We start from the raw sequence: 121,896 nt of genomic DNA on the forward strand, positions 1-121,896 counted from the left end.
AAAATTACATTTATCACTAAGAAAATGAAAACACAACTGAATCAATTCAAATCTCCTATTTGGACAATTTCCTTTCACTTCAAAGGGAGCAGAAAATGAGGTTTAAACATCATCTTATCTATAGATTAATAGGTGAGCCTACCTTGTTCTGACACAATCCATTTTCATCCAGCATGGCTGAAAACTCCACTGATGCCATGGGGACTCTCAGGAATAGGCAGAGCAGCTCCACTGGAACAAGGTACTCCTCAGCAGACAGCTCCAAGGAGCTGCTTTCCATACAGCTCAGTTATTGTCACCAGTGATCACGATATTGTTCTGGGAAAAAAAGACAATTTTGAAGCCAATGCCAGCCTGAGCTGAGACAACACATGGCTGAGATCGCCTCTGGTAATGTCTGCACTTGTTTCTTTTGACATGAAGGTGAGGGAAGCAAGAGAAAGGGGTCACCAGGAGTCCTCTCCAGCTCTCAGCTAACCAAGAGAAAAGAATGGCACCTCCAAGCAGGCGAGTCCTTGGCCATGATTTCCCTTTCTCTACAGGCTTGAACAAGAGCAGCAGGGTGACAAAACCACATCTGGGTAAGCTTTCCTAGAAGAAACTGTAGGGAGAAATTTCTCTGGCAGTCACTGCTGGTTTGGGGGAGTTGGGGGAATGCCCCTAACCTTGTGTTAAACATCTTTTAGCACAGTCACATACAGAGCTGATTGACCAAAGCTGCCCAACAGAAGATTGTGAAGCCTCTTCACTTACTCCTACCAGTAATGAGCATAACTCCATGGAGAGCACCTGGCCTGCAGTTACAGAACAACTCCTTTCCCCGAGGACCCCACCAAGGGTGATCACAGCAGCTCCTGTCAGATCCTGATGGATAACTGAGGGGAGAAACCACAGACAAACCAGCCCCCAGGGCCACCCTTGGGGAGGTTAAAATGCTGCACCCATATTTACAGGTTTTCTATTTGTTTCAAATTGTCTTTCACACATAAAGGAGACACACTCCTCCTGACACAAATGTTTAAACTGGGGAAAACCACCAAAAATGAATGGTCTGCTCCTTTAGCAGTGATATTTCCTTATTCCACAAAGCATGGATTACCCTTTTCCAATGATCAAATTTAAGTGGACCCATTTATAACAAGGAAATTAGCCTCTCTAACCCTTTACCACTTCACGATTGAACCCACTTAAAGACAGCACTTGATTAAAAACCACTTATCCATCATCTTTACTTTTAATGACTTTCAATCTTTGAGAGAATAAAGAATAACATGCTGGGCTCAGTGATCCCACACGGGATATCCATTCCCTCAGCTCTGGGCTCCTTTTGCAGCCAGAGCTTTCTTGGAGGAGACACAGAGGGAAGAAGTGTAGAGGAAGCCTTTCACACCCATTTGGAAATCAGCAGAAATTTTAACAGCTGGTTCCAGGGAATGCAACCAGTGTTGACATAAACTCAGATATTAACCTGCCATTTCAGGGGAGCTCATTCTTCTCCAGTTTGCTGTACCAGAAACATCTGCAGGTAGCTTTTCAGAATTATAACTTGCATAAAGTTTTCTAAAAAAGCATCACTATTAAGATGCAGAATGAGGCTCTGCACGCACAAACATTTGTGGTACTTGCCATGTTGCCCCTTGATGTGCTGAGCTCAGCCTGGGGTCACCTAAGCCCCTGTTTAGCTCTAGAAAATTGAACCTCAGGGAGCTGTGCTGGTGACCTAAAGAGAAACTAAATCTGCTTTTATGGTATTACACAACATTGTGTCCACGGATGGAGAGCACTGGGAAAATGCACTTTACCTTTGCTAACTCCTTTTAAAGAATTTATTGGGGTGACTCTGTACTGGAAGACTTTACACCAGATGAGCTGCTAACCTTGCCTGGCTCACTGTCAGCTGTCCTCCCACAGCAGGCATAAAACTAATCTGAAAACATAAAGCTGCATAAACTTTGCATCATTCATCCAGGCTAATTTGACAGAAGTGTGATTGCACTGCGTCTTGATTCAGATCACATTTATCTCACCAGGTGATAACCTGTATCATGAACAGCCCCTCATTAATGATCAGAACACCTGTGAAAATGCACCTTTGTCATGCCCCAGCACTGCATCACATCCCTTCTCTTGAAATTCTAAGAAATTTCTTGGAGTCTAATCAAATATTATGAAAAAAAAAAAAAAAAAGGCAAATTAAATTTATAGAATGGAAAGTGCCTGGTTTTGTGCCATCGAAGGCATCAACTGATCTAAAAGGGAATTTCCCGTTCATTTCCAATAATCAATCAGCTTTCAGAGGGCAGTGCTGGTGGTCCTCAGTGCAGTCACCACAATGATGTGAATTCTCCAAGGAAAGCTTTTTACCCAACACTTGGCTTTTCCCTCTGTTGCTCTTCCAGCCTTTCTTCACTTTCCCCTCTTTTCCTCTGTCTGTTACATTTATACCTCTAAACAAGCCTTCCCTTCTCCCATTTGCATGCAGAAGAGTGTCTCCAGACTGGTTTGTACCAGTAGGTTTTCCCTCGAAATTTAACTATTTGAATTTAGGAGGCTTAGCAGCACCTGTTTAGATAGGTACCAGCAAATGATTCAGGTGATTGCAAATGCTCATTTCTCTGAAATAAAACACATCTCACTGTGTGACTGGAAGGTCTGGATTCAAAAGTTTTATTCCACCCAGTTCTCTTCCCTGACTTTAACTTCTCACTTTGTCCCTGCAAGTGCTCGACACACTCAGGTGGCTGCTTGTCAGATCTGTAAATGGGAAGTTTTGTTATATTTTTGTGAGTCAGAAGGAAAAAAAAAAAACAAAACAAAAGGCCATGGCATCTTCAAGGTTTTCATCAGAAAAGCAGAAATGATAATCCAGAAAGACAATTCATACAGATAAATAGGTTGGAAACACTGTTTTCCAGAGGTGAGTCCAGTACCAACACCATGGTTTTCCATGCTGATATAAGAGAACAGAAAGAGAAAGACAACATGAAAAGAACATGACTGACCATTTCCAAGTCCAGGTGTACACCTAAAGATAGTATAGAGGAAATGAATAAATAACCAAGCTTTTAATAAGTGCATCAGTGCACATATTGACTTGGCAGTGTCTAATGCAAAGAGGAGTCATTTTGAGACAGGCTGGTTTCTGCTGCAGAGCCAAAAGATCCAGTAACACATTGAAATTAAAATCTGCTACCCCCAGCAAGCCCAAAGCCAGACTAACTGCCTGGAAGATTGGAGCAAGAAGAGGGTGGGGGAAAGAGATGAATTTAAAAAAAAATGTAAATAGTGATATATCACATTGAAGAGAGACAGAAGAGAAACTGGAGGAGTTTCTTCAAAGGACACAGATCCCCTTTCTCTTCCAGCTCATGATATTATACACAGATAACCTGAATAGCCCTCAGAGCAGGAAAAGCATGTTTCTGACAGAGACAACACATGTCTCCTGTGTTCTCAGCCACACACAACACACCTGCTCCAGGTATCCTCATGTGTGTGAGCACACAGGCAATGAAATATTTTCTTGCTGTGCAGGTAGCAAAAATGTACATGGCAGGAAAAGCCTGGATCCACTGAGATCAGAAAGAAAGCATATATTGTCTCAGATAGCTTGGGGTGACTTGATCCTCCAAGAGTTGCATTGCAGCAGGACAAATCCTCACTATCTCTGCACAGCCCATCTGCACATAACCCTGAGCTGAGAGGTGAATAGCACAAGAGAGGCTGGATAAAACACCATGCAGGAGGTCTCTGCTAAACAAGTGTTACCTATGAAAACACACATATGCAAAAAAACCCAAAAACTGCATTATCTGCTAGCAATGGTAATCCAACGTGCCAGTAGGTCTAAGAGTCAGTATATAGAGCCCACTGGTAAATATTACTGAAAATTACACCAGTCAAGTTACACAACTTTTCAACAACTCAGCATGCAAGGCATGTTTATCTTGCACAAAGCATTTTCCCAGCTGTACAGAAGAACATCCCTGCTACAGAGATGTTGCTGTTGGTATTCAGCACGGGCTGTTGACACCAGGAAAGCAATCCTGCAGTGATGGGTATGTCTCCTAATACAAAGCCATGTAGCTATTCAGCTCCTGGAATTCAGTTTTATGTGATTCAATCAGCTCTAACAAGAAGAAATAGTAACACATTAAGCGAAGTCCTGAGAACACAACAAATCAAAATGCTGTTTCACTGCAGCCTTCATCAGCCCAGCTGTGGCACATTTCTTACTGGATCTGTTTTTCTGCCCCAGCACAGAGAAATTATTGCTGAATGCTAGGGATAAACCATAGTTCTAATTCCACAGCATCTAATATAACAAGACGTTTCACATTTCTATTGAGCTCTCCAATCCAGAACTTTGAACATGTTTTAATGGCAGTTAACTTGTCTTCACAGCACCCTAATACAGCAAGCCAAGAGTGTCTAAGAGCTAAACCAAACTCTCCAAGGATCATTTTTAGTCTCAGTTGCTCCATCAGTGCATTAAAATCATTTGAGCTGCATTAAAATCATTGAGTGGCTGACCTGTCCATCAGAAGTGGACACTGGAGTGCTGAAGGAAAACCACACATCTTAGTATTTCTGCCTGCTTTACACTATTGAAACAAAAGAAGCTCTTTTTCTGTAAGAGCTGTTGCATGCTTCATTAAAAATCCTACTTAAGCTGTGGTGCTAAGCTGGTCAGATTCAGCTCTCATTTACAGCAGCATCAGGATAAGGATAGCTCTTATCATTCTCATGAATTTACTCTGCTTTCAGAGGTTCTCCCTCCAAGGAATCTGACCAAACTGGTCTAATTTTCTCTCAAATACACTGACTCCAGATATTTGCAATTACAGCAATGTCACCTCTGTTAACTGTGATTTACACTTGCCTAACACAATCAAAATTAGAAGCAGCGCACTCATAAGGAGAGAAGAGAGATTTAACACTAAAATACAAGGGGTCAACTCTTCTCTTGCAAATGATGGGTCCCACAAATCTCCATTTATTGGTGAAAACATAATCAGCATGCATTTGCTGGTGTTAACTAGAAGATTCACCGTTTTTTCTGATTTGTCATTATTTTACTGCCACTACATCAATTACTATCTTAGGCTCAGATGTCAAGTCTTTCTGAGCCTGCTGCCTAGTTTCCTGCAAGGGATAATGAATTTTTATTTATTGCTTATGAAATTTCAGCAACTACACTGCCATTTCAATCTCCAATGGAACTACCTTCCAAAACCAACACAGGGCTCTCATGATTACTGAAAATTTGATGCTTACAGAAAAATAGAGCAGAATTTATACAGTTACAGAATTATACAGAAAACAATAAACTGATAATAGCTACATATTCCTGCACAGCAATAGAGCAATCATCTCTCAGATATTTCCCTCCATTTCTGGAGTGCTTGAGATTCTGAACCATACGAAATCATCCAGTTCTCCAGAGGAGAGGTGATAGAGAGGCAGAGGAGGGTATCTTCTATGGAAGAGGGTAACTTACCTTGGGGTAAATTCCATAGTTGCAGGAATCCCAGAATGTTTAGGGAAAGAGCTGCTCATAACCAGCAAGACACAGGTTCCCTGCAAACCCACTGGGGCATGAACCACCCCTCTGGTGAGAGCAGAGAGAAGGTGCTGGGGGATTGATTTGACTTTAACACATATCCCAGGAAATCAACATGTAAAACTGCAAGTTTAACAAAGCTTTTTCTCATGTGAACAGCAGTTAGCTGTTTTTCAGTCCCCCTAACTTAAAGGCGACTCACAGATGCTGTTGATTTAACAGGGACTAAATGAGTGTAGCTCCCTCGGTCTGATGGGATAGTGGTGCCATTTACTGTAATTAGCAGCTGCCTTGTGGAGGAACTGATAACAGCCAGGCAGAATAAAACACCAGCAGCTGAGAACTGGCCTTGGCAATTTGGGCTGCAACTGGAACCTCTTACTTCTGGGAGGAAAAGAGAACAATGAGCGTTTTGGTGGTGTCACGTTTTTTTCCTCTCGACACAGAAAAGTCATACCAAGCATCTTAAAACCAAGTTTTACCAGCTTAATCTTTAATGTATGCTAGTGTTAACTGATTCTTTAAAAGAAAGAAAACTTTCTAAAAGGCAATAATGCATGAAGAGAGATGCGTGCAAAGAAGGATGATCTTATACTAAATACTAAAAATAAATGTAGCTTTAAAAGATCCTTTAAAAACAGCTGTTGACGTTAGAGATTCAATTAAAATGTAATTAGTTATACATTCTCCTTTGAAATGAACAAGCATATTATAGCCTTCATCTACAATGAATTGCATTTTACGTTCATACCTTGCTTTTGCCTATAAAAAGGCAGGTTTTTACAGGAAGCATAAAGATAGGGTAGTTCTACCGAAATTTTTTACAGTCAAAGAAAACATAAAGTGATTTTTTTTTTTAACCTCTGGGTACAAAGCCACCTTCATTGTGCTTGCAGTGTTCGTAGGATACTTCACAAGTGTTCTTAAATGTGCAAAATAGAAGAAAAGATAGAGATAAATGGATGAGGGATGGTGCTTGCCATAAATTAGGATTCTGAATTAGGTCACTAAAGACTGAATCAATCTGGCTCCTTAACTGTCATTTACCTGAAAGGGAAATGCACCATAAACTGCCCACCCTGCACAGATTTGTACAGGCAACAAGCAACCAACAGCTTTCCCTGGGGCTAAATGCTTTATGGAAGCGCCATTGACCTGGTTTTCTATGGAAACTACACGGATGTTTTCAATTCCAGTGTGGAGCTGCAGCCTCGGTCATAGCCATCAAACTCCACATTAGACATTCATGCAGCATTAGGCGTCCCCTAGCTGCCAAGGGCCACACAATGAGACATTGTCTGACCCAAAAGTCATGTAATTAGGCTGATGGGAACAACACCAGTGATGGTGCATTGAGCATATCCTAATTTTGGATAGGCCATTCTTTGGCTGCCTGACTACCAGTTAGCTGGGGAAGAAGTGAAGCCTGCTATTATCAGCAGACAACTTTGCTGCTAAGCCAGAGCAATGATGAAAGGGCTGTTTGGCTTGAAAATCACCATTGGGGAGAGGAAGGGCAGCCACAGAGCTGAGATGCTCTCAGAAACAAACAGGAGACCCCACTTTTAAGTACCACTCGTTTTTGCAGAGTGGATGACCCTGCCTTCTGGAAGGCATCTCCCCAGCTAGAGTTCCAGCGTGTGGCTGCACCACTCAGTGATGGCCCAGCACTCATTATAACATCTAATTCCAAAGGTTTCAGAGGCAGCAGCCGGCAGGATGAGCACAGAGCTTGAGGCAGAGGGGAGAAGTGTGAAATTCCTCTCATTAGCAGCACTGCACATTTGTGCACAGACTCTCTCCTTAAAAGTCTGACCTCCTGCATGGCCAAGGAAGAGCCTTCCAAGAACCATGTGACTCCAAAGATTGAGGACATTTTCTGCCAGAGTGGGGTTGTAATTTAAATTACTCATAGAAAATTACATTTTTGTGGCCTGAAAACATCTTCAACTGTGTCAAACAAGAAGGAGTTTCATAATTGCACGTGATAGACTCTTTTTTTCAAAGAAGTGACATAAGTAGAAAGAAATACAAGTGTTTGTGAAACTTTAAACCTCCCTGTCTGCACTTGTGTAACAGTTACAAACAACTCAAAAAAAAAAAATCTTGTGACTTCTATTTCCAACAAAAAGTCTATCAAGACATTTAGGAATGTGACTAGTCCCTGGAAATTGATACAGGCAGCAACTTCATTCACCCCCTTTGTCAACTATGTTCTCAAAACTAGGACAGTTTAGGTACATGTTTCATACTACTTAGGGCAAAGCTCAGACTAATTCAACTGTTTCCAGCTTTTCTTATTATTTTTCCATTTTTAAACATGTGCAAGACCTGCACAGTTGTAGGCATATCTTTATGGAAACAGAAGACCAGCCAAGAGGAGTAAGAGTGGACCTTGTTATCCACATAAATTACAAATAATTTCACAACATCTATTCCCTTCAAACCCCGGCGTAGGACATCACTCCTCCCTTCACCTGCAGGAGCATCCAGCCCGGGCTGGGATTCTGGATCCTTTGTAACACTAACATTTCATGCCCATTTAAAGGACAGTGTGTGTAAAGTGTTACTAATGTTACAACAGAGGAGGCAAGAAAAATCGCAGGCTGAAGTTGCTTTTCTGTATCCACAGTAAAGCCTGCCAGGATGATACATGTATCACTGGGACCAGGTTCTTCTTCTAAGTCAAGCCCATCTCACCTCTCGGTGCCATGGGGGGATGAGAGATTCTTGCGCTCGCCAAAAAAGATGGTTCAAGTAAGATGTAAAACCAGAAATCTGGAGGAAAATACACCACCCACGGATTGCAAATATAATCCAGTGTTTGTTTGCTCTAGACCAACGTGATTCCACATGCTGGATATTGTGAACTGATTAATTAGGAAGCATCAGTAATGGTACTTTGTACTTACATCAGGACTTCCACCTCAGGATACTTCAATAATGTCAATTCATTAATCTTCACAATACTGCCTGTAATTAGGTGTCATTAGTTCATTCACAGATGGAAATCCTGAAGCATGGAAAAGGTGAAATTAATTAGCTGAGATGATACAATGAGTCAGTTAACAGAACTAAAGATCCTGAAAAACACTCCTTTTTTCTAACTCTTAGAGGGAGGTGATTTACTTGCCCTTTGCAGTTAAATCATGGAAATAATTTCCAAATGTGTAACAGAAACTTTTGTGACTCTTACAAAACCACTGTTTACAGGTCATGCTCCCATTGAAATGTTCTTCTTATTAAAATGGCTCTACTGTTTAGTACATCCATCAAAATATAAAGAACATCAAAATTAAATAAAACTGCCACTAGATCTATAATGAACTGGAGCACTGCTACTGTTGTCTCAGGTCTAAATTAAAGCTCTTTTGTAGAGGGTAAAAGTGAAAAAAACATAGACAGAGGACAAAATAAGAGATGACAGACTGTTCACCCATTCATGGCCATCACATTTACAAGGCAATTGCTATTCATACTAATACAAAGTGGGCCACACAATTCTACCAGGTATGAAAGGCAGAAGAGCCCTTGTACATAAGAGGAAAAAGCACTTCACTGTATTTTATCTCCACCACGAGTGGAAAACCAGTAATGAGGAACACCAAAAATCTCTTTCTGTTCTCCATTAACTAGCAAACATTTTTCTCCATAGAAAACTAACAAAGCACTTCTCTTCGTGCAATCTTATCAAAGGTTATAACTTTCTCAAGACAGCTAATCAATCACATTTGTCATGGCAGAGGCATAAGATGCACTTAATATGGAAGTATTTAACTGTTTCTTAAACAATAATCATCTTAGCACTGGGGAGCTGTAAGTTGTTACAAAAGACAGGGAAAAAAAATCCCTAAAAAAAGAGCCAACAGACCCACATTAGGGAGAGATAATACCTGTGTGCCCTGGGTAAGTGTATATGTGCTAACAAACCTTACTTACCACTTTACTTTATGAGGAGAGCTAAATCCTACTATTTCCTGGAGCCCTAAACTCAGAACAATGCAACCCAGGGCAGATACTTGTGGTTTCTGTAGCCCCACCTGATAATCCTTAAGGCCACAAATTCAACTTCCCATGATAGATGCTGTTTCCCAAGACTGCACGAATCCTAAAAGAAGAGGGGTCTGTGGTGCTCCCAGTACTGTACATGTGTGCATGGATATAGCTGGGGCACAGTCAGAGCTGCACGTGCTCCATCTGCACAGGTTTATTAAAGAATTATTAAAGAATAATCCATACACCAAGTGCCTGGATAGTTTTGATACAGCTTCACCACAGCAGAAGCACATCATGATAGAACCTATTTCACAGAGACTGAATAAGCTTCTTGCTTTTTAATCAAAGTTAAAACTTGGATGAGATATAATTATTTTATATATCTAACTGTGAAAGCTTCATTAAAAACCTTAATATTAAGTAATAAAACTGCAATAAAAGTTTTTTCCATAATTACAGCAAGTTTCTGCTAACACTAATGCACTAAAAAGGGAAAGGCTTTCTAATTTGTGATTTCTCTGGATGATTCTATGCAGACAGTTATGTACACAAGTACATATTGGATGTATGATCACATTTATATATAACTCTCTGTATTTCTTGAGTATGAAGCAAGAGAACACAGAAGTTAGGAGTGTCTTCCCCCATCACTCACCCTTGGACAGAGGCATATTCACCTGCAAACCCAGGCCCTTCAGCACTTGCCAGGTAGACTGTCATAAACAGGTAAACCAGAAATGCAAATGATTATACCGACTGAAGCCTCCCTTGCCTACCTTAGATTTAAAACAGTCTTTCTTCTCTAATTAAATCATCTCTACTCAAGAGACAACTCGAGTTACAGGAAACACAAATAAGCAGAGGCAGGGTGAATAATTCCTTTCTGCTATTTCTAGATCAATTAAAGGCAATACTCACCAGTGTGCTCTTCCAGCAGCAGAATCCACATTCACTTCAGTGACAGCAAAGCATCATTTCAACTTCCAAAATGGCAAGACAAGGAGAATGGACAAAAAAAAAATGGGTGAGCAGGTCAGCAGAGAGGAGGGAGGAATATCAAACAAAAAGCATTTTAATTTAAATACCTTACTGTGTTAAATTCTTATTACTAAATTTAAAGTTTGCTTTTAACTCTCATTTCAATGGATTCACAGGAAAAAAAAAAATCTAAAGTGTAAATTTAGATTTAATTGATCATTATAATTTATTTTATTAAAATAATATAGCGGAAAGACCTTTCTTCCAGTAAAGGGTTCTGGCTTTGATGTCTGATTGTTATGCAAATTCTGTGAAGTACAAGATACGGACAGAGGAATAATTAAGCTTAGGACTTCGTATATAAGAATTCTTACATATGTAAATGTACCCTGGTTTGAGATAATGATGTGTACATGCACTGGGAACCATACAAATGTGTTGGGAAACCAGGAAACTCCCCCAGATGTGCAGGTCCCCAGCAGTGCCTCCAAGCAGGGGCTGGGCCAGCAGGGCCAAGCTGCTGGCACATGCCAGGGGCACCCACACCCCCAGCAGCCCCAGAGCAGGAGGAGCTCTGAGCTGGACACCCCCAGGAATAGTTCCCAGCACCGACACACAAACACTGGACAAACAAAGTGAGCTTTGTTCTGGAAGATAAACATTGACCATATACATCTATATATTTCAAAGCACTCAATTAGAAACTGAACTTTGCCCCTTTCTCAGGCTTTGAAATATTCCGGCCCCGAACACAGGCCTTTATTCTCCTTTGGCGTGGGCATCCCTCTTCCTCTCCTGCTCCTGCACACCATATGGCTCCCGACCCTGGGACAAATTTTGCACTGATTTATGGCCTCTGCAGCCTGAGGGACTGACCTACAGCATAAATCCGGGGGGCAGAGCACACGGGCAGTCTGCATGTTCCTCCTCACACTGTCTGTGCTCCCGTGAACTCGTCTCTGCCGGCCGAGGATGGGGATTTACACCCCACACTGGGAGCAGATCTGGGCTCAGGGCATGTCAGGGCAACCCAGCAAGCAATGAGAGACAGCATGATGGACACCACATGTGCCAGTACACCCTGAAACTCCCTCCAACAGAGAGAGGGGCGTGCACCAGCCCTGCCAGCAGCAGAGGCTCTAGGCAGTGGATGGGCCTTGGGTGGGTGAATACTGCTGAGCCCCTGCCTCTGCCAGCACCACGGGGCATCAGGTTTGGAAGGCTGGGCAAAAGGCATTCATTGGGTGGCAAAGCAAGAGTAATCCAGACTGGTCCCTCTGCAGGCAAAATAATTCCCAAAGAGGAGGGAACACAATTAGTTTTTAAGGTACTACAGCCCATCTTTCCCTCTTTAAGATAACGTGCACATGAAGCATGTAAAGGGGCTGAAGCAGCATGCAGAAACTGAAAATGCAGCCAGAGCCATGGACCAAGAGGGGATTGCCTTTGTTTCTGCCACAGTCTGGTAAAGAAACAGCAAGTCCTGCAAGACGACCATGGACAATGAGGCCAGTTGGATTTACTGACAGGCTTGGCAGCCCAGGCCAGGGCATTCCCCAAGCTGCTGGCCAGGGGCTGCTCTCCAGAGGCTGCTCACAGCCATCAATAACACCACCGCCAACACCGGGGACACACGCAGGGCTGTACATCATGGGAAGGAAAAGGAGGAGAGTTTAGTTTTCAGTTTTTGTTCATCTTATTTACCTTTCGGTTTCACTAAGCTTGAAAATCAAGCAAAGTGATCAAATTCACTTTTTTATTTATAGCCATTTTCACAACTTTCCCCTGAAAACCGCCCAGGATGTTTACACAGACATGAGAAATTGATTGACGCATCTCAAGAGCAATTCCTAAACACCCATCATCAAGAAAATATACACATGGACTTAAACTTCCTGATGTCTCTAAAGTAACTGATTTTTTTGCCAAGGGTTTTTTCAGTGTCTGTACCACTTATGCATTTAAATACATCTTCTCTGCCACTCTCTCGATTCTTTTCCACAGCATTGGGGTGGGGGGACTTTTCCCCCCATCCAAACCTTCAAGATTCCTGAGATAGAAGCAACACCCAGTGAGGGATTCTAACTCTATAAATCAGATGATACCACAACCACAGTTCAATGAAAGGAGCAAAAATCAAATCAAATCAAACAAAGAGATCCCATCATTCCCTGCCGCATCCTCCCTCCTCCCCCTTCCCACCCAACCAGCAGCTCTGGAGTCCATAAAGGAGATCGGAGCAGAGCAGCTCTGCCCATACACTGCTAAGCACAAAGTAAAGCACATGAAATATGCCACGCACTCTGCGTTCCCTTTGTTGTTTTCACTCACCCACTGAAAAGGGCAATGGCAAGCTCAAAGAGAAACGTTTAGTGATGTGCAGCACCTTCTGCAATCTGCTCTGACACGCGTCAGCCAACAGCCACTTCATTCCCATGGACCACACCGAGCAGCACAGGTCCTGGGGGCTGGTCCGGCGTGTCCGTGGGCTGCCCTGGCCCCAACGCCACTGCGAGCACCAGCAAAGCCAAACCAACCTCACAGGGCGATAAATCCTTTATTCAAATAAGCTTGTCGACACCAATCAGCCCAGCCACAACTGGCAAATACCAAGAAGCGCTGTCAAGGGCTCAGGGAGGCTACTGCAGCCCTCGTTGTGCTCCAGAAACAGCGAGTTTGGGATGTGGTCCTGAGGTCCCTGGGCATGGCAGAGGCAGGAGCCTCCATCAGCTCACTGCACCAAAGGAGCCTCCCCTGCTCTCTCCTTCAGCTCCTTTTCAGGTTCCTACTTCCCATGTTCTGTCTGCCAAAAGTAACAATTCACACAAACCCAAGCACTTCTCATGACTAAAAATTACGAAAAAGATAGTATTTTTTGCTGTGGCAAACCCAGCAATATAACACATACTAAAACAAAACAAAAAAACCCACAAGTATTTTTTTCTTTAAAAACCTGTTATAAAGTATGATAGCTGGCAGGATTATTCTGGAAGCGTGCATGAGTTCCAGCAACATTAGCATGACACAATTTAAACTCCAACATGTTTCACTGATACAAGCAGGAAACAAAAATTCCAGAAAAAGATCCCCACACAGGAAATTAAATCACCACACACAGTATCATTTTTTTTCTGTAATATTTTATTTTATTTATATAGAAATACTTAAAAAAACATGAAGTAGCACCATTACTTAAGTTTTACTTTTATTATGTAGAACTTTAAATGTCAGAAAAATAAAACTCTTGATACAATTTCAAATCTTGTCTCAGCAAATATAATATTAGTATTTGACCATGAGGTTAAAGGCCCTTTATCATAAAATAAAATATACTTTGTTTTTAAACTTTGCTCAGTAAAGTACATTTAAGCTCAAGTAACGTCACCTACATATACATAAACAAGTGGTAAACAAATGTATTAAAATAGAAATACTAAAACTATAGTGGTGCAACAGAATTTTTGTAATTTCCACTGAATTCTATTTATACAAATGTTAGAAAGCTTCAACAGTTCCTTTTGACATATGTTTATACATTTCCATTTTTGTAATAATATAGAATAAAATATGCTTTATATCACTGAATAGAAAATATGCTGGGTGAAGCAGATTTAAAAGATTTTTTTCTGAACCTATAAAATCTCCATCCCAACAGAATACTGTTCAAAGCATTACACATTTTATGGTTTGTAATTCTGTTCACAATTGTGTGATATTAAAATAATACAGTGTTCTTTGCCATAAGGCCATACTAAAATAAAAAAGATTTAACCCAGCTACAAAAAGTTCACTGAACTTAAATTAAAATACTTGTAAACATCTTTGCAATATGAAATATAATTTTTCAAGTCAAAAAAGAATAAAATACTTCAATCTGTATTAATGCAATTTATCTTTAAAACCTTTAAACGTTTTTAATATATATAAGAGATATGTTACAGTTTTGTTGGTTTTTTTTTCTTTTTTTTTTCTTTTTTAAAGTCTGATAAAGCTGCAGTATCATGGTTTTTCACAGGAACTTCTTGCCCTTTCAAGAACATTCAGAAAAGTATCCACCCATAGATTTAATTATTTTGTAATAAGCATCCTAGAACTACCAGCACGTTTTACTAACAGTCCACACACCATTGTCATCATCATAAGCATCTTCTACTTTCAATTTTTTTTTCTATTTTTTTTTTCTGTTCAGTTTGTTTGTTTATAAAAAAGGGGAGTTTCGGAAGCTTCGTATTAAAGTACAGTGTAAAAACTAGCCTAGCACTAGAATGGAGTCGCCCGTTATTATTTATAGCATGCACCCGCTGTCACACCACCACCCCCCAGCCCTCACCCCTCGGCGGGCGGCGGCCCCGGCCCCGCCGGCCCCCCCCGTTCGTGCCCGGCCCGGCCCGGGCTGCCCCCGGCCCGCGGCGCTCAGGAGAAGATGCGGATGGCCTGGGTGACGGCGCTGTGGCACACGGGGCACTGCGGCTCCGTCTTCTCGCAGATGCGGTTGGCGCACTCCATGCAGAAGAGGTTGTGGCCGCAGGGCACCAGAGCCGCGATCACCTCGCTCTCGAAGCACACCGAGCAGTCGCGGCTGCCCTTCCGCCGCACGCCAGAGGAGGAGCAGGAGGAGCTGGACGAGGAGCTGGAGGAGGAGGAGGAGGAGGCGGAGGAGTCGGAGGGCAGCCCGGGCAGGTGGGCGCCCAGCCCGTTGGCGTACAGCGGGTAGGAGGCGGCCAGCAGCCGCCCGCCGGGGTCGCTGCGCACCCGCCGCGCCAGCGGGTGCTCGGTGCCGGCCGCGCTGCCGTGCAGGGGCGGGGAGAGCCGCGCCGGGGGCGGGGCGGCGCCGCGCCGGGGGCCGCTCACCAGCAGCGCCAGGTTGGCATTGGCGGGCGCGGCGCCCGGGAAGGCGGCGGCGGCGGCGGGCGAGGGCGCGGGCGAGGGCGGCGCGGCGGGGCCGCGCTCGAACTGCGGCCAGAGGAGGGCGGCCCCGGGCGGCGGGGCGGGCGCCAGGTCGAAGCCGGGCGGCGAGTCGAAGGGCAGCTCGGAGCAGCAGTCCGGGGAGGAGAGGACGTCGCCGCCGCCCCCGCCGTACACGTAGCCGTTGGCGCTGTTGTTGTTGTTGTTGCCGTTGTGCGAGAAGCTCAGCGCCGGGCTCGGGGGGCTGTAGTCGGCCAGGCGGGCGCTGCCGCCCCCCCCGGTGCCGCCCCCGAAGTAGGAGTCGGTGGAGGCGCTGCCCAGCGAGCTGGAGCTGTCGTTGCGGTAGTTGCAGAAGGGCTTGCGGCCCGGGGTGGGTGTGATGCTGGGCGGCGTGGGCTTGCTCCAGAGGCTGCCCGTGCCGTTCAGCTCGAAGCCCACGTCCGTGCCGTTGGCGTGGAAGTCGTTCTCGTCCGTCAGCTCGATGATGCCGCCGGTGCGCATGGCGATGTGCGCCTCGATCTCCTCCCGGGCCCTGTCCACGTTCTCTGGCATGCCCGTCACCTCAAAGACCGGCTCCTTGTCCCGGCTCGGGGTCACGATGTACGTGTGCGTCTGTTGCTGGATGCGCTTGATGGTGGCCCCCTTAGGCCCCACGACCAAGCCCACCACGCGATAAGGCACCCGCACCTGGATGGTGGTTTGGCCGGGCAGGTTCGGGGGGCCGGGAACGGTGCCGTTCAGGGCTGTGTTCTTGTTCCGCGAAGCTCGGATCATGGAGAAGTGCTCGGCCGCAGAGATGATCTCCCTGCGGGCCATGGCCACATCTTCCTTTCTGCCCGTCACAACAAAGAGCGGCTCCTCCCCGCGAACCGGGGTCTTGATGTAGGTGTTGGTCTTTGCCCGCAGAGCTTTGATTTTACAACCTGGGAACGAGATGCGGGAGATGGAGGGCGAAGGGGAGGGGGAGGAAGGGGAGGTGGTGGGGGAGAACCGGTTACAACCCATTGTTTGGGTGCAGCTAGGGAGGGGAAAAGAAAAAAAACACCCACCCGAAACACTTTGCCCCCAACCCCAGGTGATCGCTGGCATCTCGTCCCGGAGCCTCGGTCACGGTGTAAAGTAATGTCAGCCCACAGCCCTGGCACACGCCCAAAGGCATCGCAAGTGGCCACCGACACATCTGCCATGCAAACTGCCCCAAAACTACCCAACGTGCAGTTCACAGGGTCGGCAACACAGGGGAAAAAATAAAATAAAAAAGGGAGCGACAAAAAAAAAAAAAAAAAAAAAAAAAAAAAAAAAAAAAGCGTGCAGGAAAACTGGAAAACTGCACCGCCAGAAAAAAAAATAAAATAAAATGCAAGCAGCCCTCACAAATCTACACACCCGCCGCCAGTCCACATTCCTGCTCAACACTCTCCTTTTGCAAAAATAAATCAGTTCTTAAGGTGAGGAGCAGAGGCTGTACCGAACGAGCCATATTCCCCACTGCGGATGCTATATTCCAACCCCATTGTTCCACTTCTCCACTCCATTTCTCTTCCTTAAAAATAATCCACGATTTCTAACTTTGGGGTGGTGGTGGGGCGGGGGGGGGGGAAGCACCGAGGCTCCCATTTTCCTCCCGTTTCCTCTTGCAAATCTTAACTTTTGCAGCCGGAGGAAAGGGTAGATATTTATTATTTTCGTGATTTATTTTTTCCCCCCCCCAACCCGGCAGCTGAAAGTGCATCTCGAAACTGATGCATAACACTCCTCGGAAACATCACGTCTGCTGCTGCACTTTCTTTGTCTGGGGGAAGCCGGCACTGGCCACCACGGCACGGCTGCAGCGTTCCTGGGAATGGCCAGTGTCGCATCTGAGCCGCCCGCCCGGCAGCGCCGAGGGGAGACCCGCGCCCCCACAGCCCCTCGCATGCAGGCACCCACCTTGTCTCCCCACTATCTCAGCGACATGTTCCGAGCTGGGCACCGGGACGCATTCAGTCATGTTCACGCTCTTTTTCCGAGGCTCGTTGTCGTAAATGGAGCCCGTCTCGTCGTTGTCCAGCCCCAGCAGGGAGAGCTGATCCAGGGCGATCTGAAGGGCTCTTTGGTCATCCAGGGTCTCTCCCCCGCCACCACCACCACCACCGCCGCCGCCGCCGCTCCCGTTCCTCTCCATGTCTGCAAAAAGCGAGCTGGGCATAGTCCCTGTGTGTGGTGCACCCTCCGCCTGCGCTCGGCTCAGTAGTAAGAGATCAGACACAAAGGAGAACCCAAGGCAGATGGCCAGCAGGAGAGAAGGGAAGGGAGGGTGGGCGACTGCTGGAGACCGGGGAATTGTTTCCTTTTGCTTGTATATTTTGTATCTTTTTTGCTTTTTTTTATCCTCCTCTCAGTGCAATCCGGTTTATAAGATGTTCTCAGGACCCCCCCCACGACTCCCCCCCCCCGAGGTTTTTTTCGGTTGGCTTTTTTTTTTTTTTCCTTTTTTTTTTTTTTGTCGGCTGGGGGTGGGGTGGGGGGGGTGGGAAGAGGATAAGCGAGAGGAGCTCCGATGGCTTCCCCCCCTCGAGTTCCTCGCCGGCCACAATGCCAAGCGGCGGCAGCGTTTCTTTAAGGAGCCCCTCCCAGGCTCCACTCCACTCACTCAGCGTTTTTTTTTTCCTCCTCTCCCCTCCTCTGTCTGAGGCTCTGCTGCAGCCAGACGGCTCTGGAGAGGCGGGCGGGCGCGGGGCGGGGAGCGGGGGCCGCGCCGGGCGCCGCAGCGTAAGCGCCGCTCGCTGTCACCGCGCGCCGCCGCCGCGCGCCGCGATTGGCCGGGGCGGCGCGGAGGGGCCGGCGCTGCCCCCCCGGCCCGGCCCGGCCCCGCTCTTTGTTGTCGGCTGCCGAACAATGCCGGGCCCCGGCCCCGCCGGCCGCCGCTCCCCTCCCCGCCCCGCGCCCCCCGAGCGCCCGCCGCCAGCCCCACCTGAGCGCCGGCGGAGGGGGCCGCGCTTGGGGTGCGTTTTTGCGGCGGGGGGTGGAGGGGGGGTTGGCGTGGGGTTGCGTGTGGGGGGGCGCCCTTCGCGCGCCGCCGGGCTCGGGAGCGGCAGCGCTGCCGCCGCTGGCCGGCAGCGCCGCAGAGCCCCCGGCACCGCCCCCGCACCGGCCCCGGTCCCGACCCCGCGCCGGCAGCGCCGCCGCCCCTTCACCGGCCCCGCGGGCGGCGGCCGCGGGCGCGCGGAACCCCCCGCCGGCTCCCGCGCGGCCCCGCCCGGCGCGCGCCCCGCGCCTGCGCGTCCCTCCCGCCCCGCCCCTCCCTGCCCCGGCGCGCGCAGTGCGCCCGCGCGGGGCCGCGGCCGGGCCGGCCCTCAGGCCTCAGCCCGCTCCTGTGCCCGCCCCGCCCGGCCCTCAGCCCGTTCCTGTGCCCGGCCCTCAGCCCGCTCCTCAGCCCGCCCCGCCCGGCCCTCAGCCCGCCCGCCCGTTCCTCCGCCCGCTCCGGCGCCCAGGGGCCCGTGCTGCGGCGGCCGAGGCGCCTCGCGGCCCGCCCTGCGGCCCCGGCCGGTGCGGGGTCGGAGGCGGTGGGAGCCGCGGCCCGGGCGCGGGGTGACGGCCGTGAGCCGAGCGCGGCCGTGTCGCGGTGCCGGCCTGCGGGCCCCGGCAGCGCCCGCCGGGCTGGGCGGCTCGGTCCCAGCTCCTCGAGTTTCTGCTCACAAAGAGCCCGAAGGGTGGGGACGCCTCTTGCTCAGCTGCTCCAGCGTACCAGCATCTTATACCCGTCGTGCTAAACCACTAGAAAATAAATCGCCTCTGCCTCTTCCTTGGGCCTTGTGTGACCAAATGACTTTCACCTCTACCACCACAGGACCCTTCAGCCAGCAAAAGTGTGGGTCTTTGGTCAAGTACTCTGTCAAAAAGACCTCCCTTCATGGGAGGATTGGACAAGAAAAGTGCCCTCACCACTGTCATAAAACCACCACCATCACATTTGATTTCTCTGTCTCTTTTCCGTGGATCTGTAAGCATCCATACTCAGTCCTTGGCAGCTATCAGATACTAAACACTGGCTTTTTCAGAGTAATCATATAAGCAATTGTTTTCCAGTATCAGGTGTGACAGGGACAGACGTTTACAAGTGCACCCAGATCTGTTTAGCCAGCTGCCTGTACAAACAAGTGTAACAAGTCACAGGTAATTGTTTACACACAGTGTTTATTGCAAATTACTGTCACTTTGTCAGGATATTTGAATGTTGTATAACAAAGCTCCAGTGGATTGCTTTCTGGCAAGGGTACACACTGGTGATGTGCTTTCCTAAGTGCTGAGCTTGTCCCATCAACTAAGGAAACTGAAGTTTCATATTTAAAAGATAAATTATTCTACAGATTTATTTCCATAAGCAGCAGTGCTGGTTTCCATAGGGTAGACAAGAAGTTACTTAAAAGTGCTTGAGTGTCCATAGGACTTATAACAACAAAATAATACTCTTTGTTATTAAATAAAATGATATTTTTTAAAAAGTCTGCTTCTTTGCAATCTTTTTAATTCAAGGAGTATAAAATCTGTGAGACAGAACATCACTGTACCCATTTACCAGACAGGGGCAGGACAGCACAGAGATGAGATGAGATGAGATAAGGGAAAGACACATCAGTGTAGAGAACTAGTGTTGTTGGAATCCAACAGTGAGAGTCATAAATACTGAAATGCAAAGATATGAGGAGAGTGGTTGGATTGTGCTGGGATATTACCTGTTCTTTGTTTTGTTCACTCACCTGACTCATCCATTTTTTTTCTCCTTTCCCCTTCCTACCCCATCAGCTTAAACTGATCACTGTACTGTGATCTGGACAAGGAGAAAAAGAGAAACAAGTTATCTTCAGGTTTATGTTCCTCTATAGGAAAGAATTCCCAAAGCAGGAGTCCAGGCAGAGCTAGCTTTATTTTTAATGTTAAGCTAGAAGCTCTAATTAAAAATGCTTAAAGTGCATTTCAGAATGAGCACCATACTTCCAGGGAGCAGGGGGAGAAGAAGATGCATTTCTGGGAGACAAAACCTGCACTGGTGTTCCAAGAGCCCCATGAATCCTGTGGAACGCTCCAACATCTCAAGCACTATTACATTTTACTATTTTGGAAGACATTTAAGAGCAAACTACTGGGAATAATAACAATTAAAAAGTTATACTGATGTACCTTAAAACCCCCGTGCACCAACAGTGCAGCCCCCGGGGAGCACAGCAGCTATGCAGTACTATGTTCATATGGCAACAAGCAATGTGCACCAGATTTGTACAGACCTACTCCCTCCACAAAAGTATTGCTTCAGAGTAACTTAATCAGGTCTAAATTAAAGTGTTATCTATCTACAGAACGCCTTTCGTTCCATAAAACCTTGAAACATGCACAGAATTAAACTCCATCTCTGGGGGAGAAACCAACCATCTACCTAGCAATTTACAGCAACTTAACAAAAGCAGGAAGGGAGGATATATTACAGGCAAATACAGGACTCATTGCAGGAGGAGTGTAATTCTCAGTCCTTTTAGTTTCTCTCTGTTATCATTTCCCATTTGTGACAGAAGTAATAAAACTTCCTTCCTCCAACCTTTATTTAATTAAAGTGTAAGGTCTTTGGGGCAGTGAGCTTACTGTGTGTATATATAAAGCACCTAGCATGAAGAGGTCATGAATTCATCTCAGACCTTTAAATACTCCTCTAAATACAAAGCATTAACAATAATAAGAATAGGATATAATTTTCATTTAGAATAGATGAGTCTTCTGGTTTTGATTATCACAAAGAATAAATTACATGCATCTCAGGGAATAATTAAATTAAGGGTTAAGGGAAAGTATTTCATACCAGAGACTTGTAACTGCTCTATTCTGGTCTTTTACACCTAAGGACACTGCTGCCCACTGTTACAGCATTTACTCAAAATTCTTATTTGCCATAATATTACAGAATAATGTCCCAAATCCCACAGGCCAGCTCATCAGTAATGGTAGGGGTATGGTTTATTCTGAGGCAGTGCATGTGATTACTGTGATAACATACCCAAATTAACCTTTTGCATGTGCAATAAACTGCAATTAGCAATCTGCAGACAAATGACGAGTTCCTTCGTTTCCTGTAATAGGCAGCAATACACAAGCCAGATTTCCTATTGAATCCCATATTAACCTACATTCAGTGGCAGTGAAATCTCAGAGCACCGTGTCAGAATCTATCATCTTTCAATGATGTTAGCTCCACCTCTTGACAGTTCTAGACAAGATGTTTATAAACAACTCATCCACAATCTGACCAATTTCAGATGAAAATATTTATCATTTTTTCACCAGTTGTTCCAGCCACTTTCAATGCTTTTACTAAGGGATGGGCCGAGCTCTCAAAACAGTATGGTTGTGTTAATAAACGACAAGAAATAAAATGGAGATTGAGTCGTGAGTGGCTTTGTGATGCCTCTCTGAGCTAGTAGGAGGCTCAGGGGTAGGGAAGCTGCAGAAGTGCCTCTTTCCCTTGTGATAAGGAATGTCACATCAAAAAATACAAAATGGGAAGATGATGTTTCCAGATGCACTTTCATCCCCATAATTCCACACCTCTCCCTGTTACAGAATTCATTTGCAAAATATTTTTTTAAAAACAAAGATCTTCTGGGACAAGTTGTGAAAAGCAATTTTGCTGCAAACCAGAAAAAGTCTCGCACCTTTAACAGTCACCATCAGTCTCTCAAAATGTTGATACAATACCATAAAGCTGAACCAGTTCCTAGCAGCCTTACTAAAGTGCTTGTTGCCAGTGTAATGAAACAAAAAAGATTTTTGTAATAGGCATCATATAACTGCACTTCCTTCATATGCCTTTGCTGGTGGTGTGACATGAGCGATGAGCGTGTGCATGCATGGAGGGGATGAACTGCCTTATAAGAATGCAGTTTTGTTTAACATGAGTGATGGAAGGGAATTCAAAAAGCATAAAGATGCCTTTGTAATAAATCAGAACTAACCAGCCAGATCACCTGCCCACTTTAAGGCTCTCCACCAGGGCTGCGAGTGGCCTCCTTCAGTTATTGTTCCGCCCTGACTCTCGCTCCTGAACCAGGGTTATCACGCGGTGTATCTGAATTAAGTGGTGCTTAACAACTGTGCCAAACAGAGTTCGAAATGAAAATCCCTTCTGCCTCTCCTCTGCTCTCACACGACGTGCTTGGAGTTCCGCCTTCCCGGCTGCTCCCCGAGCAGCTCTCCTCCTCCTCTCGGTGTCTCTGAGCGCTCCGCGGCTGCGGGGCTGGAGCTCTTTGTTACCACGGCCCCTGGGCTGCGGCTGCCGGCGGCCGCGGGCTCGGAGCACCCACCGCACTGCTGGCCACTGCCTCCTCAGCTGGGGATGGACTTAAAAAAAAAAAAAAAAAAAGAGAGAAAGATTTATATCTGTATGTTTAGACTGAGCTAGATAACTCATGGATCTGTGAGGTACCTAATAACCTTGAGTCTTTTTTTTTTAATCAGTTCTAATCTCTGAAATAGTAAATTATAATTAAGATTTAATATAATTTTAATCTCTCGAATAGTTAATTATAATTATGGTCATAAAACATGTACAACCTTTGCTTCCTCTCTCCTCCATCCCTCACCTCCTACTCAGAGCTGCTACATGAAGAAAGAGAAAATAATTGTCCCTTTAATGGTAATTGTTTATAAACTCCTTTTCACAGAGACTGTGTTTATATACAATGCCTAGGCAAAAACCAGGCACAAACACACCACTCATAATAAACGAGTGAATAATACTTCCCTGACCATAATTCCAGCGCTCTCCAACAAAAGAATATCTAATTCCTGTCACAGAATTGCCTTGTAGGTTGAAGTTCAGCATATAAATACACATGGGAAAAGATTAGATTTTAATTGATAAGTATTAATCATCATTCACTGCTGTCTCTGCAGGAAGCCCCGTGTTAAAACATCTAGTTAATATACAGTATAATGGATAACCTTGAGGCAGAAGCTCTTGCATCTATCTCTATCCAAGAAAAAATGTCAACATCAGCCTTTGTTGTAGAAAAATACTCTGACATCTGAATGGAGTTGCTGCTGCTGGAAAATTGACTGTCAGTGCAATCCTTCCTAACGTGGGTCTAGTGCTTAACCTAGAGATGAGGCCAAAATTAAAAAATCTTTATCTGTGCACACCTGTACTTAGGAATATTTGAAATCTGATCTGGGTCAGAATGCTGTGCTTGTGGTGCATCTCCTCCTTTCCAAACAAACACATTTCTCATGTGATGCTCTCACTGCAACCACAAAGCATTAGCACTCACAAGAGCATCATTGAAGATACTCAGGCTGTTCATTGAGAACAAAGCCATTAATGATTAATACCATGGTAGGAGAAAATGTAGCAGTATTTCTTGGCAGCTGAAATGTGGCAATGTCTGTCCTACGTGCAAAAGACTCACAAATACCTTCAGCTCTTCTTACATAAAATGGTTCTTATTAACTCTGTGGGAAGAGGAATCAAACAAATCCCCCGAACTAAAGAGAAGGAGATTTTCACATGTAAAACTGGATATATACAATACATCTCTCTCTGACTGACCCAGCAGATGCAGAGATGCATTTACGTATCACAGGCATTACTGTCCCAGCAGATGCTATAAAGTTGTCGCTGACACAGACGCTTACTGTCCCCACAGATCTGTATTTTGGGAGGGAATTTTCGTACCACAGACACCACTGTCCCTGCAGAACCACATCTGCTGGCCGAGTTATTGTTTGACATACTCTTTTGCCTCCAGCAGATGTGAGAGACTGCCAGGACAGCAGGCATTTCTGTCAGAGTAAATCTCCATCTACAGGGAATTAAACTGCAGCTTAAACTACTGCACTCCCTGAGCCCTTAGTGTGGACAATACTGAGAGGGAGGAAGCAACATAAACCAATGAAAATGTAACATTGGGCACCTAGAACATCACCATTAACTCTGCCTAAACATGGATGTGTTTGGGGTAAGTCAGGAGAAGAAAAAGAATTACTTGCATCCTCCTCCCGCCTCGCCTTTAACAAGAGAAACATTCAGAGGAAAAAGTGCCTGACACCACTTTCATATAATAGATCCAAAAAGGCAGAAGTCACTCATGACTACAAAGTTGGTAACCTTAATGCCCTGTAACAGGGACCAAGGGCTAGGTCATTTCCATCATGCTTTTGAACTGAAAATTTTCTGAGTTTCTAATTTATTAACACCAGAAGAATGCAGAAATAAAGGGAAGGGCTTTCCTTTTAATCCCTTTAATTTGGGCTTTCATCTTTTGAGACTCTCCAAGACCTCCTCTCAGACTTAGGGTCCAATGGCACCAGCAGCCACGGGATGCTTTGCTCCTGCTCCTGTGCAGCTGTGCTGCCAAGCAGAAACTCTCCAGACATGAGGAAGAAAATCCTGGGCCTGTGCTAAGACATGAGTATGGCTAGACTCTCCCTCTGGAGTGAACTCAGCCTAAGGCCCATACCAACACATGTACCTACATATAAATAATATGTATGGTATGTGAGTCTGGACTTGGGGGCTGTCTTGGGCCTTTTTTCACATGAGTAGATCTATCCTTTATGATTTGGTACCAGAGAGGAAAAACCCTCCCCTGGTAATCTGCAGTAAAGTAAACCCTACTTGAAGATACACCATCTAACTTTGGAATTCCCCTGTGGGGAGTCTGGGCATTTATCTTTATCTGAAGCATCAAGAGCTGTCCATTGGCAAAGGCAGGACACACAAATTCCCAGGGTAATAATCTGATACAGCACAGCAAAACCTATATCCTTGGAGCAGATTGTGGGAAAGCATCAAGAGTTTGGTTGCTCTGCCAAAGCAAACAAGATGTTTCAAGCCCCATCATCTGCTCTGCAGTTCACACCCTTCCAGCACTATCTTTTTCAGATGCCATGCCACACTGGTTAGTGGCAATGCTGTTGTCATGTGTGACTCATTCCATTTTACTGGAAATTAGAAAACCACATGCTGCACTGAAGAACTGCTTATTTATATAGTCATATAATCTCAGAGAGAACACCTCCTGCCATTATTTGTATATAGATTATTTCAGAATTTTTGAAAAACAGGTCTTTACCAGGGTTCATCCAGAGGAAAGATTAATCAACAGCACATTGCTCTTTCCAGGGTTTGTTGTGCCCTTCATACATTTCAGTATGCCCCCCCTGGAAATGCAAATGGTATTTTAGAGCAGAGTATCTCCATCATTACAGGATGTGTGGGAAGCAAAACAGAACACAGGGAGCAGTGGAACTGGAGGTGCGTTAGCAGAAGAGTCTGTCACATATTTATTTCAGCTTTTGGCAGGTGAATTTCACCCACAAGGAACAACACAATCGACTTGGTCTTGTTTGTTTTCTTTTGTAATGGTGTGCCTTTATAAAGCCTCCTCAAATATTTCCTGAACACATCACAATGCTACATTTAGTGATTAATGCTCAGTATGAGTGAGATGAACTGGCATATTCAGGACAACAAAAAATTGCAGAGATGTCAACAGTGCATTCCTTCTGAGGATTAAGAATTACTGGATAAAAACATTAATGCTTTTAACTAACATTGTATGGTGACAACAAATCAAACTGGATAATTTTGAGTTCTGAAGCACAGGTCTGGAATTAGGTGTGATTCAAAGAACAATTTCCCATATTATGAGTTTTTCTAGTCTGTATAAAATTGGTGTTGCTAAAGCAGCAGCAGCAGGATCAAATGTTAGATTTGATTGTGTGTTGACAGGCAGAGGTTCTAGAAATTCCTAAACTAAGCGATTGCATTAGCTTTTACAGGTAGAGATAAACCCAGTCTTATCTTTAGATGAAGAAACTGTTAAGAAGTTTCAGGCACCAGACATTTATGAAGAAAGAAAATAGAAATGTGAGCCATTCTTTTTTAAAGGTTAGCATAGCTTAAAAATTCCTGAAAATATTTATTATCATAACAGACTAGACCTGCTGAAATGTTCTCACTTAGGATTTGGTCTTTGACATTCTCACAAATTCTGTTCACTTCATCAAATGGTTGCCATGAAAAGCAGAATTTAGCAACAAAAAGGGAAAGACACAAAGTAGTTAAAGGCCATTTAGAAAAAGACATTTGCTTTTAATGTTACTGACTACCCCTCAGGACCCAGATAAAGAGTTCTGTTATGTTTTAAAGCATTGCTTTCAAGCTTGCTGGAAGTGTCAGACAATTTGAATAGATCTCCATTTTAATTTCCAATCTAGAAATATGGAACAGCTGCCATAACTTTGTGCAACGTGGCAAATTCAACATCCTCATCCCTCAAACGACAATCATCGAGAAGGGACTCTGAAAAAAGCATAATATGCTTCCATTTTTGCTGCCTTTTAGTAACTCCTAGTCAAAATTGTACTTTAGATGAAGAACCCAAACCCTCAATTGCACTTTTAACTTGCACTGTTTACACCAGGAAGCAAAGGTTTTGGGTGAAAGTTGATGGGATTTCTAGAACTACTTTTCCTCCTTCCAGCCAGTGAGCTGAAGGTTTGTCCATATCCTTCGGACTTGCACATCACCATCACTGCTAAATGCTCCCAGTCAGGATTTTCCCCACAGCTGCTGTGGGAAGTTCTAATGGAACAAGTCCCAGTTCAGCCTCACCAAATCTGCCTTGTGAAAGACCCCAGCTTCTACAGCTCTGGCAGCTGGAGCGAGAGTGTGAACTGAAGTGTGTCATCCTCATGCTTTTCCTGCTTCTTAGCAGAAAGAAAATGTTGAAAGGAAGATGGAAATAACAATTCTCAAGGTCTTTGGGTTTTTTTTCAGACCGTGTTAACTCAAGAGGGAAAAGTGAATCCAGAGGGAAAGCATTTTTAGAGTCAGATGAAAATCCTTAGCACTGGGCCCCAGTCTGGGACTGTCTAGACCAGGACAAAGGCAGTTCAGCCTCAGTCAAGGGAATTTGGGTGTTTGGGATATGGTACATCTCTAAGCACAAGCCCATGTTACATGTAATTTCAGAAGAGTATCTCTTTAGAGTACTGAAGCATGCATGTGTTGGTCTTTTTCTAGGAACAGTGTCCCATCTAGCTCTCATTCTGTATTTATTCATAGATTATCTACTGTGTGCACTTAGGTAAAGCTGCCTCCCACTCCTCTCCTTAATTCCAAATAGAAAACTCAAAGGAGTTTTGGGACATATCACCACAGTGCTGTCACCAGTGCACCCAATAAGAAGAAACAGAAACATTCAGGGTCCAGAGACCCTGTTGCTCCAGGATGGACTATTTGTTTCTATAAAAATAAAACACAATTTAGAAGTCTCTGGGATGCCTGATTTCAATTGCTAAATTAACATCTCTGTTCTCGTTTCTGCAACGCTTCTCCACTACCGAGTTTGTGGTTTGTTGCCTTCCACAGCTTCCGACCCTGAGATTTCCTCCCTTCAATCTACATTTCTCATGAAACTCAATCTCCAAGCACAAAACCAACTCTCACTAATCTGTTTTCTGTTATCAGTATATTCACAGGTATATTTATAAATTAGGGAGAACACACATGTGGGTACTATGCATGTTTCTCACTTGGGTTTGCCTCTAGCAGTTACCATTTAAACCACAGAAAGCAGAACAGAAATATTAAGCTCAGCATTTACCAAATGGGCTCCAGCTTTGGATGGCTTACTTGATATCATTCACTTCCAGGCAATAAAAATTATTTCTTCACAAAATGAGATTTTATCCCACCTTTTACACAGTCAGCTTAGATCTCAAGGGAGCAGGTCAAGAACAGACAACACAGAAAGGCAAACACAGCAGGACATTTCACCTCTGTCTTGGAGTGGTTGGATGTGGCTGCCTGGGACTGGAAGCAGGCTGCAAGGTGATGTGATCACCACCAACACCTATTTCTATCACTTTGCATTTTCTTTCATTATTGAAGATAAGTATTACTTTGAGACAAAAAAAAAATTACGTAAAGCAGTAAATATAAAGCAAGCTGCAAGAGAGTGGAACTAGGACTCATTGAGAGATGGAAGCTTTCTGATTTGGAAGTTTGGCCATGAGTATGCCCAAGCTTTCTTCCACATGCAGGACAGCCACAGCTCCCTAAGCTCAGTGGGGATCTGCTCAACCTGACTCAGACACAGATCTCATCTGCACAGCTCCTCTGGATCACCAGTTCTGCTCCTGGGAAGGGCCAAGTACAGATCCATTCCTTACATGCACTGCAATTCCTGCCAGTGCAGCTCCTGGACACTGGCGGTACAAACACATTAACTTCACCTGGCAATAAGCAGTTCTCTCTCAGCCTGAGTGCATGCCAAGAACAGCCTAATCTGCTCAAGAAATTATAAGCCATGCAGCTATTTGCACTGAAACCCCTGCAGAAACAGCCCTCCCCCACTTCCTTCTCTGCTAGCTTGCTCTAACAGCAGGCAGACATAAGTGAAAGGAAAAACAATGAGAAAGGAAACTTGGGAGGGACAGGTTAGAAGCAGAAGGAAGAAGCAAAAGGTCTGACTCTGCAGACCGTATTCATGATGAAAAACATTTGCACAAATAACCTAATTGCATTCTGTGGGACTGCCGGGCTGAGTAAAAGTGCTGCAAGTGCAAGCAACAATTGCAGAGGCAGGAAACAAGTAGGAAAAGAAAGAAAAAGGAAGCCTCACATGAATCGGACACCTGCACAGAGGAGAGCAGTCTCACACACCCCAGGAAAAACAAATCAACCAAAACACTCACTGCCTTTGAGTTACTGCAGAAATATTTATAGCGCCTTTCCCGACCTCTGCCTTGCTTCCTGGCAGGCAACACCACAGAAAGAATCTTTACCACTGGCATCCCCTTCTTCTGCCAAACAAGAAAGGAGTCCCTTCTCAGAGCTCTGCAAAGGCAGGAAGAGAGGCCAGACAGGCTGCAGGAGTGGTCTGGTCCTCACCTGGGGAGCGTCAGCCCAGGCACACACTCACAGGAGAGAGCATGGGCATCTCTTCCTGTGTGATGAATTGGGGGAACAGCATTGCTTTTGTATGGATTACTCTCAGCAAGGAATAACACAGGAGCCAAGGAACTGATGGGTTCCAACAAAATCCCTTCTCTTTTTCTTTTTTCCTTTCCCTACAAAGCACGATGAGGCACTGAAGGGAATCTGATGTCCAGTAAGTGAACTGCTCCTTTTCCAGTGAGCTCTTTCAGGAATTCTCAAGACACCTTCTGTGACAGAACAATTCTAAGTTTATAAATCATTAAAATAATGCATTTATTTATCAAAAGGTTTTCTCTAAAATGAAACACTAGAGAGCAATCCACTCATTCCAATGAAGAAATGCATTTGAATTCTCCGGGCTTGCACTAATTGGCACTTTTCAAAATGTTTCCAGTTAGGTTTGTCCATAAGCATGAAAAGGAAAAATCACAATATGTCTCTCTGGTATGGGCTGATGTTTGTGAAACAAAACTATCAAATCAGGGAAACCAGGGACTAAATTCAAAGCAATGATGGTTTGAGATCATTCATTAAAGATGACAGGATCTTTCTAAATCACCTCAAACATAAAACACTTGCAGTATAAGTCACAAACTTATCTGAAAAACACACACTACCACCTACTGGCAATTATTCATATACATTATTTACATACTGATAAGTGGCAACAATATGTGCACATTTGATTTGCATGAACTTAGCTAGAAAAAAGATCATTCTTCATCTTTACAATTAGTAGACTTGAAGAAAAATATATTCCTATGGATGTAGTTCCCACAGTGTGTGACTAGTTACTGTTTTCTTTTCAGTAAGAACTTAAAGCAGAATAGCTGTTTAGTGAAACACTTCCCATTGAAGGTGGTTGTTTTTGCCAGTAATGTAATATGGGGTGGTTTTGGCTCATCCATAAGTAACATGGTCCCACCAGGCTTACAGATCTTCCCATTTCACACCCACTGTCCTGGAAGTGGGGCATAAATTATTACAGTGGTGGTATGGGACCAGGGAGGAAAACCAGAACAAGTGCTGCTCCTGGATACAGCAATTCTCCTGCCCCAATCACACAGAAGCCGGGGAAAAGGAGGCCCATGGCTGGATTGAGGAGCTAGCAAGAGGGAAAGATGACACTCTGAAACATCTTTTCCTCAGGTGACTCCCTGCCTTTGGCTGCAGTTCTCACCTTCCTGCCCTAAGGTTCACAGTAATGCCACAGAAACATCCTGGAGGTAAAAGTGCTGTCATTTATGTACCAGAAAGGAGTGTTAGTGGTGTGCACACCACACACAACACCCTGGCTGAGCTGGGGTGATGTTTTTCACGATGAATCTCTGCATGATTGCTGAGAGGGTGTTGCTGTGGATAATGCCTAATTTTGGTCATCATTCAAAATCTAAAGTTGATGCTGGGACTATGTCAATGTACAGCCTGACTAAGCCCTCACCTCACCAAAAAGAAAATGTGCCAGGAAAGCCAGGCCTGACTCCACTGAGTCACGCTCCGACCTGCTATGCACTTATCTCAGTCCTGCTGCTGTCATTTCTTGCATGAGATCAGCTTCCAGAGAGGATTTTGGTACGTGGGTGGCAATGTCAGAAAGATTGGCTGGCCCTGATGTAAAGGCTCCCTGAAGGCCAAAGATGGAGACTGAGAAGAATTGCCCCTGCAATTCCAAGGGCACCAGCCCACATGACACCAGGTTAAACCCCAGACAATGTCTACTCCAAAGTCAAACCAGCAACAGGAGAAGCTCATTGCCAGCTGTTGCAGCCCTGCAGGAAAAACACCTTTTCAGTGTCTTATAAATAAATCATTCTATCCAAGAATGGCATAGTAGGTTTTGAAATTAATAGCCTTTTGTACATTTACAATTAATACAAATTATAGTTTAATTAGATTTTTTTTAACCTGAGTTGATTTTCAAAATGTTTTTTTTCTGTTAGCTGAATCCTAGCTGATCTTAAGCTGCACCAAGGGAAATATAGGTTGGATATTAGGAAAAAGCTTTTTACAGAAAGAGTGATAAAGTACTGGAGGTGATGGAGTCACCATGTCTGGATGTGTTTAAAGAAAGACTGAATGTGGCACTCAGTACCATGGTTTAGTTGAGGTCTTATGGCTGGGTTGGACTTGAGGATCTTGAAGGTCTCTTCCAACCTAGTGATTCTGTGATTCTAATTATACACCAGGTTTTCCTGCTGGCAAGTATGAGACTAGCTCAAGACAGGCCTTCAGATATGCTGTGCTAATGCCTGACACTCAGAACAGACACTTTTCGTTCTCTTCAATATGTGCATTGCAAGTAGTATTTTAATTGGGCTCCCAATTCAGAAGGCTGGAATGAGCTCGTGAGTCATTTTTACAAGTTGACTCACATGCTACGAAACTGAAGAATTTGGTGCAGGGAAAAAGAAAAAGCAGAGGGTGGGTTTTGTAGATTTCTGCACATCCCTGTTGTGGGGAAAAGGGTGAGTTTGTCCCTAGCACCCAGCTGCAGCAGCACAGGGGTTCAGCAAGTGCTCAGATGAGCCTTCTTCATCTCTAACTGTTGAAGGAAGGATGCTCTTGGGAGACTTTTGTTTCAGAGATTATATAAAGTATTATAATTTTGAGATCTTTTTCCTTTTGGCAAAGGGGCCAATCCCAGCATCACAGAATGCCTGGTTTCAGGGTGTTTCAGTGATTGCATTTCAGCAGTTCCATTTCAAGACTGGGCAACATAGAGACAACAGGGAGAGGGCTCCTCCCCTCCCTTAGATACCAACCCTGCATCTCCAATCTCAAACTGGAGACAGAGTTGGATTAAGTTCTTTTCTGCCTGCACATCACCAAGGAAATGTCCCACAGCTCCCACTGAATCCATGTGAAAACCCTGATGGCCTCCCACTGCACTGCCTGCATTGCTTGTGTAACCTCAGAGCCTCAAACCATTTGCATGGGTGCAAGGAATGGGAACTCAGTCAGAACAAGGCAAGTGGAATCAAACTTATCCTCTTTTTTGCTGTGTTACCTCAAAAAGTGGTAAACCCCACATTTATTCACTGAAGCAGGGAAGTGTGAACTTACACAAGGAAGTGTGAAGCAATACACAGAAACTGCAAGAAAATCCTTTTCCTTATACTGAGGAAAAGGCTTTTTTGACCTGTCACTTTGCCTGTCATAACCACATTTTAACATTTTTCTTTCCTTATCCTTAGAGGAATCTATACAATACACAAATGAAAGGCAAATTCAGAGAATGCAGAAAATGCCAGGGCATTTTTCATTGTCCTGAGGACAAATGCCAGAGCCCTTCTGGGACATTCAGAACATCTAGTCACTGTATCTTATTCAAGGGAAAAGCCATCTGTCAACAAACTAATCACTGCACAGATTCAGAGACAAGTGAAAATAAAAAGCCAATACAAACATGCAGATGAGGTTCCAGTCAGCAACTAGCCACAGAAAACAAACAAATCCTATCCACAAAGCCTGGCATTTGGGTCCAACCATTTTTCACTGAAGTCAAAACTGGGGAGGGAATAATCCAAAGTGATCTTCCAACAGGAACTTTCAAATCAATCAATACGACTGTGGAAAGATGGGCATGAACCAAACCTGGATCCATACCCTACCAGAACATAAGCCAGTAACAGCAGCAGAACAGAATATGGGCATAACAACTGAGCTCCTACCACGCTATTAACAGGATTAAAAGCCCTACTAGTTAATATTTAAACATTCAATAAAACTGAACAATTTGAGTCTAAGCTCGTGGCTGACTGCAGCCTTCATTTTTGATCAGAAACACTACCCCAAGGGAAGGATCCAAGTGACTAATGTTCCTAGTGGCCAGGATTCTATCACCAGTGAAAAGTGAAGCATCTGCCCCATGTGTGGACCCAACTCTCATATTTTTTTCATGAGTGTCTTCTACAACAAGGGACTTGATATGTGGACTGAGACCTTTGCCAGTCTTCCTCTTGAAAAATGAAAGCCCTCTCCTGGGTCACCACAAGTACACTTTTTTCAAGCAGAAAGGGACAAAGAACAGTCTTCAAGAGAGTTCCTTGATGTTAAGGCCCTGTTGTTCCTTTATATTTAAGCCTCACTTCAGGATGTGCATGCAAGTGGCAAAATGACATCAATTGTTTTGATTCTGCACCAAGTTTGTTCTCGTATCGGTGAAAAAGACTGAACAGAAGAGGAAAATTGGGATATTTCAGAACATTAGTGTGTGCCATGTCAAAGAAACAACTGAACTAGACTTCAGTTTCAGCAACATGAAACATGAAAGAAGTTCAGCTTAGCACTAGCCAAAATCAACCTGAAGGAGTCCGAACTTCTGAGAGCTAAAATCATAATTGCTTCCTTAAAGGCATCACTTGAATAAAATTAAATGCATTTCTCCAAAAGCTTCACTAGCATAGCAACTGATTGGCCCTTGAGGATTCCTATAGATACTTGTCATTCAGCATGAAATCAGGTCAGCAGCTAAAATTAAACACCCACCTCTCCCCTGCACTGCATGTGGAGTCATCGCTTTTAGTATTGCTCAGCCTCTGCCTCCCCAAATGGGTTCATTCTTACCACAAGCTTCAAGGCTGTCTTATCAAGGAGCACTGATGGATACAGTCATTCCTGCTCCCAGATGAAACTGTTGGGAATCAGGCTGGCAGTCCCTTTGACTCCATCTGCATTGATTAGCTCTCGGGCAGCCTGCCAAGGCACTGTGCTGCCTCTTACCCTCACCACTGTTAATCTGCCTCAGCGAGGCCTGCAAGCCCTACATAAACTGCAATTTCTCTTCATTAGTGTGATTCTGCCTGCATGAATCTGATAACATATGGGATATTATCATAAAACAGCCTATTTCACCAATTCATTTTCTCCTTTATGAAGATTATGAATGTACTGCAAGTGCATAGGCAGGATAGAACAGAGGAGTCTACTGTACAGTTTAGCTTTGATTCGGTTTCTAAAACGCAGATAGCCTTCCTTTTAAGTTCACATTTCCCAATAATCCTGTGCCAATATATTATAAAACTGCTGACTCTCTCTCCCTGATTTGCTCTAGCTCATTATGGCTGATCCACACTCCGTGTCACTTGCCTGGATTGAGACTTTAACGATGAACAGAGCTAGCAGATGCCACACAATGGAAAAAATGGGAGCTACAGTAACTGTTTAGTCAACCCTAATCACTGCCACAGTCTGACTAAGCATGAACATGAAACATGATCACAGTTTGACTACGGATTATGTAATTTCAAACATATGCTTTATGCCCCCTCACTTCCTGCCTGCTTCAGATAACGCGAGGCTGCTGGAACGGGCAGTTTCTGCACAGCTGAATGAGCACTTTCTCTGGGAATGACAGGGATGCAGGTAGATCCCTACCTGCTTCTGAGATTTATTAATTAGCACGTGTCCCCATTTAATGAAGTCTGCGTGCCCTCTGCTGGTACATGCATGCACTCCTAGGAACCTCAACACTTACAAATGGAATAGTCTTACACGGAGAGCTGCTGCTGCTCCTCGGACAGCGTGTGTGTGCCTGTCCTGGTGTGCTTACACGTGCAATACAGATTGAAATGAAATTAAGATCCCCGTTCATTCTAAACAACAGAGCTGTTCTGCCCTTAAAACAGTTAGGTTGGTTTATGCCTCTGTTTTGAGGGCATTTTTCGGCTAAAAGGTGCCATTCCAATTGCACAGTGCGTGCCTCCTGCAGAGGAGATTTTGGATGCATTGATCCCTCAAGGAGTGGGTCTAAGGGGATGTTGCAGAGGACAAAGCATAGGAGCCTGCAGCAAACACAGACTTGTTCTGAGCTGCCCCCAAGAAAAAAAATAATTCAGCTTTCCAGGATTAATCCATTATAAAATGCTACACTAACTCCTGGCTAATCTGTATCAATTACTGAGTACAGACACAAGCAGTAAAGGTCATTGTAATAAGCAGTTCACTCCTTAAATTGCTTCTACTGCCAAACTGAGTCAAGATTGCTAGGGATCATTACTAGGGGATCATTAGCTAACTCATCTGACAACCTCTTCTGCAGACCCTTCTAACTCTTTATACTGCCAAACAACAGCAACAGCAGAACCTCCAAGACTATGGAATGGCTCTTTTTCTCAAGGAAACAAGCAAAAACCACAGGATGTGCAGGGTGAGAGCGGCATCAAATGAAGATAAATATGCCCATATACTACCAGCTGGCACCAGTGCCCAGAGAGGTGCTGACAGTTCCCTTCAGTTGGATGGTTCCAGGAGAAATGGGACATACCCATGTACCATTCATACATGGTAGTAAAGTAGAGTGGAAAAAACCATCTCCCTGTACCCTAAACCATGATGTATCCCATGAAAAAAAAAAACCCTCAAGAAAAAATATTTTTGTGCCTCACTAATGGCAATTAAAACAGTAACAACAAGGAAAAGTCAACAGCTGAGTGCATGGCTGACTTCCTGCCCTGGAAGTGTCAGCACATCTGCTCCTGGCAGTGCCCAGCAGCACTGGCACAGGCAGCACTGTGAGACTCTGTCACAAGGGTTAACCACTGCATACCAAAGAGAAGGTCCAGGCATGAATGTCATTGCAAACTGGCTGGCTCAGAGCATATGAAAAGCTGTGTAAATTTTAAATGCTACTCATGTACAAGACCCAACACTGAGTGTGGACTACTGACCTGTGCCAGGGAGGTTTGCCTTTGAGAGGAAGTTATTGCTTAGATGCATATCAAGGACTTCTATCTATTATTTCCTTTCCTTTTAAACTGAGCAGTAGCTATTGCAGAAATGTGTGAGTACAGACCAGTCTAACTGCTGCAGGAGACAGAAATGTCAGACAGGCTGTCAGGAATAGGAATCAGAGTTACATTCAGTCCTGCCCAGATGAAAGCATAGCATAAAAATGACCTACAGTGGCATCTTCTCTATCTTTCTGTAATTTCACTTTATTATAAAACTCCATTCTCACTGCAGTCTCATCCAGACTAGAAGAGGTCACAACCAAACACGGAAGCAAACACAGCATTAAACCCAATTTTATGCCCAATGTACTGCTATTTCAGCTCTGTTAAGGTGCTGTAATCTGCCTGAGAAAGGAGGGAAGCCAAGAGACAGGTGTAGGCAGATATTTTTCAAAAGTGCTAAAAAGCATGAGTTTCAAAGCAGAACACGGCTGGAAAGGAGAGAGGAGGCTCATTAACCCACAGGTACTAATATATTTTGAAACATGATCCATTTTGCACAGTCAGAGTACAGAAAATGTCCACACTGTGGTTCTAATAAAGCCTGTGACAGCAATAAGGGACACTGAACAGGTACAAGAAGCTGTATGTGTAGGTGAGCAGGAGATGGAGCCAGGCCAAACTTCCTGCCATAAACACACACACATTATTTTTCCAAATCCAGACACAAGCTTATTTATTTCTATTTCAAGGATGTACACTGTGTACTGGAGACAAATTCTCAGTAACAAGTATCTGTTCCTCTATGCTCAAACTACCTCCCTACAGCTACTCCTGTGGTGGCTGGTGATGTCTCTGTTAGAGCTGTGTCACCACCAGTGCTGGCAGCTCCCCACAGCAACAACTCAAACTGCACAAACAACTCAGCTATGGCTAAAAACCTCATTCTGGTTGTATGTTCTCCTTTAGTATCTGGTTGGACTGGAAGACAGGATCATCTCACTTTCCTCCTTCTGCTAAGAATATATAAAAGAGACACAAGAGCTAGGAAATTGACTCTGGTTTTGTCTATATTTTAATATATTTTTAATATAAATTTATATGTATAGAAATCGTGGGCAGATGGGAAAATTCTGCCTGACTCCGGAAACTCTTTCCTTTATTTATATATAAAGTTGTTTTCCTCCAACAGAAACAAGATGCTGGTCCAGGCAGAGCTGTGGCAGTCCCAGTACAGCTGGGCTGGTGGAGCAGAGGGCTGTGAGCAACCTCAGTCTCTGCCTTTCTTCCCACACTGCCTGCTTGGCCTGCTGAAAAAGGTGCCTTTCCCACTGGGTGTTAGCAGCATAACTGTTAGACCAGGTTTCTGAACCAAACAGGTCAGCTGCCTGAGCCAGGGCATTCATTTTCCCATCTGGCCAGGATTAAAAACATGTTAGATGAGTTTCCTTATTTCCTCCTACCACACTTGAAGTTGAGTGCAAAAGAAGAGGAAAGAAAGAAAATAGCATCTTTAGAATGAGCTTAGGTAAAAAACATCAAAACCATCATTACAACTTCCAGCCTGTGAGGACATTAGCAAAGATCTTCAAAGAATAAGATGCTGAGGTGGATTTGTGCAGAAGACTGAGCAGGATGGTAGTGGGAGCCCAAGAGGCCTTTCTAGTTTGTGGCTACCTTAGCTCCTCATTACTAATGCTCCACTCTGCCTAGTAATGGGTGAACAGTAAGATCTTGGCCAATAGAAATAACCACACTTCAGTTTTAAAGCAGGAAGATACTTATCACTTTTCTGGATCCAGTTCACATCTGGGCATTCAACTCTTAAGATTAATGTTCATAAGGTTGCCTGCCAGGTCTTCATTTCTCCTACATGTCTTGATCAAGGAACAAAGAGTTCTATAATACTGGATTTTATTCTCTTAGTCAAAACAAGTATAGAAAAAAGTTCTTCATTTCCTGTGATCAGATCTGGCTCACTTAGTGTCTTCTCATGTCTTAATCCTAAGATTATGTGACCTTAAAACTTGGCAGTTGTTATTGCATGTATCCTCACTACCAACAACCAGCAGCAACCACAGCATCTACTGCAGAATCAAAGCAAGGAAAAGGTTCCTCTCACTGATATTTTAAAAAAAGGAAATGGACTGTTTCAAGATTTTAAGAGCAATTTCTGTACTCAGAGAGATCTTAAAGCTGAAGTGAACTGGGAGTACTCACTAACAGAGACCCATTGATAAGCCCAGAGAATGAAGTGCTGTTCCCATCCAAAGAGCAGATACCCTGCACAGTACAAGTTCTCCCACTTCCACCTCAATCTTGTTCTGACGTCATGTCTAGAACTGAGAAAGTTGCTCAGTCTCCACAGCCATTCAATCATACTATTCTTGGAATTACATTTGTGCCTTCAGGCCTCAACCAATTCAAGATTCAGTTGTATGAAGCATTCATAACACGAGACAGTCCCTGCCCCAAAGAGCTCTCCATATAAATAGCACTTTCTGAAAGCAAAGAGCTCAGAGTGAAGATTTGCATTTCTCTATCAGCCCATCCACAAGGATGCTAATTACTGCCAGGATAACTCTGGGTTTATGACGTGAAAATCTTGTCCACTGAGAATCAAGGCTCATATCCAGCAAAGCAGCCATCAGATGATAGTAACTATTTTTAGGCTACTTCTGACCTTTCAGAAAGTAAGGACTCTTCAAAAGATGATTAAAATACTATGTGAATTATGCAGAGGGTTGAATAGTCTGAAGAAAATGAAACTTCATTTAGTCTTGCATAATGCCTTTGGTAACACGGTTAGATTCTTCTGGCCCACAACAGTCAGATTTTCCACTGAAGTGTCAGGATGTAAGTTGGGCTGGTTATTGAGTAATAGAGAGGGCCTTCTTATTTGTGCAAACTTCCTAACCTTCAAGAGAACAAAGATTAATCAACAACATTGAAGAGGTTGTTGTCATGAGATCCAGTCATAAGATTTGCTGAGACTCCTGCAGGGGTTGCAATCCTTAAAACTGTTTTGGAATAAAATCTGACACATGGGAGCACATACAAAAAACATTTTCAAAATAAAATCCAACACAGTTATTAATGATGGAATCAAGGAAGTTCTACCATTGCAGTAAAGATCTGAAGAGCAGAATTCCAGTGCATGAAGAAGATATTGTGAGGCTGAAAGAAATGCAGAGGCAGCCACCTGCTTCTGAGTTTGGTCTCTAAAGGACCCTCTGGCTTTCAAAGAAAGTACTCCTCATTTTGAAAATTACTTCTGAAGTCATTGCCAGTGCACCTTCACACTGGGTTCTTGTGCTCCAGGCTATTTTTGTGCTAACATGGAAGTGACATAAAGGGACATCTCTGCCCCTTAAGGTACCTCAGGGATTCACAGCCCTGTGGCCAAAACCAGCATCCACCAGTACCTGCAGCTGGTGTGGTTCCAGGAAATCAGGGGCAAGATTTCCAAAACTTCGAGATTGCTGACCTCACCCTACTCAACACAGATGCTGAGCAAGCTCTTGAAAATGGCCTGCCAGGGTATTTGGGAGGATTTGAGAAGAGGTGGGCTCTGTTGTTCACATGCTGTCTTTGCCTGAGGCCACACTGAGCTGCTTGCCACTTAACACTGCCTAGAGGTGATGCAGTACTGACAAGTTGAGGAGATGGACAAGTACCAAGCCATCCTCATGTTACAAGATGCCCCCTCACCTCCCTTCAAAATCATTACTTACCTACCAGGCAAAATCCTCAATCATCTGAGTGTTGAAACATCTGAGGCTTTGCTGCCAGACCTCTCAAAACAAGGGATAAAAGGAATAAATAGCCAGTGGGAGCCATAAAAATGAAGCGGCTGAACATAAAGAGAGGGATCAGCTGTCTAGATAACCTGGGTGAGAAAGAGAACCAGGAAAAGCTGGAAGCAGCTGCACTTGGCTTGTATAGCTGAAGAGCAAGTTCCTGATGAGGAACTAATGGAAGCAGTCACAGGACTGTAAGGCTGGGCTGGATGCAGCAGAAATGCTGTTCCAGCTGGCCTCTGCTGCAGTGAGAGCAGGTAGGTCCAGACCCGCATGTTGTCTGAAAGCAGCACGAAACAGATCAGCCAAAGCCTGAAAGTCCTGGTTTCTCAACTATCCCAGTAAAAATGAACGTGGCACAGGAAAGGACGGTAAAGGCAAACAAGTGGTCTGTGTGGAATGTTTGCTGAGTTTTCCATGGGCTGTCAGCAGCTCTTTGAGCACTTCAGAGCAGCCATAAAAACAACAACAACAACAACAACAAGAAAAAAGGGAGGAAACAAAAAACCACAGGCCAAGCTGAAGGCAAAGCAGTGAGGGCTGAGCACAACAGCCTGCAAAGGGCGCCCCTGAGTAGCTGCAAATCACAAAAGTGAAGTGTGAAGAATCAAGACTTGCCTTTGCAGGATCCAGTGGCTGGGGACACGAAGGTGTGCAGGGAGGAAGGGAAGCAGAACCCAGGCTCTGTGCCAATGCAGATAACCAAGGGGACCAGAGGAAGGAAACCACAAAGCTCTGCAGTAAACACAGGGATTAGGAGAGGGGGTAGATGAACCAGACAGACAAAACAACTGACCCAAAACTCTCTTCTCAAAACTCAGATGAGATTTGTGTTTTAAAAATATACAGTGCTTTTCTCTCCTCCCATTTCCTATATATATACACACACATATATATATATTTAACACTTTCTGGTTTTGGCCAGGAATGGGTAAGAAAGTGCCAGGATACTGCTAGAAAATCTGTCTGTTCTCACAGTGTTTCTGGACCAATCAGGAGTAGGAGGGAGCTGGACTCCCAGGAGAGAGTCTGTTTCCATTTAATTTCCAGGCCAGCTTTGCAGACTTACAAGGTTAGGGTAAGGTGCCAGACTTCTGGGTGCTGATGAAAAAAAAAACCTTGAGCCCTTGGAAACTTTTCTTCTCAGCAGTCAGGAGAAATACTGTAAACATAAAGGGAAGAGATTTGAGGAAACAATGATGTCACAATAGGAAACATGGAAGTTTAGAGCCTCCCATGCCACCATAATCACCTCTTTTATTCTTTCCAAGGCTAGGTCTCTGTTCTGTAAGAAAAGCTATATAAGCCTATTTAAAACATTAAGTCAAAGACAACTCCTGAATTGCACAGTACAAGGCAGAGAGCAAACACAAATTATTTCATTAATTGTTTAGTGTTTCTTCCACTTCTGTATTTTACACTTAAAAAAAAACTGAACGGAGAAACACTTATCATTGTGAGCAGGCAGATGAAGGTGACATCTGGTTAAAGTGCCAGAGGATGGCAGAGGGTTGGCCTGGCAAGGGGCCCTCGCAGGCTGCTCACTTACTTGCTACAATTCCCTGGGGTGGCTGGGGGTGTTTTGGAGAGGCCAGGGAGGAAAAATGTTCAGGGGCTGATGACTGAAAGGCAGGAAAAGCCTCCCTGAGAGCGAGCAGAAGCAAAAGCAAAGCCTTGTGGGAACTGCTGGTGTAGGTGTAACTTGTCACAGGCTTGGCTTTTCCCCCTCCCGTGGCAGCAGAGCCTGAAACAGGGTGCTCTGACTTTGAGCTCAGTCAGGCTCTGCTCTGGCTGCTCCACAGAACAGCCCTGGAAAAAGTCCAAAGAGCCTTGTGATGACTCTCGGTGTCACTGAGAAAACGGTGCTGAACCTGCCACTCCAAGGGCTCATGGAGTCAGCACAGGAATTTGTCTGGCTTTTCTTTAGCACTTCCTTGGGATTAAATTCTCAGCCCCTTTGAATGCATTTGTTTTCTTTCAGCATACCAAAGAAACCACCCATTTAAAAATATTTGCTTTAAAAAAACCCTCAACCCATCCATTTTCACAGACAAATCATATTTTCTTGAATTCTGGGGAGGGAAGAAGGAAGGATCCACACTTTAGAGTTTAAAAGAAACACTCATCTTACCTCCAGATGCAGTACAGACTTTTATTTTCAGATTTTTATTCTAATGAAAGGAAGTTACTTCAGCCCAACTCTTTCTCTGCTGCCAGCACCACCTTCAGTCCAGAGGAAGCTACACCTATCCCCACTCTCTGTTTACACAACTGGCACATCCAAAGCAGAAGGACTGCAGAGCAAGATGGCCCATACCAGGCACAGAGCTAGCAAGAGACAGAAGAAGACGATATAAAAGCTGCTGCTTGACTGAAGGTAAGTGATGGCCACACATGACACACAAAACCCAAATTTTGAGAACTCCAAAATACTTCTCAGCAAAAGCGAATTTAGAGTAAGCTCACAGTGACCTTATCAAAAGACACTGGATAGGAATAATAATTTCTCCTAATGTTGTTTCTAGAGCATATTTAAGAAACAAATATCACACTTTCCACCTCTGAATCCAGCAGATACGGAAATTTCTGAATGCTTCAGAGACTTTCCAAGGTCTGAGAATTCTTGTTAAAAGGAGAAACTTCTTTGAAGGTACAACCACACCTAACAGATGCTCACATTACACCTGCTTTCCTCCCTTTCCTTTCTCCATGCATTTTTTTCTCATGTTTATTTAGGAATTCTGTCCCCTTCCATCCCTCAGTTAAGACAGGCATCCAGGACTTTCTGTGGTCCAGTGGGTCATAAAAAGCCTCTCTGGAGAAATCTCCCTTCTGAAGGATTTTGTCCTGCCTGGCAAGGGCATAAATGCAAATGCAAGGAGCTGCTTTGGAGATATCAGGGATTCAAAACCCAACTGTGGACAGTCCTGCCATGGGCAACCTGCTCCAGGTGCCCCTGAGCAGGGAGTGGGACAAGGTAGAACCCAGAGGTCCCCTCAGCCATCAGCACTCTGATTCTGTGGGTATGAGCCCAGGGCTGTGAGTGACAGAGGACAGCAGACATGGAGACACGCTGACATTTTACCCACAGTGATATTTTTTTCACATTCTCCCATCCTCTGCACAATTCTGTACCTCTTTTCCCTGGTGTTCCCTGCTCTGATGTCCAGCCACTTCATTCCCTTTCTTCCCCATGGTGCTTACCACGTAGGTGAACCCTGAAGCCAACTTTGCAACAATTCACCAGGAGATTCCAGTCAGACATGGAAAGCAAAGAAAAATCAGTTGGAATTTTGTCAGTCAAGACATTTTGGAGATATCCATGGGGAGACTGTCAGGAAGGAAATGCTGAAAAGCTAGCAATAGACATGCTGCTTAAAATTCATGTTCCTCTCCCAAACCTGGACTCCCTTTCCTAGAAGACATCCTATATTTATTTTTTAAGAATCTAGGAAAGTTGTGAAAAACAAGCTCATCAAGGCAAGAGGCAAGCTGCAACCTTGACTGCGAAACACCTACAAGATTTCCAGTTGCCAGCTATGCTACAGCATCTCCCCAGTCTTCTTTTAAATCACACAAACCACACCCCCCCCCACAGGTTCTATTAAAAATTAACAAATATTATACATATGCCTGATTTAGCTACAAAACTATTCCAATCGGAAACAAAGAAAGAGTGAAGGCTAAACATCCATAAATGTTACAGGTAATGGAAATGTGGGCTGTTAATTTGCAGAACTGCACAGATGGTAGGAAAAAAGGGCACCAATGGATATCCAAAAAACAGCATAAATGACATTTAAATTTAAGCTTAATAAACATATTATAATGTTAAAGTAGTCATAATATGCATTAATGCTAAAAGGTGGCCCAGAGCTAGGGGAGGAACCAAGGATGAAACATCTGATGGTATTCATTATATAAGGTGTCATCTACTGTCTCAGAAGAAAGCATTTCAAAAGCCTCCAAAGACACAGAGCATGTTCTAAAAACAACTTTTGAACATCAGCATCTTGGTTTTGAGATTATTCAAACTGCAGTAGAGTCTTTCACCCATTTACTTCTGGGGAGAAGGGCAACTAAACATTATGATATATAAAAATACATGACCTCTTTTATGTTATATGTTGCCAAATGATTACCAGAATCACAAAGCTAGCTTAATGCTAGAATTATTTGGTTGTGTTCAAGCATTGTGGGTTTTAACATTGCCAGAAATGCTCAAGGCCTCCAACCTCCAAAAGTACAATTTAAAGTCATAACCAGCAATTGTAAATTAACATAGTGAATGTTATTTGGTTACCCCATAAATTCTTTAGCACTGTAATACTTTTTTCAGTACACTGAGCCTTGCCCTAATGACTAACCTTAGTGACTCAAGAGTGGGGTTTATGTTTGTAGGCGCTGAACTTAAAGGATTGTTTGAGCAAAAGCCATAAGACAGATATATAATGCATCTAACAATCCACTGGGGAACGCAACAGAAACACTAATTCTTTAGCCAGTCATACATCTGTAGGCTCCAGCAGATGTAAGGAAGTACTCTAATTTTTAAACTGCCCATTCTTTTCAATAATTTTAAATCACAGAGTGAATATCCACTTGCACTGGTTCAGTAATGACATTTACCTGTCTAGGAAGAGTTAATGGACACAGCAGATGGACTTTCCCTGGCCCTCCTGGAACCCCAGGGCTGGCAGGCCCCTGCCAGCAGCAGCTGCAGTCTTGTTCTCTGCCTGCTCCCAGCTCAGCTGCCACATTTCATGTCAGGACACATGTCCCAACACAGGAACCTCTCCTGGCCCAGCAGCTGTCTCCTGTAATGGACTGCCCACTTCACTGTTCCACACATCAGCAGTTTCTCCCTGCCCAAATTCTCCTTGCACACATTCATGCTGTTTATGGTCCCAGTGTGCCCTGGGCATAGAGGGATGCTCCTGTTCCAGACCATCTCTGCTCAGGTGAGAATCCAGAGTAGTTTTGTTCTGGCATTCAGGCTGTGAGTGAGTGAACTGGTCACAGTGAGGAGCTTTAAGAGAGATAGCATTTATAATTTCATAACAAACTTCAAAATCAATATGGTAAACACGTGCCCAAGTCAAAGGCTCCTCTCTGAAGGATAGCACAGATAGCCATCTTCCTAAACAGATTTTTACTTCCTTTAGGGGAAGCAAAATAGGGTGGATAAGTGCTGGGACGTGTCTCTGAGTGAATTCACATTCAGAAGTGAGGCTCTTATCTCTGCCATCTCCTCGCCGCGCTAGGAGCAGGGTAAGCAAAGCCAAGGTTAGATCCTGTTCAGCTCACAATAGCAGCATGTGGTGCCTTTCAGAGCATGAATGCCAGTTTTTTACTGCAGGTGCTCTTGTGGTGTGGCCACGGGAGGAAAGCGATAACTGACATCCTTTTCCATTCAATTTACAGTCAAAAGAGTGTTTGTAAATTAGCAGTTGACTGGCTGAAGCTCAGCCCATATGGTAGCTGTTGTTCAGCAAAGGAAAAAAAAAAAGTACAGTACTTAAACCGGAAAGAACAGGCAGTCTGTGCATCAACTCCAGGCTTCAAGGGGGTTCTGGCCCACTTTCATTCATATTTAAATGTGCACGTTCACACTGGGGACAGGGACACCAGCCTCATTTCCTAATATTGCAAATCACTGCTTTACTTTAGGGTCTTGTGTGTTATACACAAAGAGGGAAAAAAAAAACCGTGAATGCAGATTTGCATCAGTGTCCCATGAGGAATACTGAACGTTAGAAGCAAAACCAGCTGGAAAGTACATAAAGAGCACAACAGACTTCAGTCTGGTTCCTTTTTCAGAATATTTCTCTCCCATTTGCCTTCTGATTGCAGCTCTAAGAGGCCCTGAAGTCACTGTCTACAGCACGTAATTTTGAGCACAAAGAAAACAAAGACAAACTTCCCAGATAATTTTAAATATATCTATGAGGTGAAATGTAATTCTGAATAGAAATGTCGACTTACAAGGGAAAAAAAAATAGTTTTTTTCTTTTCTGTCTTTTTAGATAAAGATAGGCTGTTATAGGTATTTTCTTAAAAACATTAAAAGAAGTTAAAGGTGGCAAATACGTCCCACAGAACAACAACCAGAAAGAATGACACTAAAACTAAAGTTAGATGATGATTTCAGGTTAGTTTTAGCTTGGGGAAAGTACTGAAAAGAAATCAATACAGGGTGCCCTGGCACATGCAATCTTGCTGGTCTTTTGACTTACATTCTACAGCTATGGAGCTTCCCAAGAGGACAAGGAATAAAGGAAAATGGGCAAAGAGGGATGGAAGGGAAAGGGGAAGGGACCAAACCTCATCTGTTTAACCTGGATTTCACTATTCCAGTCAAGTTTTTTAAAACAGTTATGATACCACTGGGGACCTGGAGCTGACACATGACTCAAAGGGGAGATGTAGTTATTAAAATTGTGATTAGCAATTACCAGTGCAGGGCTTGTGAAATTATGCTTTTCCTGTGCAAATGCATCCCAGAGAGAAGTGCTTCACATAAACTGTGTTTGCACATCACTGTACACATTGACAGCTACTGCCAAGAAGCTTCAATTTTTGTCCATTTGCCCTTTAGTTTAGGATAGGACATAGACCACATTAAAAAGCCAAAAAGGACATGTGTCAGCCTAAAATAAAATAAAAACCAGTGAAAAGTAATTTCTTCATCCTTCCAACTAGTTCCCAAACCATCCAGTGTGTATCTTCTTAGGAACTGTTTTCTCTTCCTCCGACATGTGAAAAGCCACACAAACATAACAGGAAACTGCCTGAACATACAGGAGAAATAATGAAAGTGACTGTACACAAATTGCTCTCAGACACACAAATCATGTGAAAACTCTGCTCTGATTTGGTGATTTTAATGTCATTATACAGGCATTAGAAATTAATACCAATAACACAGAAGATCTGGAATACTCAAAAGGTAAAATGCACAAAAATCAACACATGGACTGAAAAAGGAAAAAGGCTTTCTCTGCTTCAAGCCAGCAATAAACCATGGCAAGAACATTAAATTCTTCAGACTCTTTGCAGCTCTCACAATCTGGCCCCCCCTACAACACCCTGGATGCCGACATGAAGGTATTTACTAGAGAAACTGATAGGCACCATTCTGAGGTATTTTGAAAGAACCATTTGCAAGCAAGCAATTTTGCATCCACTAAAACCCTGCTGCGTTAAATGAGAAAATTGTCTTTGTTGGTTCATGTGAAATTGGCCTTTTCTATGAATAAAGGTCATTTTGCTGTGGCTAAAGTGATATGTCTATTTTTTTATAGTGTTTCTGCAATTTAGAAGTTGGTCACTGTGGAAAAGTGCTTCCTTTTGCTGTTGGGTTTCAGGATAGTGAATGGTATTTAGTAGGTATTCTGGATAGTAAAGCTATTTAGATGACAGAATTAAAAGAAAACACTGAAGTTACATCTGAGGAAGATGCACATGTGCATAATGTATGGGCTGGCATAGAACAAACATGTTAGGAACAAAAAAGGGTTATTCAAGGTTATATATTCAAGCTTATCTATAATTATCCAAGCTTATTACCTTTAAAAAATAGTTTTGAGCAGCTAAAAGTTAGCTACACATCTCACGATATCAATACAAGCATTCTGTTATTCCATACTGTATTTCTGCAGGTTTCATTAGTAAGGTCAGGAGTCAACATTAGTGATTCACAGTCTGCAAAAAGGATGATGTCACTGAAATATGAAGAAGGTCAGAATCCCCAAAGAGAAATTATCGTAACAACAGAGTGAGATCATTGCATGCACTTATCTGCTCCAAGGGGCAATAATCAAACAGACCTACATGCAAAGCCTAAGCTGAGCATTAGATAAAAGCTACAGAGGCAGTACTTTCCCAAGGTAATACAGCAGAGCGCTGTAGATTTTGTTCTGAGCTTCACCATGAAAAAGCTTACTCTGCAAGGGTCCCAATCCCTTTTTTTGGTCTTTAAACATTACATAGAAAATGTTACACACACACGTGAATAAAAAACCTGGGTCCATTTCAAATAGAAGCACTGATACCTGCACAAAACTAAATAAAGGAGCTCATGAAAAAAGGAGTTTGACCTTTTTTGCCTTTGACCTTTCATGCAAGGTTTAATACACAGCTTTTCCCTGCACTGAAATCCCACAGGCTGCTCAATATCCCAGTCTGCACCAAGAATAAAATCCCCCAAAGACTCTCAACCAGAATAAATACTAATACTTCCCCAATCCACAAGAGCTGCAACGGTGGCTAAACTAATGTTAGCTACCAAGACAAGAAAATGACACAAGTTTATACTATCTGAGAAAACATCCATATTTCTATTGTTCTACCTTCTGCAACATTTTCCTGTGGATATGGGGGGTAGAAGTTGCTATGCTGTGGTAAAAAGAGAATCTGTCTTTACAGAACAGAGAGTGCTGCTAATCATCTGCAATAGGAATGAGCAATTCATCAAAAATTAAGTAAGCTTAAAATGAATTTGTAACCAAGGTCTCCTCTTATTTAGAAGTGGTGTCAAGTTGTTAGCTTGCCTCTTTCATCTCAAATAAATATAAATTGCCAAAGTTCAGTGCTTCTGAAGAGAAAAAGATGTCCTATCAGTACATTTAACGAAGAATTGCAATTGTGCTCCCACATGAGAGAAGCAGCTTCCTGGACGTGGGTGTTTCATTTAAACTTTTAAGAGGACATCAAAACACATTTACATGAATATAGATCAGTGCTTCCGCTGGGTGATTTAAATGCATCTTACAGCTGTGGAGAACGATTTTCTCAATATTCAAAACATCCTTCTTAAAAAGAGGAATTATTAACTTATTCTCTTCTTTTTCTACACATCAATAAAATCAGCCCCACCTCTGAAGCCCCACATTTTCTTAGCAACCCCCATGTTCCATTTGCCCAACACTTCTGCCTGGCAAACACCAAGCTCAGGGTGAGTGCTTGGTGGCAGGCACACTTCACACCCAAGCACACATGAAGCCATCACATCTCCCTGCACAGAATTCCTGAGTGGGTAAAATCAGGTCTTTCCACTACTAATGTGGGTGTGCTGGAAGAATGGCCATCATGAGGAAACCATCATTTACAAAAACTGTTGACTCTAGGTGTGTCCTCTAGAACACCAGGATTTATTTTTATTTTCTTTTAAACGAGCAAAGAAAACCCAAGGTTGTTTCTTTAGCTGGAATGTGAGTGCAGAAAATCAATTTGGCCTTCTTTCCTGGGTAGATCCATGTGTGCTCTCTGTGCAGCTCATCTGTGTGGGTGAGGGCAGTGATGCAGCCCTATCAGCTGATCTCAGGGATGTGATCCATTAGAGAACCATCCTGCCCTGAGGGACCAAACAGAGGGTATGTATGGAAGGCTGCATGAATTAATGCTGCACAGACCGGTAATGACTTCTGATTAGATAATATAATACATCCCTGAGCAATCAGCACAGAAAAAACACCCCAGATTCTGCCACCAGTTCCTACTGCTACACAATTCACAAATCATGCACTTTCCCCAGAAACTCATTTGGTTTTTTAAACATTGTGCAGCAAATGTGTTCAGAAAGATATTTGCAAGGGCAGAATGAGAAGAGAAAATACATTTTTTACTGACTTGGTGAGTTCATGGGATGTTCTCCCCTATTTTTACATCTCCAGAGAAAAGCAGCATGCTCTTTGAGAGTGTCACTGCAAGCCAGTGATGAATATCATCACCAAGAAGTTTGACACACCAGCATCAGAAAAGGAAATATGGCATGACAGAGGAAGCCCCCATCTTTGCCTTGAAAATATACCTATAATTCGTAAGATGTGGTTAAATCCATGGAGTAAAAGGGACAGAAAATAAACTAGCTCCACTTACTTTACTGTAATTCCAAAAAGAAGCTTTTTAGAGTACAACAACATAAAATGAACATAGCTCAAAGTCATGGAAAATATCTCTTGATTTCAAAATGAACAGATGTTGCAAAATTTCAATCTCTTAAGTATCAGAAAATCATTATTTCTGCTAACCTCCTCTGTAACAACTCCATCAACCTTTCCAAAATAATGTTTCTTGTAGCAAAAAGGCCTTGGAACTTACCAAATTCTTATTTCTCTTCTATAATCTTACCTCTAGTTGCACAACTCTTGAAAGTGAAGTTTGCCCATTTATCCAGTAATCATCTTTCTCTCTTTAGCCCTGATAACTGCTTCATCTGCAACAGCATTTATTGTCAACAAAAGAAGAGTGAAAAGCTTATTCAATTACTTTTTTTTGCCCTTTCATTACTTATTCAGTATGATTAAATCTGATCTGGAGTAATTTCAAATTGATTTTTACATCTGAAATATCAAACACAACAACTTGCCATTTCTCTCCCTTTTGTTGGGAGTGCTGAATAATTATGTTATGCAAGACTTAAACATTTAATCTTCCTCTCTGTGAAAAAAAGAATGGTCAATTCACAGGAGCCAGTCAGAGGAGGAGAGCTCCAGCTCAGTTTGCAGTCCCATCTGGTATCCCTTGCTCAGACCCACAGAGATCCAGCCTGAGCACTTGAAGGAAGTGATGACTTGAGACTTCTCCAGAAAAAGCACAGCACACACACGCAGGTCTGCTGAGTCAAACTGGGGCCTAAGGCAAGGCTGTATCATGAGAAAATCTTCAAAAAGTGAAACCCAAAGTCTAAAAATGAAAACAGAACAAATTTTTCCCTAAATGTTTACCGTGATAAAAAGCAGGGGTAACTCAGCATACATTGAGCAAAGAGTAAAGACTGGTATTTCCCTCCACAACAAATCGATATTTTAGCAGATTTACTGTCAGCCTCCAGCACTTCTGCTTTGGATCATGCAGACTCAGACCAAGAATTAGATCTAGGGAAAAAGGCATCAGTTCAGGGACTATTAGCAGCTCTTTGTTTTATAAAGTGACCAGTGTTTCCAAAGGATGCAACATCTTTTCTTTTTCAATAAGGATTTTGCAAGAAGCTTATCTGCTATGAAAAAACACACCACCACTTTATAAAAAGTATTACAAAAGTCATTTTTACAGTTACAGTAAAAGACCACAACACAGATGTTAAGAGTCTGTCCCTCAAAACCACAGGTCTTTCATTTACTTGGTGGTTTGGGATTTTTTGTTTGTTGTTTTTAAATAAAATACTATATTTGGGGGTTCTTGTATGTATTTGTTTTTTCTGCCATCATGGTGAAGCTGCAAACATTTTCCTGTTTTTCTCTAATTTGGTGCCAACGTCAAACTGGAAACTTTTTTTTTTTTTTTTTTTTTTTTTAAATGAAAACCGAGATTCTGATGAAATACAAGACCTGTGGTTTTTAGGAAAAACAAAGTATCACAAGATTTGTCATAAAAACACAGGGTTGGCAACAGTAACAATCTTATGTACAGTAGCCTGCTATTTATAGGTGCACTCACAAGTCTGCAGACATACTTCTGCTCTCCAGTAACAAACCTAGGAAGAAAAAGGGCTCAAAAAAGCAACAATTACCACAGATACCTGTCACGTTTTTAGTCAAGAACAAAATGAAAGTGGCACAAAAACCAGATCCCCTCTGGCTGAAATCAAACAGGATTCAACTGCGGTGACATAAACAACAAATTACACAAAATGGGATTCTGGTCCTAAAAAATCCTGAAGTCCTAAAAGCCGAAGAATTGGCTGCATTACAAAGGGCACTTCCATGTAATGGGCAGCAAAGAGAGGGATGTACACTCCCTCTCCACCCCAAGGGCAGAGCCACACCAGCCCATGGCTGCACTGAGGGGTGTCTCTGACACTGCACAGGTGATCTCCATACTCCTTCTTCAGTGGCTCTGTCAACTGCTCAGTAACTTCCTTCACTGAACAGCTCCTTTGTTCCTTACAAGCTGAGGTTTAAGTTAATATCCACTTCCAACTCTTCCAGCCCCTGTTTTCCCGTGGCTGCCTGCTCACAGGACACCCTCCAGGAGTTAGCACAACCCCACAGCATGGACTGGGGAATGTGGCCTTTTCTTGATTGTCTAAGAGTGATTCACACATAATATGACAACATTGCTCAAGTCCAAACTCCTAATATCAATAGTAAATCTGTTCATACACAAAACAAGGAAACCTTTCAGACATATTTAGAAGATGCAGCTGTTCGACTTTTTTTTAGTTACCTATGAAGAAATGCATAGCTTAATTCTTTCTGACCAGAGAAATGTGTTGTTGCCTGTAAGCTCCAGAGCAAAAGCAGAGCTCAGCCTGTCAGCCACCAACTCTTTGTCTACAGAGTTAAGTAACTGTGACACAGTGATGTTTATCACAGTTTTAGCATTTCCTCTTTGGAAGAAATGATGCCAATAAGCTCAAGTATAAGTGACAGCTATCAGAGAGCAGAATGGTTACTGTACTTACATTTTCTATAGCCCAAACTCCACCAGTCCACATTAGCAGAGGCTTCTTCACGTGCTCTGGAGTGCTCAACCAATAATCTCAAGAACAAAATAATAATTAAGTAATTTGCCTTACAATATTCTCCTACTTGAGAAAGAGTAAGCTCAGCAATTTCATAGTGCTGGGCCTCCCACCTTCAGGCAGTCTCAATACTGCATCCCCAGTGGATCTCGTAACACCAACTCTGCAAAATACACTTCCATTCAGTTCTTCAGGCTCCACCTGTCCCAGCAACAAGATTCTACAGAAGCCATGATTCACTGAGAGGTCCTGACAGAAAAGGGATTTAAAAGGTTATTTAGAGCTGCTTTCTGTAGTCTGTGTACTGCTGCTGGGAATGCACAGCTCCCTTCCAACAAGCCCCCAAAATGATGAGCCTGCTACAGTCTTTTTTATTGAAATTACAGGACAGCAAAGGAGACAGAGGCTTGTTTCTTCACATGGTGCTTTGCAGAAGCCAGGCTACACAGAAGGGCTGCTCTGACTGGTAGTACACTCTGCCTGTCAAGGCAACCTATCTTTCATGGAGCACATTATCTATTATTGAACACTTCTAGAGCACAAAGCAATCTCATTATGCAATGAAAACAGTTCCTATAAAGGCATCTATGTGATGGGGTTTTTTCCACAACATTTTTACATTACTCCTCCAGCCTTCCCCTTTCACACCAGCTGCAGTCGAACTACTCGCTGGCCTTGATGCTTACAATGTTGGATGTGATAGGAACAGACTAGACATTGTTTTAACACAGGAAGGTTAATTTAAAATAACCTTCCTAAGCTGTTCATACTGTAAGACAGCAACATTACAAGGAGAAGACATGGATTCATAAATAGGATCAGCTTTCAATCCTCAGAGCAGTGGTAGCAGCACTTGTCATGAACACGCTGTGCCGAGTCTCCAGGGGAAGCGCAGCCTCAGCTGCTTACACAGCTCCTTCTGTCAGTCATTCACACAAGCAATGCCAGGTTCTCCTACTGAAGAGCCTTGCTCTTCATCTCCTAAAGGTAAATGCTACCACAAGAGATGAAAGGCAGAAAATACTCCATAGCATGCCTGCTACTGTATTCCAGCACCAGTTGGCTTTTGATGTGTTTGTATCCCCCAGCAAATGAGCCAGTCTTTGAAATTAGACTGATTGTTATAAAATCATCATTTAAAGGAGCCTTAGAAAGATTTAAGAAAAAACCCCAGGACTTAAAGAGTCACACACATGTATTAGAGACAACCAAAACCCACTACTTAAAAGCTCTGTAAGTCCTGCCATAAAAAAATTTTTGAGGGATTTTTGTCATCTTAGTCTCTACTCCCACATGACTGACCTTGACTTTGCATCCTCCCCTTTGAACAAAGCAGAAATAATATCTCAGAGTGCTCAGGAGGTAAGTCTAGCCAAAAAGTTACACTGCCTTCAGATGCAGCAAAGGATTAGAATTCCTGAAGCTGTCATGGACTTTGTCAAGGCCTTTTAAAGCATATTTAAATCTGTCTCTTCCTCATGATCGACCTCCATACAGGTCCACAAATACAGCGTTTAGGCAGCCTTGCACGATGCCAACTCCAAACTATTTTCTTGACTCCTACAATGCAAAGACTGCTAAATGTTGTTTTCCAAATGCCATAAAAATATCATACTGAGTTTAAAAGGCCAGTATGGCCTTACTCCCCTTAAAAGCCTGTTGCTTATTCCACAGCCACCTTTTTAGTTTAACACTGTGGGCTTTCTTAACTTTAAGAAAGTTATAATCCAGAATTACTGTTTTAATGAAAATATGGCAGAGGAAGAGTGAACCATACCACTGTCATGGAATCATCACTAAAGCCCAGAAGTTTCTTAAGGCTTGTCTCTGCTGTAGAAAAAAAAAAAAAAAAAAAAAAAAAAAAAAAAAAAAAAAAAAAAGAAGACAAAATACTCCAGGGTAGCAGTTCACTCAGAAAGCAGTGATATAACAGTGATTTATTCATTACTTTACTTATTATAGTGTAAAAGAACCATATGAAAAATTCTGGAAAGAGCTCTCCACAAATGGGAAAAAGCCAGCACTGAACTGGTGATGATGAACAATCCACCTTCTATTTGTAATTCCACCAGAGAAGATGCAGATTTTAGCTGTGCTCTGTGGCCACTTCACAAATAAAAAAATCTTTTATCAGTACAGAATTCTCCTGCTCCTCAGGGGGTAGCAAACCTGTGTGAGCATGTAGGAGACACAAGGCTTCTGACTCAAGTTTTATTTTTGCTGCCTGGGCAAATTATTATTTATTGTTACCTTTTTACACCAGCAGCTTTTCTGGGAGAAAAAAAAAAATGCATCCAGATGTCTCACTGGAGAACAGTGTCATTTTGTAAAGGGTGAAGGACAAGGCTTTTACAAGGCCATGAAAATGCTAACAGGAAAATACTACTGATTTTTTTTTTATTCAAATTCCAGAATCAGCAAGTCTTTACAAAGATAGGCAGTTTCTGTAAAAAGAAGTAAGATGATAAAAAAATATTCCTCTAAAGAACCAGTGGAGTTGGATCTTTGGTAAAATAGAAAATGAAGGAGGAGGGATGAGGGGAAGAAAAGATAAACTAACAAACAAAAAAATAAATAATAAAGCTCCTGTAGGAAAACAGCATCTGTTGGAATAGAAAATATCTGTCAAACAGCCCAAACCACACTATTTCATGGTATCTATTTTTTCCTCCTGTTAGTCATGGTTTGCAGGAGCTTTATAAGCATGGAATGATACAGCTGTAAAAAAAAAACCAAACCTTTTCAGTGTATTAATAGATGCTATAAAAATAAATACTAATTTTTATCTTCTCTACTTTTGAGTAGATCCAAAGTAGCACAAAACAAATCAAAAAGCACAAATCAAAAAGCAGACACTCACAACAGAAGATATGACTAAGCCACATCAAGTAGATAAGAGACCAAACTTCAGACACGCTGCTAAATCAAATTGGTATTTACATGTAAATATTTTATCTTGCACATAAACTATTTGTCTCAACACATGTAAGATCAGCGAGGCCTACACAGACAACTCACGTTAGCACTGCAAGTGTTTTCCTTCTCAGGACTGTACTGAAGCAGCACATCACAGATACTGCAGATTTGAAAGTAAAACTGGTGAAGAATAACACAATATGAATAGGACACAGTTTTTACCATTATCCTAACATATCTATGAATGGTTTAAAAGAGGAGATTCTACTCCAAGAACTAATTTCAAAACATTTTAGAAATACCAAAGGACTATGTGCCAACATTACAACAGGTACTAAGCCCTTATCCCTGTTTTCATGACTGTCCCTCTCCTATACACGATGCAACAAAGAAAACTACATTCTCTTGCCTAGTTTCTTGGGTTTTCACAGGCAGTCTGGTACGAACAAGAACCGAAATGAATCAGAAGCTATGTGAGAATTCAAACTATGCATTAAAAAAAGTCAAGCTGACAAAATAATCCAGCTCATTCACATCCTCTCCTCCACATGCTCTTCAGTTTCTGCTTCCACAGGAAATTAGCAAAAGGCACAGGAAAGTTTACACAGCATTCTGAACCAAACTGAAGTTAGAAAGGAGAAACACTAATAGAAGAAGCAAAACTATCAGATACTTTCCCTGAAGATTTTAGGTTGGTATGATCAGGGCCAGGAGAAAAGTCACTTGAGCTCCCAATTCAAGTTCTGCTGCCAAGTCACACTGTGGGAGGATTTAAGCAGACCTGCAAGCTTCTAGTCCCATCTGTAAATGGCACTTGTCTGGCACTAGGTTTAAAAATGAAAAAACATTTCAGACAGATATACTTGAGGAAGCCTTCTCTAACCATGAGTGCTGTTTTACTTCCAGATTTTTCAAGTACGATGTACTCCACTTCCTGCATAAAGTATGGGAAGAAAATTGATGTCCAGTTTCTCATTTATACTGGAGATACTCACTCCCCTCACCTAGTCTGTGGAAACTGAAGTTTTCAATAAGGTATGTTCTAAGGAGGGAAAATAAGCCAAATCTTGCTCAGTTTTTTGCAGTGCTATTTCTACACATGCTATTTGTGCCCTCTGATTCAGAGAAGATATATTTCTGCCTTAAATAACTGCTTACATGAGGGCTGGAGTAAAACAAATAGTTTAGAAATTCCTAATAGGCTTACATCTATTTACATATAGGTAACTATGAAAAGTATGAGTAAGAAACGAATACATTACAGAAATTAATTTAAAAAACAGTCAAAAACATTAAAGAGCTAAATTCAGTGCATGGTTTATTTGTAAGAAGCTAGGTAACCAGCTCTTACTGTAACTAAATGTGACAAATCAGAAAGAAACAAATTGAATTGGGAGTTCCTAATCCTTGTGACAGGACGTTCAATACCACATTGAATTTTAAAAATTGAGACCAATTGCAGTGAATACGCCTCTCTTTTATTTCAATAAATAAACTATTTCTCTTTACAAAAGTTGGAAAGGCTTAAGTTTATTAAAACATAAGCCACAGACAAAGCATGTAAGAAAAATGGTATCAAAGAACAAAGTCCAGATGAAATTTTGCATCTGCTGCATACAAAACACTCCACCCGCACTTAGCTGTGCCAGGAGAGAAAGGGGGCAGACACAACTACTTATTTCTGCTCAGAGTTCTTTGCTTCTCAGCGTGCTCCACGATTTTTTCTTCCACATACAGCCCCTTTCTCTTTCTCACTGCATTCATGTACTTGCGGGCCTGGTTCTCCGAGTCTGCCTTCTCCCCAAAGTGCAAATATTCCTCCTCAGTCGTCGGGACCCAGAACGGGTCACTTGAAATGATCTGCAAAAGGAAACAAACAAAAGAAGAGTGAAGTAGTACAGAAGTTGATTAGCATATTTCAAGTCATCAACTGCTTAACTAGAGAAACAGAAGTAGAGCAGATCAAGTTGTCTGGAAAGGCTGCAATTAGCTGTGGAAGCAGGAAACAAGAGTTAAGACACACTCTGCAGCTCTTGCCCTAAGAAGCCCACAATAACTTTTCAAATTCGGCTGCAATTTATCTGCACAGTTTCTTCTAAAAGCAATTTCAACTACCCATCAGCACACAGCGCCAAATAATGTTCAGAAAATTCTCAATTTTCAAGAGAGAACTCCTTGTTTAGAATATCACTGCACAACAATTGAATTAGAATTAATCAGAACTGAAGATTTGTGTTCATTTCTGTCCCCTACGTTTTCCAATCCCAATCCCGAGTTGGACAGATGGTTTAAAAATCACTGTTTCTGGTTCAAACATATTTAGCAGAGCTGTTCTTGCAGCTTTGTAACCCTCCTCTAGATTTTAGATCTAACATCAGAGAATAACTGGATATGCCTTTATTTCCAGTTCATCCTACATACCTCACACTTCTGGGACTACCACAGAGGGTGTTACCAAGAACCTTAAATATGATCATTAGGAAGGGATGGAATTGACCATACAGTGTTACACAGGTTCTACTGCAAATTTAAAAAAACCCTAATTTTACTTGATGATAGATTTCCTCCCAATATAATATATTTTTATTAAAAAAATCCAAAGATAATACCATATTCATTTCTTAAACAAAATCCTCATGGGAAAAGCAGTTCAGACAAGTATTAGTTACTGCAAGAATCACAATAGTTGTAACAGCTGAGTGTATTACTCTATAATAATTTCTGAAATATTAGCACAAGCACTAAAAACTGATAAGGGGAGAAACTAATTTTCCTAAATCATCAATTTTAGCTTAAGCCTTTTCTAGTGTTGCAAACTTTCTCTTCTGACAAATTCTTTCAACTGCCATATGGTACTTCAACCTAAGCAAAATTGCCTAAAGCTCAGGTTACACAAACTAGCAAGAAGAGGAACTAAAAAATGATGACTGAAGATGGATGATTTCCCTCAGAAACAGTGACAACTGTGGAGTCCTAATTTAATACATCATCCTAAATAACTCCCAACACAACCACACAAATTACACGTTATGGGGAGTTAGAAGAATGACTACGGCAATCTAATTTGTATCAGGCAATACTGTAGCTTCAATCTTGCAAAAATGAGATGTAAAACTAAACCAACAAAAACAGTTCTAGTTTGCTACAGTTAAGCACGTGCATAGGCTTGTTAAATTAAGTGGGTATTACTCATGGTGAAAGCGACAGCCAATCTCAATTATTTACATGGGAAATGACTATGCACAGGGTTGTCTGGCTGAAAACCAAAAGCAAGCAGAGCTCAGAAATAAACAGTCTGAAACTCAGCTTTCCAAATTTTTCTGTGTTTATTTTCTACCATAAACGTAAGGACTGTCTAACCACAGAAGAATCTGCTTGAGTCATACCCACTATGATGTCTTGCACAGGGCTTTATAATCCATGCATAGAAACTTAAAGGTGATTCCTTGACAGCTTACATCAATAAAAAAAGAATGGTCACCACTCCAGGAGAGTTTGAAAGTTTCACCATTATTTTATGCACTAGAAATACAGAAAGAGGAAAGTGAAGAAGGCATGTTGACTTGATGAAGTTGTAGTGATGCTCATCCTGAACATCTTAATGATGTAAAGCTACCAGGGACTTCCCCTTTCATGATCTGCCTAAAGAGCTGAACAAACAAAAATTTCCAAGTCTGAGAACATTTGAAGAAGGTGATTCATGCTCAGTGGATTTGCTTCAGACTGTACTGCTGAAAGAGATTATACAGCTACAAAGTGTTAAGTTAAAGACAGTTACTATGCCCCTTCATGACTTTTTTTTTTAATTAGCAAGAAATGTTAACACCCAGAAATTCTGCCCAGAGAGAAGCAGTGGGACAGCGATTCTTGGAAGAATGGATATAACAGAGGAGTCCAAAAGTATACAAAACTGAACTTACAGATCTAATCTACCTGTAAATATTTAGATACTGTAGTGATGGATGTTTAAGAAAATCCCCAGGTTTGACAGACTGGCTCTTTCAGTCATTGATGGAAGACTTGCTCTACTGAAGTTTTGCGCTGGATATTTCTTCCACTGACAAGAATTCTTTATGCTTCAACAGGTCTCAGGGAAGTCAGCATAACAGCAGGATTAAATGTACCATTTAGTATTTATTAGCCAGCAAGGGTAAACCTATTTCAGCACAGGGTTACAGAATCCTGAGTGAATCTTGTACCTGCTACATGGCAGAGAGCAGTGCTGTAAAGAGGTTAATTAGGTTTCAAAGAACTACCTCAGGAGATGGCTTGGCTTATCAACCTGCCTGAATAATTCAGCCACTACACACTGCTTCTAGAGCAAGATCTGGTGGCATCAGAATATTTCTGGACCATAGAAATCAGAAAATTAGAGGACCACAACTACCTAAATGGTGCAGATCCACTACAAAAGATGAATTAATCAGCACATGTGTTACCATGCTGTGGTAAGCAATGGGAAAGAGGAACCTGGGCCATCATCTTTAGGAAGTCGCTGTAACCCCAATATGACAGGGTGCTACTGACACAGTAACCCAAACAAAAAGTAGGAAGTTTTTCTTTTTTGGAAGTTCTGATTCTGTGAGTGAAGGCAAAGGCACAAACTAGACTGTTCCTCTTTATTCCTATATTAATGCATCAAGGCAAATGTTTATAGCAGGTGGCATTCATCATTCCCTGTGCTCTGTTAATGCAGTGCAAGCATGTAAAAGGAGAATGGACCCAAAGAATTGTCATCAATTTCCTTACAATGGGAACTGTCAGAACGGTGGGTCTGGTTTTCCTGGAATCAGAGCTAAGAAGCTTTTTAGATCCTGAGCTATTGTTTGTATTCACGGGAACCACACAGGGATGGTTCTGGAATTTGTAACAGAAACTGAGTTTTTGTCTGGATGAAATCCTCAGTGATGAATTAGATTCTAAATGGATCATTCCTTCTGGGATATGGTATAGTTATTTCAGAGAGGGCATTTACTGTGGATCCTGAAAGATCACACGATCAAAGCAGAACAGACAGCCAGAAACTTTATTTATTATATGTTGCACACCACTTTTAATTTTAAATTCATTTGAATTTAAAAAATTCAGCACACCTTTTCTCCAGGAATTTTTTTAGGACTTCGGAATTTTCCTTTTTAACAACATGAGCTAGCCAGTGGTTATTTATTACTCAACACCAGAATTCTCTGACAGGGACAACATCTGCCTTAACTGCAAACAGCTCAGCACACACACACTGGATTACTCCTCCAAGTGTACACAACAAAGTGCTTCCTCCTTAACACAACCGAGTATCTCTATACATCTGCAAGGCTCTTCTTAAAGACATTTATTTTAAAAGTGAACTCTAAATTGAGATCTGTGCAGTGGATCACTAGAGCAGCATTTATTCTATCAGAAAACAAGCATTTTCTCTAAATGCAGCCATATAAAATGCAACACAGGGAACTGAATCAGTGCACAGCAGCTGATACAGTTTTTAAATCTGCTATTGTAAACACAATGCCCAAGTGATGGAAACGTTCCTATTAAAGGAGCTTTGAAATTAAGGAACATTTTAAATTAATCTTCACTGATTTATTTTCTAGAAGTCTTGGGTGATATAATTTGTTTAAAGTATCACTATAAGCACACCTGTAGAATTCCACTGTGCTTAAAAGAAAAATAAAAACTCACAGTCAAATGGATGAAATGTGTCCCACTGCTCACCGCAGAACCCACCTTAGGTATAAATAAAACTGTTTATAATGTAGTCAGCTGGGATTAGATATTTCAAAAGGAGTAAATAGATTACTTCAAATATTGTAAGTGAAGAGTATTCTTTAGAAGAAGAAACCATTCTAAAGCAAGATGTTTCATTAAATATAACAATTACTCAAACCAACACACCCAAACAATGAAGTCTCATAAGACTTGTTTAGTAAGAGCATGCAGAGTAGCACAGGCAAAACAGATGTCACTCTCTTTTAGCTTAACAACTACACATTAATTATTCAAGCTATAAATGCTTTTATCTCTGCAAGAGACATAATCTGAATACCTGTAATAATAATCAATAAAAATAGAAATACTTTGAGCATACTATGTCAGTACTGATAGATGACAGAGTGTGTACTAATCCTGCAAATGATTATGTAAGCTAATCAAGCTTTTCAGTAAGACATGAGTTAGAGCAGACCACTTGCAATTCAAGAGGACTTGGAATTTTAAGGCTTAATTTGAGGATGATTTATTATTTGCATTTCAGTGTCACCCAGATGGCTCCAATAGTGATCCTGGTCCCATTGTCTAGTGTATTTCATAAAATGATGGTAAGAAACAGTTTCTGCCTAAGGCAGCCTAATCATGCAAAACAAGGTTGAGAGAAGCATCAAAAAGAAACAGAAGGGATCTGCCTAGTTCATCCAAAAGGTCAGGCAGATTTGGAACACAGCCATACTCCTGGTAGCATTACCCCTACTGGTCCTTACTGTCTGATGAAGATAGAAAATTTCTTTTGAGCCAAGTATCAACAGTGTGGAAAATGCTTTAGCTGGACCATGAATAGAAAGAGCAGTCTTACACTGTCTGATGGAGATTTTAAGACCAGCAAGCAACATCATGGCCTTTGTGAAATGCTCACTAAGAAATCCCAAGAAACACTAAAGTCAGTGTGACTGGACACTACCACCGGCAGCCTTCAGAAAGCAGGAAAAACATTATACCAGAAGTTCCTTCTTGTGTTTTAATTTAAAAAAAAAATCAAAAGAACTATTATGCGCAATTTCAAAGACGATACACACTCCAGTGGATCAGAATCCTTTCTACCTTTGAAAATTTGATGGCATAAAGGTATTTCAAGAGCATTTACAGTTCAAGTAGTATCCATCACCTAGTAATGACAATGACAAAGACTATGCAACTGAAAAAGTATAGCTGATATACACATCTGAGATGTCTGAAATGGCCCTGAGAAATAAGAAGTTTTAGGGTAAACTTACTTTAGGGTAAAATAGCAGAACCTTGCAGAGGTGTATGCGAATCTACTGTTTTTCAAGAAAACCATATGTTAATATGCTGGACAATGCTGCACAAGTGGTTCTGTACTGACCACAGCCAAATTCAAGGCCACCTGGGTACTGGCCATGCAGATTACCCTGCAAGTAAAAGAACCATCCAAATCTATCCCATAATTCAGAGCTTCCACTCACAATATATAATGAGGAGTGCCAAGGCCTGAAAATGCCTGGTTAGATACAAGAACTCCTCTTCCAAGGAATATTGTAGTAATGAACATTTACACAGTTAGCTATAAACTCATACAAGTCTATTTTGGCTCAGGAGCATTATCCTTGTTTGTGTCTCAAACAGTGACAGCTCAGCTTTAGCCTTGACTTCAGCCAGGAGCTGTTAACGGGAATTTGGTAACTGGAAATAAAAAATGGAGATCTGTGGCTCTACTGCTGCATTTTTTCCTATTACTTAAGAAACATGTATTGAGAAAGAGAATTAAAGCCACACCCCTACCACTTTTATTTACTGTTTCAATTAGCTTCAGAGGTCCTTGCCAAGACAATGAGCTTTTCATATTTGAAAGGTTCCAGGTTACTCCTCGAATTCATTTATGTGCCTAAACTGTCACTGGTGCAATAATGTATGTAAAATTACAGTTCAGACCTAGAATAGATTCTCTCTCATTACCTCAGCCTGCTTCCTGTTTAATGCAAGCCTAACAATCTCATCCAGCAACTTCTATATTAAGCCCCATCTTCCGAGCTGTAAAATGACTTAGAATTCAAAGGGAAGGAATTAAAATTCAGAATATAAAACTCCCAGATTCAGAAGTCTCATATTCCCAGCAATTATTACACACAGCCATTCCCTTACCTTTCTCCAGAGCCCTAAGGCACGTTCTAGGCGCTATTCTACTTATAAGGGAAAATGATAAAGAATTCTGATTAAATGTGTTTACAGTTGTCTCATGCTCCCCCTCAAGAATAAAAATATGTTTAATAGCTAATCTTCAGGCAATTTAAAACATGTGATTTAACAGGAATACTATACATTTCACAACTTTACAACTAGTTGATGTCTTTGACAATTCTTCCTGAAAATTCAATCAGCATCTGAATAGAGCCACATGCATTATTTTTTTTACTTTTAACAGAGATTTCCCAAATGGGATGAGAGTTCCATTATTCTAAGGACTGTGCAATCACAAATACTTTCTTGTTTAAAACCTTATGATTAAGATAAAATAACATGACTGAGTAAAAGACTTAACTGCAAAGAACCAAGAACAAAAGAAACAGACTCAAACAAAAACATACATTAACTGAAGGTGTATTATTAATTCAAAGTTAAAAAAATACAACCAGTTCATAATTATCCCAAAATGAAGTATTTTAAACTAATAATTAAATAAGAAAGTTTATACTGAAATCTAAGAAAGTACTGCCAGGTAAACCCAACACATCTAACATTTGCCTAACTTTTAAAATTAGTTTGTTTAAGCTGGGACTAAACTGAAAGCTCCCACTAATGGTTACTTGGTGCTGTCCTTTACAGGCAGGAATAAATTGCATAAGCATGCCAGAAGAAATTAATAAAAAAAGAGTATCTGACAAGATAGACCTTGATGTATGTATTGCTCCATCCCTTGGGGCTGGAGCAATCTGAACTACACAAGATCCATTCATTAATTAAATTTAAAAAAAAAAAAAAAAAAAAAAAAAAAAAAAAAAAAAAAAAAAGCCTGTATCATTTCCACAAGAGAACAAAATGGTTTCATTTAAATGTAGGCTCTATCACTGACCTTCCTATGTTTGGAGTGTACAAATCATGGTGGTGAAATATAATAGAAGAGTGAACTCAAACCTCAGTTCTTTGAATATACTCTAAGTACGTGATTTCCATGAGACAAAGTGTTTGGAAATTTAAAAATCCCCCAAACTGTGAATTTCACTTTGTGTAAAATAGGATTAACAACACATTAGAAGGAATTTGTGTAGATAAATACATGTGCCAGGGACTCAGCTAATGAGCTGAGCACACTGAGAAAACACCAGCAGCACAGAGTTCATTCAGAACACCATGGAAGGGTTTGGAGAGTGTGCAATTAAAGCAGCAGCCACACTCTCAGAAGCACAGTTTTAACATTAAGGAAAAAACAGTTTAAGATTACACAAAGTTCACATATTATCTTACGCAATGATGCATCACATAATAGGAATTCAAATAAAATGCTGGTGTTTATCATGTTTATCATATACCATAAATCATCAGCAAAGTGACAATGTCAAAGTCTTGCACAACACCTGATGCAACTTTGTGCACAATTCAAAGAGAAGAAGAAACAGGAGCTGAGATACAAACTATTTCTCATGGTTTCTCTGTCATACTAACACACTAGAGATTCAGAAAATTGTATTTATTTAGAAATTATCTTGATGGTGTGAGAGTAACACGCACTCTTTCTGCCATCACTGTTGAGAGATAACATTACTAGTAGCTTAGCAAAAAGCCTATTTTATCACAAAAATATGTGAGCAGGGCTTTCATGGAGACAAGAAAACCCAACCCTCCTCCACTGAGAGATTCCCCAGGTGGAAAGGTGACTGGCTTACACAGTAATTTTCCTACTACCAACGCATTTAACATACCAGCTGCAATTATAATCTCTCTTGGAGGTCAGTGTTAGAAAATGTTGCCAGTTGTGCAAATCTCCCTGTCCTATGCATTACCCATAATGATGTGTGAATCCTTTCTGATGTGAAATCCACAGCATCTGAAAGAGAATGTACACACCAAGGCTTGGGGACAGAGGGGGAGGCTGAGAGCCCAGGGTTCGTGTTCTTGCTTAGTGCTGGAGTACAGGAGCTACAAATCCTAAAGAGACTGGCACACAATAATGGTTAGCTGGAACTGACGTCCTTCTGGCTGATATTCCTTTAGGGCACTGATGTCAGAGGTTCAGACAAAAGACTACTAAAGCCACAAAACCTTAGCAGCTGCACTTCAGAGGGAACCATCCAGAATTACAAGATTACTGTACACAGTACAGCCAACACTCACTGGTTTGAGGTACCTGATCTGTAACTGGCTATAAACAAGATCTAAAATATATAACTACACTCAAGAGATGCAGTTTATTTATTTGAGTGTACACCATCTGTAAAGGGCTGTCCTTTTTACTTTTTTGCATTCTGTGCAGCTGTTTTTCCTTTCTTGGTTCTATGTGAAGTTGGACTTAGTTACAAGAAGATTAAATGAACCAAGGAATAAGGGAGGAGACCTAAGTCCTTGGTACCTGCATTTACTAACACCAGTAAGGTACCACTGCCAAGCAAGACATAAAGCACTTTCCCAAGTGTACTGTTTCAAGGACTCTTTCAAATACTGTTCCCAACACTTCTGCTAGCATGTGGCCAGTTTGCAAAGGTCCTCATTTTCCACTACCATCCACATAAAACTCCTAACGCAGTTACCACAGTTACTAACAAAGAAATACAGTTAGTGGAGTACTTTACAGACACTACCTAGGGGACAAGTTAGCTGTGGATGAAGAATCCACAGCATGTGAAAAAGCAGGACATACTTCAGGGAAACACTGGTAAGCAGCCCACAGCAAGAAACTGCAGGGATGTCATTGACCTCAAAAATCTATACTTGATTGTACTCAGAGACTTGACATTTGAGGTGACAAAATAAATCAGAAGATCAAACAAAGGTTTTTTTCATCCATTTACAAAAGATTCTATTGTTTTCTAACACCAAATAAAGGACCACTTTACCAAAACAAACAAATACCCCAAATCAAACCCAGAAAAACCTACACTTTGAAGTTATATGAAAAATTTAGGGTGAAAAGTTTATACCCACTGACTTTTGAAGCCACTTCTAGCTTCTTCAGTGGAGTTTTTGGAGGAGCCCTATAATACAGGTGTGTTTGTCTTGAACAAGCAGCTCTGATTTACAGCCTTTTCTTTTTCTCCCTGAAGATCTACTCTCCATATCACAGGAATAAACTACACTGCACTTTCAGCTGATGACACTCCTGATAAGTTTTCCCCCTTCCTACTTGCTTTACACCTTCACATTCAACTCTTCATTTCTTTAAGTGTCAAGGATGACCAAAAGAAATTATTTTGAGGACACCACTACTTATTATCAACTGACTTCATTTTGAAACAATGAAATCTATTTGACTTGCCTTTTAAGCATGAAAATTTATGTTGGCTTGGAATATGTAAGGTGCCTGCTAGACCTAAAGAGGTTAAGTTTCATGTGCATTAGATTTACTGATACATTTATTTTCTGTTAGTGGTAGGTTGGGGCTGTTTTGTGGTTTTGGCTTTCTTCCCATTCCCCAAACAAGTTTACCAGAGAACTCATGAAAAAGGGCAAATAAATTCAGGAAAACACATCTATAAAGCAGCAGTTTCACTTATGAAAGACTTATTTTCTATTGAAATAAAAAAGCATCCCATCTAAACAAAATACAAATACATTCTGAACAGTATATCTACAAAAAGAAATAATGTAAGGCTTTTTTCCTCATTTCAAAAAGGAATTTATCAAAAGTCTTGACCAAAACTTAACCTTTTTTGCTTATTATTCCGGTCTGCCACATCTACAGGAAATAGATCACCATAACAGATGGAGTGAATAGATATTTTTACCTCCCAGTGGCTGAACACCAGCTGTGGACTGGCCAGGCCACTGGTTCTCTTCCTGATTTCATCAGCAAAGCCAAAGCTTTCTGCTACTGGCAGGACTGCCTTAATAATAAACACATCCGTCCCCTCTTTCATCTCCTCCTGTAGCACTCTGCCTTCCCTCTTGGACAGCACAGCATACACACGACCTGCAGAGACACAATTCTCATCAGCTCACCAACATTTTCACACCCTGCAACAGGAACAGAAATACATCGATATTTGTTCAGGAAGGTTCAGCTTTAAGTAAAATGCGTAACTTTTTCTGACTAAAACTCTTTTTTCTAAGTTAATCAATGAAATGGACACACTAAATTCAAACAATATATTCTGACATACAATATACAGAACCATGTGAGTAACATTTAATACATTATTACTGTTGGATGAATCCATCTATGTCCATTTCATACAATCATATGACTGTTTTAAAAAGGCACTTTGCCAGATTACATGCCTGAACTGCCTTTTTTCTTATAACCAAATATTTGAGAATTGTTATTAAGAAATATTATTGTGTTTTAGGAATTGTATCCAAACTACTGTTAGAAATTTGCTTGGGTCACCATACCCCTGCATGGTATTTGTCCCAGATAGTGCAGTGCTATTCTAATCACAAAAAACTAGTTCTCTGAAATACTACGTATCTATTATGTTTAATGAGTTCAATTGGTTTCCTAATAAATTCAGTCTTAAGTTAGGCATGGATAATTTCAATTTTCTTTCCCAAGTTAATATTCAATCTATTGAAATACAGTGTATATGTCATATGTAGCTGTGAAAATGCCCAGGTTTGACTTCATAGTAGGTATCATGTTTTTAAAAGTAATTTACTGACAAAAACTAAGAAATTTATTTGTGATAATCAAGATAATAAGCACACAAGAAAACCACTTAAAACACTGTGTTCTGCTTCAGTTTGCATTATTTTCACTGCCAGAAAAGTCTGATGGAAAAAGTGTCACATTCTGAGAACAAAGAAGACTTCACTTTCCCAGAAACTACCATCTTAGAAACAAGCAGATCAATATGGAGATATATTAAACTTCACAGGGTATCAATGTATGGAATGCCAAAGAAAAGAATAAAGATACAAAAGCCACTGTTTTGACACATGTCAACTGACAAGCCTGACTGGATAGAAGGCCTGCTTTTCACTCCTCCTAATGAGGATGCAATTTATTAGCTTAAGTTTCCACAATAAAAAATAAACCCATGAATTTGTAATGAACTAAGTGCATGTCCGTGGCTATTACAACTTAATTCACATTCACTAGACTATACTAATTCTTTTGCATGTCTGAGTCCTAAATTACTCATTAAATATATATATGCATTAAAAAGCCATGTTTCCATTTGAGTTTACAGCACAATTGATGAGCCAATGCATGTTTCTTACTTCGCTGTAAACAATCATGCTTTTTGGGTAGTGAGTATTCTGGAAAATAGCAATTTATAGAGGGTTATTCAGGTTTAAAAATTGATACCTTGCTTATAGCTTGACATAGAGACTCAAAAGTACTGTGCCAATGTGCTTCTGGAACAGCAACATGGAACAAAACACAGCCCAGTTTTGACAGCTATTAGTAACCTTACACATTAGAACAGAGTTTGAATTGCTAAAGTTCCCTGTCATAGAAGGGCATGTTTAGGTTACATGCCCATAAGCCCACGGCAGCACATCCTTTACCAGGCTACTACAGGGTACCGCCAGCAAAGAACAGTTGCACAAAACAGTTCCTCACCCAAAGGCATTTCTTTTCATTACAACTGTAATTTTTGGTCTTTGGACTGCTATCAGTATGATTGCATGCACAGCAGCTGAGATTTCTTTACAAATAATCAAGTATTTAATTATAGTATGTGGGATCTGCCATGATTAGTGCAGTCAAAGTAAAATTGCTGCTAGCCTGAATGCATTGGAAGTTAGCTTTAAAGGAAATCTTGGTGCTGTAGATTAGATTCAGTGTGCAAGCAACTCCCATGGAAAACTCCAAGAACAAATACAGTTAAGTGGTGTCATAAGTAGGTCATAAAAACAAGTCTAAGTAGGTGTAAGTGGTAAGGTAATATAAGTGACACTATTTGGCATGTGCTGGGTTGAGCAACTCGCATACAAGAAGGATACAGATGCTACTTAAAAACCCAAATTGCCAACTGGACTGCAACAAGAATTTAATATTCCTTTTCCTGATTTTATTTCTGCATTATAGTATTAAAATATCTTGATATGGCATTTGCTAAGATCTTGCACTCCCTTAACATACAGGAGAGGTTTCCCATCTCTCCACAGAAATTAAGAGGCACACTGTTGATATTCATGGTTACTGAAGCTGGTCTTACAAAAACTTCATAGAAATGCAGTATTTTGTATCTTACATTTCAAAAAGGCGTAGCATTGTTCTTTATGCTTGTGGTTCAGAGAAGCAAGAAGAATGCTGAATTCTCATTCAGAATAATGTAAATATTACAGGCATTACAAAGTCATTGGAGAACCTACTAGAGAACTATAAAAGACTCCTGACAAAACCCTTAATGAAGTTATACCTTCTGATTCAATCTCATTTATAAAACCTCACCTTGGAAATCAGAAGGCAAATTCCTGGCAAAGGTTTATTTTCCCGGTCTTACCTAAAACTTCTGCAGTAGCCATGATTTCACACGTGTACATTGCTGCCATGAGCCTCTGTGGTTTTGCCTGCAGAGCGTAACGACAGGCCTCCTTCATGGTGGCAATCAGCTGTCCAGAAAAAGGGCCATAACAATCTGCAAGTAGTGACTCTCCTTTGTGTTTACTCATTTTCTCAAGTGAGTCTGCGGCACTTTGGTTCCTGTCCTGGTGTTCAGTTGCACTGGGACCTTCATCAGTGCAACTGCTTGCTGGAGTATTATCTTCATTTTGCTGATGTTCTGTGGCATCAAGTTCCCCTGAATCCCGCCTACTATTTGACAGCGTATCTCCGGCTTTACTTATTTCCCATTTTTCCACTGCAAAACAAACACCCATGAGAGGCTCTTCACACATGGGACCTGAAAGTGTAGCCAGCTGAAATCCACTTACTATGCTGTTGTCAAAGTCTCTGTATTTACCTACTTCTTTCATAGAGTTTCCAAGGCACTGCCACACGGACCTTTTATAGCCCCCAAAATTATGTAACAAAATATTTGGCCCACACTTCCGTGGTCCAAATGACCAGATCTGATCAACAGCATTTCTCCACTTTCTTCCCTGAAGATTTTTCTCCAACTTTTGTTTGAATTCTTTGATTCTATCAAGAGTCTTCTGATTTATCTCATGTGTTTTCTTATCTTCATTCAGAGATGTGTTGAGCTGTTCCATAGTTCGAATTAAGTCACTGTTTTCCTCAAGAAGTCGAGTTACCTCCTCAGGTAGTGGGATTGCTCTTACACTGAGAGTAGCTTGTTTATTTGGAGTATTAATTGTAACAAGCCCATCTGAATCAACCTGAATTCCTTCAGGAATTTTATTTTGGTCCTCCTTTGTTTGGTGTATGACAGCAACTTTCTGCTGTTTTCCTATTTCTTCATTCACCATGTCAACTTTAGGAGGTCTTGTTATGGTCTCCCGGAAGGGTATAATAGGAGCAGATACACTGATCTGCACCTTTGCAAACCTGCAAAATAAAGTTTAAGAATTAGTTTAAAATCTTGAAAATTATTTTAACCTTGGGGGTGGGAGGTAGGAAAATGGCCTTAACATGGAGCAGATGTTCATGAAGAAATCTGATTGCAACATAGATTACTAGGTAATGCATTTCAAACTCAAATTTTATGTACTTCAAAAAAGAAGCACTGCCTTTTATGTCTTCAGAAATATTTGGAAAGGAACTCAAGAAAATAAAAGCAAAAGCACTGCTATTCCTCTGCATAAATCACTGGTTCACCCACATCTTGGAAACTATGTGCTGCTGTTCTCTGCCCTCAAATGAAACAGAACTAGAAAAAAACTGAGAATAAAGACGATCAAAGGAACACAAGCACAAGAAGCCTTCAGATGCTCAAGGGTGCAACAGAGACCTACAAAACCACGTGGGGCATGGGAAAGGCTGACCAGGATTAACTGACAACCAAACCACAAAGGGCCCTGGACTGAAAATAACAGAGGCCTGGGAAAGCATCACAGTTACTCCAATTTTACTCCTCCTATCCCTGCTGCTGGCCACACTGCTCAGACAAGGTACAGAGATGGACACTTGGTGTGAGCCAGCACATCTGCTCACACAGGGAGATGCCCAGAGAAGATGAAGCACTGGGAAAGCTAAACAGACCTCTGTCTGATAACCACTATAATAAAAGCTTAATGCTATGAAGTGACGCTTTAAAGTCCGGTGAAACATTTTGGGTATGTCAAATGTTGTGAAGGACAGTAAGAAAAAAGGAGGAATTATTTATTATCTGACAGACTCAAAGATCAGAGCTGTGTATCTTTCTTAACCATCCATGCATTTTGAGCACGTTCATTAAATGACAACAGAAGGATTAACCAAAATTTCCTGTGTTCTGGTAAATTTTGGCAGTGATAAAAAAAAGTTGCAGAAGAAAAGCAAATATAATTGTAAGCTTTATTTCCATGGGAGTCAGAACCAGGAGATTTATCTTTGTTGCAGTTCTTCAAGGATTTGCATTATACTAAAAAAAACAAACACAAATCCACCCACACGTCACCATTACCTTAATTCTCTTTGTTTCTCATTCTGTAACTTAATCCTCCATGCTTAGTATTTGAAATGCTCCTGGGACAGAAATTTCTAAAAATGTCTATTGTACAATACAGAAACAAAACATTCAAAGTTATATGGTCTAATTTCTTACTACTACTGTATGCTGTCTTGATCTCTAGCACACCATTTGCTATTCCAAATTATGTGCACTTAGAAGAAGTTAAACGTTTATACAGAAGCAAAGAGAGCTAATTAAAGCTAACATTTCAGAGCACAACTTCTCCTCTTCACACTTTAATAGTTAAGTAGTGCCCGTTTACCACTGTCAGAATTTACACAGAATGCATGAGGAATGGAGCAAGACAAGGATCCCATTCTGGACATCTTCTTCCTACAAAATTGGGAGAAAAGGAAGAGACAATTCTTGTCCCATAGATACCTTTAGTACTGCATTAGTATATAATTCTGAACTTCATATCAAGTGTTAGCAAGTTCTCCTCATAGTTTAGTTAGACAAAACAATCCTTTTCCAGCCCCAGAACCAAGGACACTGTTGCAGCTTCAGGCCCAAAAAGCATAAACAACAGTGAATTGAGGAGAGCAGTCTGGGAGGATGGGACTTCATAACCTGGAGCTGTAATTGGACAATTAACCCCAACATGTGAATCACCAAAACTTATAAAAGTGTGAAAATGTATGACCTGTTGTCCATTTTGGTGCAGCCCTGGCTGGGCTCTTGTACTGCCCAAGGTCCATCCTTTGAAGGCCTTTTAATAAATACCTGCTTTATGGCTTTAACATTGTCTAGCCTGCTCTAGGTGGCCTCTCAGGGCATCACCACGAGTTGGTGTGTGAGGGATGGCAACTAGAATACGCCAAATCCTGAGCAATCTAGAAGAAGCCTTAGCTCCATAGTGAACACAACCTCCTCCCAACTCCTTTTGGGAGCTGGTACCCAACTGAGAAATCATGAACTGCAGTCAGGCAGGACAGTGGTGGGAGCCCTGCTCACCTCTGTCTCCAGGTGTTTTTTGTTTCTTCTCACAGTGCCACAAAAGCACAGGGATAAAAACTGGTCACTTTTGACAGGCTATCACTCTCTTAACAAAACACAAATTAGATGACAACTCATAAAAACCTCCAAAATTATGAACATGAAACAGAAGGTTAGGAATGTAAATGTACATAAATGTATGTAAGTCTTACTAGCTGCTCACTGTAATCCCATTACCCTGTCATGGAGTATCTATTTTTTTTTCCAGATTTGGACCACTGCCAATAATACAGTCCTGCTATGCAAATTGCAGCTAAAGACAGGCACAACCAGTTTTGCCTAAACACATTTACATTTGAGCAAAATGTATCAATAAATAATATTATGTTTTTAAAAGTTTTAAAAATACCTTCCACTAAGTTGTAATGAGAATAACCATTAAAGCATACATCCAGTTTTACAAGTGATCCAGTCTAATTTTCACAAGAAATTACAGTTCTCTGATATTAACTGAAATGAGTATGGGTACAGTAAGACAAACATTCAACCATTCATCAGGCTTGCTCTTTGGTTTAGAAAAAAAATGCCAGTAAATGTATGTGGCAGAAGTACCACAAACGTTTTAGTAAATGAAGTTACAGGAAGGGATTGTTTCAGACATCTGTTCTTGTGCCATTTGAAAGAAACATTAGAAGATACTAAATATATGTATGTGTGCTTGCAAAAAATACTACCCATGAATGAGAACAGATTAATATTTAAAAAAAAAGGTCAGTGAGAAAAGGCATAGGATAGAGTGCACACACAATTTTGGTCTTGGTGCTTTATAACTTTTCAGAGTTCATTTATAAGACATGACTTCCCCTAAGTTTTTATTTTGTACAAATGCCACATTACGTTCTTAATTAGACTCCTGAAAGGACTGCAATCTGTAATTTTTAGAAAGTGTCCCAAGTGTGTGTTAGATGTATAGAAGTGAGATAAGCTAGTGGCTTCTGCCCAACTGCAGATAATTTTATAGCTACAAAAAGGTACATTTATGACTCAGTGGTAAAAACTGTTTGTGGACAAAGCTCTATTTCACCAGAATATAAATCAAAGATATCCATCTGACAGAGAAATACAACAGACACCTACTGAACTAAAAATATTTCTTCCTCCTTGCCCCTCTAACCTTTCTTTCAGGTCATCCAAGCAGCGTTGAAGATGAACTTCTCCTGCTGTCACCAGCACATGTTCTCCTGTCTCCTGGATTAAAACTTGCACACATGGATCAGCTTGGTTTAAAAGCTTCATCCCTCTGACCAGCTGAGGCATATCACCTGGCAAAACAGGGTATTATTAACAAAGGAATACTGGGAAAGAAATACTCTGAGAAAGAAATAGGATAGACTTAAACTGAGAAATAGTAACACTCATTTTATGGAAGCCTGAACACAAATAGGTATTTTAGGAATACACAAAAACTTTCAGTGGGCAATTTTCTACTTATGAGTCACTCAGAGTAGCGTGGTTTAAGAGCAGCAACTGAAAACATAAGCTGCACCCAGAATTTGTCACCAACAATTTATGTACTGACGAGAAAATTCACATCATACGATTATAACCATATAACACCACACTTCAATGGACTGCACATTTTTTGTTTTCACAGCTTTACAGCAGGTTCAGAAGAACAAGTCACCTATTGACTATGACTGTGTTATGTTGCTTCCTGTACACAATTAACTTCAGATACAGCTCATGAACAGCTCACACCCAATAAAACCCCTGAATTTTATCGAAATGAAGTGATTAAAAAATTCAGGACTTCACTCCTCATTTTCACAAATTATCAAATTATAACCTTTCTTATCTATTACAACTTTTTAAAATCATCTTTGAGTAAATAGTTTCATTTCCTTGCAATCTTTCTAAGTGCAGCAACTTCTAAATTGCTAATGCTTAAAATGCTCCAAATACATAAATAATAACATTAACTTTACTAAAATAAAAGCATTCCATATGGATTACTTAAAAGGCATAACTGCAAATAAAGCACAGAAAGGATTCTGAAGTAGCTGTAAGCCACCAGAAAGCTTTAAAATAATTAAAATCTGAAAAGAGCAGAAATCAGGAATGTGAGAGCTTTTCAGTGAAATAAATCACAGCTGTCCCTAAAATGAAGGTGTTTAAAAAGAGCTGTCTTAAAGTTAATGGAGAATGAACAAGCACAGCTGAGTCAAATTTGGCTAGATTACATCAAAGCTATGCATAAACACCTCATGTCAGCAGCCTTTCATAATGAACACAATTTAAAAAATTAATTATAAATTCTTTTTTTACTTCACATACGCAGTAGAGAATACCCCAGGGGTTTCCAGGAATGTATATTCATATTCAGAAGGAAGAGTGACATTAAACTTGTCATTCACTTGGAGACTATTAAAAGAAATGTGATATTGTTTATTTACTGCTGAGGTTGTTAAGGGTGCAATAGAAAAGTGTCCTTGAAAAACAAACAAAAAGGTAAAAGAAAAGTGGGAAAACTGCAGTGTTATTTCACATGGCCAACACAGTTGAACAAAGACTTTCAACTCTGTCTCTGCATTTAAGGTCACAGAGTGATGAGTACTTTTTTTTCTTTTTAGCTTACAGCAATCATACAGGAAGATTCTGACATGAGTGTGAAGACATGAATTAATTTTGCAAAATGTACATAGGGAAATAATTTATATGAGTAATTTTCCCACATAAGCAGATGCAGTTTTGAGGTAGGTCTGATGTGGCAGTGCAATGCACATGTGACAATGTGTGAGGGCCACCTCAAGGCTACACACAGCGCTCTGGGCAACTGCAATGGCCACATTTTGCTTCCTGTTACTGCAAGCAACAGTGGATTTTCAGGAACTTCTGCAAGTAAATCCACCTTTCAGGTTTCTGTCCCCCTAAAAGTTTTAATTCAGATCATAAACTCAAGTTACTGAGGAGGAGAAACTAAGTAATGGTGCAAGAATGATCCAGCTTCATTTCTTAAGGAACAAAGATTACCCCCAAACTGGTCAGTAGTTCTAGAATTACATTCCTTTAATATTTTGAACTTAATACTACTCTCAGTAGAACCAGTAATTTCCAATACTTTCAAAACTGCTTTAACAAATGTAGGATGTACAATGTATGATTATCTGTTATTCAAACACATGAAACAAATAGCTGCCAAGCTGTCCAATACCTCTCTAAAAGAACATGTAATCTTAGTGTTAGAGCATTTTGCAACTGAACATAAAGCCAGTTATTTTGGTTCTACCAACATTACAACAGTAAATGGAAATTGGGCTGAAATTCAAATAAAGCCAGAGGTATCCCACTCTCTGTTCTGCAGGAAGTGGGGTGGGGGCATCAAGAAGAAGCAGTACTGCAGATCTGCACCACAAGTTTAATGACAGACATAAAAGAACAGCAGCAGACGTGGAGAACCCACAGACCTGGTCACCTTCCCAGTAAAGGAACACTGGACTGTTAAGCCCATGTAATGTCTGTCTTGTGAACAGCTGTCACAAAAGGGCACAACAACTTCTCCTGTGTCTCCTCACCTACTGAGCCAGGAGAGAGGCAGCTGGAGCAACTCACATTGCCCTCCAGGCAACCTCCACGTTCATTTTATATTGGGCAAGTCTCTGATTCAGTGGCTAACTCATAAACTAGCCACATCACTGAGGGCTGGAAGCTGCACTGCTGCCACACTGAGCTGGTGTTACCATCCCCATTCTCCTTGAAGCTTACTTGGATGTTTTGGTTCAACAGCAACTCGCACAATCGGGGTAGCCTCGAAGTTGAGAGGTGTAAATGGTGGACAAGCAGGAGATGTTGACAGTGTTGCAGACTTCAGCACAAAATCTTGCAGGCCTCCTATTCCTAATAGAAAATGGGGAGGGGGGGGGAGGCAAAACCACAAAAAAAATCACAAACTGTCATATTAAATGAGACTAAAAACATCATCATCAAGTTAAAAAAAGGTGAAAACATTCTAATTACAAAAGGAGGATTCAAGAATTCCTCACTGCTCATATAAAGTATGTGAAGTATCTGTTAAGATACTTGTCCATAAACTGGGTTTTTAAGCCTCTGGTGTGACATTTGATACTTAGTCTCTCAGTTCCCATTGCATTCACTCAGTATTTTAAAAGGCGTGTTTATAGCTCTGAAGAACAGAGAGGACATGAGGACTTTTTTCCCTTCTGATACATCCAAGCTTTTGTATAGCTCAGACTTAATTCTGGCAGTTTAAATTTAGAATGCACAAGGCCTGCAATGGTCATCTGGTCCAACATCCAGGCCAAAGCAGGACTTCACAATTAGACCAAGTCCAACAGGACCTCCTCCACTCAAGGTTTAAAAACTCTTCACAGTAGAGACTGCACAGCTTCTGCTGGCAACCTCCTCCAGGGCTTCATTATTATTATTGTGAAGAATGCTTTTTTTTTTTTTACTTCCCACCCCCTCATGCCCATTTGGGATTCACTTTTTTCCTAACTTGATTCTTGTAAAAATGAATTCATCCCATTGTAAGCTATTAATTCTCATTCTATATACATTATAATACTGACAAGCTGAAGAAAAGTGAGAATAAATTGTAGTGATAAGAAAACACATAGAAAAAATATTAGCTATAAATCTGCAAAATAGCTGCTGTAAATGCATGCTAAGTTTTGGCTGGCTGGCACATTTAAGAGAATGTGAAATTATTGCCTTCAAATTCCTAACCAACTGCACATCATTCATAATTTAGTCAAAGCTATTAAAACACGACTAGAAGTGTGTGAATAATAAAGACAACAAATAAAGCTGATATCAATTTATATAATCACTTCTCCTGATGCTCCTTCAATCATAAGCAATGAGCGTTGCAGTTCTAATGGAGGATAAATTAAATGAGCATGTAACCTGTAATGCTGTGAGAAAACTGAAACCTTCAGCTTATAGCCGATATCTGCTTAAAAATTAAATTCCCACTGTAGACTGCAGTATATTTGTGCTTCTTCCTCCTTATCCTCTCCTACATGCCCAAGGAATTCTTCACCCCAACGGGAGTGAAGAATTATCACCCTAATACTTTTCCAGGTTGTGAGGTTTTTTTTTTTTGGCTTAGCTTTCTTCATTTGAGGCCAGAAACAAAGAGGGTCAGCTTCCACCCTATGAGATCATGCAAGAGTTTGAGTTCTGGAGAGTCAGTCTGCTGCAGATTCATCTGCACAATCAGGCTGTTCCTCCAGCTCTGGAGGCTGGATGCCTGGCCAGCAGGGTAATCCAAAACTCAAAATGTCATTATATAAGAAAACCTGCCTCAAAATAACTGGAAGCAGAACCTTCAATGGCTTTAAATGCAGGATTGCAGATGCTACAAAGAAAATAAATCTGTATAAACTCTGTGTTGCACCTGACCTATGACCAGCATGTATTTCCTCCTTTTCACTTATTCAACATGTGGTTTGAATGAAAAACAAATGCTGGATCATCATCATCACCAGGGACTGAGAAAAGGGATGGGTCCATTTTATTCTGATCTTCTCCAGCTGGTAAAATGAAAATGATTTAGAATGGGAGGTGAACAGCTTCTTTGCACAGTATAATGTGAACCAGAGAAATAAAGTTAGCAAATCTTACTTCAGATAGACTCACTCTTTTCTTAACACGTTCCTGTACTCTTACTGTCATAAAGAAAAATAGAAGCTTTTTGCTCTTCTGTTTCACATTTCAAAGTAAAAATATATGAAATATAAATGTCTAACACCAGTAGCACACTAAAAAGAAAAAATTTAGTAGTTTTCATGAAAATCTGTTAGGCTTACAACCTGAGTGTTTTAATTGCTGAAGTGTGAGAGCCAGCTCAGAGCAGTGTCCAGCCATGCTGAATCTCCTTAATTTAAAAATTCTTAGTAACAAATGTTGGGGAAAAAATCTATAAAAGTTCTTGGATACTCTTTTTGCATAATGTGATTACTAAGTAACTGCTAATGTGTTTTCTGAGGAATTTTAGAGGAAGAGGTAACATAATATTCCAAAGTACCACATGACATATCAATGGAAGAATTCCACTAATCATGATGATACATAAATCTTAAACTTATTGTCCACTGAAATTCACACATAGTACTTAAGATCACAGATCTCAAACCTGTCTCAATATGTCACTTGAAAGGTCTTAGAAAAGTCACTCCAAAATTAAGCCTTAATAAAAGCCTGTGAGATAATGCTAAGTAAGACCTTCAGAGGTTGGGCGTTTCGTGCTTTTAAAAGTAGAGCAAATAATGGTTCAGGGAAAATTCTTACATAGGTGGTGAAATATGAGATTTACAAAGATTCTTCTTTTACTGAGTTCCTTCTCTGACTTGCCATGGAAGAACACTAAATCAAGTATATACCTACCTGTATCACCAGATATTAGCATATGATAGAAGCTAAATGGTAAAAAGAGATAAGAACATCATGACTGAGATTTTCAAAAGGAGTAGGAGTTTTAAGACAAGTCTCAATTTACTTTTCACTTCTCTGTCTTGCTGGTAACCACTACACCTTACAGAATAATGTTGCTGCCTTTAAAGTATGCTTTTCCAGCTCAATTCAGCTATACAGACCTGAACACACATAACAGATCAACTTCAAGGTAATTAGTTTCTCTTGATGTAGAAAGATTTAGGCATTTAATGTTCTTTCAAGTTGCAAAAAAATGAAACAGACACCACCACCATGCTAAAGTTTTTCAATCAGATAAGGGAATAATTTAGTTTGCAGCGTGAAAAATCAAACAAAGAAGAATGAAAGCTGTTTAAATTTTAACTTCTGCCACATTGTTACTAGCCTCAGCACATTAGTTCAGTCGATCTTTATCTTCTCTCACTGATGATATCACCACTTAAGAATCCCGGGCTGCTTTGGAATGGAGACTTGTCAACCTTTGGACTAACACTGCAAGGAGCTATGAAAGCTAATGTTAATCTTCCCAGTAAGGCTCTGTCTCCACTGAAGTCTATAATTTCTTAGCAATGATACCTCCTTAGACAGATTAGGACCTCACAATATGTAAAGCCTCCTGGTTTAAATGCTCCAGGCACTTCACTATTGTATCAGTGACACCATGGAAGCTCCTACATAATTCATGTGAGTTATGTAGGTGTGATGCAAACTTCTGTTAACCTACATAATCCCAAAGTGAGCATGTGCCTGTTGTTTCAACGGGACTGTAGAAACACAATGATACCTCTATAATTTTCTTTGAGCAGTAATAAAAAAACTTTTATGCGCCCTGTGAGAGACATTTTAAAAGAAATATCTTTAAAAGGTGATTTAAAAAATATGCTTGAGAAAACAAATTCACAAATCCACCTTAAAAGTATGATTTGCTCTTGATGTTTCTAGTTCATTCTTGAAGTAAATAGGCTAAAGGCTGACTAAAACAAACAGAAGAACAAATTGTATTTGCCAAATAATATTAAAATAATAAAAAAAATCAAGGAAAATGCCTCCATATCAATCATCATTCTTCCTCAAATCTACACAAATAACTCTCCTTTTCCCAATATCTAGCTTAAGACTACAAAAGATTATACCATTAGCACACTGTTACCTACTGGGTGATTAATATTGGCTCACTATAGCCAGATAAACTTCAAGCATCAGCCCCCAACCTTTCATGACTGCCCCTAATTAAAAAAAAAAAAAAAAAAAAAAAGGAAAGGAGGGATTTTGTAAGGGAGAAGTGGCTTTCAGTAGGATTAAACTCAGTTACAATAGCATGCCTTTTACATTTGAGGAATCTTAAAAGGTTTTACTAATCACTGGGATTATATGACTAACTGTAGGGATGAGTAGCTACTATGGCTTAAGAACAACTTGTATTATACATTTGTCACCTCAGATTTTAAGCACGTTTCTCTTGAGTGAGACATCTAAGGGCAGAATTTGCCCTTTCTATATTAGAAACTGTTTCTAGAAGAGAAGGGAATCAAGACACAGACCACATTCTAGCTGAGATTTCATCAACTTTTTCCATAATACACACCACATGTTAGCACAGATTGCTGGTGAGCCTCCTCTTCTCATCCCTAATTGTGCACCCTCAAGTCTTACTTGTTTCTGAGGCAAGTGAAATTGCTTGTATGGAAAAGAGAATATTGTAGGGTATGTGCCTGTTTTCAGCTGTTATCAGTTTCAATCATTTTACAGAAAAGTTAATTCGACATTTTCTTTTTCTGCTTTCCCGATTTTTTCTTGAGCTGAATCTCTAAATCACCAGTATCCAACAGACGGTAGAACCATTTGTCCCAGTTTCTTCCTGAGCTGTAAAAACACAAGTTCTACCTGAGTATGCACAGGAGATTAACATGAATTCAGTTTCTCAATACAAAGGTGTTCAGGTATAATTTTATTATAAAATTTTACTTTTCAGTTCACAGCAGTTGGATGGAACATTGAGCCTGACTTTCTGACCAGATGAGAGTAAACTCAGCCATATTACTAATAATGCTACAACAAAACTCCCTGTCCCCAAGGGGCACAATTGTGGTAAGACATTGAATGCAGTAAGTGACACAAGAAGCAACTCAGTACTTTACTACTGAATCTTCAAGAAGCAAAAGATGAAAAAGTCCTGGAACACCCCACTGAGTTCTTTTAGGAAAAACCAGCAGTTCAAAGAACAAAACTGTCTGCTTTCAGAGCTGCAAGGAGAGGAGGAATACAGCCTAACAGCACGCCCCACTAAAATACCCTATTACTTGATTATAGTTTCTAGAAGGACTGCAAACACATATAATGAGTAAACAAGCATCATTTATCTTCTGCTGGGTGTCTTTGGAAAAAAAATACCATGTATTTCATTAGGCCCTTAGACTGCATGTTAATACACATTTCCTAAGCGTTGATTGAACTGACAATTCTAATTATGAACATTCATGTACTTTTTCAGACAAGACTAAAAACAATTTCAAGAAAATTGTAAAAAAAACCTCTTTACATTAAACAGTAACATCTTTAAAATACTAAAGTTATGGCCAGATCTACCTGCACTCAGTCTGTGTGACAAAGCTGACATCAAAGGTTAGTCAGAAATCTGCTTGCTAAAATACAGATTTACCTTAAAATAAATAGAATTAAACCAAAATCAGTTAACATTCCAAATCTGGATTCTAGATTTATAAACCGTTTTAGTCAAGATGAAATATTGATTTCCTTAAGCTGCTTAATGAGACCAATAACTACAGAAGATGAAAGCATTTCAAATAATCATGTTTTTCTTATGCTACAGAATTATTTCATTTATCATGCCATACTAATTTTTGGAGTTCAAGACTAAATAAAATGATGCCAATTTTTCAACATTTATGTTTAAGTGTCATTTTAGCACAGAAACCTAGGAATTTCATACTTAGATCTGCAAGAGGCTCCCATGCATCTTTATGTATTAGGAAATCAGTGCACTTGTAGCTCCACAAGGAAAAAAAAAAATCTTTACTCCAATTAAAGCAACTTTAACCTTTTAACTGTAAAGCATTCTTGATAAAGGCACTGAACAGCACCTTTTGTGGTTTTATAAAATGCTCCATAGCTGTCCTCAGTATATAATGTATTTTACCTGAACCCACACATTAAAATTCCTTTCCACACACATCAGCTCCACTTGACAACACTTGAAAGCAGCGATATTGAACAGTAAATATGTAGATAGATCTTTGTGCAATGTGGTCACATAGGCACTGGAACTCACTTCAGTTCCAGCCAGTATGTCAAATTAATGCTTCCATTACTGCATGTGGGAAGCATTTAGCACCACACAAAACTCTGCAAGGGTTTTTGAAACACAAACCAAATTTTAGATTTACAATTATTTTAAATAAATTATTTTAATTTGACCTGACAGCAACACATCTGAATTTACTCAATTTTTTAAAAAATTACTACCAGAGCTTCAGCACCAGTTCAGCATGGCTGCTGTCCCAAACAAATGGAATTTAGGAATAGTCATTTCAACATATTTACTTTGATAATCTAGAAGTCTTTTGAAAGGCTGATTTGTTGTTGAGGGGTTTAATTTAATAATAGTAAATGTGCTTTTATAAATAAACAAATGAAACTGCATGTTGTACTGGAAAACAGGTCAGCTGAATTCTTATGGAGCATCTCTGCAGGGAAAAAAATTGCTCAGCAATCCTCTTCTAGTCAGAAAGTCTTCTTGTCAACAGAGCTTTAACTACACTCTCTGAAGACTCCAGGTACCTTTCCCTGAAGATGAGAAATATTTCAGGCGTAGCTCTGGAGGCCTCCCTGCATTGCTCTCACATGCTTGGCCATCCACCTACTGCTGTCTCTGACTGGTAAAATGAGAAAACTATTAAACAAAAAAACCCCAAAACACCAAAACTACCCAAAACCACGACCAACAACAAAACCCTCATCCATCAACAATACTCAAGAAAACACTGAAGTGTTTGGTAAAATACTTTAGACTTAGGCTTGATATGAATATCTAAGTTTGCAAAAGGAACACAGACTAAGAGATCCAAATTTCTTCCCTCAAGCTAGCAGAAGAAAAAGACAAACTTCCAGCAGTCATCTAGCAATGACATATATTGCTATTTTGGTCTTTAAAAAGGAGACAAAGTTACTTAAAACCAACTTCTCTGGCTAGTTACATCAGAAAAAAAGTAGAACAATCTTTTGCAGCACCATCAAATATTAGCTGTGCACACACACTCAGTTCTGGAAATCTATTAAAAGAGGATGACATGTTATAGGATCATAAAGAGAATATATACCAGAAGGATTAACCGAAACAATCACTTTTCAATTTATTTCAATTTTTTTTTCAAATATTTCACCAACACTGACAGCTGTGGATGTTCAGAAGGCAGAGGAGAGGGAAGCAGCAGCAGCCTGAGGCTGAGAAGGGAAGCACAGAATCACTTGTGCTCTGATTGAGCAAAAGTTAAATGAAAACTGTTTAACATTAAAAGAGAGAAAGGAGATAGAGGCAAAGCCTTTTTACTCAAACATGCAGCAAAGTTCAATATTTATTTCTAAGTAGACAATGGGAAGACATAAACAGCCATATAATATTTTACTATTTTTATGAGAGTGCTAGAAGCAAGATGCAAATAAATAAAGATCTAAAGTTCATTAGGGTTTTCAGCACAACAGAAAACTTAATTCTTTTAATTTCTTGACCAAATGCTTCCCACAACAGGGCAAAATAATCCGTTTCAGCTAATAAGATCAATAACATCAAATGATTTCTGCATAAATCAGACTAGTTATAGCATAGTCTACAAATCACCCGAAGAGTAGCCCCAGCCCCATTTTAGTCTTTATTCAGTTTTAGTAATGTCTCCTGAAAATGGGCAGACTTCATGTATATACTGTTTTCTTAAACTGAAGATTGTTAAATATAACTAACATCTGTTACTTCCCAGAATCAATTATAAGTGGTGTTAAAATTAATGAGACCTTCAGGCACTGATCTTGCAAAGAATTAATTTCATTTTGATCTGTAGAAGTCTTGGAAGTTTTGTCATGTTTGCCTAGAAGAAGTTACATGAACATATTCCTACAAATTCTGCATTACGTATCCCAGGTACACAGGGAATTTAGAATCTATCAGTAGAAGTATCAATTACAAAAGACTATGGCAGTTAGTTTAAAAGCTCATTAAATTTTGTCCATCCACGTGCTGATTTACGTTTAATTGCAGAATCTTAATATAGGTGATTTGTATTTCCTTACTTAAAAAAAAAGAACAGAAGGCCTTTATCATTCAATACATCAGATAAATGCAAACACAGACTAACAAGTTATGAGGATATTCCAGATAGCACAGGCAGGAGCAGCACACTGATCACCAAATGTGTACAATATCCTGTGGGAAATGCCTGAGCCATTGATCATTTATCCTGTTAACATGTAAGACATGCAAGTAACTAATTAAAATTCAATTTTCCAAGACCTGACCCAATGCCTAATGCTCTCTATCAGAGGCACACCTCCCACCCCCCCAACATATCTGTCTGTAAGTGATTTATGCTGCCTGATTTTGCTGCCTTGGGAAATATGGCTTAGAGTCTTCCAAAGCACCATGAATAATGGACTGCTTCAGTCTGCATTATGCAGAATTGATGTTTACTTTAAACACAATAATTTTCAAGATGGATGAAGAAGAATATAAAATTTCACTTTAAGCTAAAAGAAACCTTTAAGTAGTCACACGAGCAGTAATATTCGGGGAAGTAATTAATCAGAAGGATTCTAACCAAATAAAGCACCTTTCAAATGTCTCAGATTAGGACTGTTTGACATAATGTGTGTAAAACAGATGGCATGAGAGGGAAGAGGGATGTCTTAGATATACTTGTTATATCAGCAGACTAGGAAGTTATTGGTAATTAGTTATTTATCACATGCTCCAGTTTAATAACTAAACTAATTAAAAAATAAACAGAAAATGCACTCAAATTAAAAAAAAAAGTTGCTGCCACATGAAAACCTGTTATGGGGCCATTAATACTGACCTCAGATTGAAAATAATTCTTATCTTTTCACAGAATTATATTTAAATAATGGATTTTGAAAGTCAGCTCCACTTTAAGAAATACTACCAATCTGTCTCTGAGTAAACTAAGCATACCAAAATCAAGCATATTTAAAATGCAAAAAAACCCTAAAAGTTAGGAATGCTATTTATCCTCCTTATCCCCCCAAACCCTTTTTCCCCAAAGGATAGAAGACTAACTTTCGCCCTCATTTCTGATTACTTCAGTTAATGTATCATCGAGAGTTATTACTGTAATTTGCAGTCTGCATAATTTGGACTTCCTAAAATATTGCAACATATTAACTTCCATTAGCTCTAGGACAAGAAAAAAATGGGACAAAAATACATAGATCATTCCTAAGGTAGGAGAATTCTTAAGACTAGCGAAGAGGACCACATCATTAAACTGGGCTTTAAAACATTCCTCTATTTTAAAATTAAGATATTAAACAGAACTAATCTTGTTTTTTAATGCCTTGTTGTTAAAAAACCCTAAAACCCAACAACACAACTATTAAGATTTCATTTTATTTACATCATATGAGTCTATATGCATTGAGAGCATCTCCAACATGGCTGCCTTCATTTACTTTGTAGTAAATGGCACAAACCTCACACTGCCAAAAGATACAGGGAGGGAGCTTGGAGCTTTAACAGCTCCACATTTGGAAAATCCTGTGGTTGAATTCAATTTTTTACAGGAAGATCACCAGTCACTGATCAATTCATTTGCATTCAAGGATAAACGGAAAAGAGAGCCTACCCCAAAAGACAGTCTGAGAACATCATCTCAAATACAGCTGGGATGACCTACAGCCAGCTGCCCCTCAAAAACCAAATCTGCCTCCACTCCTGGCTTCCCAGCACCAGCATTTGTCAGACTCTAAGACAACTCAGGATAAATAAATAGACTAAAACTAATCCAATAAAAAGCAATTTTCCCTCTCACCCAATTTGCACTCCCTTAACTATCAACACATTAAGAGGCTGCTTCTGACATTTCGTCCAAGAATAGGCAACGTAACATAATAACCCTAGTGAAAACCCCAATGGCATGATGGCACCAACTAGAAAACCAGGTTAAACAACCAGCATCTCCAAAAACTAGTTGAGAGACCTTTCCCCCCTTTCCCACCTATGTAGAGGGAGCAGCTAACACCTCTAGGTTTTGAAAAAAGCCAAGTCGTCTCCATGCCCCACCTCTGTGCCCTGCCAAAGGAGGTCAGGCTGGCTGACATTGTGCTGCCTAAGCAGCAGAGCCCACAGATGAGGTATCGAGTGTCACCCACAGCCAACAGCAGTGGCTCGGCTGCTGCCTCAAGACAAATCAAAACCTTTAAACACACACAAAAAAAGTCAGCTGCTTTTCTGAACAGAAGTAACATGGCCATTTGCCACTGCTCTGTATCAGCTTTAAACCCTTTGGAAGAGTTCCAGATAGATAAACCGTTTTTACTAAAAATGAAAGGCGTTTCAGCTAAAGATGCCTGAACACTGAAATGACTGTTTTTGGTTGAGAGTCAAGGCTCCCAACACAGTATGTCATACTTCCTGATGGGACTGTGGACACAAAAGAATCTGTTAAAAATGGAGTATGTTTTTAGTCCCATTTCCAAAGTAAACGCAACTCCTGTAATCACACAGGCTCCTCTCAACAACTTTTAAACATGTTGTCAGCTTCCACTAAGCTCACCAGTGAGAGAGAGCAGAGGGTTCAGGTGTAATTAAGTTTCCACAAGTTATGTAAAATCAATGGCTAAGTACTGAAGGGAGACCAAAATTGGTGATCTCACTGAAGAAGGGGCAGGCAAAACACGATCATTATATATCCCGCCTGGAAGCAGCTGCCTGACGACCAGCACACACATCCCGGCAGCCAACTGGGACACAACTGCAACCGAGAGGGGAGCTGAGGATCTTAAGGACATCAGTCCACAGGAATCCAGGCTTTGTTAGTAACACTGCTCGGAGAACTTTCTTATTGAACATCACAAAACAATTAGTCTTTTGTGCAAAAGCTCTGAAAAATGTAACCATTAGGAATACAGACATTTTACATCTCATTTTGAGAGCTTGTTGTGTGCTTTCAGCTGTCTGGTCCTCATCAGCTTCAGCGGGCTAAAGAGTGGGCAATGGGCATGAACATCTTTGTAGAAGTGCAGTAACTGATGGAACAAGAACTACCAGTAGGCTGCATTTTCATTTACAGTAATGGGTTCACAGCTATGCACCTCACACTTTTTGGTGACCCAACACCTCAATACTGTACCAAATCTTAATATGTAACACTGGGAAAACATCAAGTCTTTGGATGAGCATTTGTTGCTCAATATTATGTTTTAGAAATTCAACTAGTCACTGAAACAGACTTGTATCAAAGCTGGCATTTCCCTGAAGCTTAAAATGTCAGTAACAGATAGACTGACTTATGTCCCTTACACCAACTTGAACAACTGTAAAACTTACGCACTCAGAGTGGAGTTTTTCTATTTTCCCCACCAGTACCTTGTCTTGGCATAGGTCTTGCTACATTCAGGACAATAATAATACACTTAAATCAACATCAAGCGTCTTGGAAAAACTTCCCAACTTCAAATTTTTTGGGATGACAGAAACTACCTCTATTCTGTCCAGAAAAACTTTGACTCACATCACAGCTGGGATCCTTACACTCACTGCAGTTTCCTACTGCAATCTCACTGTTTTCACACAGACAAGACCAGAAGCAAAGACTGCAATATAAAATTCTCTCCACCAAATTAGATGAATTTTCTACCAAAACATGCATCCTCGAAGAAGGTTACCAAATGTAAAACTGCACAAAAAACATCAGCTACAGTCCATGACAGTCACCACAGAGCAGCAGCCTTGGAAAATTGAACTTTTGATTTTTAAAAATCACTCTTGAATTTTGCCCCTATATGTAACAGACCTCACTGGAGGGATTTAGGCAGTAAGGAGCAAGGAAGTTTAGAAATGAACCTTACTCCTTTTAGTCTTAATTAGATGCAAAAAGGTATCTAAATTTGGTTCCAGGCATTAATGACAAAATTTCAAAATACAATCAAGTAAGTTGAGCAGGTGTTCTGAATCTTAAGACAAACTCAATGTTAACAGCCCTTCAAACATTATTTCTTGTCTATCTATGACTGGAATTTAACAATTCTTTATACATAATGTTCTTACCCATTCAGATTCTGAAACATGTAAAACTAGAAGTACTATACAGGCTTGCTTTTTTCAAATCATACTGTTTTGACAATGAAATTAAAATAGTTTTTACTAGCTAAATACAAATCGTGTTGAAACTTACACTGGTTTGCAAATTGCAGAATACTTCTAGTAAATAGCAGCTTTTCCAAGTATTTACTAAAAATCAAAAGCACTACAAACAATCTGAACTTTGAGCCTAAACTATGCAGTGCTGCCCCTTTAACACGGTTGTTTAGCAGTGCTCCACAGTTTGACATCAGTTGATAATCCTAAATATAGCTGTGCCTTAAGTCCCCCCCACAGTTCCCAACCCAGACAAAGCCAGCTCCATGACTCACAGCCTGACACAGGCCAAACAACCCTCACAACACTTCTGCAATTTCATCCGAGGCACGAAATGACATCAAAATTTCGGGAAAATATTTAGAAAATAAGTCATTAAAACACAGCCTTTGTTAACAGTCTCTTGACTTTTTAACCTTCCCGTTTGTTAAGACAGGATTGTGATTCTCTGTGAATCACGTTCCCTCAGTGGGGTTATGTGCAAAAACGACTCCAAGTTGGTCTTCCCCACTCAGACTCCCGTGCCCTCAGTGCAACCCCTCGCTGCTTTTTCTGAACTCCTTGAAGCAGCTTTGGTAACAGCACACAATGGGAGCAAAGCAGAAACATCCAAAGGAATAAATGAAGGCTTCTGTGACTAGCTCAAATGTAAAAGTTGGGGCATTTCACAGCCACAGACGGTATTTATTGTAAGGATGCTGTGTATTACAGGCACCAGGGTTACTACAGAGTAAGAGGAATATTTGCACACGCCAGGTGTGAAAGCAGGTATCCTGCTCCTCTCCCCTTACCCAGAGGCCTGGCTGCCATTAGGAAGTGCTCCAGCAGGAATTTACACCACGCTCAAGTAAACTGCCCTCACAGATTAGTGGTTTTGCATAAACAATGCCAGTTAAAAGAAGAGCTTTCTCGTTTGCTTAGGCTGTGGTTAACTGAAATATTCTCATACAGTTTTACTTTACTGACACGGGATAACTAAGGTAATACAAAGTAAAAGCAGAGGTAGAATAACAGATAGAAATACAGAGAGAAAGGTGGGATAGAAAGGGAAAAGAAGAGGTTAACACTCAGATTTGGGCTGGGGAGCTTAGGGGGAAAAGGGTCAATTTCAGAGCCACGTTAACACTCCAAAAACAGCTGGGGGAGGTCCAGCCTAATTTCTACAGTCCAGCCATTACTCTGAGCAGAAGGCAATTAGTGTAGCCATGAAAGTTAAAGAAATATTCAGAAAGGAGCTCTTTTCTCATATAAAACAGTAGTTTTTCTCAGGACAAAAGAAGTGTCGAAAAAAGAGAAGCTGAACAAGACGTTTTCATGGCAAAGGCTTTACTTAACACTACACTGCCTCTGAAACCAGTAAAATTCCAAGTTGAGCTAATAAGTAGGAACCATGCTGACTGCAGATTTTTGGCTCTCAGACTACTCGGTGAGATTAATTTAATTTAGAGTCAAAACATTTGTAGATTTTCTGCATGAAGAAATTTACAATAAAAAACCATAATCCAAAGTTTTCACTACACTGACAGTACTGTGAATCCATATGAGACCGTCACCCAAAGCTGAAATAGCAGCACGTTTTGTATTGTATGAAAAACAGTGCCCTCTGGCTTCACATTAAATGCGAGTAAGAAAACAGTTTAAGAATAAAACAAGTTAGCTGGTTCCTATAACCAGTTCTTGTAAAGAAACATGGAAAATTACATGACAATTCTCTAAGTACCCTAATTTGTCAAGGAGATGACTCAGATGGCCTGAATATTGAGATATTTGATGCACAAAATATAATCCTTATTAGACAGTTGAACATGTGTTTCAAGAAACTAAAACCCAGTGAAAAAGAGAAAACCACTAAATTTGTTCTTCAGAACTGTTTTGTTTACAGGATAGTTGTTTAAAGTATAAAGATGGTAAAAGCCTTATTCAATCAAATCCACATAAAGGAGTTCCAATTTTGCAGAACCTTAGAAAGGATTTTAAACAAACAGAGAAGGTAAGATATTAAAGAGAATTGTAAATTTTTTATTGCTAAAACACACATATACAGAGCAACTTCCTGATGTACTGAAGCTGAAAGAGGAAAGGTTTAAAAGAAAATGCTCAGAAGTGAAGAACTATGCAAAAGTAGTGACAAACTAGATTTAACTAACAAAGCCTGCACAGCTTAGAAAAAACATGTTATTTATCCATCACTTCAGGGCACAGAGAGGGTAACATTTTGAGACAACCAAACCGATTTTTAGACCCAAGTTTCTCCTCCCCTGCCCAAAGTGTTACACATGGTATATTTCAAGCAGTGATAATATTTTCTATCATAAATACAATTATTTGAGGTATTTAGGTTGTGCTGGGAGGAGTACAGTGTCCTGTTCCAGACTGCAAAGGATAAAGAAGCTGGACTGTCTCTGAGGCCTAACAAGAGAGAAGCTGTGTTAGCAACAGACGTGCACACCCATGTGAAATACATCTCTATGATAAACAGTGATTATCCACATGGATAACTTTATGATTTAATGTCATTTTCACAGCCTTCTGTACCTTTGCAATTGCACACTTGAGTAAAAGTCTGGCCTAAATGACACCTACAAGGCAGCATTCCAGTTATTTTATTTAGTTACCTGTCCCCAAGTATACTATGATTTGATACTGACAAACGTCTACATTTCACAACTACCTTTCAGTACATTAACGGACTACCAGTGCAATGAAGCTGCAACTTAACTCATCTGTTAGAAATTGAAGTTTATCTGCCAAAAACAGATAAAGGAATAATAGCCAGATGATTAAAGGTACACACATCTTTTCAGAGATGTCATGATTTGATTTTCATACACCACCGCAGTAGCAAGAGATATATTTTCCATAAATAACACTGCAAAATGCTAGATCCTTTTAGAAAATAATTTCTTTTCTGCATTGGTAATTGGACACATTCCTAAACAGATTTGATTTATGGTGTCTTTTTCATGTCTGAGTGACTATACATGAATTTACATGCAGAAAGGCATGTATTTTCAAACTCATTTTTGCTTAAAGCAATTATTTTGCACCTATTTCTGAAATGACACTGAATATTTTCAGTTTGAATTTTAGAAAACCTATGGTCACATTAAATAAAGGAAATGTTCCTTCACAATAGGTTTCTGAAAGTTTGAGCTCTACAGCAACAACTTCTGCAAAGGCAATTCTCTAGCATATTTAATTCAGAAGAAAATCCTAATGCCATTTTGTACAGGGGGATAAAAGGTTCAATTACACAGTCTAAATACAGAGCCTTGTTAAATCAGGTAATTCACACCTCTGTTAAAAATAAGTCTCAGATACTAACTCCTCAAGCAAGGCCTGTTTGCTGAATCTCTTGAATATTTACTCTAATGCCCTTATGTCCCAAACTGATGTTTCCCACTCTTGATAAAGCATTTCATAGCTGCCCTTATAGGCAGGATTTTCTTAGAAATGGAATGTTATTAATTTTGCGTACAAAACTGAAGTCACTGTGGTTCTTCTATTATATATCCTCATTCAGTAAAGGATACAAAAGTCTCTTCAGAGACTTTCCACCAATCAAGTTAGATGGTTTCCCTTAGAACCACATCAGAGGAAAGGAGGGAGCGAACAGCTACACTACAGACACCTATTAAAAAATGCTGACATTCCAGTTTTAAACAGGATACTGACTTTAAAAAAATACAAGACAGCAAAAAAAAAAAAAAAAAAAAAAGCACGCTCCAAGCAAATTTATAAGCAGACTGAGAGCTATAGCATTCAGGCTCTTCAAATGAAAATATGAGGTCATTTCCCCAAATGACCACTGAGGTATCTCTGTGTGCTGTAAAAAATCCCAAATGCAACACTGCAGATGTGAGCTCAGCAAATCATCTCAAAAGATTTCTCTTGCCATTCTACATGGATGATATTAACTACTTGAACTTCTTCTATTCATACACTATTGGAAAAGAGGTTCATTAGCCAAGTAATAAATACGGCTATTTCTGTAGATAACTGTTCTCACTTTATTTTTACATGCACTTCCATAGAGGGAGAGACTGAAAATAGTACACTGATGCTGACTTAAAGACAGTAAGTGTGAAATACTGAGGGAAATCCTTATCTTTTCATTTTAGAGACTTGCAAAATTACACCATCCAACCACTCACAGAAGATTTGGAGATTTTGGAGATAAGCCAGGTAGTATCTGTGACCTAAACGCACAGTCATCTACAGAAAGGCTGAGTAACACCTGCCCAGGGGCAGTGACTACAGAAGTCAATTGTCCACTCTGACACAAGAGGAGTCAGGCCCCTCTAACACTGGCCCTGAATTCTGAACAATGAACAGCAGTGTGATAATAGGCATTGGACAAATTTGAACTCTCAGGGCCAAGAATCACTTTGCAATAAACACTGGGGTGATAAACAGACAACTGCCTGCACCTCAGACACTGTGCCCACTCTATTTCTAGCTGTTTATATAAAGTGTCTGCAGAGCATGTGCCTGCTGCTGTGCTCTGAGCTCCTTCAAGCAGCAGTGGTATGAAATTGTCTTGATTCTTGTTAGTCCCACTGCTGCTGCCCACAGGCACAGAAGCAGCAGCAACCAACACCGACAAGTCTGGGCAGTTTTCCTCCTGGTATCATTTGGGAAACCTCAAGCATCAGCAATTAGCTGTCTGCATACAAACCCCAAAGAATGAGGAGTGCTTGCCTCACATTCAGGAAATTATATAGAAATCTAATTTCCATTCACACAAAAGCTCAGCTTTTACAGATCATAAAAACTAAAAATTGCTATAAAACAACATTGAATGTTTCATTGCTTCCTCCCCTTTCCTCAAAAACTTAATAATTTGCTCTTTTTTTGACATCATAATCCAACAAGGGTCAAAAGCAAATTTACAGACATTGTTGGGTATTGTAACTTTAGCTTGAATAGTCCTACACACTTCAAATTTTTAAATATGATTTAAAAATCCCTTGTATTTTAGTGGCAACACTAAACACATTTTTAAGATCTCATAATCAACTGCTGAAAATTAGAGCAGAGAACATTCCAGAAGCACTAGAGAATTTAGAAGTGTTTCTCTTCAGAAAGGATTACTACACTTATGATTTCCTTTTATAGTCTTAATAAGCTTCAGACAAAAAAAAACCCAGAAAAAATACAGATACTCAAAAAGCAATTTAAATTCTCAAAAAAACCCCCCCAAAAATCAACCAAAAAGACCTACCAAAAAAACCACAAAACAAAAAGGGCTTTATAAGGAAACTATTAACCATCCAAAGTATCCTTTAAAAAAAAAATACAGCTGAGTTAATAAAAACACATGTCAGTACTGTAACTCTGACCTAAGACATGGCATATTTTTTTCCTCTCAAGTGATACTTTGATATTGATTTGAAAACAAGGTAATGAATCACTGATTTGTTTTGCAATAAGTTTGTCAAGTCAAAGCCCCCAAAATAAACCACATGAAATGGTAAGGCAAACAGGGCAAAGGAAACCCAGCAGATGATCAGCAAAATACACTTCTAATTTCATTTGATGCTAGTTCATTAGCTGTGCACTATATCATGTTATGTTGCCCTCCAAGCAATACAAATTTCCCAGCCTGCCATGCTAGAAGCACACAGAGCGATGAGGAGGAACTCCAAAGGGACTAAATCCACTATGGCAAAAATAGAGTTAAAGAAAATGGTTTCGGTTTCCAGCTCTGAAAGAGGCCAAACAACTGATTAACTATTATGTCTTTAGCTCAAAGAAACAACTTGAACATATTCAATTTTTTCAACAATTTAATTATTTATAAAACACTAACTGGGTAGGAAAATAATATCAATACTATGGTGGTCAGGTAAATGCAACAGTACATAGAGATTAAATGTCATTCAACAACAAAATCCATTCAATTATATACCTTTTCCTCAATAGTGCTGCATTACTAAAAACAAGTTTTAATGGCTATTTTTAGCCTTAGAAGGCTATTTTATAGACGCTATAAGATGGCAGTTAGAGATAAAAATTGTAAGTATTCCAAACCTGAAGACAAAGGTTTGAGTTTTCTTTGTTTCATTCAGTATTTTGGGCTAATTTCAGCAATATTCTGGAGGAAGACTGCCCTCCTGTGTTCACCGACCACAGCAGGCTGGGATGAGACAGCCCCTGCAGCTGGAATCACTTCAAACTGGCGATTTTTTCTTTTTTAAATAATCACATTACTGATTCAGAGAGTGAAATTAGCCCACCAAATGTTTGCACAGAAATGCAAGGCTGGTGAACAGCAGGCCTGTTCCTAGGGCTCTCACAGAAGGTGGTAATGCCTGCTAGCTGGCACCAGGCCTAGAAAGCCATTCTGGGCCTTTAAAATGGCATTGCTGCTTGCAGCTGCTCTTTGCTCTTAACAGAGGCTGCTTATTAAAAGCTCCTAAATTGTTCAATGAAGTCCTAAAGGAATAAAATGCTTGTTAGACACCTTGTAATGAGGTTAGCTGTACTCCTCCACACCAGCTCATCATGCTACTGCAAACTCCACAACACCTATCTTCAGAAAGGGACCAAACAATCCAGAGGTATGAATCCATCATCACCCACATTTCCTGTGCCACACTGTTCCCATGTCAGTAACCCTTCAGTGTTTTACAAATAATAAAAACATGAAAGAACACTGTATGGCAAAAGTAGCATTTTAGAAATGGAAACACCAAGGTACACAACAGTGTGTCATGTAGGAAGTCTGACAGTGAGCTGGCAACAGGAGGGACTTCCAGATTCCTGTTTTTAACAATGTAATTTGGTACGTTAAAAAACAAAATGCTAATTTGGTAGAGCACTTGTTATTCACATAGCTAACTGCATTAGAAAACGTTCAGGAAATCATCTAGCCTCCTATGAGCCCTACAATAAAACACTACAAATCTAGTGGCAAGGGAAAAGCTTTGCTTTTAACAGTATTCAACAAGACACAAAAAGCACTTCAATAGTTCTATAGGCAGCTCTAAGAAAAATCTAGGTTTTGAACACTAGCAAACACAAGTCCATTGTTACGGTATTGTGGATAAAAAAGCAGCACACAGATCAATAATTCTGAACTCATGTGTGTGCATGCACCACATGCCTTGAGACAAATTTTATTCCCATTAACAAAAATTTATCACTGAATGATCCTTCAATTATTCATTCAGGACAAACATGAAACTGAGCCAATTTTTTTAAAATCCCACAATTATTCACTTACACAAGTACCTAAACCAGTGTTTTCAAAAATGTGTGCTGGTTTTTATACCAGCACTTGTTTACATTACTTAGAGATGGTAATCAATATCCAGTATGGGAATCCTAAACCATTCATCTGTGCATGATAAAAACAAACACTACCTCTTTTCCTCGTTTTCTTAAATACTCTTTTACACTACCTCCAACAACCCTTTTTTTGCAGAGAACAAAAAAAAAAGGCATTTTGTTTTCAATTACAGGACAGCAACAAGAAAAAAAAAAAAAAAAAGGGAGGGAGAAAAAAGGAAGCTATTATTCCATGCATCTGGAGGGCATGCACTTGTTAAATCTTTACTTATGAGCCCAGATTACTTTTTCCTCACATACTGCCTTATGTTTTTTCCTTTGTCACTTTGAGGATCACTCAGTTCTTTCAACAGTCTTTAACCACAAGAATTTCCCAACAATTGTTACAAAGTGATGCTTTTCCTGTAATTGTACTTTTTCTTTGACTGGTTCAAGCAAATAAATAAAGTAAATAAATAAATAAATAAATGTATTTATATACATAAAGGGAGAGAGATTCTTGCATGGGAACAAACAAATCAACCATCCCATCTTCTTGCATTCCCCTTAATTCAAGACTTTATTAATAGTTCAAAACACTTACTGGTGTGAGAGTTTTAATTTAGACTAAATATTCTTAACATAGAAACAGAATTGAAATGATTTAAAACTTGCATATAATAATCTCTTTTGTCGAGCTTTCAACACTGTTTCAATTTAAGTTACTGTTTTGCCTCCTTGTAAACAAGCAACATCTTTTTTCTTTCATGAAAAGACCTAGTAAGTGCTGCTTCCCCACAACTTTCATTAACAAAAAAAAATTAAGAAGAAAAATTGTTTATGGTAGCGTTAATTCTTCTATTTGTGTACCTGCATTATCAGTCTCTACAGCTTGTTAAACAATACTTAACACTACTTAGCAAACAGAAGGTCTTACATACAACATCCAAACTAAATCAATTAATGCATTCTAACTGAAGCACTTCTAATTTTCCCCTTTAGAAGAGAAGCCAAGCACTAATAAGAAGAGTGATAATCAAATTAAAGACCGATGGATTTCACACTACAGCCAGGGGTCACCTCTTGTCAAATACACCACCTCTGGAGATGTCAGCATGGCAGCAGGAACCACCAGTGCTACTGATATTCCCAAGAGAAGTGTCCCAAGCAAGAACCTAAGCCACTATAATGCTCACTAAATTAAGAAGCGAAAACCCCTGGATAGCCAGATGATTGTCTACATCAAGAGCTCCTTTCTCTGTCATATTTTTGCTGTATGAAAGACAAGCCTTTAAGAAGCATGGGACAGTTGGAGTAGCTTCCTATTTGCACAGATGATTTTATGGAAATGAAGGCGTTGATTTTAGTGTCACTAAGCAAAAAGATCTGTCAAGCAGGCTTTGGAACATAACATCTAAGTACCATTTCTTCCCTAAAAGTTCTAGAGGGACAGTATTGTCAAAACAGCATATAGTGTCCAAGGTCTACACCTATGGTACTCAGGCAGTTTTCTAAAAAGAGAGCACTGAGATGTCTTGGAATCAAAATCAATTATTTTGAGATAGGGATTTGGATGGTACACATAATTGTCACATTTAATGTCTGCAAGTACAGAGTACTCCTATATTTGGAATTTAAGCACGGCTCTGGTACACCAGGTTAGAATATAGAGCAGAACACTGTTTCTGTTAAGATAACAAGGCCTCAGCCCAAGTGAAGCTGGTACAGAAGTTGATATGGCCCTGAGGTCAGGACAGAGTGACACAGAGACAGCCAGCACTGCAATGAGGACATGCAGGTGGACCACTGGCAAGAGCAGGGTCTCAGTCCCACAACTCTCAGAGCTGATGCCCACGGGGAGGTTTGAATTCAGCAGCTGCACACCTTGGAAAGGCATGTGACGTGACAGAGGAAGAGAAGCCATCCCTGAAACAGTGCACCAAGGCACATGATTGATTTCTGGACCAGTACTTCAACATTTTTCCCAATTAAGCCTCAAGATACCTTCATGGCCCACTGCAATGACTCTCAAGTTTTTCATTCAGCAATTTCAACTCAATACAAGTGCCACTGGGGAGCCGAGGGCACATGTCTAATCTAGTATAACCTTATCTGCTGCTCCAGTAACTGGATTCTCCTCCTGCAAGGTCTCTGTTCACTCAAAGGAGCACAAAGCACACCCTTGCAGTGCCAGTTAAAAAGTGAAATTTCCTCTCTGCTGGCACAGGACATCAGACAGAGGTGCAAGTGGGGAAAAAGGCGACAAATAAAAAGATGAAAAGTAAGACAGTCCTCTTCTCAGAGGGCACTTTGTTCACATCCTCCCTTTTAGTTCTCAGAGAAAACAACAGTCCTTCTAAACTACAGATTTTACAAACTGGGTGTATTTGTCTAAGACAAGGATTTTATTATTTTCATGGAATAGTCTGACAAATAATTTTAAAAAGAAGATTTGTAACAAAGCCTTGATTACCCTTGGTCCCCAAGAACTTTTTGTTTTCAACCATATTTCAGCTCCTACTCAAGGCCTACAAAAACGCTTTTTGTAGTCACAAATTTGCAAAGAAAAATTCTGAATTAGCAACAGCTATATGGAAGGGGCTCTATTTGGTATTTGCCATATTACTTGAAAATGACATACTGCTTAAAGCTTTTTGACAAATACTTTTGGCAAAACAGTCCAGCTGCAAACTTGCAACACAAATTAACCAATGCAAAACATTTTGTCTCTCCGAACTTTCAGGAACTCAAAATAATACCAGAAAATAACTTCCCAAAATTTCCAGAATGGCTCCAAATACTAGACAAAGGACACAGTCGCTTTTTCCAGCTTGATGTTCTTGACTTCTCTTTGTCACAGCTTTGCAGCTCAAACACACTATGCTTCACTGCCTTTTCTGCTTGGGGTGTTCTGCAATCTCAAATTTTCATCAATTAAAAGGAAATTAGTATTTTAAGGAAATATTAATTGAGCAGAAGGAATAAGAGATTAAATCTTCCCATCTTCAGTAAAAAACCTCTGTATCAAGCTGTGTCTTTGATCACTAAGCCTTTGCATAAACCAGCATAAAGGATAAAAAGGCTGCTTACTTGGACCAAGCAGATCCTCCCTTGTAAAAAACAACATATAAATAATAACAAAAAACCCCAAAACCTCATGAAAAAATCTGATAGAATCTATATCATGAGTCTTAAAGTGGAAATAGGCAGTCATGATTAACTGTGTATTCCTTATGGTAATAACTTAATTATACAGAGTGAAACCACAGAGCTTTCAGAAAAGCTTCCTTAATTTACTGGATAATCCACAAGCAATTTCCTTATATGGCTGGAGAGAAATCACTGCTGTGTGCACTAAAGCTGGAAGACAAATGGCCTTACAAACAGAAATCACTGTTGCTAACTGGAATAATCAAAATCTTGCATCACCATTGTTACACATTCCTTTCATGTAAATGCACTGCATTTTCTTCTGAGTGTGATAAACCATCATCAAATCATTACACAACTTACTGAATTTATGTAAATTAACAGTGCAGCCTTACAGGAAAATGGGAGAAACAAAAGAAAGGCATTTAAGATTTTTAGTCTAAAAAAAAAAATCTTTAAAATTACATCAGATGTAAAAACCCAACATACAGACTTGAGCTTATCTGCTTCAGGTAAAAATGAAGACTTGCTTTGTGTGATCACTTTACAATGATGTGATGATAAAAGATGAAATAGCAAATATAGTCTGGCTAAGATTGACTGTGAATTCTGATCTGAAAATTCTAATGAATTCTTCAACATATGACCATTTAGAACTCTTATTACTCAAGTAAACTGCTTTTCTTTATGGAAAAGTTAGACCTTTATGGAAAAGAAGGGCAGCTCAGCACTAGACTACCAATAAATTCTAGTAGAATTTGATGGTTACGAAAACCTTTCTTAAAACTTGGTCAAACTCTTAACACTGAAGACAAAACAAAATTCTCATAATGTATTTTTTCTCTGCTGGAGGCAGCTCTAGGAGTATTTAGTGTTTGCTATGCACTTGAAAGACCACACCCTTTCATTTTTACTGCAAAGTGTTTTGGGATGGGTTTCTCTATTTCTTCCCAACTCTTAATCATTTTTTGAAGTAAACAGACCATACACTTAATATATTTTCACACACTCACTCACACAGTTATACACACACACTCAAGCACATTCGCCATTTTCATACCGCAAATGGTCAACTACAATCAGACTACAGTAAGACATCATTCAGCATTTTAAAATCTCAAGCTTCCAAACAAAAGTAATTCAGCTGCTTATGTTCTGAATGCTAGGCCCATGATAAAACAGAAAAAGCATGGTTAGCTGCCTAAATATAAAAATTTCAACCCTCACAGTGTACACCTATCTTTCATTTACTATGTATATACAGCATAAATGTCTAGAAATTGGGCAGTACTCATTCTAAAGCAAAGCAGGTCAGAATCTGGCACAGAAGAGCATAACTCAATGATTGGGTTGACTTTTACAACTTTGTCCATGGAGAAAGTGAAAAAATTGCCACAGCCATAAAAGAAGTAATTTTTAGCACCAGGGTTCAAACAGACCCATAAATAAAACTACACTCATCCACATCAGTAGAAAAGCCATATTAAAGAATTTCCACTGTTGGGAAAATATTATAAATAATCCTTGCAATCTATGAAATATGAGAATTTACTACTGCCTTCGGCAATTCCTGGCAGCAATACTTACCTGGCAATCATCCAACACTAAGATAACAGGCTAATGTAATCCCTACTCTTCTCCTATTCAAAGTGTACAGAAATCCCAATTTAATTAGACTGCCTTCCTTTTTTGCACATGCAACATGCTTAAAAATATTCATGGATTTAAGTTTTCTTACTTCTTAATCACATCACACCAATTTCAGTGTAGTTTGGACAATATAAGGATTCAGGGTCTAGAAAATTAAATCCTAGTTCCTACCCAGGACATTTCCTGCAGGGACTTCTTCAAGATCTTCAAGCTCTCTTCCCATAAGCAAGTAGAGGTTCTCCAAAGTGCAGCACGTCATATGAGGGACTGCTGGCAGATCATCTGTGGCAGAGCATTGGGATGACAGCTACAAAGAGCACAAAACCAGCATTTGGATATCTTTCACTTAGCTCTGACAAAAACTTCTTCTATAAAACCTCTTTGCATTCCAAAGCGAAAAAATACAATCTAAAGCATTTTCATCTCAAACTTTAGATGTTAGAAACCAACATACACTCCCAAAAATCTAGACTAGAGGCAAACACGTGAATGTTACCAAGAAGATAAAAAATAATGCTTTCTTTGGCAAATTTGAGGTGTTTACTCTTTCTACCTCGCTTTTCATTATCACTGAAAAAACAAATGTTTTGAAGTAAATTCAAAAGTAATGAACTTCTTTGATCAGAATCTCAAAGTATTTAACACCAGTTTTTCCCAATACTATTGCAGGCTTTCTGATCCTAAAGTAACTGGTTTTTCCTTCACTTTTTTTTAAACAAAATACACACATACTGGATTTATCGTTAGTTAATATAACACTGTACTTAAAACTCTTTTGGAAATGTTACGATTTATAATGACTTTACAGACACAATGAGCTTTTAGCACAGTTACCTACATTACTTTGATATTTTTTGGAATTATTCACTTCAACTCTTTATCTCTTTTGAGGGAGACACATGGAAGAAGTTAAGTCATCAGCGTTTCAAAAGAATTCCAAGTTATCGCAACAGTTCACAGTCACCTCTTACCTTATGCAAAGACTCAGCAGGATCATATTTTGGTCCCAGAACAAAGATTTTCTGCCCTCTTTTCACCACGCCACTGAACACTCTGGCAAAAGCAATGAAATACTCCTTGTTGTCTGCTTCCTGTTTCACTGCCTTTGAGGTTATGCTGTCTTGGCCAGTGAGCTGCTGCTCTTCACCTAACCAGTCAGAAAAAATATATTAAGTATAAAACCACTTTCTGCCTCATCATCTGCAGGAAATATATATATATATATATATATTGTATTGTCACTACTGTGTGGCAAATCACAGAATTGTTCCAGTTAAAACAGACCTTTAAGATCCCGAAGCCCAACCCAGCACTGGTAAGTCCACCACAAACCCACATTCTTTAGTGTAACATGTTTTAAATACCTCCAGGGGCAGTGACTCAGTGACTTCCCTGGGCAGTCTCTTCTAGTGCTTTATAATTCTGGTCAAGAAATTTTTCCTCTAAACCTTTCCTGGCACAATCTGAGGACTTTTCCTCTTGTCCTACCACTTGTTACTTGAGAGAAAAGACCAACCCCCACAACTGTTACCCGTAACCCAGTCCTGTTGGTCACACCCTGCTTTTGTACCAATTCTGGCTATTCGGCACTGAAAGCTACTCAGTTTCTGGCAGAGCATCTCCTTGAAGCATCACGTCCTTTCAATAACTCTAAGTACCAAGATGAAGCACATTCTCAGGCCAAGGAACAACAATCTATGGCACTATTTCACCATTTACGAACTTCCAAATCCCTCCCCACTCTTAGTTCAGTTTTATGTAGTGTCCTTTGGACTGGAATGTGGATGATTCACAATGTGGATTTGTAAAGTGCCCTCAGCAATGCCAAGACACTACTATTAAACATTTTCCTACAAAAACAGGTATCAAGGTACCACACACCTTTGGTATCACCAGCGTTCCCCAATACTTCAGGTGAATTTTCACTTGGGGGCTTTTCTGACAGCTCCTTCCCTTGACTTGCTGCCAATTTTTCTGCGTGCCTTCTTTTGGCAAGTTCACGCCGATGAGCAATTTCTTCTTGAGTTAATGGCCTACATTGTATTTAAAACATCAGTATGTGGTAATGTCATTTATTTTAAAAAAAATTAAATAACAGTAATTAGAATACTATATTTGACACAAGCAAAAACTTATGCAACTCATTGGGGAACTTTTGTTTCCCAATACTATGATTTTTAAGTCGGCTAAAATTAGCAAACTCTTCCTCTACCATATTTAGACTTTTATTTTTCTTCCAAATACACAGAGATCAAATACTGTCATTTTTAATTACTTGTGCTATCTTTATTACTTTAAGAAAATCTATACAGCAAGTGCTCAAATGCAGGGGAAAGTCTTTGCTTGTTAAAGCTCCCTTTCATAAAGTGAATAAGACCATTAAGGCAAAAGATTTAAAACTGACAACAGCAACAAAAAATAATTTTAATAGTCTGATGCACCCATCTATTCACTGGTACACCCTGCCTTAAAGCAAAGTGCTTCAAAGTATGATTCAGAACAATAAATAATAAAAGATAAAGAACATTAGCAACATTCTTATGTAAGGCAATATAAAGAGACTTGGTTTGTCAATGCAAGCATTTTGAACACCAAAGTGATATTCATTACACACATATGAAATCTTTCAGCATTGCTCAAAACTGTTCATTTAATTTTTAAATCTGGCCCTAAATAAAAATACATGATATGATGTTATCTTCTAATTTAATGATTTTAAAGATAGAAAATAAATTCAGATACTAGTCATCTTCTCTTTTCAGTTATTATTCTGTTTCCATTAATTTCCCATGTAAATGAGGGGAACCTAATCATTACAGATACTTCTATGAATAATCTATTCTGTTTACTAATTTCAGTATTAACAAATTCCCAAGTAATAGGCTGTTATAATCTTAACTTATAAGGAGAAGAAATAATGATGTAGACATAATTTTTTTAACAGAATTGGAATGCTTTCATGTTGGTTTTTTTTTTTTTTGTTTTTTTTTTTTTTTGTTTTTTTTTTTTTGCACTGGGAGCTATGGACATATATATTGCTTTCCAGCATTAATAAATTTCCAAAATAGTAACCAATGTATTTTTTATATTATATTAGTATTATTAATGACATTCTAGCTCCAGAGAAGGAACAGAAATCTTTCTATCATAAAAATATGCATTTCTAGAACACAACTGAACAAACTCATCACCAAGTCTTAGACCTTGACTTCAGCCGAAGAAAGTGAACAAAATCCCACAGCAAAACCTCACCTACATGATTTGTCTGCATTTGCTCACATGACAGATACAAAATCAACAGCCCTTAATGTTAACATGGTCTAGGATTTTTTCAGTCAACTTCATCAAGCATACAGCATTAAAACAAAAAGTGCCTCATTAGTGGTAGTTTTAGCTTGTTAAGTAGCCTTGGACAAGTCACTTCCTCTCTTCAACCTCCACACTTACAAACACAGGTCAAGATTTCCTGAACAGCAACAGCAGTAATGAATGATAAGAGGAAGAAAACCACAGGAAGCACTACAGCAGTAGAGTAATTTTTGTTTACAGAAGAACCATATAAATACGGTCTCTACCAAAAAAAAAAAAGCACAAAAAATGGACTTATATCAACTATTGCACACTTTGAAAGAAGGAAAAACCCTGTTAATCACAGGTCAAAGGTTTTATGTGCTGTCAGTAGAAAGAGTTACTGGACAACTACTCTGCTCTTTACTGGTTTAATTAGGGACAGGAAGTCTTGAACAGATTAGATGGCTGAGACCAACTCACTGCCAGTAAGATTTTTATTTATATCGTAATCAGGATGGTTTTCTGCATATAACACCTTCTGCAGAGACTTAATTTAAAAAATGAGACACTTCATTAATCAAAATTCTTCATAGAACTTGAAGAAATCACTTGGAACAGTTGCTTATCTTGAACCCAAATGTTCCATTTGAAAGAGTAAGAAAATTCTACATAAGATAAAAATCTCTCTAAAAATTACCTAAAAGAGGCCCCCAGGATAAAATGTCAGAATCTGAAGCACAGACTTTTGGAACTCAGAATCTGGGACAGACACACTGCATGTTATAGAAATGGAGAATGCAAGACAAAAATCACAACTTCAAACTTCTTAGGAACTTAGGTTTCCTTTTTTTTTTTTTTTTTTTTTTTTTTTAAGGAAAAAACTGCCTCTTAAACAGACATGACAGAATTAAGAATACATATCTCTAAAATTTCAAATACTGTGGTACTTCTGCTTGGCTTGTTTATTTTACTGTTAAAGAGAGTGAGGCTTAACAATACAAAATGCAAAGCAGATGGTGGAGAAGAAAACTTTATGGGTTTTTTTTTTTCCTGAAGGCAGCTGGTCAAAGTTATTTAAAGGTTTGGAATGTCAAAAAAATTTCTAGAGGAGATAGATTGATAGGGAAAGTACAGATCAGACTGCCAAGGGTGTCATAAACACAGTCTATATATGATGGCATAGAATACATATAGGGACTGGGTATGCATTCCAATACATCTCATTGCCCAAAAATATTTTTCATTTTTGTAAATAATCCTGAGCGTAAAAGAAAAAAGGTTCTTTGCTTTTTTCCACTTTATATGGTATTTTTCAAAGTATTAGTACATTTAGGTGTCAAATAGCCCTAAGCACAAATACTAAAGGTCTCTTAAGATTCTGAATGCACTGGTCTAAGTTGCAATATATATAAAGACACTTAATAACAGTATAATTTTGACAAAAAAGCAGATTGAGTGTAGGTGGGACTTTAACTAGCAGGTATAGCCTAGACTTTCATCCTGGTTTCTGTCACCATCAATTTCTACAAAATTCATCACTCTCAGTAGTATCATTAGAAACTACAAAAAGATAATGTTGTCAAATAAATCCTTATATAGAGTTGTAACACAATCAAGCAGAACACAGAACAAGATTATTGCACATAAGGCACTGGATCTGCAACAAAACCAGTTTCAAATTATATTGATTTATTCAATTTCTCCAGTTAGCAAAACCAATCAGAAATAAAATCAGTTTTGAACAAAAGCTGCGCACACCAAAAGAAAGGTTTTTTTTCCTCTTTTTCTTCCCCCTTCCCCTTTTTTGCTCCATTAAAAAGGAAAAACAGCCTCACAACATTGGCAGAAAAAAAATGGCAACATGCAGTCACACAAAAACCAGCAAACAAAAATTCTGTAGCAGAAAGAGATTCCCTGACTCCAGAGAAATGCTACAGCACCCAGACACTGGAACCTGGCATAAATAATGGAGCTGGCACAGAAGGGTGACCACATCATTACCAATTCATCTTAAACTCAAACATGTGGTAAACAAATGCTATGGAAATAATAATATGGGGAAAAGTATAACACACATGCTGTTGACATTTAATAGATTGCTGATTAAAGGCATTAGATTTCAGGTAATGTAAGCAAGCTCCTGCTGACTACTTCTATGATTCCCACATTCCCCCAAGATGATACATTTACTTCAAAGTGAATGACAACTAAACTTCCTCATGCAATCAATCCTCTGAACATGACAGCTTTTCTACTCTTTCACATTATCAAAGACAGACTCCAATCCAAAGCAGTTCAAAAATTCAGAGTGAATAATCAGAACAAAACTGCCAAAGACAAATTTGTCTTTGATTGTTGAAGTTTTATGTTTATGTTTTTAACCTCCAGACCATTTTAAAAAGGAAACACCACAGTCAAAACATCAACTGATTTCCAAAATACTAATAGTACTGCCAACAAATGTCTGTGATGCAGCTCTCATGCCATGAACAATGGTTTTCAAACCCTGAGAATGCTTTCTCTCCATACATATTTTTCCAGTTGAAACGGCATGAGCTCATGGACAGATGTTTGACTTCACAAGGTGTGGATGGAGTCATTTCTGATAACATCTTTAAATCCATGTAATTTATAGAGAATCTTATTCATGAACCTGTTCTAGAGAATTAAGTTCTAGTGAAATCATTGGCTGCTGCTCTGCTCATCTGACACTCAAAGAATCCTGTCAACATCCCTAAGGATGGTCAAGTGCAGTTTGCTACATTTCAGCACAGTGTATGTCCAGTGGTCTCTCTAATCCTTTACAAGCTCATTAATTTCTGGATTGAACTATTTAATGTCTAGGGAATGACTCCCATTCACAAACTAATGTACATCTACTAAGATCATTTACTATCAGTCCTATTGCAATGAGACTGGTACACAATTCACAGTAGAAATAAATGTGTTAATGCAAAAGGAACAACTGAAAATTATCCAAATCACAACATACATAAAATTTTACACAGGAGTCTTAAAGGACTCTTTCAACAGGGAATACTCAACTGTTTGTAGCACATTATATAGCAGTTATCATTCATTCTGAGACATGTAATGAAATAAGGTATCAATCACAAGCTGTCACACTCTGCCTGGAAAAACACTCCAGACCGATAGAGCAATCTCTGATTTATCTCACATGCTGAATGTGAAAAAAAGAAAACAAAAATCTGAAACAAAACTCTTCCATAATGTTACAAGCTTTACTCACTTAAGCTCACCATTACACAAACTATAGTATGTCCAGAGATTCAAATTTCAACCATTACTCTATATTCTTTTCTTGGATCAGTTGCCAAGGTCTTAGCCAGATTCACATGTCTACTGTTACTATTAATCTATTTCATGATAGCCATAACAGGTGTAAATTTTTGAAATGCATTTATTAGTTATGCAACTGGATGCCAAATTCAGATGCAAACCTGTAAATCTGACAGCCCATTCAGATGATACATGCCCTATTCATTTCTAATACATACACTACAATTTAGAACAAACTGCTAATGAAAACAGAAGATGGATTCTGATCACACTGAAGCCGCCGCAAGTCATATTGCCTTACACATAGAAATTAATTTACTTGCAAGAAGATAGTAATTTCTTACAGAGCTTGGAGCATTTATACAGGTTCTCATTTTGATCATTGTCATTTCAGCTGAAGAACTGGCAAAAATCAACGGATTTTTTTTCCCAATACACTTTTTATAAAACATTAGAAAGAAAACAAATGAAGCACACTACAGCCTGTTTGTTTAACACATGCTAACAAGCTGTAGCACAAAACAATAAAACAACTATCACCGTAATTTCATGCAGAATTGTATGGGGAAGTGCCTATTTCAGGGCGGCACATAAGAAAAAAACCAAGCTGACTGAGGAGAAAGAACAACCTTTCATATTATCTGGAGGAAAATAGTAGAAATATTATAGGTTTTACACCCCCAAGGCAACAATCCAACATAGTGCACTAAAATTATCTTATCTGTTCAATAGATTTTCTTTATTACCACTGGAAAGTAGAAATATGCATATTCAAGAAATTCTAAGATGGACTTGAGGTAACATAAAGTGTTTGCTTCCTATTGTTCAGGTGGCATTACATGACTGCCAGATTTACACATGAAGCTTTACTAGGTAAGTAGATGATTTCAACATAGCAAAAATACGATATTCAGTTTATATTTTAACACTTTACATTAAATACCCTTAGGAATTAGCTGGAAGCAAGTGCAATTAACTACTAAATATTTCTCTTTTACACTGGGTTCTATAAAGACAAAATTCTGAATCTCAAGAAAAACAAACTAGTACATTTATATACCCTATACCTAAATGCCAGGCTTGGCTTTTATTCTTACACCTACAATCAAGCATTCTGTCTTAGACTAGGGTTCAATGTCACACACCAGTAGAAATGAGAGAAAGAAACAGCACGTGCCAAATGAACACCTTATGCTGCACACACAAATACTCCAGAATAAATAACCACAGGCATCATCAAATAACCATTACATAAAGCAAGTGGAGGAGAGGCCCTAATCTGCTCATCTTCTCTACCCAACCAACAATCTACATTTCTGACTGACTTGGTGTAAATTAGTAAATATTTTCAGAAGATCAGACAGAAGAAACTGGAAGACAAAACACTTGCAATTCTCATTTCTTTACAAAAACTGGTAAAGACTAATGACATAGTGGTACCATACAAAAAGTCAATTTTCAAGTCTTTCCAAGGAAAGACAAATACAAGCTGACAACCTGCTTTAACTTGACAATGAACAAATTTCCTATGTATTCTGCTATTTAAACAGTAACAGCAAAATCATACCAGCTTTAGTACAGAATCTATTAATTCTAAAGTGACCTTCAAGGAGATATTAGTTGCCAACAGCAGTCTCAAAGGAGGTTGTTTTAATTAAAAATCCATCCTTTGTTATAATTTACTGTACACCCTGGACTTAGAAGAGCTTTTTGCTTTTCCCAACTTATGCTTAGTAAGTATTACAAGCAGATGGCAGAAATAAGGCAAACGATTAAAAATGACAAAGTCAGTTTGAATCTTCTAACAAAGTTATGAAAAGGTAACCTTACCCAGTACTACCTCACAAAAGGAAAAAAAGACACCAGCACACATGTACACTTTTTCCCTCTGGAAGCAGAAGACAAGTTTTGCAAAAAAAAAAAAAAAAAAAAAAAAATCTGGAGAAAACTCTTAGATTTTTTCACAGGCTTTGACAAGTTTAAAATCAGTCCCTCCCCACTCCCAAAGGATGCAAATAACCTTAGGTCAGTCCAGCAGTCCAACATCAAATGCACAAGAGCACAGTTATGGCTCCCCAAAATTAACATGTAAGTGAAACACACAACATGGTTAATGTTCTTCAATAGGAAAACATGAAACAATTGGCAATAGACCAATGTTTACTGTAGATATTCCCTGTTTCTCCCCGTTTTCAGTCATTCTTATGGAGTACCCTCATAGAATGCCATTTATATACTGGATCTCACATGCTCCACTCAGCCATCACTCAATTCTGTCAAGCACAATCTTCACTGAGTAACTGTAAATAGCACACAATGACCAATAGAATTAAAGATATGCTCAAGAACCACAGGTACGCAATGGTGTGTTTTTAAAAAATTGGATTTTGTTTCACAGATTGCTTTCCTGTATTAGAACTAACCTCCTTCTTCAATTTCTTCAAGAACTGCTTACCTGAAGAATCTTAACAAATCAAGTACTGAGAAATACACATTTAGCCATTTAGTTCTACTGCTGTTTTTCAATTAATGGAAGCCAACTGTCACTTCAAAACAAACCTTAGATGTTACCTAATCTGCAAAAATCACACACTACTAATAATGACCAGTTCTCTCAAAGAAAAACACACGTGATTTCATTTCAACGTTAGCTAATTAGTAACTAATTGAATTATTTAATACGAAGGCCAGCATGAGATACTTTTCACATGAACTACAGAGCAAGACACTAAAATTTTCAATGCACTGCATAAACAGGGAAGAAAGAGAAGTAACTACAATACTGAAAGTGTCTGTGTTTGGCGTATTTAAAAGCCACCTTTGCTCCTATTTCACGTACTCATCACCTCAAGGATTCATGATTCTCCCAAATAAAAAAACAGGCAGGTCATTATCAATGACAGAACAGCCAAAAAGTGATGGCCTCAGTGCAGTTTTCTCTGCTAACTGGAGCCCATCCCCAGGCAAGGAGACAAAGCAGGAATGGCGCTGCTGTGCCACACCTGAGCCAGAGCTCCTCTTTCAGAGACACTTCAGGACAGCACTGGAAGCAAAACTGCACCATCTAGTGTCTGCTCAGCCCATGCACACAGCGCATCTTTTCCCTCAGTGCAAACAGTGCAAAGAACATTTCTGGTGGAAGATTTGTAATAGATCCCCCTGGTAAGAAAAAAACTGAAGTAAATCTAGCAAGTGTGAGAAAAAGCTAAGGTAGTAGTAAAGCTTTCAAATATTATTACAGTAGCAGAACTGGTTTTTGCACAAAGATTAAACATAGTCTAATTTAGCAGGAAAATTATCATTTTCTATATTACTTTGCTGTACAATGTGACAAATCACAAAGTGACAATTCCCCCAAAATGTAAAATGGCCAGTTAACATGGAAGCTGCCTACTGAAACTGCTCCAGAGTCTTGGAGGGATGAAAGGTTAAGATGAACCTAATTGTTGTAAAATCATCAGAAAAGTACATTTCTTCTGCAGAAAAAGCTGGTGGTTAAAGTAGTACACGTAAGTGTGCCAGGAAAATGAGATCTAGAAGAACCTACTCCTCAAAGAAAATAGGATGGCTATTAAAAAACAAAAGGCAGTTACAAAATAATCTTTCAGACCTCCCAGAAAAAAAAAAATCTTTGAAGTGCATTAATGCCCTTCAGATCACTGTAAAAAGTCAGTCAAGATTTGGAATATTTTAACCAACCCATTCTATTTTGCTGTTGCAATGGACAGGATGATAACTGAGCTGCTGTGCCCAGTTTGATGGGAAGCGTTCCTTCCCAAACTGCTCTGATCATGCCAACACAAGACTGCTGGAAAAAAAAAAAAAGTTTTACAACGCCATTATTTCCACCAGACATCCTGAAACTGCTTACACTGCATTAGGATGATACCTCTGGACAACAGGACTAGTCTCCAACAGATCTGCTCTATCTTCTAAAACTACTATGATTAAACAAATCACCTTCTGAACTCATTTCAAAAAATCTTACTTGCAGAAAGGACTTTACTGCATTTCAAGAATTCATTGATTATTTTCTCAGGTCTAAACCAACTTACCCATGCCTTCAAGTAATTTTTATTTTCCCCTAAGTAATTAACACAGATCAGAAAGTAAAACGTTACATTTTCCTACCTTGGTTTATTCTGTGGCAATGCCTTTGCATCAACAGGAAACATTTTGGAAACAAAGACAATAACTGGGGCTGTTTCTTCACTACTGCATTTCATGAAAGCTGAAAAAAACCCATAAATGATAGTTATTTTCACTTTTTTCCCTTGAAAATTATGGGCAAAGCTATGACTTTACATTAATTTTGTAGGTATTACTGTTTATTTCCAGTTTCAATATGCTACGGACAAACAAACAGGGAAAAGTAGAAAATTTCTCTGGCCTAATCATCTGGTAATACGGCCTGTATATCTTCAAGTGTGTTTCACAATAAAATGAGCAAGACTTCAAAAACAGAACCCTTGATAAAAAAAGTATATATACCCAAATTAAACAACCTGAGTTTACAGGCTGATTTAGATCACAATGAAACCACAGAGCAGCACAGGATTACAACTGAACACTACTCAGTACCTCAAAGTATTCTCCTTCCTTTCAAACTAAAGAAGGAAGTCCTGCAAATGCTCACGAAATCCTAACAACTTCACTGCAAGAACAGACATTCCTCAAAAGATGAAAGATTTACCACACAAAACTCATTTGATATGTAGGAAACTCCCGTAGAATTTTTTTTAATCCAACTTGAAACGCATGAAATTCAAACCAGACAATACCATTCAAAACCTCTAACACAGAAACTGAATCATCTTCCCCTGCACTTCTCTCTTTTATGTGAAATACAGAAAGATCACAGAGCTCAGGCAAACAAAAGCACAAGACTACTACTAAAAATTAGCAAAATACTCACTGAATGTGGAAGTCCACTACTTGTTCATAACCAAGAAGAATAAGATTCAAGTTTACAGAGGCAAATTTCTTCCAATTAACTTACACTAATACAGTGTTGAATACTGTCTGGAGAATATCATGTTTTTAAATGTTCAGTAAAGGATGAAAAGTCAGCTTTGTTACCCCTGGGAAACTATTTCTAACAGCCTGTCAATTTGATGTTCACATCTCATTTTTAATTGACATATGATATCTCACCCTCTTAGATTTCTTGAAGCTCTCCTCAAAACACTGCACTACGATTAATAATTAAGCACTAAAAGCTAATCAATACACTTGCAAAAATTAAATTCAAATTCAAACCACTGCTGGCTAAAAATTAATGATTTTAATACACAAGTTAGCAAAATATTCAATTCTCAATTACATAACCACTTCTACTGTTGAGAACTAAAAACAGTATTAACCTTGTATTCTTGTAGAACTCAGTTTGTCAGAGTCATGGACTTTACATCACCTGCAGCTTAAGTTGTCCAAAATGCAGAATATATTGGAGGGAAGAAAAATGCACGGCCATAAAACCATGACATGCCAATGAGAAACATCAACAAAGTTACTGGAAGTGGAATATTTATAAATTTACAATACAGATTACTACACATGTCACAATCCAAAGACAAACAAAACCACCAGGACCACCACCATTAACCTTCATGTTAATGGGAAAACGCCTACTCACCACTTTTCAGTTCCCGAGTTTCTGGTGGCAAAGAATCAAATGTTCTTGCTCCAACACACATCAGCTTTTCCACTCTCTCTGCTGTGATGTCCAAAGGACTGGGAATTTTATTACACACCATGGCTAAAACACATTGTTAAGGATACATATTTTTATTTTCTTACTGAATGCAACCAACCACACAAATGCTTTCAATGCCTCTTTAATTGTGCCCCTAACTGCCAGCAGCAGCAGATCTCAAATCCAGCTGTTGTCACAGAGCATTCAGATCCCTCTCAGGTCAGCAACAATTTTTTGCCTTTTAGGAGGGGTGGCCCACCCTAAGTGCAGCCGGGAAGCTAGAAACAGCACAACTGGAGCAAGATTTACAGAAGTCATTAGTATTTATACATCAATAATTTGTGCACATCTACTATAAGGGAAGATATATCATATTATAAATAATGGGCAGAGCTGACAAACAGCTAAGGCTGATTTTGAATTAAGAAATTTTATGCCTAAAACATAACACCAGCCATCTACAGAACTTCATGGACAGAGGACCTATAATACTGTTATAAACAGGAAAACCACTTGAATATAAAACTTGAATATAAAACTTCATCATTAAGGTTTATTGTCAAATTACCTCCAGTTTCTTTCCTAAAAGTAGGATGTGCAAAAACACAAAGTTGGCAGAAATAATAATAAAAATAATGATAGATATGTAATTTGTAATGTTAAAAGCAAGAAGATAGGTCCAGCTAGCTCAGGCACAAACATTAAAAAAAAAAACAAAACCAAATTATACCAAATAACACACTGAAATATGTGAGCACACTCTGAAGTCTGAGAACTGCCAAGAGAAAGAAAAAATTATATCTTTAAGGATACCGAGGACTGCATCAGATATTGGTAGCCACTGGCTACAAATGGCATTTAGTTGAACTTTTGGGTCTGCATGCCGTGACTCCCGGGCACCAATTCTCAATCCCAAAGAGGTGACTATCTTGTCTATTTTTTCTTTGTCTCTGTAAGGAAAATAATAAATACATGAAAAATCCACAGAATCAATATATAACCAGCATCTATTATTTTTGAGTCTTTAAAAAAATCATGAAAGCACATGGAAAGAGATGCCATGAAAACTTTATAAATGTCCTCACCTTTTCATAACAGCCTCATACAGACTCCAAATGTTGTCCAGCACCAGCTGCACAAACAAAGGTTTCTTTCCTTTTGACTGATAGAAGATAAAAACAGCTCATTATCAGCAATTCCTCACTATTTCAGTAGGCTTAAGACTGCACTTTTCATTAGGAACATGGGAAATCTTAATTCAAAATCAAGAAGTCTGTCTTATAAAATGGTATAAAGCACAAAATAAACATGAAATTTAGAAGTGGAGGATAAGCGTTTCAATTTCGGAAAAAGAACCTGATAAATATGGCACACGACTACCTTGAGCCTGCTTATCACCTCTTTTGTAACTATTAATCATTACCTATGCCAACAGCAAAAAAATCAGGATTACATGAAAATAAGAAACCTACTCTCTCTTCCCTTAAATTTTAATGGTGGAAATGCTTAATGCTAGAGAAGTGTAGTTTTCAGACCAGGGCTTCAGTACAGCATTCAGTGGAAATTCCCTACGGCAAAAAAGTTTTTTCAAATCCTAAATGTCAAGATAAATGTGAATATCTTAACCATTACCTGTGGAAGAGCTCTTCACAGAGAAGAGAGACCCACCCACTACTCCTGTTTCTACACTGTTAATTCTACTTTCATCTTGTGTGTTTCACTTGATGATGAAAACTCAAAGCGGCAATGTCCCTTAGTGTGCAGTTAGATGAGATTTCCTCCATGCAGCATTTGAGTGATCAATTTTGGAATGTTCTATGCTCCAAGAGCTGTTGCAAGGCTGTCCTGTGACTTTATACCTCCAGCAACACTGAGTTAACAGGCACTGAGATCAAGTTTCAGAATACAATACGAGCAATAGAATTAGGAAAAAAAAAAGAACTCCAAAATAATAATCAGGTTATATTTTTTTACACTCTCCATACCTGATCACCTTTCATTATCTTCTTTGCTTTTGTATTTAGATAATAATCTCCCCATAAAGTCTTCAGAAGTACTGCAGGCTTGATTCCAATTTTTTGGCTGTACAGCTTGGCAAAATGTTCAATTCTAAAAGCAAAGAAAACATGATGGAAATGTAATGTTTTTCACAACAACAGCTTATGTGAAAATCACACAAAAATCTCAAAACCTTGTTTTACTCCCACTTTTCCAATTGCCTTCACTTTAGTTCATATTGTTTAACATTTACACCTGCAAAAATATTGAGTCATAACAGATCAAAAAACATCAACAGTATTTTAATGGATTTGTTTTGTTTCAAGGCTTTACTTGAAGCAAACATTTGTGTACTATCCCCTCATCAAAAACTCAAAAGCATAACACAAACCTTATAAATACATTAGTGACGACTCTCAAATATTCCTTGAAGGACTTCCCATGACACATTTAACTATGGTCTGGGACCAGAATAGAAGGTGTTAAAAACCAAGCATTCTTTTGAATCACACTTGAGCCATCAGATGGTGGTAATTATTTTTAATGAAGCACTTATTTAACTTCTTGTTGTTTGACTCATTCCTTTAATAATGAGTAAACCCAAGAAAATGATATAAAACTGTAATGCCATAACTTTGTTGTAAAGCAAATTGCGTCGTTCAGCAGCCCCCATGAATTAACGCAAGCAGCTTGCTTAGCCCCACAGAAGGAGTCCTGAACATGCTATGGCTTTCTTTGCTGAAAATATTTCAGTAAAAGAAAATATTTCCCCTTATTTGCTCTCTGTGCATGCAGAAAAAATACACACAAACACAACAATCCTGTTTACAGAACAGAGCTATTTGATCATCTTTTCTGTGAAATTCAGAATTTTTAAGTTTTTACACAGCTAAAAAAAGGATCTGTCCATGTCAGCAACATGTATGCCGTGAGTTCTGAACAAGCCCAAGGAGATTTACTTTCCAGAAACTACCTAAGCTCTCAGTTCAGGGAGAACTTTCAAGACTCTTGTTCCAGCAGCTCCTCCATATATATTAATGGCATTTTTCAACAGTTGAGGATTATGAGAAAAGCAAATGTACCCACCACACTGCATGAGGCTGGCACTGCCTAGTAAGTTCAATTTTTTCTTTTAATACCTTCAGGAAAAGAACCCACAACCAAGAAACAGCAGCCGAGACTTTCCACAATTAAGAAAAAGCTTCACATTATATGTGATTCATATTTCAGCACACAGTACTGTAGCTGGCAGTCCAGAAGAACCTCTCGAAAGTAGTTAAAAAAATGTTCTTTTTTCCCCCCCTCCATTATATGATTTATCAGAGCCAGGTCCTGACAGTTCATCAGAAGAAACAAAACAGTCTTGAAAGACAATTAAACTAAAATAGCCCATTTTATTTTCCCTTCCCTCTAAAGGGACAAGAACTGTTTGTGTTGGACAACAAACTATGCATGGCACCTGATTTACAGTCTGACTTTGATTTAAAAACCCTGGAAATTATTTTCTTTAAGGTTTCTGCAGTACTGAAGACATTCCCTGTGTCACCACCGAGCTTATCCCTCTAATTACAATTCCAGGATGAAGACAACGCCTCCACCTCGTGGCCAGCGACCAGAACACGGGCACTCCTCACGTGCCTGCTGCCCTCCAAACCAGTGAACCCTGAACCAGCTCCTCCTGCCCAGCTGCAGCTTCTGGCCCTGTCTGCTACAGTCTATTCAAGAGCAGCAAGTAAGAAAATACTGTTTACCGGGTGAGGCTGGACTCTACTGTGGACTCAGAATCTCTTGTGTAAGTAAAACAGGGATCCCTGTCACTCAGGTAATTTATACACAGCTGCACATCACAGAAAAATGTAGCAGACACCTTCAGAAACATGACACAACTGAAATACTTTAAGATTAATGGCAGTAATGAATTTAAAAAAAAAATAAGTAATTAGATTTCAAACTTACCCAAAACCCCAGCCATCAATTGCACTGGCAAACACCACATTTCCATGTTCTGGTGAAAAATAGAGATGTGAATCATCAGTGTCTTCCAATCCAGTACTCCAGTCATAAATTTGATCTCCTGGTGATGCATCTGAAACACTTTCACTTTCTGTTTCTTTTTCAGCTCTTTCTTCTAACACTTTGGAGGTAAAAAGTGTTCCAGTGACTGCGTTGATCTAGAGAAGAATATGTAAAAACACCCTCGGATTCATTCATTCTTTCACAACTCTTGCAATTAAAATTTAATTTTCCCACCCTTGAAAACATAAAAAGAGAAGTTTTGTTAAAAAAGTAGCATGCCTGTGATTCACTGACAATTAAAACACACCTAATTCTACACATCTGAAAACCACAGGAATTCATGAAACTGACATTTTTGACATAAACACCATGCAGTTTCCAAGTCAAAGTCAGCCACATCAGGACTGAATCAGCTAGAGCACCACATGAAACACACTTTGTCTCTCTCACAACAAGGAATGGTGAAATAGGAACTTGTTTCTGCCAACAAAACTAACAACAGAGGGCAAAGGGAAACCAGACAGATAAATGCTCCCAAATGAACTCAGGGGAGAAAAGTTTGAGAGCAACTTAAAGCATGATTCAAAAGATGAAATAACTTTACTCCTATATAAACCAGTCATTATCAGGAACAGTCTAGTATTTGTCTGCCTCCGGTAAATTTAAGCAATTTAACTGAAGAACAAAACATTCAGCACATTATTTCTAAAAACAAAGACTTTTCCTGATGTCCTGTTAAGAGGCATTTACTACTCTTTTCTCCATCACAGGCATTCCGAATGAACCTCAAAACTGGTCAGGAATAAGATGCACCTCAATGCCAAAAATCAGACTGGATGTTACATAGTGCCACAAGATCTGCAGTGTGAAATGACACCTCAGCACGAATACCTGTTCTAAGATATTCTTAAGGTGCAGATAAGCTTCCTGAGGGGTGAGCTTCAGCTCCACAATCAAGCGGTCGATTTTGTTAATCACCAGGACAGGACGGATGTTTTCCAGCCACGCCTGCCGCAGGACTGCTTGAGTCTGAGAAGGAAAAAGTTTAAAAAAAAAAAATTACAGAAAGCCTGATAGCACCAAAAAGGCACAACATAAAAAAAAAAATCAAATCAAATCAAATATAATTCTAAAATCTAATAAACATATAGCAAAGGACAGGTTGACATTCAAACCAGAAATTTGACTCCCACTGTGTACAGGGTTAGTTATTGAAGAATTCTGCAAAATATCATGGCAAAAACACCCATAACAACGAACACTAAACTATTTAGAAAAGTAAGCCATGAAAAAAAGGAACCTCATTATGTTGTGTATTCTTTTCCAAACCCTGAAAGCCCACATAAATATATGAAATTATTTCCCTTAAGACTTTTCTCTATCAAAATATTCCATTACCCAAAAAGCAGCATACCCACTGTTTCAACCCTGCATCTCTACACCCATTCAGTTTTCCAGCACAACTATGATTTTTACTGCTGACTTTCATACCTCAACTGCATTGTCATTCTTTTTAAGTCTTGTAAAACTTCTTAGACAGCTTGTATTTTATTTCTACATAACCCACTTCGGACTTTGCCTACGCCCCTCTTTCTCTATTTAATACACTTTATTTCACCTGTGGACAGACTCCTTCAACAGCATCCACCACTATGATGCAACCATCACAGAGTCGAACAGCAGTAGATACTTCTGAAGAAAAATCCACGTGCCCTGGGGAGTCTATTAAATTAATCAGATACTCCTGATCACCTAGGATCAAACAATAAATTAATATTTCAGAACAGTTCTCAAAGGTATTTCATCCAGCCACCCAATTACACTGTTTTAGCTATTATTTTTTAATGTCCTGACACTTCACTATACTATAAAAACCCTTACAGCACAGTGTAACAGGTACCTCAACAAAGTAGTAAGACTGTACTAAAACTTGGGGTTTTTTGGCAAGAAGGTCTTGCCTTTAAGTGACATTAATTCAAGACTTAAGATCAAAATATACGTATTTATACCTAAAACAAAAGATGAGGCAACTACTCTCATGGCCTCCACTCAGAGATTTGATTGAAAATGTTTTTCCTGACCCTGAGATGGAACTCAATTATCCTAGCTGACTTACTTGCCTAAGTCTCTGCAGAATTACAGCCTAACACTGAGATACACAAAAGCAAAAGTTGCACACAAAGATCACAACAGCAACAAAGAGGGAAAATTAACGAAAATACACATTAAAATTTATACCTGCCAGCATCAACAACTCACCTTTCACAAAGTGCAGTGAAATTGCACTAGATTTCATTGTTATTCCTCGGATCTGTTCGTCTTCCCTACTGTCGAGGTATCTCAGCTGAGTACAGAAACAAAAGAAAAGGCAGTAAGTCCGTAGAAACATCTTCACAATTTACTTATTAACTGTCAGAGTATGATGGCGAGAAAATGAGGTTTAGCAAGACTATAGATGGAATTTCCTTACTGATCAAGAATTTACAATCCCAGCATGTACACACCAGAATTCTGTCAGAAGTGACAGTGTAACTCTACCTTTCCTGCCAAGCGGCTGGAGATTATTCCATTGCTAGATATAAGGCAATCAGCTAGAGTAGTTTTGCCTGAAAAGAAAAATAAATTACTTAGATTAAATGAATACAAACGATGGCAAAAGATTCAACACAGTATTCTAAGATATCAACATTAATAAAGACTATAAAATGCCATGAAAAGTACAAATTAACTTTCAAAAACCAAATTCAAATACTCCTGTTACATGCACACAAGTTTATTTCTGAAGAGTGGATGTAAATTTACCTGTCATGACCAGAGGAGCAGTTGAAATAACAAACAGTACATCAGAACCTCTTTATAGCATGCAATTAGACAAAATATTTGTGTTCTAAAAAAAGATGTTAATATTTCCACCTACATAATAAAGTTGTTTTATTAAGAAAATATAGAAAAATATTATTCGGTCTCCCAAACTTACATTAAATTCATGCCAACATTCGCCATCATAGAAAACATTCAATTTCAACTATTTCGAATTATTAGTGTTATGGTCTTTTATGTACAAGCTGAATCAGGCAAAAAAAAAAAAAAAAAAAAAAACGCGCAGAAAGCAGATTTACTTTTATAAACCATGTTCGAAACAGTTTATAGCTAAATCCACAAAACCCTACTGCTTTAGAACAGTGAACAAAGTATCTCACCACCATCCAAACACTCCCAAGTCTCCTCAGGAGAAGAGACACCCGCACCCGCCTTACCGTGATCCACGTGGGCCAATATACAGATATTCCTGATGCCCGACGCCTTCCTCTGGAGGCCAACCATCTTCCCCACGCTTGTGAGCACCATGGCTGGCTAATTCTGTGAGGGGAGCAAAGTGTTTTACTGAGGAGTCAGTCTAAGAAAAGGCTTTGCTTTTTAATCACGCGAACTGCGATTAGAGCTACTCATCGGGGAAACCTCCCGCGACACGTGGAGCGCGTCCCGAGCCCTCCGCCGCCGCGGGGACACCTAAACCACGGGCCGCGTCTGCACTCTGAACGCGCCTCAGGAGCCCGGGCAGCGGGCACCGAGCCGCCCGGCCCCGGCTCGCCCTCCCCTCCCGCCGGTGCCCCGGGAGGAGCAGAGCGCTGCCCTCCCGCTCGCCCGCGGGGTTGGGGCCGGCCCCGCTGCCCAGGCCCTCCCGCTGTGGGGCACACACACCTGCGCCCGCTCGGCCGCCGCTCCCGGAAAGCCGCCGCTCCCGCCCCGTGACGCCGGACGGAAGCCGGGCCGGGCCGCGCGCGGCGGCGTCCCTGGTTACCGGCCGCGGCGGCCGAGCGGGCCGGGCATGGGGCCGCCGCGCTGCGTCTGCCAGATCTGCTCCTGCGGGTGAGTGAGGCAGGCACCGAGCCGGCCGGCCCCGCGCTCCCTCGGCACACTCGCCCGCCGCACCGAGCTGCTGCCAGCACAGTCTGCGGCAGGGTAGGAAGGCTCTGCAGAGGGACCTGGCCAGGCTGGATCCAGGCAATGATGCCGGTGGTATCAGGTTCAATAAGGCCAAGGGCCGGGTGCTGCCCTTGGGTCACAAGGACCCCACACAGCGTTACAGGCTGGGGCAGAGGGGCTGGGAAGTGCCCCTCGGGAAAGGAGCCGGGTGTGCCAGGAATGCCGATGGCACCGGGGCTGTGCCAGGAGCAGCAGGGCCAGGGCAGGGACTGTCCCCTGTGCAGGGCACTGGGGAGACACAGCTCGAGTGCTGTGCCCAGTTCTGGGCTCCTCAGTTCAGGACGGACATTGAGGTGCTGGAGCGTGTCCAGAGAAGGGCAGTGCAGCTGGGGAAGGCTCTGGAGCACAGGTTTAATCAGAGGCGGCTGAGGGAGCTGGGGGTGTTCAGCCTGCAGAAGAGGAGGCTGGAGGTGACCATTGATCTCTGCAGGAGATCATATCCTGGTGGGGATCAGCCTCTTCTCCCAGACAGCCAGTGACAGGACGAGAGGACACAGTCTCAAGCTGCACCAGAAGAGCTTTAAATTGGACATTAGGAAGAATCTCTTCACAGAAAGGGCGATTGGGCATTGGAATGGGCTGCCCAGGACGGTGGTGCAGTCACTGTCCCTTGGGGTGTTTAAGGAGGACTGGATGTGGCACTCAGTGCCATGGTCTGTTTGTCACGGTGCTATTTAGCATGGTTGTCACGGTGGCATTTAGTCACAGGTTGGGCTTGATAATCTCAGAGGCCTTTTCCAGCCTCATTGACAACAAAAGCAGCACCCCGAGCCACTGGGGAGTAGGACCCGAGTATGAGCACGTTATCAGTAAATGTCAAGTAGTGAATTTACATTTAAATCAAGTAAGGGTAAAATAAGGTCTTTAACGGACCAAAACAGATCAGAATGGAGACAGTCTTTAAAGGCCACTCAGACTAAATCAGAATCAGACTTTTCCAGAAACCAGAGCCGGCTCCCATTGAAGGACTGCACCAAAGGAACCTTCAGAAGAGTTCTGGCAACCTTGTCAGAAACGTGTGAAAGCACTGCAGCCTTTAAAAGAGGTTTAATATGTCTGCCCT

At 40.1% G+C, this 121,896-nt stretch overlaps 2 protein-coding genes across 2 annotated transcripts; both read right to left on the reverse strand.

Moving 5' to 3' along the window:
* Nucleotides 1–13,660: 13,660 nt before the first annotated feature.
* MEX3B (mex-3 RNA binding family member B) lies at nucleotides 13,661–18,587 on the reverse strand. Its single transcript, XM_066328345.1, has 2 exons — nucleotides 17,372–18,587; nucleotides 13,661–16,365 (listed from the first exon to the last, which is right to left on the reverse strand). The coding sequence occupies exons 1-2, from the start codon at nucleotides 17,628–17,630 to the stop codon at nucleotides 14,951–14,953; spliced, it is 1,674 nt and encodes a 557-aa protein (XP_066184442.1). The 5' UTR covers nucleotides 17,631–18,587; the 3' UTR covers nucleotides 13,661–14,950.
* Nucleotides 18,588–56,568: 37,981 nt separating this feature from the next.
* Nucleotides 56,569–120,583, reverse strand: EFL1 (elongation factor like GTPase 1). Its single transcript, XM_066328346.1, has 20 exons — nucleotides 120,549–120,583; nucleotides 120,104–120,206; nucleotides 119,385–119,452; nucleotides 119,106–119,190; nucleotides 118,465–118,598; nucleotides 117,738–117,875; nucleotides 116,787–117,001; nucleotides 114,818–114,941; nucleotides 113,918–113,994; nucleotides 113,646–113,782; nucleotides 112,773–112,895; nucleotides 111,269–111,368; nucleotides 102,428–102,579; nucleotides 101,518–101,693; nucleotides 100,718–100,853; nucleotides 76,402–76,533; nucleotides 73,814–73,961; nucleotides 69,595–70,598; nucleotides 66,928–67,112; nucleotides 56,569–57,127 (listed from the first exon to the last, which is right to left on the reverse strand). Exons 2-20 carry the CDS (start codon nucleotides 120,192–120,194, stop codon nucleotides 56,939–56,941), a joined length of 3,414 nt encoding a protein of 1,137 aa, XP_066184443.1. The 5' UTR covers nucleotides 120,195–120,206; nucleotides 120,549–120,583; the 3' UTR covers nucleotides 56,569–56,938.
* Nucleotides 120,584–121,896: the final 1,313 nt, after the last annotated feature.

Source organism: Sylvia atricapilla, chromosome 13 (assembly GCF_009819655.1).
Source record: "Sylvia atricapilla isolate bSylAtr1 chromosome 13, bSylAtr1.pri, whole genome shotgun sequence".
Taxonomy (NCBI): domain Eukaryota; kingdom Metazoa; phylum Chordata; class Aves; order Passeriformes; family Sylviidae; genus Sylvia; species Sylvia atricapilla.

Coding starts and splice junctions, on each gene's coding strand:
- MEX3B (XM_066328345.1), bottom strand. CDS start 17,630: ATGCCCAGCTCGCTTTTTGCAGACATGGAGAGGAACGGGAGCGGCGGC. Junction 16,366..17,371: donor TGAGATAGTGGGGAGACAAG/GTGGGTGCCTGC, acceptor TCTCGTTCCCAG/GTTGTAAAATCAAAGCTCTG.
- EFL1 (XM_066328346.1), bottom strand. CDS start 120,194: ATGGTGCTCACAAGCGTGGGGAAGATGGTTGGCCTCCAGAGGAAGGCG. Junction 118,599..119,105: donor TTCACTGCACTTTGTGAAAG/GTGAGTTGTTGA, acceptor GTTTGATCCTAG/GTGATCAGGAGTATCTGATT. Junction 57,128..66,927: donor TGGTGTTCAGCCACTGGGAG/GTAAAAATATCT, acceptor TTCCTTTTGCAG/ATCATTTCAAGTGACCCGTT.